Source organism: Dryobates pubescens, chromosome 21 (genome assembly GCF_014839835.1).
Source record: "Dryobates pubescens isolate bDryPub1 chromosome 21, bDryPub1.pri, whole genome shotgun sequence".
Taxonomy (NCBI): Eukaryota; Metazoa; Chordata; class Aves; order Piciformes; family Picidae; genus Dryobates; species Dryobates pubescens.
In genome coordinates this window covers 15,516,053-15,660,231 of record NC_071632.1, presented here as the reverse complement: position 1 = coordinate 15,660,231, position 144,179 = coordinate 15,516,053, and the positions used below count along the sequence as shown (strand labels likewise).

The 144,179-nt window shown below is 42.0% G+C and overlaps 1 protein-coding gene across 1 annotated transcript; it reads right to left on the bottom strand.

Annotated features, from left to right (window-relative positions):
• Positions 1-59,802: 59,802 nt before the first annotated feature.
• XYLB (xylulokinase) lies at positions 59,803-136,152 on the bottom strand. The gene is made up of 19 exons (XM_009897843.2): positions 136,024-136,152; positions 133,835-133,917; positions 132,857-132,926; positions 131,387-131,467; positions 129,605-129,691; positions 128,246-128,374; positions 126,976-127,041; positions 124,617-124,689; positions 119,920-120,038; positions 118,656-118,737; positions 117,381-117,421; positions 116,848-116,963; positions 114,817-114,932; positions 112,327-112,400; positions 110,858-110,954; positions 73,519-73,577; positions 69,739-69,826; positions 67,915-68,009; positions 59,803-60,070 (listed from the first exon to the last, which is right to left on the bottom strand). Exons 1-19 carry the CDS (start codon positions 136,066-136,068, stop codon positions 59,987-59,989), a joined length of 1,605 nt encoding a protein of 534 aa, XP_009896145.2. The 5' UTR covers positions 136,069-136,152; the 3' UTR covers positions 59,803-59,986.
• Between the last annotated feature and the right edge of the window lie 8,027 nt (positions 136,153-144,179).

The following is a 144,179-nucleotide window of genomic DNA, read 5'->3' as shown; positions in this document are numbered from 1 at the left end:
TGAGTGCTAATGTCTTTGGAAGATTCCCATTAAGATCAGATCATAACAGAAACAGAGAAGACATTGCATTTTAAAGAGCGGATCCACTCTATGCCTTCAAAGAGAACCCCTGAAGATGCATCTTTCTCCTGGGGTTTTGTTGCACAGAGAAAGCCAGGAGTGAAACCTTGGACAGCTGCATCACTGCATGTTATTAAGGCCCCGTTTCAGCTTGATTGCATCTTTGCTGCCTAAGCCTCTAGCAGTTCCATTATCCTAGGTGGAGCTAAAGGCAGCAGAAAAATATAAGAATAGAAAATGACCTTAGGTTGCACCTGATCATTTTCTCAGGGATTACAAGTTATAAATAGGACATTCCTACTAGGAAATACCAAAGAGGCCTCTTTTCCCCAAGTAGGGCAGGAGAAGACCTTCTGGTCATCCCAGGGCAAGACCAGGCTGGTGCAGGACGGCTGACACCAGTGGAGCTGGCTTACACCAGCTTGTGAGCCACAACCATGTGATGCTCTAAGAAAAGGTCAGACAACTCCTGTCTTTTCATCTTTATGATTTCTTGCACTACCTAAAAAGAATTTGACACCAAAGAGGTGTGAGACAGCACATCAGACCAGAGGCTAATTTGGGACAATTTGGGGCTGTTTTCTGCATATTCAGGGGGAAAAAAATAAAATAATTTTAAAACAAAAAAGAAGAGGGATTGATCCTGGCCTGTTAAAGTTTACAGGTAACTTTTTTCTGGCAGGCAACTGTAAATCAACCAACCCCCAAGTGCAGTGCAGGGAAAGCAAAGGCATCTCAACACCATCTCCACCACTCAGCAGGATCACAGAGCCATACGGTCTGTCACCTTCCATTGCCAGATTCACTTACCCAGAAATGAAGGGAGCAAGCCTGGCAGAACAAACCAAAGGTCTCTGCATGCACCACAGACTTGATGGCTTCTTTTGAAGGGATGCCAGACTTCTTCTTGGGCAATTCAGTTACTTTCTCAAATGCTTTTTGTATATCATTGGAAATTATGCCCTTGAGCACGCATAGTTAGGAGCAGACGCTACCAGCCTTTCCCTTCAGGGCTCAGGTATTGCATCATTTCCTTGGCTTGACTCCTACCTGCCTTGCACCCTCCAGCCAACCCTTACCTCTGCACAGGCATGGGAAAGTTGCCAAGCAGCTCGTCTGTGTTCATAGCAATTTGCAGCTCTGCTCCAGGTGAGCTACAAGGGAAGGGGAGCTAGTCCCTCTGTTTTGCAGAGCACTGAGAAACTCAAGTCACACAGAGCTGGGTGACTGTTTCTTGCCAGCTTCTCCTTGAGAGGCTGCTGCTGCTACAGAGTGATTAGGAAGACAAAAGTACAGGTACCTTTGTTTTAAAAAGCAAACAAGCAAGCAAAACTGTTTGCAAAAGCTACTTTTGTCATGAAAAAGGAACATAATTAACAGTCTTTTATGTGGCATTAAATATGGAGAGTAAATGAGCACCCTCTGAGCTCCAGACTTTTGTGTTTATTTCTCTATTTTGTTATTGCTGGGTGACAAGAGTTGCTTTTCCCAACAAGCAGGGCCTCTCACAATAGCAGGTAATTAGTCAAGGGGCCCAAAAGGATCGAATCTTGTCAAGGGAAACTCATTTATTCAGTCAGGTAATTAAGCCACATGATTGCAGCTGAACACTGCAGTGGCCTATTGAGATATAACTGCATGCTTGTCACATGCCCTGGGTGTCGCTGGGAAAACGCTGTTGTCAGACACCTCTTTCCCCTGCAAGAAACTAGGAAGTGCAGCCAGTAAGTTTAGAGGATCACATGCTGGGTTTTGGGTGAGGTGGGGAGACTGGCACTGGCTTACTGCAGGAGAGCAATGCTGTATGCTCCCTGTTTTGGGGAGCAAAGGAGCTATGCAGCAACCTTCCCCATGATAGCTCTCACAGTAATCACCACAAAACATCTCCCTTGAAGAGTCTTTTTCCTGGGAAGGCTGTGGGTCTGTTTATAAATATTACCTATAAATAAGCTTTTTGCTGCCCCACGTGAGCTGCCCAAGGGCTATAACTGGGGCTGTGATGAATCCACATTGTTATGGACGCACTGGACACCAAATATCAGGCCTTAAATTTCCGTGGATGCCAAATGCAAACGTGGCAGCTCAGATACCCCGTCCCATTTGTCAAAAATAAATACCTTGTTTACATTGCCCTGGTAGTAATCTCAGTCCCCAGGCCACTATTATTAACTAACACGAGTTTTCTCACTGAGCTGCATCGGATAGCCAAGCAGGAGACAACGATCTTCAGGGAGATAGGAATGTCATGGGAGAGGCAGGATTAGGAGCATGCTTTACTCACAGAATTATTTTCAAAGCCTGTGGACACTAAGGCTGTTGTTATCTCCCTCAGAGCAGCATGGCTTCCTCTCTGCCTCCAGACACCAAGGTGTGACCAGCTGCTTTTGCAGCATAATTCCTTGTCTGCAGAAAGCACAGGCAGTTTCCATGCCCTGAAATGGGAAGGATATTTGAGAACACCCACTACTGATACAAGTCTGTTCCCTTCATGTGTGGATGGTCCATCTCTACTGCCTCTGATCAGGTCCACTCTCCAGTCCAGGTCTACCCATCACCAGGCTGGTTTGCACACAGTCTCACACTTCAGCTCTGCTCTGGAGAGCTCTGGCAGAGGAAGAGCACAGACCCAACCCACCAACCATGCATGCTGGAGAAATAAAACCCAAGCTCAGCTCCCCTTAAGCACCATGGAGGTGTTAAACTCAAGCTACCTAGCACTGTTGATATGGACTGAAGTTGGAAGAGTAGATAGTATTGTCACGACTTGTGACATGGATCCAATCACAACATCACAACACAGACACAGCCCTGAGCTTTACCCTGGGGCAGAAGCAAGAGTAATTTTGAGCATTTTTCTAAGAGCCACCCTGAGATTTTACCTGCTGGCACTAGGAGCCGAAGCTGCATCATCAAATGCGGAGTGAGAATTCATGCTGCAGGCAGCTTCCCACTGTGTGCCAGAGACTTTCCTCTAGGGTAACTTAAAACTCAAGGCTGATTATTCTTTGCTTTGGGAACCATCCCAATTAAAATGGTGTATCTGAAACTAAGCTATGAGCTTAAAGCCTTTCCATCTGGGGCCACAGCATGAGCTCTTCCTCACAAGCACAGGTCCCAAGCGCATTCCTGGCCAGGGGAGAGTGCTGCTAAGTATAGTCATAAAGATGGAGAAAGCCAGGGTTTGAACTTGCCTTTGTGTCTGCAGAACGTCTAACTGCATGCATAAGCACCTTGTTTGCGCAGGCAAATATGGATTTAACATGCAGAGCCAGGCTCCATGAAGTAATTTTACAGTCAGTATGTGCGTGCCAACCTCTGAAAATTTGTCCTCAAACATCCTTTAGATTCCAGAGTTTATCCATCCGGAGTCAAAGCAACTTCTGCGCTTGCACTTGTCATGAAGTGCCTCCTCGGCAGAAATGAGGCAGAACCAATTTTGTCCTTTCCTTTTTATTTGGCTGGACTTGGCAAGGCTTAGAGCTGGAAGTGCTGGTCATCCGGGAGCCCTGTGCGGCCCTGGAGCGCCAGGATGCGATGCTGCTCTAACACACAGACAGGACAGCCAAGCAGCTTTGAGAAGCTGACTTCAACCCTGCCTCACCAGCCCGGGGCTCTGGCCACAGGTGGAGGTATGCAGGTATTCTGGTGGGACGTGCAGAAATGTAGAGTGCCATGAGCAGTGTGGGCTGGGGGGTGGCGGGTCAGGCTGAGGGCGTGGGGAAGGGCTTTTCTCGAGCTCATTTTTTAAAGCCCTTGTCATGCACAACCACCTTCTAGCTGTGGTAATAAGTGCCCAGAGGCCATGAGAGGCCAGGGCAGCAGGTGGGTATTTAGGTTAAATGTATATGGCATGTTTTAATGAAGTCTTTTATGGTCTCCCCTTCTGGTCATGTAACCTTCCTCCCACTCCCACCATCAACAGCCCATCCTACTGGGCTCACTACAGAGGCTATAGCATGTATCTCTTCATCTCCTCTCTTACTTTCCCAACTGCCTCAAAGACCAGAAATCCCAAATGCAACTGAAGTTACCCTTGCAGTAACATGGCTAAGCCAAAGGCAGCAGCCTCATGGTTGGGGCAACCAAAGCCCAGCCCTGTGGACCAGCTGTAGTGCATCCTCACTGACTTCTGTGCAAGCAGATCATGGCCTTCAATATAAAGGTCACACAACCACATGTGTTCTCCTGTGCTAATAAAAATGAGAAGGAAGAAACAACAAATCTTGTATTGATGACTGATTATTGACATTGAGACACTGACATGATCCGAGCATGTTGTTTAGGGTATCTGAGCTCCAGATAACTAGCATGGTAGGATGGTAATAGCCTTCTCTGAATTGATACAGTCTGTCCAGTCAATGTTAACATCAAGCCAAATTCAATAAAACTGCTTTCTTCAGCATGACTAAAGCTTACATCAGGCAAGGTATTATACCCTGAAAAGTAAAACACCCAGGATACAAGAGGCAGATAAATCTGACTGGCCTGACTCATTACATTGAGAGACTGGCTATGCTGCTCTGGACCTGGCACGGATTCATATTCTATCTGGAGACCACAGCCAGACAAGGCAACAGAGTCAGGCAGCCCCTGAAAATCCTCATCCCCCTGAAGTCAGTGGCATGTCTGCCATTTATGTTAGTGGCAGCAGGATTTCACTCTTCTTCTCCTAAGGGGTTGCACAAATTATCCACAATCAGCCATTGGAAACCCCATCAGATCGATTTATGTTGTCAGCTGCTGGAGTAGAAGCAGCCCAGCCTGAGGCATCTAGAGATGGCTTGATTCCCTATAAAGTGCCAAGCACCTCTCCTGGGATAGGGCCTTTAACAGGCCACTCTAAAATTAACGCCATCCTGAAATTGCTAACCACTGTTGACTACGTTTTCCACAACTCTGCTCAGACCAACTGCCTGGTTTGGAGCAGATGATCTGATTCTAGAGGAAACCAGCATATTTTTCTCCTTCTCTTGAAGATCATACAGCCCATGTTCAAACTGCAGCTGGTGGGAGTTTTCACATTTAAAAATACACGTCCCCATCCTCTCTCACATACATGCATGGCTTGCACATGATGATCATTTATTAAACTCCTCACTCGGAGGCGAGTAGCTGTTCCAGACGAATTGTTGCGGGAAAGCTGGCAATGGAGGAGGTGAGCACGTACCCACGCCATCATCAGAGGTGTCTCTGCTGTGCTCTGCATGATGGGTGGGCTCTCTCTCCTCCTGGGACCCCAATTCTTGAAGTAGCAGAGGGAGAAACCTCACAGGGGCAATGTCGTGGTCCTTATGCTATGCCTCCCAGTTGCCACCTTGTTTGCTTGTGTTATTCTGCCTGTTAGTTATTGACGAGCTCTGATGCAGTTAAGCACTGACACTGACACTGACTGCAGTGATGTATTTTTATTATTTCTTTGGTGTTTCATCTGCAGTGGTTCATCTTATATCAGGAATCAGTTTAAACACACTCTGGGGTCTCTTCTTCCTATTCACTGCAGACTATTAATGCATTCTGAAAGGGATTCTAACATGCACACACTTTCTGTGGTTACTATTTTCTGCTCTTTCTTCCCTTTACCAATCTGCATCTCTCCATCCTGCCGGGGGATTAGGGCCATTGTTGCTATTTAAAACAGCTTTGCTTTGGTCTGTGCTCTGAAGGCTGGATGCTGGCCCATCATTTTCCCACCTGCTTGGATAGTCTCTGCTTGGGACTGAAATCCCTCATTATGTCCTTCACTTCAATGACACGGGTCTGCTGGGGAATCAGGGTCATAAATAATGGGCAACCTGTGTGGTCCTGCCTCTGCAAGTACCAAATCAGTACAGCCTTTGAACCAATCCAGTTGGCCCACTGAAACTGAGAAATGATGGCTTTGTCTCCACCACTGTATAGAGGGTGGGCTTGACCTCTATCTTACAGCAGCAGACCTGAACTACACAGGTACAAACAAATGCAACTCCATTGACTGAGCCATACCTGCACTTCCAGCTCACCCTGATATATGATCTGGGATGGGAGTTGGGGGTTGAAGGGTTAAGAAAAGAACAATCAAGAGAGAAGTTTAAGCCTTCCTATATATCTATATTATGATACATACAAGATACAGGGAGGAAACAAACCAGCTCCTGTGCAAGTTCAGCAAGAGCAACCACCACCAGCTGTGACTCCTCTTGCACTCAGCTCCCTCCAGCCTGCACACAGAGGAGATTCAAACAGGAGCTGCCTCATCTTTATGCTACCTGAACATTAAGATGACAAGGCAATCTCTGATTGCAAGACTAAAGCAGCTCTCCATCCTTTTAGTGTTGCCGGAGCAGTTTAAGAGACAGATCTAGGTGCTTGGTCCATCTCATTATGTTCAATGGAGCTGCATCCATTTGCAGCCGTGCTACATTTGACTCCTGTAAAACACATCGACATGGGGAATAAATGAGTTTCTATAGGTCTTGGAGTGGTACACAAATGCACAATGATCTCAGATCCATCTGCTCCCCAAGGCCTGAAAGTGAAATCTGCTTCCAATCTTATGTTTTATGCTTATTGCTGTCATGCTGTTTATACACCCGAATGCTGCACATTCTCGTTTTGTTTAACATAAACAACAACTATGCACCGTCTGCTGAAACTTTGTCAACTGCCTCTTCCTTCTGTCTGGATAATGAAAAGACACAATCTAACAAATGCATCTTATTCTAACTGTTTGTTTCCAGACATAATACATCAAGCTCGAACATAAGAAGCAAGAGGAAAAAATTAGATGGATTTGGTTTCAGTAGATGTAATTCAGCTTAGCTTTATGGAATTCAGTAGAGCAACACCAAGTGAACATCAGACAACCACCTAAACCAGTGCTGCATCCTTTTTAATCCCATCACAGAACTTGCCAACATGCCAAGCCAGAGTGGCCCCCTCCCAGGTTTATGCCTTATGTACAGACATGAGGTTCACTGGAACAATGTTTACTTTTAAGAATCTAAAGCAAGACATTCCCCTGGTGCCATGCAGTTGTGGGCTGCATGGACCTTGTCCCTTGTAAAAATACAGGATACTGTGAACCTTTTTACCTATGGAATGCTTGAAGATTTCGATGCACACAGCTATTCTGTCCCATGATACATCCAGTCAACACACCTGCAGAGGCAAACACCTCTAGGAAAGATGAAGCTGTTGCTCTTCAGAGAGTCTCTGCTACATCCAAATGTGCCATGCACTGTGCTAGGCATTCTGCTCCTCATAATTCAACTGAGCACCAGTAATTCCCCTCTGAAAGTGAATTTTATTCTAAATGAATGCTCTTATGGTCATAGCCAGGATTTAAGAAATGATGTGCAGAAAAAAATACAACTATCTGGCTGTCATTTTCTCCTGGACACCAGAAATGCAAGAATGTCAGTCCCATCCAAACCAAATGTCACTGATGTTCCCTCAACAAAATGAGATCCAGTTCCTCAGCTGAGGCTGCAGAACTTTTATGAAAAACAACAGAAAATACAGAGAAAGAGTACAGAGAGAAGGGAGAAGAGACATTGATAAACTGATTTCATACTCACAATGTGCACTACTGTTATAAAACATATGTATCATCTTAGCTTCTGTCATGCTAACTGTGCCAAATCCAGGGAGAAAAAAAAAATCTCAGCGAAGCCCCATCCAAAAATACAGAGCCTGAAAACTTTTGATTTGGCTTTTTTTCCCTCTTTCTTAACTCACATAGCTGTGCCATTGCCACAAAACCAGTTCTCTAAAAATTTCCATCCTGCATTTCCACATTTTCTAATGGCTGAAGTTTTCCAAAGGGCATGGATACATGCAGGTCTCTTCCATTACTTACCTACAACCTCCTTTGCTGTAGGATTTCCTCTGAAGCTGCCCTGTGATGTCAACAACAATCCCATAGGACTCACATTCCCCCTCCTAGAGCCTGATCATTGCACTGTACTGTATTCTTGAGTCCTAACATCCCTAGCCCAAAAATTCAAAGCATTCCTGTGACCAGACATATTCACTTAAAGGACACAAGGATGCCCTCTGGTAGTTGAGCATGTCAGATGGAGCACACCTTCACTGAGGCAGAGTAAGAGTAAATTTGGTGTCTTGCTGCTGCGGTGTCCCCAGTAGTGCCTCTGTGCACAGATCTGGGTTCCTGCTCTGGCAGTGCACTTCACAAACCACTGTCTTTGGCTCAGCACAGCCTCTAGGTAGATTGCAGCAGAGTTTGAAACATCCTCAACGAGTGGAAAACAAACAGGAATGGGCTATCAAAATATTTCACAAGTACTCAGGAGTGATGAGGAAAGCAACAGCATAAAGAGTTATAGTAATAATAATTATTGCTATTGGTAACTCCAAATAATCATTTCCATTTTCAACTAAAGAAAAGCTTATTTTGCTATTTCAGCTTCTGAACCAGTCCAAGACACATGCAGGGATGCCACACACACAAAATAAACCACACACACATCCTCCACCACAGACAACCCGACATTTTCTGAACCTAAAAAAAAAACCCCAAACCTGTGAGTTTATCCTGAATGTGGGCGAGTTCTCATTTCACTGAGACAACTTGCTGGTAAAGATGGCTAAATAGTCAGCTAGGAAGCTAAAGCCACTAAAAATTAGCTCACTGAAGGATTTCTGTGGCCCTGGATTTGACATAATGCAGTTGGCTTCTCTGGTACATCTCTGCAAGGCACAAATTCAAAGCAGGGTTGGACATTTCAATAATAAGAACAGCAAGAGCAATAAAAACAAGAGTTAAAAGAGCTCTAGCAGTTCAGCAGGATTATAAAACCCTTTACTTGGAGAGATGGGGGAAAGAAAAGACAAAACAAAATATGGATCTTGTAGAAAAGTAAGTTATTCTATAACAGCAGGGGGTTTAGCATCTGCCCTGAAGCAGAAAGTCAGGTTGTGGGATAGGTATTAAGCTGGAGTGGAGTATAGATTGGACTTCCAGTTTGCTGCCTTCCTCAAGAAATGCATATTCATCTCAAAAGAGAAAAGAAACATAGCTGGAAGCCAGGAGCCTGGCTCTTCATACTTCTGCTTCTATTTCCAGGTACATGCAAGACTGACCTTGAGTTTAGCTAAAATCTGTCTATGCTGTGACCATCAGGAAAGCTCAGTGGTCCCTGACAGGCATGCAGAGCCAGGCTGATGGGAGGTTTCACACAAGATGTGCTCACCAGGCTCAGGTTTTACAACAACTTGTGCTGTGCATGCACGATCTCTGTGCCTCACGTTTTGAGCTCACAATCAGGAAGTGATGAGGTCAGTTCCTGAGATGGCAAACACAGGGCTGGAAAAGAAGTGGCAACAGCAGAGTTGATATTGTCAGGAAAGCTCCTGTTGAGGGCTGTGCTTGCTGGCACAGCAGCACGGCTGTGTTGCTCATGTCTGGGAGTGTTGGGAATGACAAATTTTCTGCTATGAAAACCCAATCTGAGCCAATGTGCAGAGGCAAGAGAAGGGATAAGGGACGTGAGTCCAGTTTGACACCTGGAGAGGACCTCAACTCGATGTCAAGAGTCCCCAGTGCAGAGCATGGGATGTGATCATCAAGCCCCCACATGACAAAATTAAAAAATTACATAAGCTGCACTTGGGGGATGCAGCCCTGACATCAGAGCCCAGCTCAGCCTTCCCTGTTCACTGCAGTGAACAAGGTGAGCAGGTGAGTGTGGAGGGAGGAAAGAAATGCATCGTGGAAGCCCCACTGAAGCAAGAGGGCATCAATTTGTTATTGGCAGTGAAGCAATTGCTGAAAACTCCCTTGTGTTTGTGGCATTTTGTCACAATGAATATTTAATTAGACCACAGCACGCCCGGCGCTTCGCAGACGTGTTCCCCACCACCACGGGGCTGCCTGAGAGCCTCCATCAAGACAGAGGGGATGTGCATCTCCAACTTCAGGCCACCTTTTCCAATTTAGATCCCTCCTGTAGGCAGCCAACCCCTTGCCCACTCATTTGAATACTTGACTTACTGGTCAGAAATGCTACAAATACCAAGGGGTAGGTGAAACAGGAGTTTCCTTATACCTGAACGTTGCCAAGGCTCACAACTACCCTGCTGGGGCAGAAACAAGGATCTAGATTTCCACTTTAGGTATGAAAGGCATCTGTGAATGCATGCCTGTAAGCATGAAGTTTGGGAAACTGCTTGCTGTGGAAGAAAGCCCTCAGGAAGTTTCATTACACTGAAAACCTCATTAGTCTTTCTGATCCCTCAGTGGGGAAGGTGGCACCCTGTGCAGAGCCAAAGTCTGTCCTGCAGAACTAGATCTGCCGGTGGGGATCAAACATCAACATTTCCAGAGATCAGAATCCAAATCTGGCTGCAGGGGCTGGATTTGCCTCCAACACATTAATGCCAGCTTTTCACATCCGCCAGCAGCATCCAGCCTTTTCAAACCAGGATCTTCAGAGACATGAGTCTCTCGTTGTCATCCTGCTGTCCTGAAATGCATCCAATCCTGAACCTCTGCAATGGGGAGAGCAAACAGCATGCACCTGCAGTCAACAAAATTGCATTCGACAACATCAGTCAGGCTGAATCCTGTGCCAAGGGCAGCCACTATCCTGAAGATGGTGGGCTTGAAGAGTCTGCTAGGAGCTGAGCACTGTCCAGGCTTCTGCAGAAATTCACTCACAGTAAATCTGGCAGCCTCCAGGTGACTGTGATCACTCTCAGGGAGCACCACCAGCTCCCAAGGAGGGGTAAATTTCAGGCTGACCTTTTGCTTGCTCTCACCTCCTTGCTGGTATTAGAAAAGAAGGGAAACATCTTCTTCAGGGGAAAAAAAAGTATTAAAAAATAGGACCAATCTCTTCCTCTTGGACTCACATCTTTCCCATGAGCACAAAAACTTTAGTCATTCTGACATTTTCATTGATCCCAATGAAAAGACAAATTAAAAGCTGATCATTAATTCACAGGCTCCTTCTATCCCTTTCCCACAGAGGAACATTGGTTTATTTATCTCAAATATTCACTTTGTGCTTCATCCCCAAACACAAAGAAAACTCTCCAAGATGTGGGGTACTATTTGGGAATTACCTGGACTGCACCAGATCCTGCTGGAGGCTTGCCATCAACCACTCCATGATCAACATCCCAATGAGTTTCTACTTTTCCAAATATTTGGTCCTAAGGTGTTCCTTCATGCCAGTGTGGCCCAGATCCAATTTCAAACGAGGAAATCAGCTGTAGGACCCTCAAGTTTCCCTGTCACAGCCCACTGAGATTTAATTCATTTTTAAATGGATGAGCCATTGGCTTGCAACCACATCTTGTGCAAAAGAGCTTCCCTGAAGCATTAGACCTGGCAGAGAGATGGCTTGAAAACTACCTTTGCTCCAGTAAGGGAAGAGACCTCAGCCTAGCTAAGGTTTCAGTAAGTATGTGGGCATGCAGCCACGTTGCAAACATCTCCAATCACACCTCCAGCGTGTCCAGCAAGTGTGAATCCTCACACAGGACAAGAGCTCCAAAATATCTTGCTACCTGTAGCCTAACTGCTTCCTAAGTCTTGTCCAGCAGGGGAGAAAATATCTGCAGTAGTTCTGAGTTGTTTGGCCTTGGAGGCTGAATTTGCTTGTGCACAACCGCTCACACACTTCACAACCTCAGCACAACACTGCAGGAGCTCTTCCACCAAGACTTCATCTTCCATGAGTTGGACTAATAAACAGCTTCATCTCTCCCCATAGACCTTACAACTCTGCTTGTGTTTCCAGGCAGAAAACATGGAGCATGTTAAACACCCCAGAGCTATAGCAGGAGGAGGTCAAATAAATTAGACAAAGTCACAGAGAAACTCAGGAGAACAGAAGCTAAAAGAGGCTGTGGTCCATCTAAGGCCTCCTCCCAACCCTGTGCATTAACCACAGCTATCCCTCTGCTTATATCTCCTTTTATCCTTTAAATGCTGGAGGCTGTTTAGTGTCTTTTTTTTCCCTTCAGTTGTTTTTTGTGTGGGTTGGTTGTTTTTTTTTTTTCCTGTTCAAATATTTTACAGCTGCACTGAAAAGAGAGCTACAAACAGTAGGGAAGAATCTCTCATGGCCAGAATACAATGAAGCACATAAGTGTGAGGGATTGCTTCTTACAATGCTTGAATCAAAGGTAAACATAAAAAGAGCTACCTCCTTGGAGCACAAAACAGAGGAAGACACCATTCCCAAGGGGTGCAGTAATGCCTTTAAAAAATAAACCAGCCACATCAAAGGTCAGAGAGATGTGGGGAAGAATATTTTGTCATTTGACAACTCACCTGAATTTCAAATTGAGGCAATACGCTGACAAACAGCTTTCAGGAACAACATTGGGATGCAGGACTCGCCATAGACACAGCCTTTCTTCCAAGGACCCCAAACCCCTCCCCAGTCTTTGATTAAGGAAACTTTCAGTGCTCCCAGATGCTGGCTAGAAAGATCTTGTCCTCAAAATTAATTCATGGCTTTGTTGGGCAGACTGATTGTTCCTGGGCAGCCACAGGCACACTATGCTACTCAGACCATGTTTTCCAGCCCAGAGTTGCCTTCCAGAGTTGGGGGCTACCATGGCAAGCCAGTGCTGGCTGTATCCCAGGGAAGAGGGCAGACTCATTCCCAAAAGCAAGTGCCATCCTGGGTGCCACTGGCAGACTCTCCAAAGACCAGGGAGAAGGCAGCATTTTCAGTTGCTTTAGGAACTAAGCACTCAAAACATGAAAGATCCCTAAAACATGCAGTACCATGAAATAAGAGCCATGGAGACAGGGACAGGTATTGTTAAATCACCATGGCCAAATATAAAGGCTGCCTAATGCCCCTCCAAGGAACTCCATGGCCCCAGGTGGATCTCACTGTGCCAGCCTGAGGCAAAGTCAGTGTTTGCTTCTCTTTAATTTTCCAGATCAGTTATCTATGTGGTAAGACACTGACATAAGGAAAAGGAAAATAAGCTTGAGGTGTCTTCAAAATCCAGGGAGTCCTTATAACAGCATTTCAATATCTGAAGGGGGCATACAGGAAGGCTGGGGAAGGACTGTTTGGAAGGGCTTGCAGCAGTAGGACAAGGGGCAATGGTTTTAAATCAGAGCAGGGTAGATTTAGGTTAGACATAAAGAAGTTTTCTTTACAATGAGAGTGGCAAAATATAGGAACAGGTTGCCCAGAGATTCCTGAAGGCATTCAAAGTCAAATTTGTGCAACCTGATCTAGCTAGAAATGTCCCTGCTCACCACAGGGGTGTTGGACAAGATGACCTCCAAAGGTCCCTTCGATGCATTGTGTAATTCTGTAATCAATCCCCTCCTATTCACCTGCAGGGAAGAAGCAAAGCATGTCACATGACTCTTCCTGATAAACCATCCCAAAGTATGAGAGATTTTATTGAGCTGGGGGGGGGAAGAGAAACCAGCATCACAGGGGTTAAACCCCAGGCTGAGATGGAGTTGAACCATATCAAAACCAATACAGTGTACTGAAAGCATCAGTACACTTTTGGAGCCCACCTTGCTCAGTGCCAACCACCAGAGTGGATTGTTGCTGTGTCCAGGGTAGATGGAGGCCTGCTGAGCATTTATAGCCCTTTGAGAGAAGCTGCCCATCGCTGATCAGTTGTATACACTGTGTCAGGGCTCTGCTACCATCAGTTGTAGGTGTCAGATTATTCTACACTTACACTTAGTGTAGAGCTCCCCATCTGCCCTCCAGCAGGGTGTACATGCTTGGACTCTGTTGCTGTTGTCAGTAATCTTATTCTGCAAATGATGCAAAGATACACCAGTGTGGCACAGGAGAGGTAGAGCCTGGCAGCTGCCCAGGATGGCCACTGGAGCATGCTCAGCTGCTGCAAGCACAGCCTTGGCAGCACCAGCCATTGCTGGAGAGGAGGACATTCTGGGGAGCAAAAAAAAAAGAATGATCAGAGAAACAAGCATGAGAAACAAAATGAGCATGCACAGGAAGACTGAAGCAAAGCAGATCTCCTCTCACTGGTATTCTCCTAGCACCCGGAGGCAGGCAGAAAGCTGGGGGGAAGAGGGTAGTGGTTCTTTCAGTGACTAATCCTTTGAGAGAGAAAATCAAATTGATGTATTGCCCAGGGAAAATAGGAGCCCACCACCAGCACCAGAGTAATTTGATCGTGGGAGGGCTAAGTGAAGAAAATGCTTTCATTTTTTAAGTGAAGACACGTCTTCTCCTGAAAAAAGGAGGGAGATCCCATTGTTCCATTACACCAATGCTCTCCTTCAGTCCTGTGAAAGCCTTCTGCTGACATCCATGACCTTGGTTACAGGTCATTTGGGATATGTTACAAGGCAAAGAGAGCTCTCCTTGCTGGATACGTGCAAGGCAGGTTTGAATGCCCCCATGGGAACTCTGAGCTTTACATTTTGTGTCGGAGGAGGCTCATCCAGCATGGTTACCATGAAGTTATTTTGGACAATTTGCTGTCCTTTGTATAAATGAAACCTGCTTGCTTGCTCCCAGAGCTGGAGCAGCCTTCAATCTTTGACACATCCTCACTCACCTTGGCACTTTTTTCTCAGTGCTCTTCCTTGTGCATGCTACAATTTACTGTTTGTGTTTCCTCTGATATGCGATGGTCAAGGTGAATAACACTCAGGTTTCACCAAGGCGTACAACAGTTACTCTAGCTAGCACAAGAAGCACACTGCTTTAGAGATGAGCAAGAGGACACCTGCGTATTTCCACCTTCCTCAAACTCCAGCTTTTAAAACACAAGGCAGACAGCAAAAGAGAACCTTTAGCAGTTGCTAGCCTGCCTGGAAAAACAAATTCATTGTCACCTGATGCCAGCAGAAAGCTCCTTCTGATCTCACTCTTGCAATACAGGCAAGTAACACAACAGAAAGCTAAAGAAGCACCAAAACATGGTTAAAGGGATGAGGTCCAACCCCTCAAGTAGAGGTAAATGAGTGTTTGGCTCCAACATCACTGGACTGATGTGAGTCCATGAAAATGGCTGCAAAGATAATACAAACTGGCCCAACTAGACCACTCACCTCTTAGCCTCGTGCTTCTTTGCCTTCAACAGACACAGAAGGATATAGTTTAACTATAGGAAGATATAGTTTTACTATAAGGAGACATGATTTAACATGATTTATAGAATGTTCATAGTCCTTGTGAGATTTTTAGCAGACCAATAAGGCAAGTACAAGCAACTCTTATCCCTGACTGAAACATAAAACCGCCACAGGTGAGACTAGCTCCTTGCATGCCACAAGACCAGCTTTTTTCTGTAAGGCCTTTGCTGAGTGTTTGGTCCCAAAAAGGAGAACATTGCCTTTGTGCTCTTTCCACATGGAAACACCCTGCTGGGATACAGGGAGTCACTGGGACAGAACTTTTCATATTCTGGCTTGAAATTCAGTTTCTCTTATATGGGTCCATTTTAAAGGCAACCCGAGACCAAGCACATGTCACAGACGCATCATTGTTCACAGAGAGCACTGGGGAGACTCAGCCGCAGAACGCACATACAAACAATGCCAAGGATGTCCAACATTAAAAGCAAAGCAGCTCCCAAAAGACAGCAAACTCATTTGGTGGAGGCCACCCATTTGGGCTGCTGCAGGCAGCCAGGTTCCCAAGCAAGCAAGCACAAGGCTGGGGGAATAGAAAGGATTTTGCATGGTTCGTGTGTCAGACACAGCTCAGAAAGGTCAATCAGTTTTGCAGCGGGAGCCAAAGGAACGGGAAAACTGCAGCTGATTAGGAGGAAGGGGGGAAGGGGAAAAGGAATCTGTGGCTGTGCCAAAACCTTTGTAAACAAACTTCACTGCAATGTTGCAGATGAAAGAGCAATGCCCAGAGAGCGGGATCCAGTTCTTAGGCATAAATCAGGAGCCGCTCCAGCAAAATCAAGGAAGTCACGCTGGCACAAGTGGGAGGAGAACTGCCCCCTCCTGCTCCCACACAATAGCCCTGGGTCCCCAAACACAACCTTCCTCCCCGCCTCCTCCCGACACAGGAGCAGCTTGCCAGAGTGGTAGCACAGCCCAGAAGCTCTGGTGAGATGCATAGTGAGGAGAATCAACCCCCCAGAAACCAGTCCCTGCCTGGGTTTGCGAAGAGAGAGTGCATCCACCGAGCCCCACCCTGTCCGGGAGGAGAGGACAGTGGTTTCACCTCCATCTTCTGGATTTCCTTTGTTCCTTCCTCAGGGCAGGTCTCAAATACATGGGTACATGTGGGTGGCTGCTCTCCGGGGAAGGGAAAGAGCAGTTGTCCCAAAAGAAGATGAGCAGTGACACAGATCACAGCTCACTGACAACACACTGAGCCACAAGCCACTTTTTACACCCTCTTACAATAAATATTAGCTGGAAGGAGCATTGCTTTTCCCACTTTCCCGCCAGCAAGGCCTCTTATTGTTTACTCTCCCCAGCAGTCCAGGCGCTCTTGTTAATGTGCTGTGATTGAGTACTTGGGAGAGAGGACTGGATTTGGGGTTAGCTCCCGGCTCCCTTTGGAGAGCTGTTTACTCTTTAGTGGTGCCTATGGCCTGCTGAAGACAGTGCTCCTTCACCCCTGCTGCGTCCATCTGCTTTGTCTGCCTGTTTTCCTGCTGCCACCGGCAGGCAGCTGGCCTGCGATTCAGCTAGCTGTTCCTAAACCCCTGGAGGAAAAAATAAAATTAACCCCGTAAAGAAGGGGGCTGGGAAGGATGGGGAGGAAGGAGGGAGAGGAGTGGCTCTGTCTGCCACACGCTCCCCCTCTGCAGCCAGCAGCTCTCCTCCTGCGCAGGCAAGGACGGGCACCGGCACGGAGCCAAGCCCCAGCTTACGTCAGGACACTGCTGGCACCAGGTGAGGACTTGGCTGGGTTTGTTGTCTTGTTTTGTGGGTTTTACCTGCAGCAAATAGCACACAAGCAGAGGGCTTTAGAGCTTCTTGGCTCCCGACATCTTTGCCCCACAGCATAGGCAATCCATGGGTCTTCACTGGTTCCCCAGCTCCCAAAGCCCTTTGGACACATCTGACCTAAGCCACCAGCAGACACTCCCCATCTTTCCCCCACAGAAACCCCAACACAAGAACATGATCAGACACCATGATCACCACCACGGGCTCAGGTTCGCTCCCATGTACTGCCACTCCAACTGTGTCTCTGTCATCGCCCTGCCAAAAGGCTGCTGGTTGGTTGTAGCCAGTGGTCCCTGGAAGCAACATTGGGTCTGAGGGCTCCATAAGATGTTTAATGAAAGCTGTGACCAGAATAGGTGCAAGCTATGGGTCACAGGCCATGGGAACGGCAATATCCTCATTGATGCCTTTTGAAAGTCTAGCTCTGCATAAACCTTTCACAGTTCAAGTGAAGGCCAAGGTGTCTCCATGGTTTGTAGCATCACTGAACACATCAGTGCTCCCAGTCCCCCCAGCAAGCAGCCTCAGAGGTCACGCACTGACCCATGGGAGCTCTCCACAGCAGAGACAAGGGTCACATGAAGTCACCAGCTACATCCTGACCCCGTGGGGAAGGAAGGAGACATCTGGCATAAAGCTGCAGCTGTGCCTAGAGAGTCCAGCCTCCTGAGAGGGGCCTGACCTTTGGCTACGGCAAGGGGCCAAGATCCAGCCTCATCTCTCTAGCCACCACAGCCTCTGCTAGCAGAGTATCCAAACCCTTTCATCTATCTCCAAACCCTCTGTGACAGTGCTCACTCTTGCAGAGACTAGCCCAATTTGGGGATTATTTAGCCACCAAAAGATACCACTGATTAGTGAGCCACAGATTAACATCTTGGGTGCCTGCAGGTAGATGCAAATACATACTTCTGTCCACACTCCCACCACAAAAACAAAGCAAGTCTCCAAACAGGGCTTATTCACAAAGAGTCTTCCCCAAAATCCCCAGCCCCGAGTGCAAACCAGGGCCATTCCTGGTTTGCCTTTGTTTTCCCTCAGATCTGCAGGCATAAACACAATCTGCTTCTCTTCACACACAACACTCTGAGCTAATAGGAAAAGTAAGTGGAACCAGAAGTTAGCTACAGTTGTCAAGCCAATATTATATGCTGGGGAAACCAGCAAAAGTTGCTAATCTCCAGGGAAAACTGTAAACTCCTGTGCACATAGACTCCCATGGATAAATTGGTATAGAGGATCTAGCATCCCCCAGAGACCTCAGCTACTAAGCCTGCTCCCTGGGGAGTCTTTCAAAGCATCTTTCATTTTCCTTCATGCCACCCACTGAATCAGCTGAACATGGCAGCTACACCTCTTCTGACAGTGAGCCAGCCCTGGCAGGGGAAGTGGGCAGCGCAGCACTTGGCACAGGTAGAGCAGATGCCAGGTGCACATCAGCAGGGAATAGCGCCTCAAGATCTCACATGTGCACACTGCTGCTTGCTGGAGCCACGACCAAACCCCTCTGCAAAATGTGTCACCCCTGCCTGTGGCAATGCCAGCGACGAGCAGTGTGAGCAATCTGGCAGCGCAGGCCTAGAGCCTGACATGGTGGTAGGCCATGCTCAGCATAAGTGCAGAGCCAGCTATCAGTGTACCAAAACAGTGCTGTCTTGCAGCATGTAACTAAAACAAGGCACTGGTAGCTATAAACACAGCAAGTTATCCTGGGACAACAGGACATGCACCTGCATCAACAAACCTCGCGTGTCATCAGTAGTTGAACCAATAATCTATAATAGTGTGATGTGTGGTCACTCGTAGGGAACCAATGAGTCCATGCCAACAAGGCACTCTGAGTTTATATAAGTTGTAGCAATTCCCTTGCTACGCACTTCTGCCTGTCCTATCCCTTCTCCTTCCATGCTTAATTTGCTGTGCTATACTCTCACCATAGGCCTGCACCATAGGCCTGCAATACTGGAACAATAAAGGATCAATACCTGATCATATTGGTCAGCCGTATTGATTCCAGTCATCTCCGCCGCCGAAACCTGCCCACATCATCTCTGCAAGAGCAGCTGGGCAAGCGGAGCTGCGTGGCCTGACACATCTGCCCTTGTAGCTCTCTCTCCAGGTGTGCGCTGCTCTTGCTGACATCGAGAAGAGATGCTCCAGTGCCTTCAACAGAAAACAGACAACCCTCATTGTTTGAGGCTGTATTTGTAATAGTCAAAGTCTCTGAAAATTACAGTTACACGGACATTCTGCCGTTGGTCTGGGTCCATTAGAGACACTTCATTTTCTTACCCTCATTTCATTTCTCTTCTTCCACGTAATAGGCTTTGCTGGTGCTGGTTCCATACTGCTGCCCACTGAAAATAGAGGCTGAAGATATTCACTCTCCAAAGCCTTTGACTGTACAGCAAGGAGAGAAAATGCCACCTGCTACCTGATGGGGATTAATTTCCTACTAGGAAAAGCTGGTTGCTAAACATCTGGCCCAACAGGCTACTGAGATGATTTCCAGCAGAGCTGGAGAAGGTAGCAAAATATAATGTGCTGGAGTGGAGATCCTGGCTACAGTTCAACAGTACCAGGCTGCCCATAGCGACAGCAACAACAACAACAACACTGATTTATCTTAAACCTCTGATTATCAGAACCCTCTGCAAACAGCATGCAGGGAGCACAACATTTATGTAGGAGAATACACCACCACAATGAGTATTTTGTGCAAGTCAGGACCTCAGGCTGTAGGGAACAGGAGATTTGCCAAGTCCCATATACCTGGTGCATGTGCCTAGATTTTCCAGTATTATCATAGCTCATACAGTAACAGCCACTCAAACCATGACTGCACGGCAATAAACCACTGGCCTGGAGGGGAGGTACTCTGAATTTTCCTCCTTCCCTCCATAGCCCTTTGAGTGCTGACAACTTAACAGGGTTATCAGTTCCTTTCCAGTATGAGGTTTGGGATCCTACTTTCATCCCAGGCTCTCTCCCGCACTGTTTCTGGTAGCCCTGAGCAACTGTCTGATTATACAATACATAGGGCACCCAAGCAGCCAAAGATCTGTGAGCTGAGACAGTGAGATAGCCTAGAAAGAAAATGTACAGTCCAGCACATTTCCAAAAGCATCTCCAAAACTTACCTAGAGGATCTTTCACACAAGAGGGCTGAAAGCAGACCTGGATGCTGGAAGTCTCCTTTCCTGGGGGAGAGGAAAGAAAGATGAACTTTGAAATGGTGGGGAGGTGTCCAGGGAACAGAAATCCCAGCAGTGATGGGACATACAGGAAAATGTCAGAGTGGGGCTGTTGCACAGAACCAAAAAAGCCCATCATGGTAGTCTGTATTTTGTAATGCAGCTTCACACAGAGAAACAAATTATTTTGAATTATGAATTATTATTTTTTTGTAAGCAGTAGGTTGCAGGGAGACCCTTCAGAAGAGAGGGAAGATAATGGAGATCTCTACATGGCCACAAAATTGGTCTCTTCTCCCAGGCAAGCAGCACCAGAACAAGAAGATACAGTCTCAAGCTGTGCCAGGGGAAGTTTAGGCTGGAGGTAAGGAGAAAGTTCCTCCCAGAAAGAGTAACTGGCCTTTGGGATGTGCTGCCCAAGGAGGTGGTGGACTCACCATCCCTGGAGGTATTCAAAAAGAGCTTGGATGTGGCACTTGGAGCCATGGTTTAGTTAGTCAGGAAGTGTTGGGTGACAGGTTGGACTTGATGATCTCTGAGGTCTTTTCCAACCTTATTGATTCTCTGATTCTAAAGTAAGACAGTGAGAGGACCTCCTGTATTCTTCTAAGGCACAGCATCATAACAAAGGACTAACTTCTGTCCAAACTTCAGAGAGAAATCTGATTTTCCTCATATTTTTGGTATCTGGATGAAACTGAATGAGCTTTTTTAACAGTCTGACAACAGAGGCTTGGCATTGTCACCATGAAGCATGAGAAAAACCATGAGCCAGGTTTGGAAATAGTGAAAAAGTAGCTTTTTTTCTCTTTTTGCATCTGATTAGAAACAATACACATTCTTTGTGTTCAGCTCCAGTTCTCTGAAATGTCAGAGTCTGGGCTTTTAAGGAAATTTATCTTTTTCAGTCAGAAGGAATCAGAGCTGCTTTTTTTTGTTTGTTTGTTCCCCCTCTCATTAGTGATTCTTGTGCAGTTGCATGACACTAAACTCCAGGCTTTAGGGTGGGGGAAGAGAGCTCCCAGCAACTTTCGCAGGATCCTCTGTCAAATTAATCAGTGACATGGCTGGTCACATGCATAAGAATGCACACCTGATTCACACTCCCATACATACAGGTCCACTTACAGAGCTCACCTCCCATGCTGAGTGGCTGCACAGGCCAAGAGCATCCACCCAGCTGCAAGCACATACATGGCATATGTGAAAAATCAGAGTCTGCCTTCCTAGTTGTCTGAAGATTTCATTAGATGAGGTTACCCCCCTGCCCATAGCAAATTTCTGCCAAAGTCTGGCAGAGCTGAGCCTACACTGCACTGGTTAGGCTGCACCTTGAGTACTGTGTCCAGTTCTGGGCCCCTCAGTTTAGGAAGGAGGTTGACTTGCTGGAACGAGTCCAGAGAAGAGCAATGAAGTTGGTGAGGGGTTTGGAACACAAGCCCTATGAGGAGAGGCTGAGGGAGCTGGGGTTGCTTAACCTGGAGAAGAGAAGACTCAGGGGTGACCTTATTACTCTCTACAACTACCTGAAGGGAGGTTGTAGACAGACGGATATTGGTCTCTTCTCCCAGGCAGCCAGCACTAGAACAAGAGGACACAGCCTCAGGCTGCACCAGGGGAGGTTTAGGTTGGATGTTAGGAAGAAATTCTATACAGAGAGAGTGATTGCCCATTGGAATGGGCTGCCCGGGGAGGTGGTGGAGTTGCCATCATTGGAGGTGTTCAGGAGGAGACTTGATGGGGTGCTTGGTGCCGTGGGTTAGTTGTTTAGGTGGTGTTGGATTGGTTGATGGGTTGGATGCAATGATCTTGAAGGTCTCTTCCAACCTGGTTTATTCTATGTAATTCTCTGAACATAAGCACCAAATCAAGGTGCTCAACAGTGTCAAGCACTAAATGCTAAAACCCTTCCTATTGCTTTGATGCAAGTGTGGTGGCTGAGAGGCCTCACAATGAAATGCATTGGGCCATGCAAAAAGTAAATCCAGATCATTTCTCTGCCCCAGAAAAGCCCCACTCTTGTTCTGGCATTAGTCAGAGTCTACTCCCTGATGCTAGCTCCGGCACATCTGGTGCAAGCAAGACCAGAATCAGGGCATTTATCAAAGAAATGGGCACTTGTCTCCAAGTTTTGCTGTTAAAAAAAATAGAAGGACATTAGTTTGCATTAAAAAGAAAATGCAAACCTTGTATGAAGCATTCAGCCATGGAAACGTGCTCATGCGGCTCTTGGGATCCCTTTTTTTCATCAGAATTCACATGAAAAGCCCTCTCACTGCTTTCCATGTCAGCATTAACTCTTCCAAAGTGATTGGCATCAAAGGTAGCAAACACTCCCTCCTGACAAAAGCCCCCCTCCACCTCCCTCCAACAGCCCCTCACCCGCCACCATCCCACTCCCCACCACTGACAGGTCCCATTGTGCCTCCCTCCCAAAGCAGCTGCACAATGAACAAAGACATCAAGGCGCAGGGGCTGGGACTTGTTGAAGTTGTGGAGGGAAACACAAGCAAAAGAGAAAAGTGAAGCTGAAGGGAAGAGATCAACAGTCGCTGACTTGGAGGGTGCTCAGGAACATGTGAAAAGCAGCTAAAACCTAAAGGCTTTTTGCACATGTACCTGCACAGACATTCCTGCCTCTGGTTATCCACTGTGCTGGGCTTTCAATAGCATCCAAATCGCAGAGCTAATTGCACTGTAAAAGTAACAGCCTATGAAATTTTTAATGGAGCAGATTGCACTTATAATTTTTTCCTCTGTGGTTCAATATCTTTCCTCTCTTCCAGCACTTGATTCAGGCTAACAGTGGGTTTATACAATTGCATTTCTCCATGCCATGAAGACTGAACTGCAGGACAACAGTGGTTCATTTTCCAGATGGATCAAGGCAGCTGAGGGTCACAGCTGGACACTCAAATATTTTGAGGAACATCTGAAAATAGATCCTCACCACAAAATCACTCATACATAGATACATGGAGCAATCACTTACCACCAGTCACAGAGTTTTGGCATCCCTCCGCCATGTCACAGCACAGGGTGAGGACAAGAGGCAGTACCCCTCACAGAGGAAGACAGTTACTGGCCTTCTGCTGCCACTTCAGCGAAAAGCAGAAAATATTTGAAGAGTTTGCATCAGGAGTGGAAGTAAAGCAGCATTTAAGGTAAGATGAAGATAAGTTCTAAAGGCAACCTGGACCACTGTCCCAGAATAAGAGTGCTGGTGGGGGACAAGCTCAAGGGAAGACTGCAGGCATCGTGCCAGCTTTCTGCCCAGCATTTAGGTCCAAAGCTGTCACATCTCACAACCACTTGCAACCCTCAATGTTGAAAACCCCCTGTTGTTGGCAGGGCTGGTTCATGTCCTGAAGTTGCACCCATTAAGCGGAAATGGATTGTCCGTTATTGATGCTGATGTCCAAGAGAGCAAGAGACATCTAGCTACAATCAGATCCTATAGATCCATCTTACCCACTGCAAGCTTCATGGAAATGAGGATATAAGCATGTCCAGGGCCCAAGTGACTGGTTCCTCATGTAGGAACCAGTTGTCTCACTGCCTGAGTCCCCCAAGGGACATGCTCTATGTTCAGCGCTTGCCCAATTCATGCTAAAGGCAACAAAACCTGCACAGAGCACAGCACTTAGGATCACACAAGTACAAAACCATGGCTGACAAAGGAGAATAAGGAAGAGAGTAAGGTGATGTATCAGAGTTCTGCTTATGGAGGAGGGAGAGCCAAGCAGGAAAAAGATCCACAGATGTTTTACATAAGACATCAAATGAAACATCCTCTCAGCTGTTTCATGTCAATATCATGAAATTCCTTTTCCCTCAGAGATAACAAAATGGTCCATTTTCCATGCTGCCTCAGAAAATTCCTGGGTGAAAAATCCTAGCTCCAGCCAGTCCTAAGTATTTGCAGACTGGCTGTGAAGTGTCTACAGACCATAGCTCCATTGAGCCAAAGGCAGAAGAGATGGCATCACCCCAGTGGAGTATGTCACATGAGGCAAAGAATACAGAACACAGAAAGAGCAAACAGAAAAAATGGTAATATATATATATATATATGCGCCCACACCCCAAGACTAGCAAGCACCTCAAGGTGCCAAAGCTAACTTGATTTCCTGATTGATCCATCCTAAAATTTATCAGCCACAGTCTGCAGATCATCGTCAGACGAAGAAACTCCCAGTGCTACACTCCTGCCACCCGCTTTCACATCTGCAGAGACTATCCATTTAAAGAGCATTAGTGAGAAGCTTGTGTTGCTAACTCACACAAACACACACCCAATTTAGATATATTCTAATAGACAGCTCTGGCCCATGACATTCCTGCAGGTCAGAATTAAAATAAAAGGCAGAGACACAGCATGCACCTCTGGTTAGACTGTTGGCTGGCTCGGCACAGAGGCAGCCTGCAGTTAATCAGCCTTCTTTCTCCACTAACTGTCACTGCAAACAAAGGAATTAGCAGAAGGTCTGTAGGGAGCATTGAGATAATTTGGCTGTCTGAAGAAAAGAGAAAGAAAAGAAAAGCAAAACAAAATTACTGAGAAATTTACTCGCACTGACCTCTCCATAAATATTTAGATATAATCATCATTACCTTGGAGTAAATTAAGTTATAAACAGTCTCCACAATTGCACATGATGAATGCGTGTCAGCATCAGAGAGCACTTTATTGCAACTTAATGTGGAAACAGAGCACCTCAATCAATCAGGATGCAGGAGGGCTGTCTGATGATATCAGCCGAGCTCAACCTATTCATACTGGACACCATACACTCACTCACACACCCACACCCACCCTGTTCTTATTATATTAACAAATAGATATCAAAGCGCAGTAGATGGCAGGCTTGTGGAGCTGGAATAACAAGGGGCACACAGGACGTGTGCTCAGTCATGCTGATGGTGTTGTTTATATTACGGCAACATCTCCAGCGACTGAGGATATGGCCCCTCTGTGCTGAGCTCTGTAGACAAACACAGCCAAAAGCCATCTGGGTAAGATTCATCCAGCTAGACACAGACAACCACAACAGGCATGTTGAGCTAATCACAGTCAGCTCCTTTCACAGCCAGCTGAAAGAAATAGACACTTTCTGAGCACAACTTTCCAGACCTATTTTCGACATCTAGTTTAAGAAGAGATGAATCATGTCCTGGACTCCTTCGACTGCCTTGGCTCAATCTCTGCAGACCCTTTGGGAGCCCCGGGTGACTACTGCTGAAGTCAGCATCCACACTGCTGATGCCAATTTGATGAGACGAGTCCCATCCGCTCCGACCGAGAGCTTTGAGGGTTTAGGGAAAGCAGACGACCACATGGCAAGTGAAAGGGAATCATATCTGAACTGCAATTTTGGATGTCAAACCCATGTAGCCTCCCAGGACTGATTACTTCTCTGGCTTTAGAGCTTGGCTGTTGAAGAGGAGAGCAAAAGAGGAAGTGTTGCAGAGACCTCATGCGTGCTGCTCACTCCTCATCTACCTCTTCACTTTCACTGTGATAGCTGAGAGATGACAGGCCATAGAATGCACTCAGTTGGAAAGCATGTCTAGAGATCATCTAGTCCAACTTCCCTGCAGTAAAGCAGGGACATCCCCAACTAGATTGGGCTGCTCTGAGCCCCACAAAGCCTGACCTTGAATGCCTCCAGGAATGGGTCTTCTGCCACCTCTCTGGGCAACCTGTTCTTACTGGCTTTTGTCTATTGCTACATACCCTTGTAAACAGTCCCTCCCCAGCTTTCTTGTAGGCCCTCTTCGGGTATGGGATCATGAGTTTTGCCTTCCCTTCAAGCTCATTCCCTGATCCTGTCTGGCCCTTCACCTCAAGCTCACCCCAAACTGGGGCAGTTGCAAGTACACAGTCTATTATTCAGTGAGCTCTGTCACAACACTGTGAAGTAAGGACAGACTTTAGGAATTGGCTTCTTCACAACACCTACCAATCACCCACACCTTCCTACTGCCACCACCCTATTTATCCAAAAAGACAAGCTGCACACACAAGAATTCTGCAAAGAAGGGAGGAAGGTGGTCTAATGAGACAACTGATGATGAAAATGTTTCTAAAAAAGGAAGCATGATCAGAGATTTTATTAAGGCTCATGGCTTCAGCAAGGTAGTGAAACTTGCAAGAGAATAAAGATTTTAACTGGAGGGTACATGTGCCTAAACTTCTTAAGAAAGGCATTGAAATAGGCCCTAATACTGTAAAATGCTGAACTTGGGCCAATTCAAAACATCAGTGCTGTAATGCTCTTAGGAAAAACTGTCTTCATCCAGTTACTCACTTCAGGTTTTTCTCTTGTGGAGAAAGCTTTAGTATGCATTTTCCCCACATAAACTGGAATGTCCAGTTCACAGAGATGCTCAGCTTGCATTTACTGTTGCAAAATCACAACTACAATAGACAACAGATTAAAAGTGCCAGACAGAGAAAATAATTAAAATGCAAACCAAGTGGGCTGAGAAGATCAGGTATTTATAGCAAGAGGTGAAAGAGAGACAGCATAGGACTGACTGTCTCTACCCTGCTACAAGGTGAAGTAACAAAATAATCCTTATCTTGCCCTCGTTGCATATAGCCTAAATGGTACAAAATAAGTCTTGGCCTCTAGCCACCTTGTTCCCTAAGCTGTGGGACCAGTCAAAAAAGAGGTATCATGGATGCCTTTGCTGCTTTTGCACCAGCCCTGCCAGTTTCTTCTGACAAGACCCTATCTTCTGTCAATGCCAGCCCTAAGTGCTACAACACTGACCCTTAATCCGATAATTACCCAGCCCAGTAATTCATTGCAATTAAGCCCACTTCCCAGCTGCAGCCGAGGACAGCCTCCCAACGGGGCTCCTACCGCCTCCACACAGCCCAGCAGAGCCACGAAGCCCACTTTGCCAAACGCTGTCTCATCCCTACCGAGCCTTAGTCTGAAGGGAAAGAAAGAAATTGCTAAATCTTTCAACACAAGGCAAAGAGTTCTATACATGCCGAAACTCTATTGACAGGCTCAGATCAAGGGCTTTTTAATTGAGTGAAGAACGTTAATTAGTAAAGCTAGTGACTTCTAAACACAGCAAGAATAGGGCTTCGGATTACCATTGTGCAAGGACAAAGCAGCTTACAAGGTCTAGAGAGCATTTTCTCTCTGCTACCCTTACCCCTAAACACCAAAAAACATTACAGCTAATTGTGGAGATACTTGGATGGCATGGTGGCAATCAGACATTGCTTCTCTTTAGCTGAGGGAAGTACTCAAAGGAGTCATCAAGGATGGTTATCTCTGAAAGGTGAAGAAGTGAAAAAAAACCCACAAGGTGTTGCTAGAAAACAGAAAGATCAAAGTTAAAAGCATTTGGATGGATAAAATGGTTGCAAAGATTATTACTTCTTAACATATAAATTACTCAAATCGCTCCCATCTGTCTGCCTCCACAGCCATATGAAAGAGGAGACCAAAGGCTTAGCTCCCAATACATTAAATCCTAATAAATCCACCCATGTTTTAAGTTGTAATACATGAAGCACTTTTCCTGGAAAAACTGTCTGCAGACCATCAGCAGAGGCTTTAAAACATGTTTGTTATGGAATCAGAAAAAGAAGGGATCAAACTGCAGTAGCTCAGCAGTGAAGGATTGCTGGAAAAGCAGAAACTAAAAATGTAATAACAGGAAGATGAAGACAGGAGAAGGCAGCTTACCAAAGGGAATGGCCTTGCTGGGGAAAAGGCAGCAGAGTTTATGGCCTCACTCTTTATTAGCTGAGGAAGTCAAAGCAGGCTTCTGGGAGGGGGGAAAAATAGGAAAAGAAATAAAAAGGAGTTTAAGATCAATTTAATGGTTTGAGGCCAGATTCATAGCAGACCTGAGCTGTGTCTGGGGATCTCACCTCTGTTTTTAATGTTCCCTGATGTTCTCCCATGAAATGATGGCTTGGAGGCTGACGAGCCCCATGCTTCCATGCTGCTCTACGTTCTCTGTCATGCATCCACCACTCTGCCAGCCCACAAGACACTCCCAATGACACTTGGAAAATGCCCACCACTTTCACAGGTCCTGACCCACTTTCCAGAGATGTGGGCAGCCCTTTCCCCAGCTAGCAACAGCAGCAGTAGATGGCACACTGTAGCTTTGCATATGAGTGACACTTCCCCACCTGGAGACAGAACTTTGGCAGAACCATGGGGCCTTTATGGAGCAGGGATGATGCATGGACACGTTTCTTTATCCCACCTTGGAAGTCAACTGCAAAATAGGAGAAAGCTGAGAATGTGCAAGGTGGCTGAGGAGGAAAAATAGGGACTTCACCATGATGTCACACACATATACTAACCAGACAGCTTTTGTGGGAGGAATAGGGTGATAATTTGGTCAAGTTTTAGCATCCAGGGAGGGCTACAAGTTACCCACCATCAATAGGCAAAACGTCCAGTTTACAGAGTTTGTCCACATATGTGCCAGAAAGGCCAGGAACATCTCAACATGAAAGTCATACAGGCATGTGGATAGATGGGGGCATGTTTCAGCATCTAACTGCAGATCATGGCAGCCTGAGACTCTTCAGTGGCCTCAAACAGTGAGAAAACCTTTGTGTTTCACTTCATAGACCAGAGAGAGACCAGAGCATGGCTACAACACATAAGGCCTCTGGTCTTTACAAGGTCAGCATTTGCAGAGCAAGTTGAACAACATGACAGTCCCAGAGTGACAACTGTCCTAGATACAGATCTTGCAGCAACTGATTTTTATCTTGGTAAAGTCAAGCCCAAAGCTTAGTCAAGATACTTCCTAAGTTATGGACAATTCAAAACCTCTGGTGGAATGGTGGCACATCACCATACACAATGATATTAAGTTATATAAATTCATTTATAGAGATTATTTTCTTGACCAGAAGAACAGACACTGGCACAGCAAAAGGTTTTGCTGGCCTGTTTAGCATAATCTACAGTTAAAATAGAGGCAGTATTTCCTATGTCAGCTCACTGCTTCAAATCTTACCTGACATCCTGCATCATGTATGAGACATCTGCACTACATGCTGGTGGAACAAATCTGTCAGCACAGCGAACGTGCAGGGACAAATCCATCCCTGTTGCAACAGCAATGGTATTAACCCAGGGGACCATTTTGGGCCTGCCAGAGTCAAATGGGATTCAGAGCAAGTAGGTCCCTATATGCATCTTGGAAGACAAATGAATCACTAAAATAGCACTAGTGGAAGCAGGAGTGCCTGTTCAGTATGCTGAGATACACCTGCTCGGCCGTGGCTGTGGCAGTCACACTATGTTTGGATTCAAATTACCACCAATCAGTTATGCCCCATACAAATCCATCCCTGAGTTAAAAAAAAAAGAAGAAAAGAAAAAGAAAATAGAAAAGAAAAGCCTTAAAACCTATCTTGTGTTATGCCTTCAGGGCAAATTTGCTTTTATGAGCATGAATAATTCATGTATGTTCATTTATTATTAATTAATATTCCATGAACATGCATGGTTTATTCACCCAAACAAAGCACTGCACCCCACACTCTCCCTGCAGCCTGGCATTAGCTACTCACTGCAGCCCAGCTGACTAAGGTAGATCAGTATCATTTATCACTTTTTTATCCCCATAATCTACTGAGAACTTCATGACCCTTCTTGCTTTCTCCATTTTCAGGGCTGGAATAGAGCAATTCAACTGTACTGAGCTTAAATGTTTGGGAGAAGTTGAAAATGTGGTTGCTCAAGGAAGGCAAGAAGAGGAGTTTGACTTTTCCTGGTGGGCTATGCCATACTGCAACCACTTCCATTCAGGAGAAGCCATGCCAGGCACCCTGCAAAATGCTGGTCTCCCAGGGTCATCACCATGGGTCACTGATCAGCGGGGCTGTTGAGGGGACTCATTTCTCATTCAGTGCCACATCACCAACACCCACAGCAGCATTTCCCACATGCAAGTATCTCCTACCAGAGAGAAATCATCGCTTATGACAGAGCCCACGCCAACCACACTTCCTGCAGGCAGTTCACTGACAGTACACAAGGATTCCCCAGTAAATCCAAGAAACTAACAGAAACCTCTTCCATCTCAGTATAGGTCCTCATATGCATCAACTTCAGCATCAGTCCACATCATGGCAGGGCAGCTGGATTTGTCTTCTCAACAACCATCCTCTGAGGAGTCCACACTTGTTGGATGTGCTCTCAGACCCAGATCTGCCCCTGACATATAAACAGTGCCTGCAGAGCCAATAATTCACAATCCATTGCCATTCCAGAGAACCCCAGCTGAGCCACTTCAAGTAAGGTCTGACCTGTCACTCGTGGCTCTCTGCAATCACCACCTAAACACCAGCAAAGCTTCATATTTTTATGGGTGGAGAAGGACTACCAATTGTTTCATGAAACCTCCAACAACATTACCCTCATCGTTTCCACACAGGCACAGGAGGACTTCAAGTGCAAGACGACCCACTTGGGTCAAATCACCACCTGGATCTTCTCTGTCCTCCCACATAGTGCTCACAAACCCCCCCACAAAGGAACGTTTAGCTTTTGAATCTTCACCTCCTAGGAGCAGCCTTGTCACATGGCACTTGTGGATGCCCTGTTCATGTCCCAGTCTCAAACTTACCTTCATCCTTATAGTCATAAGGATCCAGGCCCAAGAGTTGGATTTTCTTTATAGAGGCTAAAACATTGTGTTCTCTTTATATGGTCATATGTGAGTCCTGACTTCAAGCACAGGAATGCTTAGAGGAGACAGTAGAAAATTCCCTGTGTGTTAGACACTGAACAGCTTCAAATGAGAAGTTAGCTGAAGCAAATAGAGACATGATTTTGGCATTTACTAAGGGATGAAGTGCAACACACAGAAAGAGAAGAAGAGAGATCACTTACAGGAGATGTTCACATGGTGTTCAGCACAACAGGGCACCAACCAGAATGTCAGCAGGTCCCCTGATATCCCTGAAGTGGCATGTGGAGGAAGACAAAAGGAAATCAACAGCACTCTAATTGGTTTTCAATAGTGCTGGGTACAAATCACAGGTCTAAAGCCACATAACCCCATCTCTGAGAGCCTGGAGAGGGGAGTGGAGGCTGGGCATGAGGCACAACATTGCCCTTGTTTCTCTGTAATGCTTTGAACCAAAGGACTGGATCCAAATTCCCCAAATTGTGGTGTGTTTCAGATCCAGACCTGAAGTGCTTCATTCCAGTAAATACCCTGAGCATCTTCCTATTGCCTCAAATTGTTTTACAAATAGAGATAAGTTCAGAAACACTTTGAGAGTTACAGACAATTTAGCACGCAGGGGCTGCTCTGGGAAAACTTAAAACTGTCATAATTCATCCTCCCCTTCCCCCGGTCTAGAAATGAAAGATTAAAGCTAGGAAGAGTTATTAAACTGACATTTTAATAGAATTTTGAGACTTTCCCTGTTAATAGTTTAAATGTAATTGAATTCCATGAAAGGGAGGAATACAGGATGAAGCCAGTGTCCCCCAACAATAAAAATGTTTTAAACACTGGGGCACATCACTAATGCATAATTTAGACTTATTTGCGTGGCCCTTAGAACTGGGAGTAACAAAAACACAAATCTAATTAACAGAGTGAAAGAAATGCCTCCACCAGCAAACCTCATCACAAGCTCCACTACCACACACCCACCCTCCCCAAGTTACAAACACGAAACAGATGGCAAGGAGGAGAAAAAAAAAAAATAGAAGACATCACATGTCAGCTCTTGGAGAGGAAAAGGGGGGTGGGGGGAAGAGAAAGCAAGCAGAAGGGACAGGATGGATAACTATGCTACTTGACGATGCAGCAATTAACTTGCTGAGGGTGGAATAATTCTTGCAGTGCCTCTCTGGTCGGAGCACTCTCCCAACTTAGCTAAGGAGTAGAGGTATTGAGTGCAGTGGAGAGTAAACCAGTTTTCATAAATCCCAGCAGAAGTCCGTTTCACTTTATGAGATTCATGTGAAAAATTGAAAATTCAGGTTTTTCCAAATGCATCTGTAATCAGCAGCCTGAGCTGGGCAAGTCCCCGGAGGACACTGATCACAGCACATAGTAGGGTTTCACAATCACACTGAGCTTCTCCACTGCATTTTTAAAGGTTAGACATTAATTCCTGATCAATACAAGGAACAGCAGGCTACCTCCTACCCCCACTCACAGAATTGTCTTACATTATTAACTGAGCCTTGGCTTTGTCCTAGAATTACTTCAAATCACAACTTGGGGCTGTATGACACAGAAACCCTTCAGATCCAGAGTAGAAGAGTGTGAAAGGCCTTTTCAAATACCTTCTTCCCCCATGCAGAGACAAATTCACCCTGCCCTAGTAATGCCTAGCATTTACATTTTTTTCTAGCCTCCACTTATGTTTTCTATCACCCATTAGCAAAGTTGCTTAGAACAGTTGCCAGGCTGGGTATGGATCAGGGACAAAACCTACTACACGTTCACCCATGTAACTGGTGGCTTTTGACTTCCTTACTCAGAAGGTATTTCTCCTGATGGACAATTGAAGGCAAACAAGGCTTATGTGCTTAGCCCAGACTGTCACATGGTTTAACACGCACAGCAAGGAAAGACCTCTAGAGCTCAGCCATTCTCTGCAGTCCTCCTCCTAGTCAGCACTATGGGAGCCAAGAAACAACACAATGCATCCTAGTCTAAAAGAGACAGCTGAGCTGAATGAGAGGAATCACCCCTGAAAATGTCTGTATTTCTTTCTATTGCTGATACATTTAGACCAAATGCTGGAAAACTCTCTGATTCAGTCCACAGAGTACCTAGACACACAGACATGCACAGCTATTTCATACCTTGCATATTTCAGAAATAAACAGCAGAATTTGAAGCTTCTCCATGTCCAGGTGGGCTATGTAGAAACAAGTCATTCCAAACCAATCTTCACATTTCAGTATCCCTTCCATAACAATGTGCCACATGAAACTTACTTTTGCTTGGTTCCTCTGTGCCATTACCGTTATGAATTTCACTGAGACCAAGACAACTCTCTTGAGCTCTGTAAACAAGCTCAGTGTGTCCCAAGCATAAAGTTTTCCAGCAGCATAAAAAGAGGAGGTGGGGGTTGGAAATCAAGACTGCACAACAACCTTTGGTAATCAATAATTTCCTAGTCTTCTCCACACTTGCATATTGGGCTGTCCTTTGCTTTCCATTCACATGATAGGTGGTGACTGCTTTGGTGCTCTAAGCCAGTGGCAGAAGGGATGCAAGCTGGTCAGTCAGTCAAATTTAGGATCAATTTTTGATTGTTGACAGTTCTGCTTACTCCCCTGCCTCTTTCCATTGTGGTAACATTCTTGCAGCTTTGAATGCTTCAGCTACTAACAGGAAGAGATTCCTGGACTTCAGGCAGCATTTTGGGGAGGCTTTGGTAATCTTCACAGTTAGGCAGGCCTGGGTTCATTAGCATGCATTCATGGTCTCATATTTTTTACTGCATCTCTTCAGGGCTCATTTATTCCACTGAAATCAAACACCAAAATTCCCCTAAGGCATCCTTGTCAGATATGAAGTGACTGGGCTACACAACACGCTGTTCCCAGGTACTGCGTCAGGTACAGGAAGGCTTACAGTGGTTTCTGGTGTCGTATCAATTCATTATCAAAGGAAATTGATGGATATCCACTTTTGCTGACTTAAGTCTCCTGATGGTTAACGAGCGTGAACAAAACGTTATGCAAATGAGTCGCTGAGAAGGGAATTCTGAAACTGAACTTGAATGTGAAATAGGTCATTAATACAGCATTATTTTTTAACATCTGTTGATTGTTTCTAATGCTACGTCGGGAGCAAAGATGTCTGTGTTAAGAGTCAGCGAGCAGAACGTAAGATGACCCCAGGCTCGCGCACAAACTCCTCTGAGCCCTGTGCCACGCGATGTAAGAAAGGAGTCATTCTGAATGAAAAATCAGAGGTCCCTGCTCCTGGAGAAGAAACACAATTTATGGCCTAGATTGCTATTTGTTCACCTGTTGAGGAGAGCTCGGTACTGTGTGTGCCTAGCTGGCTGTGCAGAGTGTCTCATAAAATATGAATACTTCTTCCAGGTAGGGATGGTGCTGAACTCGTGCTCACTGTATGAACAGTTAGAGGTTTCTATTATTATTTATAAGCCTAAAGTGTCAGAAGCTTTTCTCCATTTCTTAAGAAGTGGAAGCTTCTCTCTTGCCCAGGACTGAGAAACAGAGGACCCAACAAGAGGGTGGCAAACTAGATACCCTGTAAGCTGTACAGGCCATCTAGATGTTTAAAAACAATTAAAATTGGAATGGATTGGGCTTTGCAGCTGTGATAATGTAAGATACAGTTTGTGTCTTACCCTGTTGGTACAATCCAGTCTGGCTGGGTTCCTGTGCATGGGGTTGTTTTGGGATTCTTTTTCCAGGTTGAACAATGAGCAATGAAGGCAGACAAGTAAAACAGGAAAAACTAAATATCTCTGTAGATAATCTGTGGTGCTCATAGCTGCCCCAAACGGTCTCCAACATATCACAGGAGATAAGTGGCAAGTTAAATTTTGGAGGAAGTGTGTCAATGGTCTTTACAATGAAAAAATAAAATTGTGACCAAAAAAACCCACCAAAAAAAACCCCCAGAACAACTGAAATGTTCTTTTGTGAGAAACAAGCATTGGGATATACAAGCACACTCACACCTCTCACCTCCCCTGTGGCAGGATTGAAATGTCTCAGGAGGTCTAAATCTGGGTAGGAAATGGTGATCATTACACGGCATTTAAATCTGGTTCTGCAAAGCAGCAACCCTGCAGTCTTGCAGGCATTCAAAGGGGAGAGAGAAAGAGGGGTGAAAAGAAGGAAATCTCTTTCCTACCTTCTCCCTGCCCAATGGCTATTGAAGTATCCATACAAATTAGAAAACATCCAAGAGACCAAACCCAATCCATCTGCAACAGCAAACAAACTGTGAGCAGGGCAATACACGCAGGATGCTACACAGTGAGTTTCAAGCCATGGTAGTGATGTGAGCTTCAGTTTCTCACTTCTGGGGTGACCACCAAACTCATCCCATCTTCAGGTACTTTCAATGAGGATATTTCTCTCTGGCCAAAAATTCTACCACTCCCACCTAAAATTTCAGCATCTATAAACTACCTTCTACCCTCTGGTCAGAACTTCGATACAAGTTCTACATAAGACAGCAACAGGAGTCCCCCTTCAAATGAGGTCCATTCTCAGGAAAGGGGGTAGGGGATGAAAAGTGATTTGGTTCCCCTGATTCTGCTTTAGATCCAGCACTTCATTCACAGTCCTTCTTTTGCAAAAAGGAAAAGCAAACCAAGCTTCTTGCCAGCAGACAACAGAATCTGGCACAAGTGGCCCACACAAGCCATGGTCTAGAGTTTTTGGTCAGCAGCATGAGAACAAAATGCAATGATCACTTCAGCTGAGGCATATAAGCAAAAACATAATTACAGCAACACAGCAAGAGCAGGATGTGCTTCTTCAGAGATAAAGGCAGTACTGTCTAAAATTTAATGGTGAAGAAAGAAAATCCTGTGTAAGGGTTCTGCCCATCCTAGACAGGCTCTGTGTAGTGTCTGCACTTGCTTCCTAGGTGCAAAACCTCAATCACTGCCTGATGTAGGAGATTTGATCCTATAGATTGGTGTGCCAAAGCCTACTATCTCACAAGATAAAGATCACAAAATATGCCTTCTACCAGAGCAAAGAGGGCAAGAAAAATAGCAATACTCATGTTTTTGAGATCTCCAAGCAGAGAAGGACTTAGGTTGTAAAGATTCTTATCAAAATCCAGGGCAGTGATTTTGAAGCCTTCATTCCAGCTAAGGGCATCTCTACAAAAAAGGGGCAGCAGCAACAGGGCATCTCCATCCAATGTACAGTGCAACCCCCTGGACTGAAACTCCAAGTTGGTATAAGGAATAAGTCATGTCAGGGTAATGAAAACCTGAAGTCACGAAGCTTAACCACAGTCCAGGGGTTGGAGCTGCCTAGTCATCAGGCTACCAAGACCGAGAAGTCAGAGACTTCTTAAAAGAGGACCCCCAGCCAAATTTAAACGATGTTACCAGGTCCCTGCATCTCTTATTCATTGCCTGCTCATAAGTGCTGCCAGTCATCTCAGAAGCTTCACCTCCATTTTGCAAACCACAGTGGTGGGCTACTCTATTTATTATCCCATCACAATTAACCAGCTCTGATTAGTTCAACTAATTACTGGGTGCTAGCAATTACTCACTGACAGGCCTCCTCGGAGTCTTTAATATCTGTTCCCACAAGATCAAACAGGTGAAGGCCAAAAGAAGAAAGCAAAACAACTAAACAAGTGGGAAATGAGGAAAAGAATTAAGAAATCCCTGAACAGACCAAGGTCCTTCGAGACCCAGAGCAGCAAACAGCCCAGCTAATTAGAATGCCTGTTGCCTTGCCAGCATGAATGGAAATTTTCCCTCCAGCCCTTTTCCTTGCAGAAGTTCATGATTTGGGATTCCTTCACAATACAAACACAAGACAAGATGCATTTGCACAGTCTCATTTCAACACTGCAATGGCTCTCCAAAACACTAAATCATGTCTGGGTAATTTTGTTTAGAGGGTGAGTTTTAGATCCTAGGCCTCCAAGTGGAGGGATTTTCTTTGCAGCTGACTGAAGACCTCTGGCAATGAGAGGGATTAGGGGAGAATGGAAATGCTGACAAAAGGATAACCTTAACTGATGGGGAACACACTTCTACTATGGATCTCAGAGGCAAAGATCCTTAGAATGATGCTCCTCACGTTGTAATAGCAACTGTATGTTTTCTGTTTCTGATCCTGCCAACAGAACTGAATAGAAAACAAATTGTTAAAGACACTCATAGAAGTGATCCTGATCTTTATTGAATTCCACAGGATGCAGGTGAAAAAGTATCATAGAATTGTATCTGATGCGTAGAGAATGTTCTGGCTCATATTGCCATTGAATTTTATGGAATTTCCCCAAACAGGAGAGCATCCAAATCGTATCTTTGTTTCCAGGTCTATCTCTTTGCACCTGTGATGGGATTTTCCGATGGCTGGTGAAGTCAGCTTAGTTAAACAGCATCATCCTTACCTCTGGCTTAAGTTAGTCTTGAACATGCTTGTCCATATGGATACGATAGTTTCTTCCTTGTGATGCAAATGTTTGCTTTCCCCAGCTGTGTGCTCACATGGATGAGAGCAGGTCTGGTTACAGGTAGAGCATGAAAGTTTCTAAAGGGTGAAACCATTCATTCTCTTTGGTTTGCCTCTTCTTACTCCTGGCTCCCTGCTTGGCTGTGTACTTCATCCCTGTGGCTATAGCGCTTGGCAGATGTCTGCTTCATGCTGAACAGCATCAGTCTGACAAGTTTTAAGGGAGGATTTCAAGGTGTTCATAAAGCACCTGCGTTGGCTTCCAAGTGGCTTTTTAACCAGAAGCCAGCTAGCCACAGACATGGCCACAGATCCTGGAACATCTCAGCATTCCAGAACGAGCCTCTGAGCCTAGCTGAAATCTTACCAGGAGGAGTGTAATCCTGGGGAAGCTGCTGGAGAGATGGCATTAAGCAGCCTGACACACAATAAGCTTGGTTCAGAACCTTATCCTTCCCTTGTTCCAAACATGACTTTCCTAAATGATGATTGTTTTACAAATGATGGGTTTGCATTACAAATACTCCTTGTTTCCTGAACTGCTTCTCCAACCTAGAAAGACTGCTGCCAACACAGGGGATCACATCCAGTGCTTTGAACCCAGCTGTGCCACAGGTGAGGACTTGGAAGGCTGACATGGGACAGGTTATCTGAAGGAGACTGATAGAAAATGTGTTCCTTCTGTGGACAATATGCTTCCCGACTGCACCTCCTTGTCCCTGGGGGTGGGTGTCAGCTATCTGTGTGGGATGGGATGAACCTCACTCAGGGCCAGCAAATACAGACAGGATCATCTGCAGACCACGGGTGGAAGAAACATCTATTCCACACATGCACAACATTATTACCCAAATCTGCTCCCTGCTTGAGTGGAAAAGAACAGCAAGCATAGTTACCACCCCCTGGTAGACAGCACCATATAGGTCCTTTCCCTTTTTGGAAAGAAGAAAAACAAAAAAAGAAAAACAAGAGGGGGAGGAGGGAGAGAGCACAGCTAAAGCTAAACTGTCCCATATAATATTTTACTACAACAAACCGATTAACATTTGACTCAGCTACAGAAGCTGAACAATGCTAGAGGCTGCAAAACGCCTGCCTGAAAAGGTATGCAAAACACTGCAGTCATACAGAGAGCCCTTGCTGAGGTGAGAAGGGCCCCCATAGAGCCCACCTGCCCAGCTGCTGGATGTTTTCATACTCCTGCCAGCTACCTGCACTGAAAAGGCACAGGAAAAGTGTTTTGTTTCAAAGGAAAATCTTTCCAAATGAAACAGGAGCTGCAAGAAGGCAGGGCTATCCACAGCCTCCCCCTTCACAGGAATTACAGGAGCCCTTTGCTCTTGCAAATCAGAAATGCCCCCAGGTTATGCTCTCTGTCCCCAAGGCACTCGCTGCCCACACAGGAACCCCAACAGGCTCAGCCTGGGGGTTCTCTCCCATCCTGCTCCCATGGAGGTGGGGAGCACCTGGGCACCAGAGCAACTGGCCATGCAGCCACTGCTTGGACTCAGCCAAGCCACTGCTAGCTGTAGTTGTCCATTTCTGCAGGTACATTCAATTTACATAACTTACATTCTTCTACAGTGCTGGATGAGTTTTCTGGACCTAATGAGATTATCATGTGAACTGGATTAGAGAAGACTAAGTTTTCACTCATATGCTTTCACTAATAAATTCAACACTGGAAATGAGCTCAATCAAGCAGGCATGAGCATCTCTAGGGTGCAGACACACATGCATATAGCACATGGGGTTTTTTCCTTAAAACTACTTTCATAAGTTTTCAGCTGTTTTCTTGTTTTAGTTTGGTTTTCTGTTTATTTTTTGTGATCCAAGTTGCCAGAACATCTTGCAGGAAGTGTTTGAAAGATCATAAGAGCAACATCTCTCCAGGGCTAATCCCTGCACAGGTTTTGCAGGTAACCTGCAACAGCAGAGACGGAGCTGCAGGTGGCCTCTAACATTTTGGGGACCAAAGGGGAAAGTGACAGCAGCTGATGCACTGCCATTTCAATCACCCTCCAAACTCTAGCAAGTTTTGGTGTCCCAGCCTCAGAGACAAGCAGACTTGGCATCCTGGAGCAGCAAGCCATTGGCCTGAGGAAGGTGGTTGCTGGAAGTTCCAAGACCGGATGCTGTCAGAAAATCAACATTGGTGAAGAGCCTCTTAGGTGGGGAAATGTCAGAATAGCTTGTCAGTTAGAGGCAATGGCTGACAAAGGCAAGGTGCTTGCTACATCTCACAGGGGCTCTTTTTTCACCCACAAGCAGAAATTCTGGCTCTCCCACATTCACAAGATGTCTCTTACAAAGCATCTCCCAGGCTTTACCAGGCAGGTAGCAACACAGTAGAGGTTAGGTCTGACTTACCACCCCAGGTCCACTAAACAACCACTAGACACCAGTGCTGGACAGGGGCTCATTTCCATGGCTGCATGCCCATGGGACATGGAGATTTCTATCCTCCAGAAGGAAGATGTGGCCCAGGGAACCCCTGCTGCTCCTCTCCACCTGCCCAGAGAACAGGTGGCCACAGTGTAACTATCCAGGCTGATCTGGGATGTTTAAGATCAAACAGAAAGGGAATTAAGATGTTTGGGGGGTGCCTGCTTTACACATTCACTCTGGATGGGGTGAAAACATAACCCTCAGGTTTTGCCTTTGTAAGCAACACTTGGCTTATTCTGTTCCCCAGCTTGTCTCCTGTGCAGTGTATTGCTTTTGCTGATAAATATTTATGCTCTGTGATTTTGATTTATAAAAGGGGCTTAAATATTGTAAAGCTGGATATAACCAGCGTGAAACAGCATAAACCAAAGCACAGATACCCAGAATGCAGGGGACTAAAAAGACATAGCTCCTGCAGCAGCCAGATTTTACCCCAGAAATGACCTCTTGTCCCCACAGGAGTGATACAAATTGGCAACTTCCTCCTCTCTGCTTTACAACTGAGACTCCCAAACTGTGTGTATCAAACAGGAGAGGTGTTTGCAGTATTGCCAAGGTTACCAGAGTGAAAACATTGCAAATGGCATTTGCATGATTGTACTTTCAAATCCTAACTTGTAGCAACAGTGCATTTTAAATGAAGGGGATTTATAACTCAAACCAGAACACTAATCATATTCTGGAGTAATAGGATTTATTTGTTGGTTGTTTGGTGGTTGTGGGGGGTTTTTTTTTAAGCTAGGAGACAACAAGCTATATTCATGGAAAGGGAGATGGTTGGGCTTAAACCCTACTCCAACAACATTTTGGAAGGATTAGAAAATAAACATGTGTTTACTCCATTTTCAATACATGGTGCAGCGTCTGTGTAGTCTTTAATGCTTCCCTGCTATGAGAACATCCTAAATTGCTAAGCAAGTTCAGACAATTGCCATGTTAAATTAAAAACTCAGATCAGCACCAAAAAAAAAGGAGGAGTTGTCTGGGGATGGAGAATGGATGTTTAACAGTGCCCAGCAGTTCTCTAGCTATGAACCTCCTTACCCAAAGCACACTGGGCACATTACAAAGCAATGCTCAGTCCTCCACCAAGACTAGGATTTACAGCCCAATATCTTGACCAACTAAAGCTGGAAGCAGTTGCCATGCTCCCCACAACACTGGATTTCTGGGACTGACTGTTAAGGTCCTGGGGAACCCAACTTAAACTCACACAATATTTATGGAGAGAAAGAGCTCTTTTAAACAGTTATTTAGGAGGTGCCCTAAATCTCACAGCCCACATCATTACATGGAATAAATGGATTGGGTCAATATACACCACCCAAAAAACCTGATTTTAGCTTCCACGCCCTGTGCACACCAGACTTACTGCAACAAAAGTGCTCCATGAGGGACTGAAGGATCAGTTCCATTAAATTCCCAGGACATTTTTACAAACAAACCCAAAACAAAACCAAACCCAAACAAACAACAAAACAAAACCCCCAATCCCAAACACAAAATAGTCCTGTGCCACACAATATAAGAAACAAAAAAACCCAAACCCAAAACACCTCTGTAAAACACACCAAAAAGCCACCTTCCAGGGCTTGTTTTAATGAAACTGCTGTCAGTGGTTGGTCGTAAGCCTGTCCAACATGGAAAACCAGGAGTGCTCATTTGGTCTGTTCCTGCAGCCAGCTAAAGAGATGATGAAGCTCCTCTGACTGGTGAGAACTTCATATAGAATCATAGAATTGTTCTGGTTGGAAGGGACCTCAAGGATCATCCAGTTCCAAACCCCCTGCCATGGGCAGGGACAGCTCACACTAGATCAGGTTGCTCACAGCCACATCCAGCCTGGCCTTCAAAACCTCCAGGCAGGAGGCTTCTACCACCTCCCTGGGCAACCTGTTCTCATGCCTCACCACCCTTATGGTGAAAAACTTCTTCCTAACATCCAACCTGAATCTACCCATTTCTATTTTTTTTCTATTCCCCCTAGTCCTATCACTCCCTGACACCCTAAAAAGTCCCTCCCCAGCTTTCTTGTAGGCTCTCTTTAGATACTGGAAGACCACAATTAGGTCTCCTCGGAGCCTTCTCTTCTCCAGACTGAACAGCCCCAACTCCTTCAGTCTGTCCTCACAGGAGAGGTGCTCCAGCCCTCTAATCATCCTCGTGGCCCTTCTCTGGACACACTCCAGCACCTCCAGATCCTTCCTGTAACAGGGGCTCCAGAACTGGACGCAGTACTCTGGGTGGGGTCTCACCAGAGTGGAGGTGGAAAATCATAACACATCTTAACCTGGTCACTTATCTTGCATGATCACACACTCAGCGACAACTGAGTTTGTGCTAGTTAAAGGGCTGTCAAATCAGGCACCTAAAAAGAAGCACCTACAGTCACTAGCTGTGTTTGGAAACGTTGGGCTTGTGTTCACAAGCACACTGATATTCTGCAGTGTGCATACATATGTATGTCTAATTTCACACACACATATACATACATCTACAAATGAAGGGGAAAAAAATTAATCTCAAATTTGTCGCCCTGCAATCTGTCAAATAAAGCTGACATAATAAATATGCCACTTTATTTAACAACTGATGCTGAAGAGAGCTAGGCAGAACGAAAGGAATCAAGACAGGGCTTAGTAAAAACACTGAGGAAGGCAGAAATTAAAGCAATCAATCACATTCTCATGGAACGTCTACACCACTCGAAATAATATTTTATTGTCTGCTATTGATTGGATGCCACTGAACAAAATTGCAAACAATGAATCTGGTGTTATAAACAAGAATCACAATAAGAAGAACCTATTTCATAGCCTTGGCTGAAACAATTGTTTGTACTCTGCAGAGCAAGGCACTGAGCACTGGACATCTACTTCCCCTACCATTGTAACCTAGAGAAAACATCCCTGCTCGTTAATAATAGAAAGGTTGGCACACAGTGGTGCCCAGAATAGAATCACAGAATGATTGCATTTGAAAAAGACCTTTCAGACCATCAATGCCAACTGTTAACCCAGCACCAAGTCACCACTAAACCGTGTCCCTCTGTACCACATCCACGTGTCTTTTAAATACCTCCAGGGATGGTGACTCCACCACTTCCCTGGGCAGCCCAGCCCAGGGCTTTACAACCCTTTAAGTAAACAAAACTTTTCTAATATCCAACCTAAACCTCCCCTGGTGCAACCTGAGGCCATATTGTCTTGTCCTGTTGCTCATTACTTGGGAGAACAGACTGACACACATCTTGCTACAACCTCCTTTCAGGTAGTTGTAGAAACCTACAAGGTTTTCCCTGAGCCTCCTTTTCACCTAGCTGAACAACCCCAGTTCCCTCAGCTGCTCCTCATGTAACTTGCTCTCTAGACCTCTCACCAGATTTGTTGCCCTTCTTGGGACACACTCCAGCACTTCAATGTCCTTCTTGTAGTGAGGGCTCCAAAACTGAACCCAGTATTTGAGGTGTAGCTTTGAATAAGCAAGCTAATCCTGGTAATATCCACACTCTAAAATAGAAGTGGGTAAATATAAATGCAAGAGGCTGGATGAAGGAGCAAGCAGCCAGGATGGATTAGAGGACACACCTCCTCTTCCTGGGTTGTCTTGTGATGCCCCTGGGTTGTCATGTTAGCCATTTACAGACAGGTGCAAATGGCATGAAAACACTGGGCCAAATCCATCCATGGAGCAAATTCATTGTGTTCCAACACACCTACACTGGGTTCTAATTTGGCTTATTATGTGTAACTAAACATAATTCTAATTGACAGGTTAGATTACACCTCACATCACTTCTGCTCTAATTTACCCACATGGGGTGAGAAAGAAATAACACTTAGACTGAGGTCTGGCTCCAACGGTAACAGTAATGGGAGGAAGAAGGAAAACTATCCCTGGATCTGTGCATGATGGCCAAGGGCAGAGCTAGAACATTCCCCCATGGAAGAAACATCTACCCTGCTGGTAATCAGGAATCAGATTGTTTCTAATTTACCATTAGGCTGCTTTACCCACTCCTGCAATATCCAATATCTCTGTTACTACAGTTTTTATATGGAGTGGGAGTCCCTGTAAGCATTCTGGGGGTAAAAACTCCTGCTTGTTATGCGTCGGAGAGTGTGCCTGTGCATGGGTGGGATTTCGGTTTGGGGAGCTTGCTATTTATAATTATATTCCTCCATGTGTCTCATACACTCCCCCTTCTCTTGCAGCCTCTTTGTGTCTCACATTAGGAGACAATTTCAAACCCACAGGGATTAGCAGTGCCAGCAACCCCTTTCTGAGAAGAAGTGGTGCTTCCAAGTTGGGGTTAATGTGGATGAAAGTCTGGTACACTGGACACATCCATCAACCAATTTGAAAGGAAAAGCTCTTGACCTAAGGAATTAGTTACTTCAGAAAGGTCAGACTGGACCCTCATCAGGATGGGAGTATCTTTGCAGGGCTGACTCTGCACAACAATGTCCACAAGCAGATCTATGGATCTTGCTGAATTCATAGTATGGATGCCTTGGGCCTAGCTGATAGCCCCTGGCTGTTAGAGAAAGCTAAGCAGGAAAGGGCATAAGTGGTTGAATGACAGCATGCAAAGTGGTTAGCGATGGCTCACTCCTAAACCTTCAGAGCCTTGCCTTGGATGAAAGGTTGAGAACATGCTTGTGAAATGCATAGTGGGGACCCAGCCCAAAAGGGGCTCAAGTGATGGAGAGAAGCAGAATTCAGACACATCACAACCTGAAATAGAACAATCTGAAAGAAGCAAAAAGGCAACACAGAGAAGTTCAACTTCCTGCCCTCAGGAAGGACATCTCCAGAGCACAGGTACAACAGGTGATGATTTATGGGCTGTGGGGCAGGAAAAAGAGCCACAGAGACAGCAATGAGAGCAGGATCTCATCGGAGTTGTGGAATGTGGTGACTGGAGGGTGTAAACAGGGAGGATCATGAACCCACCATGAACTGGGGCAAAACCTTCAACCTTCCCACTGAGGGGCTGAAGGCAACTTCCTTCTTCACACCCTCTGGACTCTCTATCCAAGATTAGGGACATTTCCTGCTACCAGATCAAGGAGCATCCCGCAGTCAGCCCAATTCAATATTTGGCTACGTGTGAAATTCAAGACACAGTTCTGGCTTTAGGATGAAGTCAGCCTGTATGGAGAAAGACTTTTTGGGTGGGCAGTGCTCTGCCACCCAGGCAGCACATATACAGTGAGGTGGAAGAAGCCAAATCTGTCCAAACCTGTGTGAGGGAAAGCAGTGGCGTGGAGGAAAGCAATCTGGCACCCTCTAGTGTGGTGCTTTGAGAAAATCTCATCCTTCCCACACCCTTCACCGAACCTCCCATCCATGCCCACAGGCTCAGTCTCATCAGCCCCCTTTAATTGCCATCCACTGTAGCAAGACACGAAACTCCTTAGTGCGAGCAGCAAGACGTCACAGCGAGCCTGTCAGGCCACTTGCATCCCATGACATTTAGCATGTGCAAGCCTGATCTGAGGGCGATGTGCAGCCCAGAGAGGCTTTGAAAGAGAATTTTGACGCTTTGGGGATCTGGCATGGCTGAGACCATAGAAGTGCCAATGCCAGGGCCACCACCACACGCAGCACCATGTGTGCAAGGTTCAGCTTGCAGGCACACGTGTCCCAAGGAACACACTGGGAAATGAGATACAGCATTGTTTGACAGCATTAAGCTGGGAGAGGGCAGATTCGGGTGACTGTGTGACATCTGAGTGGGGTGTTTGTATTACAAGAGCCTGAATGACACAAAAAGCCCCCCAAGGACTGGCCAGGGTCTCCCAGCCCAGCCTGTCTCCTTGGCACAAGCACAGCTACAGCTGCCCAAGAACATTTCATCTTTTATGACTTGGCGCTCAAGCCATTGAAGAAAAACAGCTCTCTCCCCTTCCTAATCACCTTCACCGTCCTCCAATGAACTTTTGGGTAATGTATGCTGTGTCATCAGAGCAGCACTGCTCCACCAATGGTAAACAGGCACCCATATATTTCTCAGGATGACAGTTCACATTATCACTGAACCCAAGGAGCCAAGGGAGAGCACAGGCAGGACAAAATAAAACACCCACAAGCCAGAAAGCAGCATCCCCTCAAGGGCTTGGGCCCTTGAGTAGAAACACTACTGAACAAAACCTTGTCTTCTCCCAGAGCTTTGCAAACAAAAGGGTTTGGAAGTCAAACCATGCAGATATGGGACAGCAGCTGAGGGTCTGACCTTCAGCATCTGGGATGGTGTGGGTGGCATGGTTGTCCCTGTACCAACTGCCAGCTCTGCCAGCCATCAGGGACAGGACAGGGCCAGTTCCCAAAAGGCCAGAATAGATATGCTACTGGTACTACCACAACATTAATGTGAAAGTCCCTGTCAACCCTGGAGAGCTGGCACCTAAGGAATCTTTGTGCCACTGAAGCTCACCCCGTATTGTCACATCATTTGTACATGCCAGAGGTTTCTATGATCTGCACCGCAATGGGTGTTGCGTGTTTGGTTCGGGGCAAGCTTGTCATCCCTTCTGCCATATTCTTCCTTGTCCTGATATTCCAATGCCAAAGGACCCTGCCTGGGTAGGAATCAACCAGGGCCATGTGTCTCCTACATCACTTCTTACATCCCTAACTGCTCTCCTTCAGGTCCTGTGCTTCTCTGCACCAGCCAGATACTTTCCACGAAAACCAGCTGCCGGTTATGGAAGCCATGGGTCTGGCTCAGATCTGGTAAAAGCTGGATGCAATTTTACAAACCCCATCTCACAAGCAAGTTCACCTCTTATAAATGAATACAAAACCTGGGACGTTTGTCTGGCCCCTGAAACAAAGGGATTTTTGCTATGCAGCTTAAATTTTTATTGCCAGTTAGTTTAAGAGGGGGAAACACAGAAACACAGGCTGAGCCAGGACCTACACAAGCTTTTACAGGCAGATTACTCAGTGACCTTTAAAATGCCTCTTGCCTGTTGGGCTAAACTCTGTGGTCATTTTGTGATGCAGACATGTTCACAGGAGACCAAGCTGAGACCATCCATGAAACAGATTGCTCTCAACTGGCACACATCCTAAAAAGTGTGATTTTTCTCCCCTGAAGATGGAAGATGTCTTCTTAAAACCAACTTGTATTTTCAAATCATAGACTCAACAAAAAATGAACACACTGAATTCAGAGAGCTAAAATCATCAGAGAGGTAAGGCAAACCATGATGAAGACATTAAGGTTAAGACCAAATCACCAGCCTCCAAAATAAGCAGTCATTTTTTCAAAGGCAGGGCAAGGGGATAAACATTTAAAGCAACTTCCTTACACTGGCCTCTCCATTTGCAAGCAGCAGATGCCATGCTTGAATCTTTTTGGAAGCCCTCAGGAAAATATGGCCTTACATTACAATGTTACAGGAGTAGTGCTTCATAGGACATGACTTTAAAACCAGGTCTTGGTCAAATGCAATGAGGGTAAGTACTGCCCTCTCTGCTGCAAGCCAGGCTGATGCTGCTCTGTACCCTGCCTGCCAGAGCAGGTGCCCAGGGAAGAGCACCAGAGACAACTCCCAGTGTATAAAATTTGATTGCATTTTGTAGTTATGCACTTATGGAAGACACAGAAGACAAACAGGGGCCCAGCCATGATACTTACCTGCATTTGTACAATAGTGCAACATCATGACTGCCCACACCTACAGCTGCTAAGTGCTACTGCAGTAGGAAAACTAATACAGTGACACCCAAATCTAATGAGACATCTTTCACCTTCCCCACCATCCCTAAGAGTTTTGAACAGGAACAACTAAATGAAAGCCAGTTACTCAAGGTTGATTGCACATTTCCTTCCTAGTCAGGGAAGCTGCATCCGGTGAGGCGTCAGCCACAAGATCTCAGCAAAGTTTGGACAGGAGCTGTGTTGGAGAAAGCAGAGTCAAATCAGTGACAAGAGGAGCAACAGCCTGAGCCACTGCAAAATGGAAGAGCTGAAACCAGCTATCAAGTGACTGTCCCTACTGCTCATCTGCAAGAAGAAAGGAGTGTGAGAGCAGTGGCGCATGACTGTTGTGTGCCATTAGGGGAAAAGCTTTACAGTTAAAACATTGTTGCTGGGTTTCTAAGACTTGATGAAACAGATTTTTCTCACTATCCCTATAATCTTTCTTTTTTTCTTGTTCTTTTGTTGTTACCTAGTTCAACTCAATCTTACTACTAAATGCAATCCCATCAATGCTGCTCTACCAAGCATTTAGGCACGGGCTTAACTCAAAGCAGATAACTAAGACACACTCAGCAAAACTCACCCATACACCTCACCTTCTTTTTTTCTCTGAGGAGGGGCCCTCCATCAGTTTAAAAGCTGTATTTCTTCTCAGCATAAAGCACTGCAGTTGCAAAAATCAATGCACTATGCTCCATCGCTGTGCATCTGTCACTCAGCCCCCAGTGCAGGAACTGGAAGAAGCACACAGAGAAAACACTCATCCAGTCCCTTTCCTTTAAGGACAGCCAAGAGTAAAAAGATGCATAATTTAGCAGAATGGGTTTATTTGTGTGTTGGGTTATTTTAAACGTCAGCTAACGTTATGTTCTTGTCTTAGTTGCTGCTGGGTGTTGCTTCAAAGTCATTCTGAGTCACTGCTCTCCATCTTCATCTGCTGATGGGCCCCCAGGTAGTGATGGAAACATAACTTCCCTTGACATGGATAACCTCCAATAAAGGAGCTACTTCCCTTTTGACATGCTGATTAGAATAAATGAGGGGAGGTGGAAGGGACAAGGAAGGGGACTGAAGCTCTTGAAAAGCAAAGAAAACGAGTCACATCCTGCTCTCTGCTTCTGTGGCATCAGATTCACTCAAAGCTATTTGCAAAGCAGCAAGAAACTCATTAGACTGCTGCTAGGGCTATTGATGGAAATGCAAATCTTTATCTACAATACATTATTCCACAGCAAATGAACAGCAGGCTGGGGAAAACCAGAAAGCTGTACTCTTGGATCCAGGAGTCCAGCAGACTGAAGCATCACCTCTGGTTTTCAGGTCTCAGGCAAAAAAGAAACCCAAAGTCTGACTTCAGATTTTTTCATTGGTTGTATCAACACTGACTTTACAGAAATTCCTCTTGGTTTCCATGAGCCTGAATAAGGTAAAGATCAGAGCCCTGGTGTTCAGTAAATCAGCCTCATTCCAGAGCAATATGAAAGGGCTGTGCTCAGAGGGATGCAGTCTGGCTGGCGCTTTGCAAGACCAAGAGAACTCTCCTTCAGAGTCCAGCTTTTGTTTTGGCCTGACACAAGACTTGCCAGAGTCAGTAATTCTTTCCATTATCTTCCCCGGGCTTCGGATTAGGTCGCTCATAGTGAATTCAGCTTTGGCCGCCCAAACGATGCTTCATGACATCATCTTGCTTAGAAACGAGGCAGAAGGCTTCCATAAAAATCCTGTCCTGCTCTTCCAAGGAAACCTGCTGAGACAATGGCTGTCATTGCACTGGTCCCAGTAGGGCTACCTGCAACTGGAACAGACAACCAGGGGCTTCTGCCCTCTGAGAAGGAGCATTAAGAGTCCCCATCCTGACCCCTCAGGAGGGTCTGCACTCGCTGTCACACGCACGTTTTCCACAGAGCGCCAAACATTGTCATCTGCACCCATAAAAAGCTGAATTCAGCACTCCTTCCATAAAACGGATCGTGAACCCTTAACACCACTTGCCTCTCCTTGGAATAATAAATTATGAGGACAAATGGCAGAATCATTATCAGTTTCAATATCCAGTCATAAATAGTCTTGTAAGAACACTCAAATGATGGTGTTTTATTGCGGCAGCTATCACTTGCCATTAATTACAGTGTGAAACTTTTGTGCTTTGATGAAAAGCATTTTAGCCAGCTCAGTTATAAATTTTAAATAGTCTTAAAACAAAAGTCACCTCAAGTTGTGGGTTGTTTCTTTGCATGTTAGGGCTTTGTTGGTTTGTTGGGTTTCACCACCACCACCCCCTACAGATCTGAGCACAAAATAGCTTTTTAAGCTTGGAAAGACACAAAAGCAAGGTTTTATAAAAGGCATTTTATTGCACACACATTCAGCTTTAGTGCTCACAGCACACTAACAGTACCCATGGCTATTTTTTACAGTAACATTGTTGGCAGCTGGATTTCACTGCTACAGATACTTCATAGTTCACTTGGTTTAGTGGAGTTTTTCTTCCTGATGATCAAGTGCTGCTGTGAATCAGCGTGATCCAGTTTACGCTTCTGACCTGTTTCTTTTGTTTGGATCATTTCTTCTTCCTTCTGTCACTGTAAGTCACCACACAGGATAGAAATGCAGCTGGCTGCAGAGCAAACCTGGCATCAGTAGGAGCTGGTGGGTTCAGACCCTTGCAAATCTGGGATACTCACAAGATCTCACACAGAGAAGTCAGCTCTAGCCTGACTTCAGCAGGATGATCCACAGGAGTGAAGCTAAGATCTACATTTTCAAACAATTGTGGGATCAGTCTCCAAATTTCCAGGCTGAAGGGATTCAGGCAGTGGAAATTTAAGTTGCTGCTCCTGGGGAACAGGGTATCATGATGTCCATGGCACTGATCACATTTTGCATTTGTTTGCACAAGGAATTAAAGGGATTATTCCACCTTCACTCTGGGCATGACAACCTTACAGATACCACAGCCAAATCCCCCACAGACCAGGACACAGAGCTTCTGTTCAGGTGGGCAGCAGTACATCTATAATTAATTCCAGAGGGGTTGCTAACATCCAGACATGAGCATACAGTCCCAAATCCAGATGCAGAGCACCAGCTGTACTGCCTCCCACTGATCTTTAAGTAGATTTGGAGAAGGCATTTTGCTTTCCTGCCCAGTATTTAAATTATTCTTACAAGACCTGGGAGAACAAGGTTTGGCTTTTGTCCTACCAAAAGCTCTCAGTGGAGTCAGTGGAGATTTGTTCCTTACATTCAGCAGTGACTTCCTGTCCTTCATGTGCCTGGAAATAGCCCCCAAGAAAATTTACTCTGTAACCTTCCAGAGACAGAGGTCAAGCTGACCTGTTTGTAGTTTTCTTGCATTGTCCTTACTGTCTTAAAGAATGAACTTAACAGTATCCTCTTTCCAGTCACTGGGGACCTTCCATGATCATCATCACCTTTCAGAGATGACAGAGAGCAATCTTGCAACACCAACCAGCTTCCTCAGCATCCTCAAACACATCCCCATGTATGCCCATTTGACTTCAGCAGTCCCTAAACTGATTCTCTGCTAATACAGGTGGCACCTGTATCCCCTAAATTCTGCTACTAGACACAGAGGTAAAGAGGCTTGACAGCAGACCTTGCCAGTAATGACAAAAAGCAAAGAGCCCTCAGCTTTTTCCACGCCCTTTGTCACTGGGTTAGCCAATCCATTCAGCAACAAATCAAAAAGCTCCCCTGTTTTCCTTTTTTTCGAGTTATTTACTTACATAGATCCTTATTCTTGCCCTTCACACCTCTCACCAGCTTCATCTCACTCTTGGCTTTCTGAATTTCATCCGTGTTGGACTTCATCTGAAATCTGAGGACAAGTGACATTCCCCAGGATTCATCAGCACCTGTAAAAACAGATGTCATTGTCGCAGCTCAACTGTCGCTTGAAATGGTGACCATTTGCTTTTTGACATGAAAGTGAGAAATTGAAGAAAAACAGTCTAATTGCTCATTTAAGGCAGCCTGTTCTTTCCCTTCTGCTTAGCCAGTTAAAACCTCATTTGACAATCTGAGAGTTTAGTTCCCAGTGCTCTTGCTTAAAATATAACAGATGGCCTCTAATAAGTAAATTGAAAAGTGCAAATAAGGTTAAAACAATTTTTCTTTATTGAATATCATTAACTTCAAGGCTGTCCACTTTAAAATGCTAATTAAACTTCACTTCCTTTTGCAGGGTTCTAGGCAAGAAAGATTGCCGTGGGGTAAATTCCTCTCGTTTGTAGAGGACTAGCCCAGCAGACGATAGCAAACTGGGCTATTATATGTCCTAAGATTGCAAAGAAGAATTGGAAGACTTCCATTTATTTGTCCCTTTTGTACTAGTTCCTTCCCACAAACCAAACACAGTCAAGAAGGAAATCTGAAAGAGGTCAAGTGCAAAATCCTGCTCTGTCCACGTGGCAAACAACAGTTCCTTTAAAGGTCACTACTAGTCTGAACCAAATGCAGCTTTCAGCACAGCATTTCTGACACCACGGTGCAGCCCTGCAAAATGTCATGCTGCAGGTATGGGGCTTTACATTCCTGGAACCACACACAAGAGTACAAGAGGCTCTTCAGCACCTCACCCCCACCTTATTCCTAATTTGCACTTCAAATTTATTCCACATCAGTATGTGCTACTTGCTCATGTGCCAACATTGTTGTTTAGCTTGAACAGCTTTCCCCCTGCTCTTTATTCTTCATTCATGAAGGATTTTTACTGAACAATGGACTCGCCTCACAGCTTCCACTTTAGACAAAGCAAGGTAAGATTTTATTTTCCTTTCATAGGGCAGACTTTCTCTTCCCCCGGTCAATGTATCAGTCCCCTTCCTCACCTGATCCAGTTTTAATTCTTCTCTCTTAAGCACAAGAGAGCAGATTTACAAACATTCCCTCCAGATGGGTCTTACCAGAGTCATGCATAAGGAAACACTCCCATCTCAAATGGAAAAGCACACAGGTAAGCTCAAAGACAACACTCACCTTCTTCATGGCCCGCTCATACTCACAGTTTCTAGCTACCATGTAAAACAAACCAAACCAAATCAAAAAACAACAACAACAATGCCCACATACACACAAAACCAACCCCAACCTTGTATGAAGTTATTTTTCACTTCCTTTACCCATGCTGAGTTCCCAGTCAATACAGGTCTAAAGGCACCACAACTCTGCCTCTAAAGACAGCCTCATGTTCAGCTAAAAGCAACGGGTGCAAAGCAGCCAGCATTTTGGCCTTGGGTTGACAGCACATCATTGGGAGCAAGGAATTCTGGATTCTACCTCTGTGTGGTGGGTTTGACCCCAGGTCACAGTTTGTAGACCAGCACTGGTAGCCTGAAGTTCAGTGAGAAAGCAGTTTCCATGTCTCCCATGACCTTGGAATGCTGGAAGAGGAAAAAACGACACTGCGCCAGGTGAAAAGAAAGTGAGTCCGAGTGAGTTCCTGGATCCCTTCATTAAGTAATTCCTGGATCCAGATGCATTCTCCTTCCACCTCTCAACATATGATTCTCACTCGACCGCGAAAATTAATTTACTTTGTCATTTAAAGATTCAGAGTCTAAATTACACAATACAGAACCTGATGTGAATCACTTGTCCAGTCTCACTTCAGTGATTTCGCACCTAGACAATCTGGCTGAACAGCAGCAACCTTTATCCCAAAATACTCATCCTGTGGACAATCCAGCACTGCCTGTCCACTGACTCTGAGGTACAGCAACATTTCTGGGCCAGGAGAGAAGGGAGAGAGTTTCTTTACCTTTACAGGAAGCTGCTGCCCCATGGTGGCTCATCTCTTTTGCCTGTGAGAGCTCAAGTTTGATGACCAACAGGCAGCTGCTTAGCAACACTTGTTTAACCAGTCCATTTGTAAAGCATGCCAAAACCATACACAATACAGAATAAAATGAAAAATCTGTATGAACTGGGCAAACAGTAAAATGAGTCTGTGCTGAAAGGCTTTGGGGAGAGTCTGCCACCCTGCAAACGTGGTGAGATGGAACCAAACGGAACACAACAGCTACTTGTTCTCAGCCAAGAGTCACTCAGAAAGAAAAACCAAACAAACAAGAAAACACTTTCATGGCAAAACACAATTCAAAATGCTGCTTATTTGCTTATTCATTCTGTTGAATTGCCTGACTAAATCACATACTGGATTAGCTGCATTCAGGGTCTTCTCTCTGCTTCTGATCTGAGAACAATTAGGCTGAGAAATGGAAATTGGGAAAATGTATTGTGGCCTTTCAGCATCATCTTTCTTGATCAAAAAGGTATTTCTGCTATATGCAAGTGTTGTCAAGTAGGGCAGGAATCTAGCAGGATCACCAGGAGTGACAGGGTAATATCCCATCCTAACCTAACAGGCTATGGCAGCAGTGTGAAGATATACTCTCAGGAGGCATAAGCTGTGATATCAAAGTTGTGTGAGAACCCTTTGCTTCTTGGCTTCTGCAATATGTTTTATTTTAAGATAAAAGTCCTCAGCTAAGAAGCAGCTCTGTTTCTGCTATTTCTCTGTCTAAGCCCTTCTGTTACACAGCATGGCTTAGACTGCTTTTTAAGGAGAATTCCATCTTCCAGCACGGTAGTATTTATCAGATCTGGAAGAGAGTTGAGGTTTCAGGAGGGTAATGCATACATGTCAGTCAGAGAGTAAATATTGTCTCTGAACAGCAAGTCGAACAGACCTTTGTTTTCCTGTGCAATGCTTGTCTAAGTCTTAAGGGAGCTGTCTTTCACTGAACCAGGGTACTGAGCTTGCAGGCATAACACAAATGCCTGAAAGAGTCCAGCTTGAAGGGATAAACAGAAGCAAGGGCATGTAACAGAAGGACAAAAAGCAAGACTATAAGTACCGAATCTCCTGACCTATGTCTGCTGGGATCTCCACACAGGTGTACAGAGAAGACTGCCTGAAGAGAGTTGGGGAGGTCAGTCTCATGGATTTGACAGCAAAACCAGAGCAGTCCTGGAACAAGAAAGCTTTCCAGTTGTACAGTGGTAACTGGGGACAAATCTTGTCTCCAAAGTTGAGACTAACTTTCAGTCAAATCTTCAGGATTTTTGGCACAAGAAGATAAACTGCATTTTTTTTGTGCTCCACACCACTGCTTATCTTCCCATCAGGGAGAAATGGCTCACTCAAGAGACAAATCACCTGATCTGTTGTAGACATCTGCCATAAGATGGAAAACAGACAGGAACTCCTCTCCCTTGTGGTCCTCTCCTTTGATTATAAAAGGAGTCCATATGATAGCAGGCACAGATGTCTACACTGGTCAGATGAATCTCACACCCAAGTGACCAAAGACTGTCTGAGGAGATGCTGAAAGAGAAACAACCATCACCACATCTATGCACTAGAGAGTACTAAGGGACAATTCAGGGAAAAAAGAAAGTAAGTAGAGCTAATCATAGCATCTTAAAAAAGAACAGATCACAAACACCTGTTGTTTAAAGATCTTAAAGCAAGAACCATTGTATGCAATTAATAATAATCCCAGTTGTTCTAATGGGCAGGCTGATGGATGAGGCAAATTAGTGAAAGACTGAAATCATAAGAGCTCATAGCAGTGATAGCTGCTCCTTCACCCTTACCCCTCAGGGTATGTGCTTCAAGAACACAGAGCAAAATCATTGAGTTCCTACAATGGTCGAGACATTCCCAGAAGCCTGGGATCATTGCAGAAGCATCATTCTGTTTGTCAAGGCTAACTTGAAGAAACAACAGAGAAGAACAAGCAAAGTAAAATCCTCTTGGGGACTGGATTTCAGCAGGAGACAAGTTCACTTAGGAAACTGTCACGTAAGAGAAGTTTGTAGCATCCTGCAGATGTGAAAACAGCTAACAAGGTAAACCATGTACAAGAAAAGGTCATATCTGCTACAAGAGAGTCACAGAAGGGTTCTAGAGGGGGACAAAATAAATCTAAGTATCTTACATTCTGGTAATGGAAGCTTTGATGACTGAAAGCTAAACCACTTGAACTGGATAACCAGAGAGGTTTGAGTTAGGCTGTAATCAAAACACAGAAGGTAAGCAGGGTCTGTAACTGCTCTGAATATCCCAGTTAAAGATATCCTACTCACATCCTTTTTTTGGTCACCAAAAAAAATCCATCCTGACTTCTTTTGCTTTGCACATCACACTGTGATTTTGACCTGCACAAAATGAGCGTAAGGCAGTACCAAGGTAAGATCCTCTAGTGCAGATATGATTTGCTATGCAATTTGCACAAGAGCAAAACAATACTACAATTTCAAGTCATGTGGAATTGGGACTACAGTTACCTTCAGAGAAGCTGCTCAAAAAGAGACTCCCCACAGGATAGTGATCCTCTGGCATCTGTGTGAACGTCCACCCACCTGCTTGTCATCCTCATCCCCACGCTTGCCAATGTCACCCCAATTTAACATGAGGGTTTAGAACTCACCAAAATGAAAATCCAAGAGGTTACACAAAAAATCAGCAGCTCAGGAGAAGAAATATTTGAATTAGCACCTTTCTGCTAGGGAAAGGTTTGTAATTTGGTCCCATATTCATGACAAGCACCACCAGCACAACAGTTCAGTTCTTTGAAGTGTTTCTCTTTCTACCCTCAGCCCCTAACCTGCACACAGCAGTCTGGGGGCCAAAGTAAGGGAAATACTAGTGAAACAAATCATTTGTTGAAAGTTCTGCTTTGGCTTTTTCTGGCATTAGATACACATCCTATACCATACTACTCTGTCATCTGTGGTGGTAGCTTCAACTCCAAAGGCAAAGCAAGCTGAAAACAGAAAGGTCCCACTGGGATCGCACACAGCGATATTCAGCTCAATTACTTATTAAAGCACTGACTGAGCACAGACTTTTTTCAGTACATTACTTATTCAATCAGAGCTCCAGCTCTCTCAGACTGATCCCTTAAGAAAAAGCAAACATCTTTCCCTGTTTGTTTCTAGCTGCATCACAAAAGACTTTAAAGACTTTAGGCTGCAAAGAAAACTGTTTGTCTTCAGGTTGTGGTACACCAAGAGCTTGTGGGTGAATCCAGTGCAGCCTTGATTGACTGGTGAGGGCTCAGGGTCATCAAGCTAAGGAAACTGCTTGGATTTTACCATGTAACTCCATGACCCACCTCTGAACTGGAAGTGGCTCTGCTTGTGCAGGATACCAGCTACAGGTTAGGCAGCGATGATCAACCTCCTTGCAGCAATCAAGGGTTTTTTCTTGCAGGAGACAAGATCAATTTTCCAGCAGGTTAGTCTAGACTGAGAACAGCTCAACAGGATTTTAAACACAGAAGCTAACCTTTCATCTAGACAAGATGGAGATACAATGCTGCTCACCTTGAAGAACAGTAAGGTCACTAATGGGGGAGGAAATTGACCTCCATCAAATATAATGAGGTAGAAGACATTGGTTTGCCTTTAGATTTCTGTTAGCCAAGAAGTTAATTAAGTCAGCAACCTCTCTGCTCCTGACAACCAGAATACCGTTAAGGTAGACAACCTGGGGTAAAAACAGCCAACCAACCAACCACAAAACCACCCATAGGACTTTGGAAACCAAAGAGCACCAGAATCTTCCATCACTGGGGATGTTTTTAAAGGGATGTGCATGTGAGAGCAAGAAGCCTGTGGTTCCTTGGCAGGCTAATGCGCATTCCTGGAAAGACAAAAAGAAGAGAGTGGTGAAGTCTTACAGCAGCATTTCTTCAAAGGACCTTTCAAGGGAGAGATTTATTGAGTCTTATTCTATCTGACACTAGTCAGTGAACGTGTGCAACTTTGTTGAGCTGAAAAAAAAAAGAGAAAAAGAAAAAAAAAGAGCTTGTCTATAAATTCTTATACTCCAGACACCAATCCTCAGAGGCCAGCCCTAATAAACCCATCACCAGAGCAATACTGTAATTCAGTGATGCTCAACTCAAACCCTTCAAAGCCTGTATCTAAGTATTTTCGCAGGAACCCCTGCAACAAGCACACAGTGCAGCAGCTACCTTGAGGAAAATGTTTTAATACTAATGTGAGACACATCAGAGTCCCAACCCAGCCAAAGAGAGCTCTTCTCTCTGTAGGGAGAAGAGCTCAGGCCCAGAAAGTAGTTAAAACTATCTGGACATTCCTACTAGCACACCACATAACATTTTGTTAGGAGACAATATATTATATAGGAATGTTCTAACATGTGCTCTGAGATGAGAAACATAAGCTTTAACCTTCTCCAGCTGAGTAAGAAATTCACCTTCAGTCTTCCACTTTACAGACAAATAAAGCCACAAAGATACAAGAGGCATCAGCCTTCTCTCTCTGATAACCCAAATGAGCTACTCAAGGAATTGTCACCAAAACTGCACAAAGCTAGAACACCCTCCCTGTGTGGTTAATCTTGATGTCAAACTAGCAACCAGGCAGAATTAAAGACTAATAATGATGATAATGCTGCTTAAGCTAGTAGGCATTGTTTAACTTGCATTAACAAATCTTTCTGTACCTCTCTACAGCCTTGCTCAATGACAAAGCAACTGCTGACAGTGGAGGCCTATGACAAGTATTTTACATTTAGCACTGTACCTCTGGACTGAGAATAATCAGCACATAAAAGAGATAGATGTGTATTTGTAATGCCACCTTTTAAAGCAATTGCTTAAAAGGAGTCTGCTTTAGAAACTGGGAAATGTAATTCTTGACCTTCCTGAGTAATCATGCTAATATCAAGAGAAGTTATAATTATTCAGTTGTGAACAAAGAGAGGCACTGTTTGTACTCGTAAATGGAGCACTTGAAAAGGAGAGCAAAGGAGGAACGTGCCCATTCCCCTGTCACTCCGGAGATGAGTCATGGCTAGGGGTTCCCACCCTCATCACAGAGATGCAGCAGGGACAGGGAGAGTGCTCTTAAGCCTCTGAAACGTGAGGAATATGCATTTGAGTCACCCAGTTCCAACAAGAACATAAACCAGCTCTCAAAAACTCAGTAAAGAGATTCTCTGCTACCTACAATTCCCTGACTGATTCCCTAGGCACATTACAAGTTCTAGAAGGGCAGATAAGCTTGAATCACTTTCATTAAACAAGTATCCTTTATTTTTAGGAGAAATTTTATCCTAAAGGAAAAGATACTGGCACTGCACAATGGTGCAAAGTGTTCTCACTCGCACAAGGTGATTCAGGATGTTCACTCAAATTTGGTGACTTCCACACATCTCTATAGAAAGATCTCCTGGCTTAAAATTTCCTCAGCTAGAGGCTACTTAGCCAGAGGCTTACTTTGGACAATAGCATTTGAAGTGAAATAAATATCAACAAAGCAAGACAGTCCCCAGAGGATAAAAAGAAGGGAGAGCTACTGGATGCTTTCTTTGTCTCTGGCTATACTGTTGGAGACTCTTCTCAAGAGCCCCAGAGCTCTGAGGCAAGTCAGAATAATGGAGGAGTTTGCCTTGGTTGGTAAGGACTGAGTTAGGGATCAGTTAAGCTTTTTGGACATCCATAAATCCGTGGGTCCTGGTATGCAGCCATGGGTGCTGAGGGAGCTGGCAGAAGTCATTGCCAGGCCACTCTCCAATATCCTTGGTAAGTTGTGGGGAACAGGAGAGGTGCCTGAGCACTGGAGGAAAGCAAATGTCACTCCAGTCTTCAAAAAGGGCACGAAGGAGGACCTGGGTAACGATAGGTCAGCCTCACCTCCACCCCTGGGAAAGTGATGGAGCAACTTATCCTTGTCACTGTCTCTAGGCCTATCAAGGCTAAGAAGGTCACTGGGAGCAGTCAACATGGTTTTACCAAGGAGGAGTCATGTTTGACCAACCTGATAGGCTCCTCCGAAGAACACAATGTCAAATGCCTTGCACAAGTCTAGGTAGATGACACACAACAGACTTTCCATAGTGTCATGTAACAAGAATTCTCCTTCTCTGGGAAGACCAGGGAGTCTTTACAGACTTCAATCAGCCTTCACACCACCAGTCTCCACATATTAAAGAAAGATAGGATTAAGTCAGTGTACTTATGCTTTCTGTTGGTTTCTTGTAGGCAAAGATATAAACATCAGCAAGTTACAGATGTACAGAAAGACAGCCTCAAAAGGTTTAAGCAGAAGCAGCTGTGAAATTAAGATAAGGTGCCAGATACATATGCCGAGGTCTGCACGCTAGACATACGGAATCACTATTGATAGAGATGGGTAGAGTGATTCAAGGGAATTGACTTTGTCATCCAGCTATTCCAAAACAACAAGCATGATCTGAAAAGTGCCTGTGAGGAACTGAAGTCACAAACACACAGAGCAATATCATGCTTTTTTTTAATCAGGTTTTAAATCACAATGTATTTTTTTCCAGCAGCACTTTCAAACACAGACATTGTAGACAACTAATTTGTAAAAGAGGAACAAAATGATTTAACAACTCCAGTAAATTCTGAGCAAATCTTTTCTGATCTTCTCCTTGGAGTCCACTCTTTGGCTTAGTTATGAATTCTGTTTGCTTCTATTTTGCAGGACAAGGAGAGGTTGGCTTGTAGATAACCTTCTGTTCAAGCTCAGCATATCTTTTCAGAAGTGGATGATAGACCTGAAAAAAAAGAAAAAGAAAAGGATATAAAGACATCCAGGTTGAAAAAACAGATTTTAAAATCACATTGCAGTTAAAAAACATCTTCAGACCTGAAGGTTTGGAGGTTTTTTTCCCCATTTTTGCTCACAAAAACGTTGCAGAAATGTCACAGTCCTTTTCACCATCTCCTTTACAGTTTAATTTTATGTTGTGCACAGGTCGTTCTTACTGTGGCTGCCTTCTTGCTACAAGCAGGAGTCATTACTTCCAGAGGAAGCAGCTTGGCTAAAGTCACCTCTCCCAGTCTGACATGCCCCCTCAGTAATAGCTGTTCTAATCACCCAGCCAGAACTCCTGTCCTTGCCTCCCTCCACTACCTCAGGATGAATCACTGCCTCTGTCCCCTCCTCCTCTGCCTTGCTAACAAGCTCACTGCTACCTTCTAGCATAGTCAAACACCACCATCATAAAAGGTTCTCCTTGGCCAATATGCTGACCGGGGGTCTTCTAAAACATACTTCCTACTCCTTCTTCCACCTCTCTCATACTCCTCTATTTGTGCTTCTTCCCTCCTTCACATACTTCACAGCCATTTTTTCTGCTCCACAATCGTGCTCCTCAATCCCTGATCCCAGGCCCAAGGGGAAAAATGGAGAGCCAGATTCTTTTCACAACCACACTGAGTATCTTGGTAGCTTTTTAAAAAATATTACTTCCCTAGTCACAACTCCCCAGGAATTTTTAGATCCAGAACTGTTACACCCATAAACAGAATCAAGACTCAAAATGTATTGGAAACCCTAGATTCAAATTGACTCTGCACTTTTGGATAATGGCCATGACCCATGGTGAGATTTGTTTCTTCATTACCTTTTGAGGTTGTTTTTTTCCCCCCTCTCTACTTCAAATACATCAGAAGACACTTTGCAGAAGATAGGCTGCTTGTATATGACCAGGTTAGATAGGAGAAACTGAACAGAGCCTATACCTACTGCTGGCCCCAACCCAAAACTGTACTTCATCTAGATCTTGGGGATATATCTTGCTTCCTCACCTCCTCTTTCTGGTTTTAACTGCCCATCTAATAAAATCAGCAGTTTGACAAGCTGTGCCAGGACAGCTTCACTCATTTGCTGGCTCAAGCACAACAAAGGGACTGCCAGGAGCCAGCATGGGGTCTGCTACAGGCTCAAGCAGTCCTTAGGAGAATGCCATAGGGTCATCTCCCTGCCACAATGAATCCTAGGGGCCGCCAGTCTAGTCTACAAGCCCTCTGCACTGATGTTATTCATAATCAGGACAGTCTCGCTTCTGGCTCCAGGCTCAGAGAGGTTATAGAGCCATAATGAATCATGCCCAGTAAACTGAATTACTGCTCTCATCAATAAGTGAGATTCAGCATTTAAGTGCATTTTAGCCTTTTCCAGGTAAGATCCACAGCCAACAACTGTGTATTTATATGTATGAAAGAATCAGGAAGAAAATGTTTCAGGTGTAAACTATGAGGCCGTAGGAAGAGACAGGGCTGTTCTTGCACAGTTTTATGCATAGTCCTGCAGTAGCTTGAGTGTCTGTAACAGTCACACTGTCTCAGATGAAAGAAAAAAAAAAGAGAGAAAAAATTAATTATCACAGTTTTCTCATGTAGGATATAAAGAATTATCACCTTTTGGTTTTCTGTCTCAGCTGATCAGAAAACATCCAGTTTCTGTGTTTCCCTCTTCCTGAACAATTTCAGTCTGAGCAGCAAAACCTGGATACATCTCATCATTCACACTTCCACTGTGGCAGGTGAGAGCAACTTAAATGGACAAATTCTGCAGAAGGAGCCTGTTTTGATCAACTCCTCCCTTTTACCAACCAGATGTTACAGAAGGTAGAGTACATTTCTACAACAGATTAAATGTATGAAGGGGGAGAAGAGAAGGAGCATCTACAGCAAACAGAATGAGACACTGTTTGCCAGCCAAGGCATCATCAGGACAGCTTTTAAACCCATCTCACAGCGACTGAATTTTGGTGTCTTTCACACATTGAAACAGAGAAAACCAATTCACTCCTACCTCTGCAACAGACCCATTAAGTGAACCTGGGCAAGTCATTTAACATGCATATGCCCCAAGTGCTCTTCTCCACAAGACAGCAACACCAAGAACCAAGGAGATTTATGCAGACTTACGGGGTTAGAAAATAAAATGCACCACTATTATGAAACACCACATGACTCAGCATGCTATTTTTAACCAACTACATGAGGGCCTTGAGGGCCCAGCGAAGTACATACATATTGTTTTCATGTTGCCACAGAATATTATTGCTCTCACTTATGCTAAATATGCACATCAAAGTAAACAAAATATTGAGCAGGCAACTATGGCAATACTGGGAGTATCAGTATGTCAAACAAGAACTGCTCCTTTATGCACTGAAACTTCTAGAATCAGACCTCACCATTTCTATAAATTTGACAAACCCTAAGTGCTTCTCAGCAAAGATTCAGCACAACAGAGCCACACTGGTAAGTGGGCTCAGGCACTGAGAAAACAGGTTCCAGATTATTTACACAGCAGTATTTTTACAAAATACCCAGCAGCACATTTATTAGAAGGCTGGAAACTATGTTGTTAATACATCACTCTAAATTAAAATGTGTCCAAATAAATGAAGAACCATATTTACTGATACGGTTTCCTTTCCTGTTTATTGGATTTAAGCACTTAGCTTGCTTATTGCGAAAATTCAGGAACTTGCAATAAGCTTCTCAGGCATTAGTGAAAATGAATGCTGCATTACAGACCAGCTGAAAAAAAACCTCTGCAAACAAAAAATTCAGAATATTCCTTGTACTCCATTCCTGTTCATTTAGGGTATAAAGCAGCACAGTTCAGAGGACTGAGCCAAAGTCTTAAATTCCTCTTCCTCGGGGAGTTTGGCTGTTAATACCACCAGTACAATCACAGCTGGTAAGTGCAGCAGTACTCCAAGCTTCTCACAAGCAGTATTTTACATGGCAGCTTGACACCAGCTGAAGTCTGGGGCCAAAGCAGGGCAGCTCCCCTCAAGTACAGAGAAGAAAAGTCAAGCTGCGCGGAGAACATGGCGTGAGCGTGCACACGGTTGTGTCCGTGCAAGATGCTTTACATCTGCAGCAACCAAGCTGCCTCCACAGAACCCCAGGGAACTCCTCTTAAGTGATTCCAGGAGTCTTTTTCCTGAGGCAATTATATAGATTTATTTTTATAATTGTGGTCCAAAGGGAATAAAGAACTCTCAATGATGCATAAAATCTCAGGAACATAAATTCCCTCTTTGTCATAACCTCAAACCTAATATATCAAACCATGATATTTAACAAAAGTAATTACATGTATCACAACATGAAACTTATTATTGTCCATAATTTAATTGTCCTTGCTATATTATGGCCTTTTCCTCTGCTTATGTCCACAGCCTACTCCACAACATCAGCAGTACTCTGATGGCTCCATTTACAAACCCCGAACTTCTCTCCGGGGAATATTTGGCCATACTCCGACAGTCCCACAAATAACTAAGAAAATGGTAATAATAAATATTGCATTGTAGCAGAGAATAACTTAACCTCCCTGGAAAATGCATTCAAATAAACATTATCTGGCTCTCGAGTACAAACAAAATATGTCATCCTCATAATATATCTCACCAGCGCACCAGGCTATGAACTCAGCAGGGCTTTTATTCTTTACATTCTCCCTCTGAAAGCAAAACCAGCCACAAATTATTCCTGCAAGCGACAATCCATATGGATCCTTCTATCTCCTGCCATGGTATCTTAGCCAATGATTGGAGTGATATAAAATTCACAAATTACAAAGATGATGCTGGTGATTACCTAATTTTAATCTACCTGAGTACATGTAACCTACCCTGGATAGATTAAAATTAATCAGTCTCTCACAAACATTTGCTGCTTTTGATAGGTCCCTCTTTTTTTTTTTTAAGCCAACCTCGAATTACTCAAAGAGATTTGCTTAAGAAATCAAGTTACAGATGATTTATTTTTAAATCAGAGCAGATGCTCACCTTCTTAACACAGAAATAATACTTGTAAAGCAGAGAGAATATGACAGTGTCCTGAAATACTCTGAAGACTCCTCCAAGGAACCATAGCTCAAACTTTATTTACTTCAGACATTCATTCTGCAAGCCTATCTTAATCACTTTAACAGGTTAAAAAATTATTGGCTACACAAATCACCTCCAATCGAACTGCCATCAATGCCGATTATATTTTTGTGGTTGCATTATTATTACCTACTTTGCACTAAATTACCAACCTAAACCAATTCTAGAAAACAGCCTCCCCTCTACAAAAAAATCTAACTCAACAAAAACATCATTATTTTAAGTCAATAAATCGGTCATTATAACCTTCCTGGGTAAAAGGGTCACTTCTATAAATCCACCTACTTACAAGGCAATTCACCAGTCAAGAGAATGCTAGGTCTACATTTTCCCTTCTTGAATTTTTGCAGGAATAATACATCTCAGTAGACTCAACAATGCAGTGAAAGTTCACACATCCAGAGGTAGTGCACTGTACCTTCTCCCTACAAAACCCTACAGGACACTATTACAATAGATGTGACACTACATCATAAGCACATGGCTTGTATAAGCACAAGTGATCAGCGACAGCTAATCATGCCGTCTCTCATGTTTGTTGGGGGGTTTTGGCTTAATTAACAAGATAGCTAACCATCTCTCTTTTAGGAGATTACTAAAAGAGATCTGAATGCCAATGCTAAGATAATGGATTATTTCAGTCTAAACATAAATATATTGCTCTAGATTCTCCTGGCTTTTCTGTCATGCTTAGTGATTCTGAGTAATCTTTCTCCTTGGAGGGGGGTAGTGGAGGGGAGGTTCCAAAGACATGGGATGACTCTAACTTTTGCTGTTCATCAAGTTAACTCACAGATGGCTGACTTCAGCTGGCCTGGTTGAGTAAGTGACCAAAGAATATCACCATGGTGGTCACCACCAGAATATCTTACAACCTGTTTGAGTATTGACAGAATTAGAAACCACCTGAAATGAGCCCCTACAACCTAGAAATATACTGTGAAATCAGATTCAACTAACAGACTTAGGGTCACAGCCACAGAGAAGGATTTATCCTCCTTGAAATGGTCTCTTCAAGGTAGATTGGTCTGCTACAGGATAAAAATCACATTTTTGCTAGGCAAGTTGGAACTTACAGGACTTCTGTTTCCACTAACCGCTAATTCATCACCCATCACAAGCTCTACATTCTCCACCTTGTGCCTTTATTCTCTTTTACCTGCCTATCAGTTTAATTCAACTAGAAGAGGTGGCTTGTGTGCCCTGCTCTCCCTTTTTGAAATCACATTCATTATCACAAATGATCCCTCAGCAATCAAAGAAACACCTTTTGCATTTTTGGTTCCTGGAAGCCCCCACTGCGTGCATAAGCCCTGGCAATGAAGAGGAAGCTACATCAAACTGTTGTGTTTGACCTCTATCTATAGGAGGTTTTCCTCTCTCCAAAGATCTAACACATGCTGTCTCCAACCTATACCAGGAAGAAAGGATGAAACCAGAGCAGATTGCTGTGTTATGACCTGTTTTTTCTCCACCCTGCCAAGATTCAGCTGTAGCTGTCCAAAAAACGCAGGGAAGTGGTCTGGGGAATTTCACATTGGTTAGCCAGACTCTTTCAGAAGAGCTCCTCAGCGAGACAGAACCTAACCTCAGGATGACTTTGAAGTTTATAAAAAGAACTGTCATTTAAGTGAAAGGTTTTAACCTCACCAGAATGAAATCGGATGGACAGGGAGATGCAGCTCTGTGAAAAACAGAATCAAACCGACTCATCACATTATGAATTTTTACTGCACTGTTCATGCTAATACACTGTATTAGTGACAGGCCCTCTGGCTTTATGCAGTTTCACAGCCATGAAACTAGCCAAGGAATCCACCACCCACTGCAAAATTATTAGACAGGAAGGGGGAAAAAATAGCATGGAATATGCAATTGTAAGAAGAAATGGAATGAAGCTGGGAAGCTATGCAGGAATGGTTATTCCCTCACATGCTGTTTGGCCACTACCTTCTCTATCATCCAGTTCTATCTGCTGGGGCAATAATTCACTGCTGTGTATCATTTGAAATCAACAAAAAGATGTGCTAGGAGAGCCAGGTCTAACCAAGTGGAAAAAGAGAAGAAAAGTATTGAGGGGGAGATAATTAACTCTTTTACCTTCCAGGCCATTTTATGCAGACAGTAGTATAGGAAGGGGTAAATGAATTTCCCATTGATCTTTCCAGGTAGGTTAGTTTGGCTCCTCCAGGGATACAAGGTGCTTGCTGCTCTTGCAAGGCCCCTGTGAGTGACAGCTGTATGCCCTGCCCTTGAGTTTTATAGCTGAAGCAGCACTGAGCGGGTCAAAAGCAGGTCTCTGAGCACTCTCCACCTCCACAGAAGCCAGCCTGGCAGCTTTTCAGCAGACAGCATTTTGGGGGGGGAACACGGCAGCAATGTGAGGTTGAGTCAGACACTGGGGATCTGCTCCTGCAGTGTATTCCCTGCAGAAGGCTTCAGCTGCAGCACACATGACACAGGCCATTGCTGTTAATTATTTTATCTTTTAAAATGAGGGGGGAAGGTTGAGTAAATGAGATCAGATCAATCAAGTTTAAATTATTCAATGTCTTAATATTTCTGAAGGGGACTTCTATTCGATTACTGAGCTCCTCCATCTCAGTTAATAATTAAATAATGTGCTGGCAGGCACAATGCAGCATGATCATTTCTATTATTACTCATGATGATATCTGGTGCTCCACTACACATGTAGCTGGGAGTTAGTAGTTTTGGCAGATCATTAATTTCCCAGTTTAAATAAAAGCTTTAAAACCTTCTTGCCTGTAGTGAGGGCACATCCAAATCTCATAAATGGAGAGCATTAAGGCTGTGTTGAGGTAAAAGAAGTTTCTGCATAGCTGTGGACAGAGTTAGATTCAACTTTGGTTATTTAAATTTGTGTTTTCTAGGGATTTTGCTGTATTATATTGTTTATTTATTACTGGACATTGTATTTCAGAAGCTGTTGTACACCAAGGCCTTTGGCACCTGACAGCAGGAAATGCAGGGTTGCACTGGAGGGCCTGAGACAATTTCTTCCTTGGTTGGAACCACACAGTTAGCAACAATGACTACTTTTGCTTTACCTAAATGGCCCCACCAGGAACAAGCTTCACCTTCAAATGTGCTAAAATTCCCAGGATGGACACAGTACAGAGGACTGGTCTCTTCCAGCCCGGTCTGATCTGGTCTGGTCTGTTCTATTCTATTCTATTCTACTGAAATGCTCCTAGTTGGCATATTTTCTAAATGCAAGCTGCAAGTGAAGATAAACAATTCATGACTACTGTTTAGGATCAGACAGGAGGGATTTGGGAGGGATGTTTTCCAAGATGCCAGAAAACAGCACCACCACACCCTTTTCCATGCTGCTTGCAGCAAACAAAGCAAAACTGTTTTGTCAATATTAATACTCAGCTACTATCTGACTGAGGTGTAGCCAAAGTCAACTCATTTTGTAGTTTTTTTTTCTGTCCCTTAAAGAACAGGTTTTGCCCTCTCACCACACCCAGTTAAAAATAAATCACACTCTCAGTCCTGGATGGAGTCAATCAGATTACTGCATCATTACAACACAAAAGATCTTCCAAAATCAAATCTATCTTTACAACAAGGAGTAAGAATTGTGTGACCAAATGTTTCTTAAGCTGTTCTATTTTACTAGAAGCAGACAGGAAACCACAAGGAAAAATGGAATTCCCCAGCTTGCTCACCTCCTCAGCCCCAGCAGTTGGAGTAACAGCCAATCTAGGCTCTGGTGCTAATTTCACCACATCAGCGAAGGACACATCCATCTCGGCTACAAGCCCTGCAATGAGAATCAGAATCCTGATCAATGCAAAAAGCACGATGAGGGATGTACCTTGACTTGCTGGCAAATTAATACATTATATTGATCTTCCCTGGTCAGGTCAGCATTCAGGATTGAAGGATAAATGGCAGAAGATCTTACATTCCTCCACACTAACCTGGGAAGCGGGGACTCTGTGATTGAGTTTTTGCCAATCACTCAGTTCGTACCCTGGAGAGCAGGTAAGCAGCAGAAATGCTACTCAACAATATCAGTAATTATTTATAGTTACCACAATACAGTAAACAGCAGTTGAAATGTGTGGAAGCAAGGGATTCAAGGACAAAATGTGCTGAAACAACAGAAGAAGATAAGTGAAAACACTGTCAAGAAAATATGCTAGAAATGATTAAACATATTTATAAATAAGGAAGCAGAGTAACAGGGGAGTTCTGTTACTACAGCATTTTGCCTTGCAAGTGAATCACAGCATTTCAGGAGTTCCTTCACACCTGGGAAGAACCCCAGGCTAACTGTAGAACACCCTACTTGTAAATGTACACTGTCATACAATTTAGGAGCCCTTTGCTAATAAAAATGAAATATTGATGGCAAGTCTACTCTTTTACTCAATTCCTTTGCCTGGCCAAGAGTGAGTCAGCTGAAGGCATCAATCAAAAATGCCATTTAGAAAACACACACAGCAAGCCCCTGGGGCTTGGCTGGCAGAGTACCTGAGTTAAGGAGTCCCTGTAACAGCATGGCACCTGAAATATTCACTCAAATGCTCTGTCAACCAAGCCTCAAGATTTCATATGCCCAGCTGGCAGAGGGAATACACATCTTCCAGACACACAAACTACCTGTACAAACTTTTAATGATGGTTACACATTTCACATGTGTTCAAGGACAAGGAATTTGCCTGCAGCATTAGGTGCTGGGAAGCTCTAGGCAAAGTTTGAGTACAGATTAAAACAGTTTGGAAACTTGGCCCCCAAGGTGGATAAATGATCCCATTGTGGCTTAAAGCAATCTAACAGCACTGCTTCCACTGTTCTGCAAAAGGATACTTTGCCTGACAGAACTCTTGTGTCTTTTCTGGAAATAAAGAGGAGACCATACTCTGTGCATTAAACACATCAACTAGAGTTCTGGCTGTGCAATTTTCTGTGCTGCTTTCAAATGCAAGAGAGCATGTAGACTTCAGATGCTATAATGTGACAGCAGAATTTGCTTCTAAAATTAAAGCTTGGCTGATTTCTTTTGATGCCTGATGTTGTCTTTTCCATGCTTGTTGCAATCTTACATGAACTTGTACAGAAACTACCCCTGTCTTAAAGTTCAAATCCTAAAACTTCTGATGACAAAAACTGGTATTAACAGAAGCTGGCCTAAAGAAGGCCTTCAGAACCAGCTACACCAGCACCTTCAGTTTGCTTCCAAGACCAGCATACAGAGGCAGCAACTCAACACATTAATAACTTAGACCTTGTCCTCTCAGTATCAGCAGTTTCCAGGCCCGATTCCTTGGTTGAGAAGCAGCCACCAGACTTCAATTATAATGCAAATGTTATTCTTGGGCTGGATCCAAGTGCACTAAGCAAAAACTCCTCTTTGACCTCAGTCACCTTCCAGTCAGATCCATGCAGCTTTATTCTCCCCTCATTTTCAGTAATGTTAATCCCAAGTATTAAGCAACTGAAATTAAATGCCCATACCGCTCAAAGTATCTCCTTACAGCCTTACCATGAATTGCTCTGTAAGCGCTTCCTAGACAAGCAGAGTTGGCAGTATCAATGGTGTACACTGGGGCGTTGAACACATCAGACAGGACCTGAGAAGTACCAAACCATCCATTAAGCACATCCATGAAAGCAATCCCCTATCACTGCTTCAGGAAACAAATAACTATGGCACATCCCAACCACGCATTTGGGTACCCACAAAAAGATCCAAGCAGACAAGAAGTTCTGAACTTGTCACACAACAAGGTATTGGTAAATCTGAGCTACAAATGTAACTGCAGCCAGGAAACAAAGCCCCATGTCTCCCCATATCACTTTATTACAAGTTCAGAGGACTCCAGATTCAACCATTGTTTCCCTCATAAGCCCACACAATCAGCCTATGCCAAAGGCTTACATCAGAGCAAGTTGATCCAGTCAGGAACTCACAGCTACTGCCTGGTTTCTTCCATCATGTTTATGTCTGAGCTAGGTGGGAAGGAAGAAGAGAGAAACCAGTAATGGTTCCTCAGTTCTCAACTTTGATAAAATAAAAGTTGCAGCAGTATGAAGGGATGCTAAGCCCGTCTTTCTCACCTTCATCACTCCCATCACACTAGGGTTAGTAGGAAGACAACCTGGGACCTGATTACAGTCTCTGCACTTACCAGGAATTTCCCTGTTTTCAAGAGATCCTTAGCTTTGAAGACAGACCAAGCCACTTCTCAACTTGGCTTGAATAATACAAAGAAAATTCTATAGTCAAAGAATTTGTTGACAGTATCCAACAAATACTGAAATAACTCAAGCACACATTTTTCTGCACTGAGATTGACACCAGGAATCTCACCCTCACCAAGTGCAAGCGGTCCTCCCCACAGGGTAGTTTTAGGCAAACAGGTACAGAAGGGGGAAAATGAAGACACATTTGGATAGGCACATGGGAGATTCAGTAACTTTTTTCCAAAACCATTGTCAATAAACTTGCCATTTTGGTTTCATCACCTCTAGGACTGCAGGGACCCCTCAAGCTGTGCAATGCACAAAGTAGGTAAGAATTCTGATTTACCTTGTGCTGGTTTTATTACTTTTGCCAAAGGGAACAATGTATCACCCTATTTACATCCATAAAATTGACTCTAAAATAAGACCAGAGTGTCCAAGAAACAGAACCATTTGGATTAGTGATCTGCAACCCCAATTCAGGAATTTACAGCCCTATTTTTATGAGGCCCTGAGGCTCATGAACAGATAACTAAGAAACTAAATCTATAGATGCCATAGGAAGAGAAGAAAAAAAAAAAAGCAGTATGTGACATTTCTAAAGGATTTTGCCTTTTTCTCTGAATGTTTGTGGGGATTTTGCAAACCAAAACCTTTAAAAATCATCAATTGTTGCAATTTTAAGCAGAACTGCCTGGTTGCTCAGTAGAATACAATGAAAGCCTGAGCTTATATACTTCGAACACTCTCTCACGGTAAGACAGCCAAGTCAGTATTGCCTAACTTCACTGAGCAAGCACTGAGCAGCACATGAGTTTCAATGCTAGAAGACAAATGGAAGATTAATCATGGTACCTATTAAAAAACCCCTCTGGCAATGATAAGGTCACAGTGCTGCTTCCTCTGCCCATTCTGCCAGCCAATACTACCATACTGTTTCAGTACAGTCCCCATTTGCTGCTTCATCTCATCTCCAATAGGCATTTCTTGTCTTAAGTTTGAATTCTACACTCTGTCAGACAGGTCTGGTTTGGGTTTGGCATCTCTGCAGAGCTTTATACAATGCAGCTCTACTCTACACTGAATGCTAATAAGTGCTGTAACACTACAAATAACAACTCCCTTTTGTGCCACATTAATATAAAATTAAAATTATTCAAAGTTCATATATTTAGCAAGTCACCTGAAACTGTGCTCTCTCTCATTAGGAATTTTAAAATACATTGTTGGAGATTTTACTGTTAAAAATATTTCACTGTGTTTCATGTGGCCATTAATCAAGCACTAGGTATGTTATAAAAAGCTTCCCAGAACTGTGAAGAAAGCTGCCCTCCTACATTATTTTTTTTAAAACAGATTTCCTAAGTTGCCTCCTTTGAGGTGTAAAATTTAGGAGTTGCTGAATGTTGATTAATTAAATGATAGTCTTTTGTAGCCCTGGAACAAATTATCCCAAACTGACCATGATAAGGGTGAAAGCTGCTATTCTTCATGCAACTGATATGGTTTCTGAGGTTTTGATTAAATTAAAAAGAAAGATCTAATTAAATAGTGATTGAATTAAGTGGATGACACTGTATTGATCATATTATTTTAAGACACTTCTAATGAGTTTTAAAAGCAGCTGTATTCTTAGACATGAAGAGCAAGCACCACAGCCACCACTCTCCTATCCCCATGATTTCTCAGTTATGTTGCAGAATTACATGTTACAAGAGCATTCAGTTCTCTGCCTTCAATCCACAGCAAGAAATGCTCCTGGCAGCTAAACTGGAAATAGAGCTTTAAAAACCAAACTCATCTATTAATCCAATCTCTCCCCTGATGTATTCTTAGAAGAATTACTACAGTAGCGACCAATGTTTTAAGCAATTAACTTATCACTTAATTTTGCAATGTCAAGTTCCTAAGCAAAATAACCAAAGCAGATGAAGAGGAGTGACATCTACCAGCAAAACATGCCAAATGTGTTGTGTCCCAATCAGCTGTACAAACATCTTTTAGATGCCTTAGGAGAGAGCTTTTTTGCTTTTTTATTTCAGCTCAGGTTGCATAGAGCACATGAGCTTCCTTTCATGTGATCAGAGCTGAGGCTGGCCTCTAGACTCTCTCTAGATGATGGAAAGGGATTGGCATGTCCAGAAAACAATTCATCCTGTGTGTTGACTAACTTCGGTGCAGGACTCACCCTAAAATTGACAGGTGCCTATAAGCATCTACTGCCAGTCTCAGAGTTTGCAGCTCTAGTCAAAAAGGAGCTCCTTTGGACAGGACACTGACTGTCGAGGCAGTCAGTGGAATACAGAAGGTTGTGCGGCTCATCCAGAGGGAGACATCTACATTTGGTAAGTTAAAACACCATACAGTTTCCTTTGCACTGTGACCGACTGGACCTCTCTCTATTACAGGACTAGCAGATCTCAATGGGCAGAAACAAAGAACATGCAGGATTCTGTTCTTGAGACAGGCAAAGGATGTTAACCAGGGCTGGATGTGCAGCAACAGTGGCAGCAGATGAAGGTGGCAAGAGGGAGACTATGCAGAAATGTAGCCTTCCTCCAGGATGTGACATAATGCTAATAAGTAACAGATACTCAGAACAACAAGGGTAGGGTCTGAGTTTTGTTTGTGATTTGCTATTTGTTTAGGGTGGGGCTTTTTGAGTGTTCAACAGAAGTACAAAACACACACACACACCCCATTTTAAATCCATGGTCCAATTTTGATCTGAATGACAAAAACTACAAAAAGTCAGGTATTGTAGCAAGTCTTTTCCTGATTTCTGTGCTGATTTGATGTAACTGATGAGACTCTGAAATTTCCAGTGCTTGATACACATCCATAAAACTAGTCAAGTATCAAAAAAAAAACCCACAACCATTTAAAGCTCAATACAAGATTAGCACTGGGCTAAGGTTTCCACACTAAATCTGAAGAAAAGCTCCACAGATCTGCAGCAGACTCACATCCCCATATCCACACCTCCTTGCCCAGCTGCAGTGATTTGGATTCAGTACATCAAAGTAAAAATGCAGATAGAACTACAAGTTCAGATCAAAATATTTAATTTTCTACTTACCTGCAAGATCTTTTTATTGTGGGATGCACCACCAGTAGCCAAAATCCTTGTTCTGGGCACTGCAATGCAATACAATATATAGATCAGACTTAAATACTGTCATATTGTCAGGATTTGCACTACTGATCAAAGCACTAAGAACAAGGAGGTGGGAGTCAGATGGTCTGGGATCTCTCTACCTCTAATTTACCTTCTGTAGAAAAGGAGATAAGACTAATTACCCACCTCTTCAAGGCATATTAGAACACCTCCTCAGAAGAGGCAACATAAATATTGCAGACCTATGATTATTACAGTGCTATCAAAGACAGGGAGATTTGCAAAGGAGATATACCATAAGAAGCAGTATTATCCTACTGCAGCTCTGGTCTGAGGTCAGGTTCGTTTGGCTCATAGCTGTATATATACAAACTGACAGATAACCTTTAAAATCAGCAGTATTTTACAAACTTATCTCTTCATGATGTGTGCAGCCAGAGTTCACTGAAACCTGGGTAATCTCTATATGCTTGAATGACAAGGAAGTGTGTCAAAAGGCAATTAGAGACGGGCTAAGTCACTTCATAAAATAATCATTTTTAAATAGCCTTAATGTTCGTCCAATGCAAACTCATGAGGGTGTTCAAACCAAACCAGAACAACTAACCTGTATTCTTTAGTCCTTCAAGAAACTCACCCTTCCTTCTCACATTCTGGAATGCCTGCCCTGTGCCTCCTCTGGAGCACAGCAAGCAACAGGCCTCACATCTATCCATGACCACAATTCAGCAAGGCATTATAAACGTGAGTACTCCAAATGATCACACTGAAATTCTTCAAAGGCTTAAAACAAAATAAAGGCATAAATACTTTGATAGCATTTCTTTAACATAGTTTTTTTAATCTAAACACTTAATTACCCTGATTTATGAGAATAATAAGTGATACCATCATGCATATCCTCCCAAAAGGCGAATTTTAGTGCAGTTATTGTTTTGCTATCTTAACCTCCTTTTTAATAAAAGCTGAAAGATAATTGATTTCTCAGAAGGCAAAGTTGGTCAACTTATACTGGTGCCCTAAATAACTTATTATCATTTATCCTTTTAAGTATCTTAATGACAAAAGCCCTGAAGACAGAAATAAAGAGAAGATGCAGCTCACCATACCAAAGCTAGGTGCTCAGGTGGAGCCTAAGACCCAGACAAAGCATTGCAATGGGGGACCCTGTTTTACTGATAAATTTAATTTTATTTTCCTCTTTGGAGGATATTCAGTGATGCACAAATTGGGTTTTAAAAGCCATTAGGATCTCTGTCAATGTCAGTAAACAAATAAAACAAACAGCAGAGTGATTCCTCAGGGGAAACAAGTTTCAATTATGCCAACACAGAGTGACAGATCTCTGCCAAGATTATCACAACAACATAATAGCACAGAAACCACTGAAAAATAACTAGTAAGCCTCTTCCTAGAAACCAAACTGAACTCTAAATGATTTGCCTAGTAGACACAATTCTGTCCTGCTAAACCTTGCAGCAAATATAAATTCTTGTGGAACTACCATATCCAACATGAAAACACCACGTTTCAGAGACAGCCAGCAAGAAAGAATGAGAAACAAAACACATTTGCTACACTTCACAGCAGCTAGACCCAAAGAATAAGGCATGCTTGCTCCTCACTGCCTCTGGAATGCGGCCTAATAAACTGCTGGGCTACCACTATCAGGAAAGAATGGTGGACAAGATAAAAGTGGTAAAGCCCAATACCAACCTCCCCTGTGAAAACAACAAGCATATCTTAGGTCAGCTGCTTCCTGCATGCCAGCTCTCTGTCTTAGAGATTCTGCTCCACAACTTTACAAATGTTTTTCTGTGTGCTTTCACTGGCTCTGTAACTGATAGGCTAGGTAGAGCTGATTTGTGCCTCTCAGCTGACTCCAATGCTCCTGTAACAGATAACGTCTTTTGCATCACGAATCAAAGACTGGACAGGAGACTTACTCCTTGCTAGGTCAGAAGATTCATATCTTGACTACATTATCAATTAATGCCATAAATTAATGCCAGATACTTCTATATAAATAAGTTAACATGAGAAAAGTAGGGGTGAATTTACAGAGCATTAGCTGTTTGGAACAAACCACTCATTACTATGGATTTACCCAACTATTAGTTCAGTCAGGTATCTACCAAGAGGGGAACAGATCTAAAGTTTAAAACTGTTCAACACTTTTCCCTGATTGTCTGCACACCCATCTTAATCCAAACCAATTCCTTCATAGCAAAATGCTAAGACTTATTTAGCATATCACTAACCTACTTATTAAAAGAAACTAATTTGATTAGCACTGTGAAGTTTCTAATGTTGGTCAGACATAGCAAAATGTAAACTAGATCAGCTTGCAAACACACACAGACGGACAGGAAAATATCCCCAAACCATATGCTGAAGCTACACGAAGGGCAAAGCCTTTCATTCTCCTCCACTTCAAATAATGAGAAGGGCTCGCTTCACTGAAACACATCCCAGTAAGTAACAGCCTAGTGAACCCCAGCCATCACTGTCTGACAACACAATCTGAACCACTGTATTGGTGGGACTGGTCCATCCACACCACATGGAAGAGTGCTCTTAGGTGAAACCAGTGCGCTGTTTCCAGAGGCAGATCTGCACGTGGCCAGAGCAGAGGAAACAGCTTCCCTGGTTAAGTTTCAGACACCTCTTAAAGACAAAGAATAGGTCTCAAAAAACTTAGCTGCATTTGGTTAATTTTAGGTTTACCTCTTATTTCAGACTCTCTCCAGAGGGTGAGCAAAATGCATTGATCACCTGTTTCAGGGATTGTCTTTTTAATGCCAATATTGTGTGCTTTACTGAATGGTGGACGTTTGCTCTGAGATGTGTAATTGGATACATCTTATAAATAAATAAAGCCCATCATTTATGTATACAGGGGCATTAACAAAGACATTGTTCATCCATCACTTACAGTGTTCTCAGCCAGCTGGGTTTGAATCTGTCAGGAGCTACCATCTATCCCCTATGGCAGTGCACAGAAAAAAATTAAAATACAATGTTGCTAAAAAAAAAATAAATTAAAAAATTCAAACAACCTTAACAACTGTAGCAAACATAATTCATGAATTCATTTTTTTTTTTGACAGTTGAGAGAACCAGATTTAAACATCTTTTAATTAAAAGCTCCCTGCGTGGTACCTAACCAACCAGTTTATTTTCTTCCTATTTAAAAACTAATGATATTTTAGAGAGCTGATACAGGATTCCAACCCCATCCAGAAACCATTTGCAGTTGCACGTGGCATGGTGGCATCCTGCAATATCTGAGTCTTCTACAGATCTATTAACTGCTGTGGAACACAGCAACTGATTTAATGAAATTCAGTTAAAACAGCAATTCCCACTGGAGAGTAGAAAGAAAACCCAGATAAAGAAGTCCACTTATGTGGGAAGACTGAGCATAGTCACCGTCTCTGGAGGTGTTCAAGAGGGGACTGGACGAGGCACTTGGTGCCATGGTTTAGTCATGAGGTCTGTGGTGACAGGTTGGACTCGATCTTTGAGGTCTCTTCCAACCTTGGTGATACTGTAATAAGGTACTTGCCCCACATAGGGCTAATGGGGTGCTTGGTGCCATGGGTTAGTTGTTTAGGTGGTGTTGGATTGGTTGATGGGTTGGACGAGATGATCTTGAAGGTCTCTTCCAACCTGGTTTATTCTGTATTTGAAAACAGCAACTAGGATATTTGAGAAGTTGGCCCACACTATGGATGTTACTACTCACCAAACAACCCCCATTCTGCCTTTCATGGGGATCCAGCAAGAATTGAGTGATGTTAAAGTTCATCTCCTGGCTGTTGTTTTTGGCCAAAATACTGCTGTCATTGGAAGGTAGGGGGCGGGGGGGGGGGGGGGGGGGGGGGGGGGGGAGGCAGAAATCTGTCACTGAGACACAAATTACCATTATTTGTGTTTAGCCACTGTCAGTGGTCCCAGAAAGACTCAAGTCCTGCATCACTGTATGTTTACAAACACAAAACTGACACCTTCCCAGAAAAGCTAGCACTTTGAGCAGGTTAAGACAAAAAGTGAAAATGCAGACTCAAAGAGAATTGCCTGACTGGGTTCAGCAAGAGAGGCAGTGGAAGCAGTAAGACAGGGCAGGTCTCTCCTGAGCAGTCCAACATTCCCTCTAATGGTCTTGGCACATAACTGTAGCTATTAAGAAAAATAATCACATAAGCAAACTCGCATCAATCAGAAGGTTAGTGCTGACAATTAGCACCAAAATTCTGCTGCCACACCATTCATGCAAGGAGACTGGAGGCAGGAATTCAGCCTCCTGTTGCACCAGGAGTAGGGTCAGATCAGACTGCCAGCAGGCCTGGATGCTGAAATCGATTGGGTGACTCCCGGCCTCAGGGATTTTGGATCTGGCCATACCTCAATTGGATGGCAACAGTGTGCTTGTGTTCATCCAGAATTTTGCTGGCTCACACACTACGAAGTCCAAAATCAGAATGTGACATTCCAGTTTGAGGCTGAAAACTCAACTTTTTCATGGAAATTTGCAGTAATGCACACGAGCTTGGTCTGGACCCCAAACTCCAGGCATTCGCTGACTTTCAAAACTCCTAGAAGACATTTCCAGGCTTCATCCAAACAGCTTCATAACGTCTTTCTCATCACAACTGAATCCATAAATAAAACAGAACAATAGAACATGCATTCAAAAAGCAGCTGATTATGCACATGAACCCATGCCAGCTATAAGCATGATTGCGAATAACTGCAATTTACAATTTGCAAGCAACGAGGAAAGAATCAGCCCCTCCTTTATTTCTCTGATTAACTCCAAATACTATAATTTCAAAGAAAGTATTTTCTAGCTTTTTCATTCAAGAAAAACAAAGCAGAAATATATGATTATTTTGTCCCATTTATAAAACAAATGTTCCAAAATCATCCTCCTTGCATATTAAGTCTTCTAAAATTCATGCTAATGTTGCTTATTCGTATAAAGACTGTGAAATTAAACTCCTGCTATGGTAAAAGGTTTCTCTTGTCTAGATCCTTTTAAGTATGAAAATGTGGAAGGTACTGAGCACCCTCTTATGTCTCTGTGAGTTCCAGGACCGGGTCCAAAGGCACTGGCTTCTCTATCTCATCGTGTTGCATCACTTCACTTCTGACATCTCCGAGTACTTCACAACAGAGGAAAAAAGGCTGCCACAAACCAGCCTTCAGCATATTAGACAGCATCTACCTGATTGAGGCAAAAGTAATGTAAACTGGAACACAGTTTTCTTTTCTGTTTTCTTTAAATTCAGACCAATACAACTGAGTGAATAGGTTACAAGCTTGAAGCCACATAGTCAAGCAAATTGATCCACCTTTACAGTTGTAAGAACAAGAGTAATTCATAGAAGTTATTTAAAACCCTCTTTGTACAAGTGTTTCTGACTTTCACTTCAAGCCATCAGCTATTTTATTGCAGAGAGAAGTAAGCCATATTTGCCATATAGGTTGGCTGCTGTCTTTCTTATAAGCTAAATGTTCATATTTTGCAACATGCTTTAATTTCACTGAGGGGTTCAACTGCTCAACTGTATCTCAGAAATTTTCCAGGTGTAGAATTTATCCTTATTTTGTTTAAATGCACTGCCTGGGGAAGGAAAACAACTTTTAAGGACAGAATTGTTCATCAGCCTTTAAGGCTACAGCTACTATCACACCAGCTGTAATTCAACGGGAAAAAAAGCCTTGATTTTCTCAGCAGCAATGACAAATATGGCTAATAATCTTGACATTTATGCTACTTCCATAAAGTCTCTACAATGATGTAGGGGAGGACAGGCATATTTTTTTCTTGCTCACACTGCTATAAGGCAACAATAATACCACTAAAATTAGTGGATATGCACACACCAAAGTAAAACAGTAGCAATGGTATCTGTAGTCAAGGCTCATATGCTACTGATAGTCTAGGTCACCTTCTGTTCTCCAGAAACTTCTAACAGCAGAAATTGTTTTTCATGAGGATGCTGAATTTGGTTTTCCTAACAACTTGCTTCAAGAGAAACAAAACTTTGTATTTCATAATGCAAAGCTTAAAAACAACAAATCATCTAAGTCTGAAAAACCTCTTAGTCTAGCTTACTTCAGATCTGAATCTAAATTTAACACTGACATCTTTTTGATGAATTTCAGGGGGAAAAAAATAAACAAAAGAACCCTCATATACATAGATTCTCTTTTAAAAGCACTTTAAATTACTGCAGATCATCCCAAAAGTACATGCAGCCTGAGATGTGCTAGAGGAAACAAAAGAGTTCTCAAGTTACAAACCCATAGACAATTCAACTTCATTGACTTCAGCAGAGTTATACAGCAAGGAAAATTTTGTTACATGAATGGTAAAGACTTCCTTGGGAACAAGCAGATCAATAGTCATAACACTGCTGTAACAGACATTGGCACACTGGTAACTAGACCTAAAATATTTGCACTTCCTGTAGCAATATTGCAGAGCTGCAATTGCTTAGCAAGTTGATGTGACTGTTTTATTTCCCCTGACATACATTTGATAGAATATTTTGATGAAGCCTGGGATGAATTCATATGGTAATGTCTAAAAGGGGGGGAGGGGGAGAAGAACCCACAACTCAGCACTAGAGTTGGGGGGGGAGGGGAGGGGCATTGGCAAAAAGCATCATATTCAGACCAGAAGTTTTCTATAGTTAAAGGATGGATATTTTGGAAAGACAGTTGTTTGAAAGTTTTGAATGAAAGAGATGGATGACAAATTAGGATCACTTAAAATCTTTTTGGTCAAGACTGAAAATGTATTTGGGGAAAAGTCCTCTCCTAAAGGCACTCTTCCCAGAAGTAATTTAACAAACCCTTTCTGCCTCTGATTTGTGAAAATTCTTGGTTCAGAATGAATTCCTTAAAGAAAAAATAAGTAATCTATTTAGTGCATTAGTGAGGTAAAATGAGTTCATGTACCAATGGAACTGGCTACATCAGGTTTGTTTTGTTGGGTTTGTCTTGTTGGGTTTGTTTGGTGTGTTTTTTTCCCCCCATTCAAAATTCTGCTTTTTTCTTACCCAAAGTTTGGACAGGGCAAGAACCGAAACTTAAAAATAGCGTGTGGGAAAAACACTAAACACCACAAAAACCATTCAGCAGTTGTCCAAACAGCCAGAAAGTGGCTAAGACTCCAATTAAAGGCCACAAGAATGTACAACTTGCTTTGACTTACTCCACACTCCTAGCATTACTCATAGATCCTTGGCAACACCTCCACCTTCACCTTCCACTTCAGAATCCTGTCATTCAGCAAATAAACATGAAAGCTAGAACCAACGTGACAAATTCACTGCTTCTCAAAAAATATTCTGAAGCAGGTGGCACCAGTCTGAAAGCAAAACCTGGAGGAGACCCAAACTGGGCATTTGAAAACCAGCCACCACATTCAGCTATTAATAACCTACCTACAGAGAGCTCCAAAAATTTAAAAGGTCAGAATGGACCATCTGCTTAAACAAGATCGCACAACTTGCACACAGTGATCCACCATCCAGCACAGCTCTGTGTTCACTGAAGTACAGTAACCTGAACAAGACACACAACCTCAACTGAAGGACTCAGTGACAGAGAATTTACTGTTTCTAGTTGTTTTTAGGTTTGATGCTTCTAAAGTTAAATATTTGCACTTTCCCCATAATTTAGATTTTTATTCATTACACTTCTAGTCACTTAATCTTTGTGGGTTTAGCTTTCTGGTTAAAATGTTACTATAAAACTGGCTTCCCCTTCACATGTTGGCACTTAACAGACCACAATCAAATGGTCCCTCTTTTTGATAAGCTAAGGATATTAAATCTGGTACTCACTAAAAGGCATAATTTCAAGACCACAAGCCACTGATGCTTAGGATACTACTGGTATACTACCAGTGACTACCAGAAATGTCTTCACCACTAAAACCACTGTCAAAAAAGAGCAGAGTTGCTAAGAACATCAAAAATGTATACCCTAGAAGCATCTAACACTGCATGTTGTCAGTTGGCCTATCCAAATATTTAGCAGGAAAGTGCCAGTTTATAAGAACTCCTGATAAATCACAGAGAACCTTGCACTAGGAACCTGCCTGGCTTCTCGGGGAGACGTTCCAGTTTTGAAGGTCTGTAGCTCCACCAGACACATGCTCTGCAGAGTCAAGTACCCGTCACAGAAAGCCCCAGAGCTGATGTACACATCTCTGGGAGCTCTGGAAACACAAACTTCAAATTCCTGCTGCTCAGTTCCTGGGACTGGAGTTGAGAAATTTGCCCCAAACCAGGAATATGCAAGATATTCTAGAAATTTGGGGGGCTTTGTTGCCGTTTGGTTTTTATAGGGTCACTACTATGAGGTCTGTGGTGACAGGTTGGACTCGATGATCTTTGAGGTCTCTTCCAACCTTGGTGATACTGTGTGATTTCTTAAGCATGACATTTTTTTTCTTAATTAGCTCTGTTGGTAGTACTGATGCACAGCTCAGTATTTTGTCTAAATACTCAAATATGAAACTCAGCAAAATAGAGACTCTCATATGCCTATCACAACTCAGATGTGTATAATTGCCAGATGTGGATTTACAGGTCAGACATCAGTAAATAATGTTTGCCACTGAGATATTTAGGACCACAAAAAACACATTGTTTCAGTTTTAAAGACTACTTGTCCTCACATAAAGCAGTATTCAGCTTCACAAATCTTCTAAGGGGAAACAGAAAAATCACATTGGCAAATCAACACATGACACTACCCATTGAAGGTTAAAATGAGAAAAGAAAGAAAGGAGATAAATGAGCCACCCAAGGTCGCACAAAATCAGTAGAACAACCAAGAATAGAACAAAGGCCTCTTCATTACTTAGATCACAAACGCATTCGATTCTGCATTAGTTAATCTGCAAAGTCTGTGCATCAGGAGCAAGACATGTCCACAGGAGAAATATACTCATAATCAGCTGCAAGTTCAGCATTACCAAAAGCCACAGGATATAATTAAAAGGTACAGGGTGCAAGGACCTGACCTTGAATGTCATTTGAGTGAGGACAGGAAAGAACATCCTACCGGCTACTTTGATTTTAGGGAAACCCAAACCACCAAAAACCGTTTGGGGATGCAGATTTGCAGATCAGAGGTCTACCAGATTTCAGGCCTGCTCTGCTGCCCTAAGCACCGCTCCTTGCATCGTATCAACATTAACAAACACCACAGAAAAGAGTCAAGGCCCAGGTATCATTTTATTTTTTTTTGCAAAGAATAAGCCAGCTGAATAACAAAAAAAGAACTTACAAACCAAGGCTTTTGGGGTGTTTTCTTTACAAGATTTTTCAAAAGAATGATTACACCTAATTTGGCACTCACAAATATTGCCTGTGGCTGCTCTTCTCCTAGTCCTGTATGACTGTTTTGTGCTCGGTGCTTGATTTTTCTTTTTAATGCCTCCTACTCCCCTCAGTAGAAATAACCTACAGGTTGCAAAGTACTTCACAAAAATAAAATGAATTTATAGGAGGTTGCACATGCTCACAAAACACTAGGCTGAGGTTGCAAAAAATCTGTTTATATTGTTCAAGTTCCATAAAACAAAGGGGAAAGCTAATTTACCGAGTAGGAAATATTTGCTCCCTTTTCTTCCTAAAAACTATACTCAACTTACTCACAGAAAATACCCACACCTTCTACATGTGACTGTGATGGATCATTTCACTTCTCTGAATCTCTTTCTTTCTGTATCTGCAGAATCTGGGGAACCACTTGTACCAGCTGAAGCTCTGAGTACTACTGAAGTCTTCTGTTATTAATAAACCTCCTGCTTTCCAAGTGGATTATCTATAAATTAGTTTTCTGACCTCTGGCCGGCCAGAACTAAACAGAGAATACAGGGGATTTTCCCCTTTAAGTGAAAAATAAAGGCTACAGGAAGATGAACAGAGAGAAGCAATTAATATTTCCTAATAATTGTCATACTGAATGGGAGAAGTGCTACGTTTCTCAGGTTTCTGCACGGAAAGGTTCCAGGTAACCGTTCATTCACGGGGCTGGGTTCATGTAAATCAGATGCTGTTGCCAAGCAACTATAGGTGCTAAGGAATGAAATACAGTCTACAGAAACCTAACAGCCTGAAGAGAAAAAGAACTACACTCTGAGATTTATGGCATATATAAAAGGAAGAGAGTCATTCTCCCCCCCACAAAGACACTTTATTATAAATGTTCTTAGCGTGTTTTTCTAAGGCATAATTAAGCAATAAAATCCCTACTCCACCCCAAATCAAACAGCTAAATTCTTTACTTTTTCTAATGCTTTGTTCAGTGAGCTTTCTAGAAATAGATCTTGAGAAATTAGCTACCAAGACAAAAGCTAAAATTTAACCCAAAGATCTTCCTTTTGCACAAGAAAAATGCTATATGGAGAGCACTGCAACTGCCAATCAGCTATCTACTTTACCTTCTTATGTTTTTATACCATGCTCATTAACATTGCATCTGATCATCAGAAATTCTCTTTAAGCTTATTAAGATTTTAAAATATTTTTAGCAAGTTAATTAGAATACATTAACAGAGCTCATCTGTGCTCACCCATCATGCATATTTTATTTTATTCAGGCAAATTACTTTTAAATGAAGTATTAGACCTAGGATGGGTACACTGCTGGGTACTGAACAATACAACCTCTTAGTACAAACATCCACTCCCAAACACCCTAATAACTTCCTATCACTGAAAAGTGGGGAGATTTTCTGATGGCAAAGGGTTGGGGTTTTTTTTTTGTGTCTGTCCTTATGACAATCCACTCCATCTGAGGTGTGTGTACATGGACCTGGTGGACCATCCTAGTACCTGAATCATCTTTAGTTGCCATCATGTTCCCATACATAAAATCAAGAGACCACTGCAACAGGAAGTGAAGGTCCAGCTAAGGAGAATGGGAGGTCTTTAAATCCTCACACTGAAATTCAAAGGCTTTCACAAATTCATGTTTGCTGGGTTTTTTCTTCTGCTGACAGTCCCAAAGGTATCATTTGCTTTTAAGGCAGGATCTCTATTAGAAGCTCTGGCATGGTATGGAACAGGTTTCTAACAGTCAGAGGTGCACACAGATTTGGCAGGACAGCAAGAACAGCTCACAAAGAATGAACCTGAAATACCCTTTACTTTAGCTAGCATTATAAATTCCTCCCTTTAATGTGCACTAAATGTCACCAGATTCAGTCACATAAAATTAAATAATAGTTTATGAGGAAAAGGGAGACAGCAAAAGCTACCTTGGGGTATTTTCAGCATGCCACTTCCAGAATTTTTCACTTAAGTGAGATGAAGTCTATCACTGGCCACTGAAAAGTAACTACAGTATGACTGTAGTAAGACATTCCTCAAGCTCCTGCTGTACATTCATTCAATGTTAAATATGACATCTTTGAAATTGTTCTTTTAGAATCCATACAGTTCAAATCCTTCCTACCTAAGGAAGAATGGGGGGGGAAAAAAATCACACTAATTTCATCCACAGTTTTCAAGCTAAGTGGTGACTTTAAGAGATTTGCATAAATAAAAGCATGAACAAAGTTGGCCATCCTCATGCTTGATTCAGATTTTGCACTCATGCTGCATTTCAATTAACCTGACACAGATTGCATAGCTGACATATTTGATTCAGATAGTAAACACTCTTTAAAAAACAAGAGGTCTGAAGCTTATGATGAATGATCATACAATCCCTAAGAAAAGACATGTTTAAATCTCAGTCACCACACATTTCATGATCTGCATCATTAACACTGTCTGCTTCGAGGGATTTTGATAATTTCTTTTAAAATATATGAGTTCTTCATATCCAAGTCACTGATGCCTTTTAACCAATGATCATTATTAAGGTATGCTTTGGGCCCATAGCCTTCCCAGAGATGTTAATCTCTTCAGTCCCAGAGGCTGCTCTTTTGTAAACTACCGTCAGACTCCCCATGTTTTCTCCCGCTGATGAACCCCAAAACTTGACACATTTCATTTAGCAGTTGGCTGAACACATCAGCCACACTGGCACAGGGGAAGCATCACAATTGGTTGTTTTACGGTAAGCTCTTCCAAAGGCCAAGAGAAGAGAACTGTACTGATGGGTGGAATCTCTTTTCTGTGAATAAATCACTATCAATCGCACTGAATCTCACTACTGTTTTCCTTCTGTTTCTCCATTTATATTAACCAGCTCAAACCTCAAAAGCATAAGCTGCAGTCTGCAGTTTCTCCCCTAGCTTCACCAAGCAGAATTTTTGCTTTTTAAAGGAATTCTCTGCCTTTGACAGTTGGAGTAGAGATTTTACCTCCCTGCCACAGAGCTGGAGTCAGCACACAGCTGGCTTGGCTGCAAGGATCAGCCAAGATCCCTTCCTGGCACTCACTGCATGCTGAGTAATGAGCCAAACAATCCCAACAACCTATTCGTTGGCATTTATGAACACAAACTGCCTTGGTTTTTTCTGTAACATTTAAGCAGAGCTATGTCCTATCCTAAGGAAAGCACCCACCTAGAAATCGATATAAATTTCTAGTGGCATCCTAATTGCAGAGTAGGGCTTGAATGAACAATGAAGGCAAACCAACATTTTAATGTCACTTACAGTGACCAAAGACACTGAAATATGTTTACAATTAAGAGTATTCTCTGGCAAAAGGAGGAGGGGAAAGTAAAGTATGAGTACCAGACAACAGTAAAATACAAGGCAATTTAGCAAAGCACATTTTGTCATTGGCCTGCCCTGGTTCGTGCTGCTTGTTCCCACAACGGATACAGTGACTCAGTTGCCCAAGCCAGCATGATTTTAACTAATTCCTCTAACACTGCTGCTAGAACTACTTCTGCAGCACAGCTCTGCTCAGGCTTACCTGGCTCAGGATTTTTATGAGAACCTGGAGGTCTCCACTGCTTACAGAAATGTCCCTGTTAACTCAGCCACCCCAAGAGCAGCATAGAGCAAACCAATCCCCTAATTCCCCATGTGACTGCCACCCTTCTAGAGAAGTCTCAGCTACCTTTATCAGAATGTTAAAACTCCAACTCTTTCTTTCCTCTCTCCAAAACTCACAGCACAGAGGTTCAAATCTTATCTTTACAATTTCTTCTATGGAGGCCAAAACCTTCTGTTACCTAAAACTCAGCCCCATCTAAGTATGGCGCATCACTAACTAGTCACTGACTCTAGTAATCCAAATGCACATCTTTTCCCAGTTCCTCACAGTTAACACATTAAGTGGCAATAAAGGGTGCAATGACTTTCCAAGGGCATGTACCTGTTTAATTATTCAAAAGAAAATTGACTCAGACACCATGGTATGAAATACTAAAATATGCAAATGAAGTAAATTATGGGGGAAAGCAACAAAAAAAGAAGAGGAAAAAAAAGGATGCTGGTGAGAGGAACATATGGGAGCAAATTCTCATTTGTGTACCTGAGTTTCTCTATATACTTGTTTGGAAGAAGAAAAGGCTGTGAAGTGACAGAGAAATTCTTATTTACTCATGTCAGTATTCTGACTAGGGTCTCGAAACAACCTAACCATGCCCAGAATTTCCTAAGAGAGTGTTATTTTCACCTATACACATGCAGCAATTTCAGAAAAAGGAATGTTTACACCTTTCTAGACAATCAAATCTTACTGCTGGGAAAACAGTTGTTTCAACAGAGGCTGTATAGAAGTGGAGAAAAGATGCAGGGTCAGACGCATGCTTATTATAAATTAAGGGCCTGAAATAACGTCCTAAAATAATAAGAACAGGTTAAGAGAAAGATACCATAACACCAATTCCAGTTATTTGTCCATAACACATAAATAGCCCATTAAAATGAGGAGCATTTGATATGAGCTTGGACCAAAGCAAATGTCTTTCCAATCAAGACATCTAGTGAATTGAATGTGCCTTGTAAGCAGGTGCCACTGTGTTATATTTTCATCCCAACTGCTGAGAATAAGCTAGAAGAAAATGACAAAGTAAATTGAACAAGAAAGTGTCTGATCTTGATGAATAATTCAATGATGCAATGCAACAAATACTGATTTATTTTTTCCTGGTAAAGGCAGTTTACAACTGTCCTTTGCTTAGAAAAAATGACCTTCTCATGGTAATTACGCTTTTGTCTTTAGGCACTGGGTGACAGTCTCGGTAATACTCATGATTCCAGTTCACAGCTCTGCTGCTGATCTCAAAGCACTCTGGTCCTGCTATATCATCTATTTTTTTTTAATAAAGCAATCCAACTACTGAAGAATTTCAACTATAACATTAGGAACCCTGGTCACTGACTGATTTTTAACTATTTTGGTCACTATTCGTAGTTCTTAAGAAGTATTAGAGTATTTTTTAATAGAGCTCAGAAAGTCACAACCTGCACATGATCATCAGCCATAGTAACTGCGGCGTGATACACTAAATCAAGGCAGGAATAATGCCACCAGCCAAGAATACAGCAGCTTGGTGGACATCTAACAGGGAGAATCTAGAAGCTAAGGATTTCATGATCCACATTCAGGATTGTCTGAACTCTAACAAAAGTACATTACACCTACTTTTGTCTTCTATCTGTTAAAAGCATTAGACTAGAGCTACAGCTGGGACATGGTTTAATGGTCACAGTGGTGTTAGGTTGACAGTTGGACTCCATGATCTTAAGAGATCTTTTGCAACCAAAACAATTCTATGATACAATAGATTACCAACCCAGACAGAAACACAACCAAAAACAAAGAAAAGTAAAATATCCCTACTAAAATCTGTGCTACTAGACATAACCAGTAAGACTGGCTTAAATGCAAGTAACAACTACAGGCCCTCAGCTGCCAATTTTTGTCCCCTACAGTATTTCTTGCCTGTGAATGCTCGAGATTACATTTGGCTCGTTGGCAACACTTCCTAACATCTAACAACCTCATTTCTTTTTTCTTTTTTTTTTTTTTTCCCCCTGTGCTAGACAAATCTGCCCACCTTCAACCTCTGCTACCCATAAAACACACGATTTATTCAAGTACCTTTACTCTGGGTATAATTAACCTTTTCCATCTACAAAAGCCTCCGTGCCAGTTAAACGAACAAAGAGCTATCAAGGAACAAAAAAATACTTTCCTGATCAAATGTTTAATACTATTTCTGGGAATACAGGGTATAGTATTACTAGCCAATCATCTACTCTATATAATACAGCATGTAGCTCATGCATCTTCCAAGTATCATTGTGTAAGGCTGATCTTTATACACATAAGGTTACTTTAGTCAAGTTACTGAAGACTGACACTGAGAATCAGATACAGAATGACATGATCATGAAAAAGAAAAAGTCTGTTTGCACTAGTTTCAAAGCCTAGTGGTGAATGGAAGGGGAAAACAAGATTTACTTTATTTTATTAATTTCAAGGTTAAACAGCAAGAAATCTTAACATCAAATACATGGATGGACATTTTCCACACACAGTCTGTGAGCTCTTGCAGTCCATAAGCTAAAAGAGAAGCAGGTCAGTCATCAAGGACACCTGAGTTTACCCTGTAAGATATCTAGTCCCATACTGAAAAATTTATGAAGTCTACAAATTTTAAGTTTGAAAAATCAGTGACCAAGAGGAAAGAAGGCAGCATGTGAGTGGTTGTCATCCTCCTTTCCCTAATTTCTTATAGGAATAAGAGATCAGACCTGGACTGGGAGGCTTGAATTCACCATGCCACATATTGTAAGGACACTCTACAGAAAGACAAATTCTGACATCAGCTCTGTATTTTTAGCTGTCTTTTAAATTAAAAGATGCACTGAATTCTGCAGTAACACAACTGTTGATCACACTGTTTTGTAACACAAGTCCTGTCAGATATTTAGCCTTACTTACCAAAACTATCTTCAGGGAGTACAAACATTTCCCCTCTGGCATCCTGTCAGTCACAGCAAATCTGTAAATAAACTGTCAAACTCCATTCCAATCATTCCTGAATCTGCAAGGGGGAAAAAAGTAGTAAAACTGGTGCAGCTGGTTGTAGTCCCTGTAGAGCAGGGCTGATTTCACAGCTTTAATATGGTTCACTACTTCACAGCAAGTCCGATCTGATATACAGCATGCAGGAATGAGTGACACCTTTGCTAATCATTTTCTTAAACTTATCACATGTGGAAGTAATAACAGATGCAATGACTTTTCAAGGGCAGGGACTGGTTAATTTTTCAAAAGCAAATCGACTCGAGTTCTGCAAGATTAAAAATCCACCAAGACACACTGTCAAGCCACCTAAATTATGGAGAATCACACCAAACGGGGAAAACAAAGCTCTGGACACGAAAAAGACAGCATTAAACCTTCTTCTTACATCACATATGCAAAGCAGGAGTAGAGCAGCTGCATATTAGCCACTAATCTAAACAGAGACACGGACTTTAGCAAAGATGTATTAAGTAAAATGGAAAACCCTATGTACTATTACCTAGAACATACTGGCACTCTTGTTCTATAATTCATAACTTACTAAGTAGTTCTGAAAGAGCCGGTCAAGAATTTCTCGGCAAGATTCTTTTCTGGGACCACAACGGCTAATCAAAAGGCATTTTTAGGGCCATGACAGAAAATGTGCAACAAAAGAAAGATCAGCAAGAGAGCAAATAAACACTGCCTGTGGACTCATTTATGATTTAAATCACCTGATTTAGAGCAAGGAGAGAAGCTGAACCAGGATCTACTTCATCCCACACATTCTGCTTCACCATCAAGTTGTACAAAGTCACCCTGTCTCTCTGGACCGGTGAATATTTCATAAGAAGCAGAATAGCCCCAAGCAGATGACAGACTGACTCCAAACTCAACAGGAAAGACACAGGCTTGATTTATGTCAAACCCAGGTTCAAGTCGCATTTCTGTTACCAGTCAGAAAAGGGATCTCAATCTCAGTCTCCGAAAGGAGATGCATCCTTCATGTTTCCTTGTAGAAGCCCCCCTGAAATGTGACTTTCACATTATGAGGAAGTTTGAAAAGTAATTTTGAAAGCACATCCTCTCTTTTGAAATGAAAATACAGGTATTCAATTGCACATGCTTACTTAGTCTCCCTCCTCAGTAAAGCAAACTTTTAATGGGAATAGCTGAATGCAATGCAGGAAAAGAAAGAGCACTGAAGTCAACATCACTGCAGTGACTTTGAAGGTGGAAAAAATAACACCACAATAACATCACCCCCTTAACAACAGCTGCCATATCTTCAGATTCTTGCTTTCATATTTTCTTTTTTGAGCTCAAATTTTGACTTGCTGAAAAGAGAAGAATACAAAATGCATCAAGATTTACCATATGTGCCCTGGCCTCCTCTACGCTACATGTGTCAGAGATGTGACATATCCGAGACATCATGCTCGCTATGCAAAGGCCACATGGCCTGTCAGCTACTATTTCCTTCCACAAATTCCCAGAAGAAACAATGGGAGTTCTAGGCCACAGAAATCCAAACCATATGCTAGAAAAGTTTTCAGCAGAAGCAGCAATTACTGTTGTCCAGAGTTGAGTGTCAAACTGTTTTATTCTCCTCTATTTGTAAGCAAGCATCTCTTCCAAGGTGCAAATAAATCCCTGTGAACACAAAAACTTCAGTGACCCCGTTCTAGAGATGTACACTTTGGTGTGTAGGGTCCTTAGCAGATCTTTCACCCAAGAATTAACCACACACAAAAAAATTAAAACTATCTGGGCCTAAATCTCATTTCCCATATAACAACTGAGTGAGTTTATAATCCTAGTCTAATAAAAGTCTATTCACCCCTCAGAACACCCTTAACAGATTGGAATGATCATCCTCCTGAATTCAAATGTGAGAAAAAAATACAGTGAGGATACTCACCTAGATGAAATAGGACTGCAGGTCATGTCTCCTGAGTGTCAAAACCACACCTAAATTGCACCACCTTTTCAGTGTGAGCTACAGCCAAGGCATTGTTTTAAAATCAATGAAACATCAAAATCCAGGCTGTACACCTCTTTGCATCCAAAAAAAGCAACATATTTCAATTTCCAATAAGAAGGAAAATGGTTTATTGGATTGTCCTTCCAGTATATATAAAAATAAATCAATTACTTTGCATAAAAAAGTTGCAGCCCTACAAAAGTCCACCGTGAAATACCACCATCCATTGCAGACAGCACAACACAACTCATGACATGAAATGAACCCTAAGATAATGGCTGACAAAAAGGGGACCTTAAGTAAAAAGACTGCAATTATCCCAATGGGAATTGCTCCGCAGACACCTGTGTTAACAGCCCTGCCAGAAGTATTTTCAACTCCCTAATGGCTATAAATGATAAGCAAAGCTATGATGAGAGAAAGTCCATGAGGCTACACCTGCAAAGTGAAGCATTTTAAAGACAAATGCTTCAGATACAGAGACGGAAGCAATTAAAAACCCAAAGAAAAATGTGTGCTGCTGTCTTTGTTTTCACCCAAGCTGAACTTCCCCTGCAATTGAATCGCTGGCTCACTGGGGCAGCTGGCTGACATCCTGAGCCATGAACAGGAAGAGCTTGTCTGGGAAATCAGCACAAACCTCGGGTTTGTTTATTTGGAAATGAGCCCACACGTAAACACACACACAGACCAAGGTCTACAGCACGTGACTGTAAGCTCAGAGGACCTGCTGATAAAGGACCAAAGTTCTTGATGGCATCTTCACCTCAGTCTTTACTGTTAAGATACACTTTCAGGAATGCCAAGACCCAGAGGCCAGGAGGAAATTCCAGAGCAGGAAAAGACTTTACCCTCAACTGAACAGACCAGTTTAGGGAATATTTACGTAAACTGGACATACAGAAGTCCATACTTGAGGACATGACAGGTATTTTGTAAAGCAATAGCTTGTGAATGTAGTCATCTCTGCTTCGCAGGAGTCATTGACCCCAAGTAAGTCAACTGATTTCAATGGGAATTGGATGGGATCACAGCAATACAATGGAATTTTCCAACCTGTGATGACCTAATCTGAAAGACTTCAACGAAAACCAAACACATTTAAACCCCAAAATCCCAAAGATAGTTAATTTACAACTACAGTTGAGATACTTTTCTGCCCCCCATGATAAAGGCAGGGAATTCCAGTGTTTTCAAGTTTCTCATACAACATTTCATCGGAATAAAAATGGTAGATTCTAGCACGCAACATAGTATGGGGTTTCAACAAGGAAAAGGAAGACAAGATATGATAAAGCATATGATTAAACGCTGATTTTGAGAACCTCCTGATTTTAAAGGACCTGGCACTTATCACTGTGATAACTCCAGGGAGGAGAGTTGCCCATAATTCTATGAGGACAAACCAGAAGGAAGTACTTGGGCTTTGAAGAGAAACAGACAGACAGACAGATTTACTCGACATCCTCTCTAGAAGCCCTGCAGGATTCGTCAGTGGTACTTGTAAGGCCTTTGAAGTGTAGCTGTTGCACAGCTTGTAAGTCCCTTCCTCCAGAGCTAGCGCGCTTGTGGTGTTATAAGCTACTTAAGCTCCTTAGTCTAGATCGAAGCAAACAGCTTGACGCACTTACAAGCTTCACTCCCTCTTATTCTGAAGATATTAAGCTGCTTAGCTTACTGTTTTCAACTTTCAAATTCCTACAACCAAATCCTATCCCTACACCATGCATTTGCCTTTATTAGTCTGATTCGCCCCTCTGCTGAATGCCTTCTGCCAAGTCAAAGGCAGAATAAAATGACCTTTTAGAGCTTATTCCTTCCAAAGTCATAGCCAATACCTGAATGCCTACTGCTTTGGCAACTACCACTCTACATTTTCAGTATCCAGAGTTACTGCAAATCAAACATTTTATCTATTCTAGCAAATCTCTATCAATAAAAACTATTCAATATTTCAGTCACTACAAAAACAAACAAACAAACCAACCAACCTTCTACTTTGCTGTAACCCTCTTCTCACAAATGTCTACTTTTACTATTAAATTTTAATTCAGTAGGAACTGCAGGGGCTTTTGGAACAAAGGTTGCTTATACAGGAAAAATTCACCTATATCAAGCTGGTACCAAAGTACTGGCATTTACAATTACTAATGTTACAGGAGAAGGTTTAAACTAAGAAATGCAGTAAGGCTGGGACAAATGGACATGGCACATTTTCTAGGGCTGAAATCATCAAAACTTGGTATCTATAAATAAAAGATAGGGCAGACATTAAGAAATCTGAAACCACAACGAAATTATTTCATTTTAATCACAACATGAAAATACAAGCCACTGAGCTGAGCATGAAGTGCTGCAATACTGGTACTAGAAATGTGAAAAATAAGATAGAAAACCTTGAAACATCACTTTTCAGTGAGGATATTGACAGAAGCAGCACAGTGGTGAAAGGCATGCTGTACAATAAGAGAACTAATTATATTGCAAAGATACAGGAAAACCACAGCAGTGAGTGGGGCTCTGTATTAACAATAACCTGAAGTCAGAATAGACAAACTAGTTGATTATAGAATCACAGAACTATTTCAGTTGAAGACCTCCAAGATCATCAAGTCCAGCCATCAACCTAAGACCACCATAGTCATTAAACCATGTCCTGAAGTGCTGTGTCCACACATTTCTTGAACTTGTAAGGTAATTCACACAGTTTGAATATCACATCAGTACTGGGACCATACAAAGACCACTTGCTCAAAATGATAGCAATGACTAAAACACAGAGAAAGAGATTGGAGAGACCCCTAGGAGCAAGGAATTTTCTCATGATAGAGATAGGATAAGAAAAAAAAAAAAAACAGGAGAAGAAATTCAGTGTTGATTAGGCAAAGTAACATACATGAAAAGAACAGAACTGAATTTGCACACCTAGCAGGCTCTGAAGCATTATCATTGAGTAAAGCATGGTGTATTTTAATAATTTAATGAAAATATCAGGTCACTAGACAAAAACTGGAAAAGAAAAAAAGTAATTACATATATATATATATATATATAAAAGGAGTAAAACCAGAAAGAGTATTAGGCCACCTCTTAAATAAAAGGTTAGTCTCTACTTGAGTACTCAGTGAAGTTCCAGTCCTATGTCTCCAAAAGAACATAATAAAAATGGAAACAATATAGAGAGGCACAACAAGGCCGATCAAAGGTGTAGGACAGCTTCCAACAAGACATGAGTAAGTCTTGATTACAGTTCTTCAGCCAAGAAAAGAAACAGCCAAGGGGGAGGCCAGCAAAGCACAAGCAGCCAAGGAAATGATAAATACAGAATAACTATTCAGTTTCTCATAGTAGAGAACCTACTGAGGAGCAAATGAGATTATCAGGTGAAATGCTCAACACAAACAAAACTAAGGACTTCTCACACAATGCACAGCTCAGCTGAAGTACTCAGCACTACAGGATACCATGGATGCCAAAAACCTACATGCTTTTTAAAAGTGATTAGAGAAGTTCACAGGAAAAACTCTGTCAACAGCGGTTAAATAAAAATCCCTGAGGCTCAGGAAGTTGCTAAACTGCAGACTGGTGCAAGCTGGGAGGCCATCATAGCTGTTTAAGCCTTGATCAGAGACTGGCTTCTGTTACAGGAAGACTCTAGCCTACCTGGCCCTTCAGCCTAACTAAGCTTCACCAACAGCAGCAAAACTATTTCAGCCTTAAACACTCTTGAAAGAGCCTCTCCTTAATTCTCTGTCATAGTTGAATGAAAGCCTGCAAATCAGGTCAAAACAGAGGTGGTCCAAAGATATCACCATGGGGAAGACACACCTTGAACATTTTTCCTTTCCCTACCACAAAATATGTGACAGTATTTTACATTGCATTCCGGTCAATGAATGAGGCGTCTTCTGATTTTACAGACAGATATTTGATTGTACCAGCTCTCCATTTCCAAGTACAGCCATTTCCCCCCCACTGTTGCCTTTGTTTTAAAAGTTATGAAGACAAAAGTCTTACAAATTATATTTATCATAATTCTGGTGATAGCAAAGATCTTGACCTTTTTCTCCACATCCTAAGGCAATTTCAAACTAATCTTCTCTGTTTAACAAGAGTTATCAAATGCCATAGCATATAAACTACATCTTGATTGCTGAGAAAATATCTCTTTGCAGAACGTTATTTAAGGATGCATCTAAGTCTCACTGACCTCACAGACACCTAAGCACTTTCTTGCATCAGGCACTTTGAACCCTGGCAGCACCACAAGTCAATGGGAGCTGGAAGACTGTATTTCAGCACTAAGACTTTCAGTCCATAGTATCCTACTCAAGACTGGTCAAGACGTTGCTTGCCTTTTTCCACTGTCATGAAGGGCACAACATAATACATAGAGAAAGCATTCTCTATTTGTCAGGAATAATTAAACATGTCACTGACTTTATGTAAAACTCAAAAGCCATCTGGGAGAAGAGCAGTATGTCTCCACATCCATCTGAGTGACAAGGTCAGAGCATCCCTCACTTTCTTGGTTGCATCACCATCACTTAACTCTGTTCATAATGCTGTAAATTAATCTGTAAAAATTTGGATGGAGTACCTGCTGTAATTAGCTCTATCTGACCAAAGGAGGCAAAATGAGATGGGTGGCAGCTGAGGGATCCAATTGGCTTGTGGCTGCAGAGTGACAGAACTAGGTCAACATACCAGCTTTATTCAGAAGGAGAACAACATAAAATTAGTCTTGTCTTTTCATATTTCTGAGACAAGGTTTTGAGACCTTCTGTTACAAACAGCCCACTAATAAAATACTTCATATTTATACTCCTTGAAAAAATTTTCTTTTGTATATCCCATTAGAAACTCTCATCTCTCAGTTTATGGACATTGTCTCACTCTTCTGCAGCACACCTCAGCAGAGAGCACCTCAAGAAGCTGCCATTAGGTCGCCTGGAAGTCTCTCCTCCAGGCTGAACAAGCCCAGCTCCCCCAGCTTCTCTCCTGACGGCAGGTTCTCCAGCCCAAACATCTGAGTGGCCCTCTGCTACACTTGGTCCAGTTTATAAATGCATACTGTACATTAAGAAGCCTCAAACCTGGTGTGATACTCCAGATGTGACCTAATGGACTGCTGAATTCAGGACTATAATTCACTTCCCTCAATTGCCTGGCTGTGCTCCCATTGGTACAGCCTGCATGCTGTCAGCCTTCCTTGCTACAAGGACACACTGCTGGCTCAGTTGTAGCTAGACCTCCCACGTCCCTTTCAGCAGAGCTTCCCCCCAGATTCTTATCAATGCAGAGAGCTTATGTGCCCCAGGTGCAAGACTTGACATTTTTCCTTGTTGAATTTGATGAGGCTCCCGACAGACCATTCCTCTGTTTAACATGCAACTTACATCATGTATCCAAGTCACAAGTATGAGCTTCTCATCATCCTATCAGAGGACAAGCCTGGAGACAGGGTTGAATGTGCAACGCGGGATTAGGTGTACATTGGATGAAGTAGTGTGATGCACAGCTCACCTCTTTGGCCTTTTCTCATTATATCATAAGACCTTTCTCAATGTTTATATTCTCAGTGACTAACATGCTGCTGGAGGTCTGTCTGCTAATAGTTCTCTGTTCTGAGAAACTTGGTCCAAGCCACCTGTGTCTCTTTAAGAGATTTCTGCCAAGAATTGCTAAGCATGCACTAGGTCACAAATGACACAACTCAAATTTTCTTGCTGGCTCTCAGCAGGCTGTGAAAAAAATAAAGCTAGAAGCCTAGGAAACTGCTTTGGAGCATGCTAAAACACAACTAGTATCATAGGCATCAATGTGCCAATGAGCTGACAATGGCTGTGTTTAAATCTAGATACACAAAACACTCGTTGGACTAGAGATAAAGGACAGGGAAGCTTTCATTGATGCTGCCTGTGGGGAACCTATTCTGCAACTAAAGAAGCAATTGCAATTTCCACCGTTGATCCTGCAGAATATGTAGTCTCTCTTGCATTTTGTTTGCTTTCTACATTTTCTGTGAATAGAAGGATTTCAGGACTACCTATCTGAACTGCTAGTGCCAAGTAAAAGAATATAGCAAACTTGTACTTATTTTTTGCTAAAGACTCTAGAAGGCTTACACTTGAGTGTGAAGGAAGAAGTGCCACTAACCTGACAGGTCAGGGAAGCACTTGTATTTCTATTTATGTAACCCCATGGATACTTATGGAACTAAATGTGTCCCAAGGTAAAATAATTTCTGCCACTAAAACCAGAATAGTAGGACACCTATGTAATTTAAACAGTTTCAGAAGCTTTAAATGCTTTGAATCCTTCTCAAGACTAATATACTAGACAACCTAGAAGCACTTGGTCTTTTCATGCATGAGTGCACTAGGTCAGGAAGCAGTTAAAGTGTGGAAATACAAAAGGGATTTGGCTAAAAGGAAGAGGAAGAAATACTGCACTTCAGCTCAAGAAGTGTTTATCTAGCTTGCTTCCTATTCATGCAGCACATTCTGCTCCATAGGTACATATTTGCTGTGGCTTAATCCTGATTAAGATTTATATTCTAATCCAGCAGTATTTATCCTCTATATTCGTAACACCTCTGCTTTCATTGATACTTGTCTTGATTGCCAGAGCTGAGTCATAGCCTGCAAAACACTTTAGCCACCTGAAAACAGCCTGTTGTGCCCCATAGACAAAAACATTGCAGATGACTTAACCCCAGCATTGGAATCCCATCTCCCAAAGCCAGCTAGCACTTGAGATATACTAGCTATGCTCACTGCATTAGGGTAAAACAGAACAGTAACTACCTCACAATCTTCCATCACATCGACTCTGACAGGTATCCTGCCAGAAGAAGGTTAACCATTGACTAAAGATGAATCAGTTTTACTTGATGATTCTGAAGCTACTAGCACTACTCATACACTGAGAGAAAAAAACAAAACATACACACATAGAGTGAAATGAGTGAAACCAAGGCAACAGCTGTAAACATCAGCTGTCACCACTGGTCCATCAGCATCCCACCTGCATTGATTCCTCACTGAAGTCCAACAGTGCCTTCTGAATGCTGTTAAACAGTGTTGAGGTCTCATGTTTTCTCTCCACACCCTGCTGTAAAGGCAGTGCAGCAAGAGCAGAGGCAGCTCATCAGCTTCTGCTGGACACATGCCTTGACACCACTAGAAGAAACTGAAGGAGCATGCTGAGCTGAAAGTATTTTATACTACTGTACCAGCAACCTGCATGGGACCTCAACCAGACAGGCAAGTTCTTCCACACTACACACTATTACAATTCCTCTAGCAGCTCAAACAGGAGCTCTGAAGAATGTTAGAGAAACCCTACCATATTATCCAGAGCCATGCAGCACCACAGGCATAAACCAGACACAGCTCATGAACATGGTATTACCATGTGTGCCTGGCTTGGCCAAAGGTGTGCCCTCAGTTACAGTGTCCTCTCTTCACCTAGGACTGCCACAGAGTAGTTATGGGCAGCTCTGGCAGCCAGTCTGCTCAATTTCACCTTCCTGAATGGCTTCTGAGGAAAAAACCAGCATAAAAATGATAAAGGAGCTTTTGCACAGATGAGTACCTTGGCTGTGCACAAAGCAGACAAGCTCAAATGGCACATACATTTCCCTCCTTCCTACCTAGACTTCTACTGATTTCAGTCAGCTTAGGATACAGTGTTTTATAAAAGCATAAACCAAAGGGTAAAGAACAACTTGGAATAATCTCATTCTGATATTTGAAGCCATGCTTCATTTATTTTGGATGTTTTAATCATACAGGGAGATGTATTATGTGAAACAAGCATTTTCCTCGCTAGCTACTAGTATTCAAAGTTAGCATAGCAGAAGCCACTGAACATTTATTCAGGTGAACTCATGTATGTAATGGAGTTGCCTTTAGCAACTCTCCCTCATTCCTGGGCCTCCTGTGACTACACTACCTAAAGTTTACATTTATCTTTCTCTGATGATCACAGCTGGGCAGGATTTTAAAACTTTAAACAAGAAAGCCTCGAAGCCTGCGTTATACACAGTGCCAACAGCTCAAACAAAGAGGAAAAAGCAGCCAGAGGTTTATTCTAACACTGGTATTCTCCAAGCTCTTATAAAGCAAGGCATTTAATCTAATGTTTTACACTTAATGAAGAGTCAGGAACTTGTACTGAAAATAACAGATCAGATATAATTGGAATTTGATCCACACCACTAGTCTACATATATCAATAAAAACAATAACCACATTGGATTTTGGGCTCACTTCATTTGCATTTCTTAATTTAGTGTTTAACTAATTTAACAATAGTAATGATTTAATTCAAATTAAAATCTAAGGAAAATAAAACAATTTCAAAAAGCCATTAAAGATTTCATTAAGTTCCATCTAAATTAATATTAGCTTTCTTATTCTCAGTAAATGATTTCTTTTCTCTCACCACCGAAACAAACATGAAGTTTCCTCTGTGCAGTCAAGCTTTAGACAAACCTTGTTAGATTTATTGGTATTATTTCAAGCAATTAATTAATATACATTAGAGTTATTTAGAGAAAAAGAACCAAAAATGACAGGAAAATGGATGAAGCTGTTTTAAAAACACTGCATTTAACTTAGATAATTGCTCTTTGAGCCTTTTATGTGGAGCTCTTAAGCATACACTCTCCATTAGATCACTCTTCCCATACACTTGTGGTATTGCTCCAAACCATCACACACATGAGTTGCTCAAGCCACAAGAGTTTCACAAGACATTTTCTGCATCTCCACGTGTAGCAGTCACTTGCACATGAGCAGCTACTTGCACAATGAGCAGCTACTCACATGAAAAGAACTCATTTCAGAAATATGTCAGTTACAATAACCAAAAGGTTTCTGTGAATCTCCAATCTTGCCTCTCTTCCTCTAAATGATATAGAGAAGCTGTCTTTATTATACATGTATTTATATATGCAGAGAGAGAGAGAGAGAGTGAGAAAGTGTGCATAAATAAAAACTTCAACACATAAAACATTCGTGTTTTAAGTGGTAGAATACAACATATCCTACCTCAGGCCTCAACATCTTTATACCTTTGTTATCTCCTGGAATGTGCAGCTGATGGACCTACCATCAGGACAGATCCATAAAGAGGAGGCAGGCAACCAGCACCAGAAGAAGAGGACACAGTCTCAAGCCACGCCAGGGGAAGTTTAGGCTTGAGGTGAGGAGAAAGTTCTTCACAGAGAGAGTTGTTAGCCATTGGAATGTGCTGCCCAGGGAGGTGATGGAGTCACTGTCCCTGGAGGTGTTCCAGAGGGGACTGGATGTGACACTTGGTGCCATGGTTTAGTTAGTCATGAGGTCTGTGGTGGCAGGTTGGACTTGATCTTTGAGGTCTTTTCCAACCTTATTGATTCGATTCTATTCTATTCTATACGCAAGAAGTTAAACTGAGGCCCCTCTAAAGTAGAGCGCTCACTCTCTCAGTTTAGCATCTGAGGAGCTATCTAGCTCATTTTCAAGCATATAACAAATGTTCAAAATTAGGGTTATAGTCCTGGATCTCTTGATTAACCCTTATTCATGCAACTGGCAACACTGAAATCAACAGGAATGCCCTTGCAGTGATTAGGCTTGTAAGTAACAACCTAGACAACACCTAAAATTTGCATTAACCTGTATCACAGCTCTGTAGTCAGCCAAGCTTAATACCTTTAAGTAATTAATAAAAAAGGCATTTAAAGGACATAAATAAACACTGAGCCACTAGGTCCTCAATAATTGCAATTTACTTAAAAACACAATTTCACCTTTTCAAATAGATATGCCAGCAATTTTTAATTCTAATGCATCATGCTTAAAACAATGGTATCAGATGTTCACTGCATTTCAGTGGGCACCAGGCTTTTACCTTCGCAGACAAAATTAAGTATGAAATACACAGCTTTGTGTCACTTCCTTTGCAGCACAAGTGTTCACTTGTAGGTAAACTTAAGTCATTTAACTAGAAGTGCACTTAATTTGAAGAGATTACTCAAGCAGCTCTCCACTTGTACATTTGTATTACCATTATAATTAGAACTACTTCAAAATAACAGAAAGTTCATTTTTGACCAGAATAAACACAGAGGAAAAAGATCAAGAGCACCCTGAATCAAGAGAGTGAATGCTTTTAAAAATATACTTCAAAATCCTTCCAATTCTCTGACCAGTGGCCACCCTCATTCCAATGCTACTTCACAGGGCTGTTACTGCACAGACTGATATACAACATTGTTTTCTTCTGTTTTCTGTGTTTTAAATTGGCCACTGAGAGGACTGAAATACTTTGTTGATTTGTAACAATGCTGAGAGTCCTCCAGCTTTCTATAATTGTTTCTTGGAATGCACACATGGAAATTGCTATGTACCCATAAATATTGACATTTACCTGTTCAGTAAGAGATCCCAGCAATGGAAAGGGAAGGGACTGAGTGACTCAGTCCTGGGAACACAGAGAAGGCATTCAAGGATGTGCTGGAACTGAGCCCCCAGAGCTTCATTCAGCACATGAATACCTCTAGGATCCAAAACACTCTACCAGAAAAGGCCTATATTCAAAATTAAACAAAAGTGGTCTTAACCTGTTGAAAACAATACATGAGAACACCCTGAAGAAAGCTGCTCTCTATAATGGAAACTTTCGTTACCAACTTTAGGCTAGGGAAACTGAACATACTCCTAAATCAGTTCATTTGTTGTCTGAAACACCACCAGCACTTAATACTGCTTCTGTAATGGGTATACATTGTTTAGTGTTGTTACCTTTGCTAATACTACTGCTTTGTAAAGCAGAATTCAACATTACGTGTTTTCACACACCAAACACCTTCTAGTGGAACTTTTAAGACTGAGCATTCAGTTCATTCAGACTCCTCTCCAGACATACCTTTCACTTACTGCAAAAGTGGAAATACAGAAGCACACTGATCTGTACTTTAGAAAGATTTCTAAATCTTTCTTGCCAATTTCTACAGGTAGGAGCTAAGTGAACTTTCATCCACCAGAAGTTCTGAAAACATTTAACAATCATGCACTGCAGAAGAACCCACTGAGATGGGCACACCCAGAGGAGAAATGCTAAGAGTTAAACCAACACTCTAGTAACATTTCAGATAAAGATGGACAAGTGCAGTTATCTGCAGCAGACATACCCTGAAAAGAACTATTTCACTTGGATACACTATCAGAAACAAAACCATGAAGAACCCACCCTTTGCTTGTATGTATATACATCTACTTTTAATTCCAAATTTCCAGCTTCCTTGAAATTTCTCATTAAGTTTCAAATATTGTCAAATGGAAGACAAATACTTTAAAACTAACAGAAGTGGGAGAGAAGTGGCTGTTTTTAAACTCGCTCTCTACTTGAGTAGTAATGGATGCACAATGCTCAGCGGGTACTCAAGAGTTTAGTCTTATTTTAAGTCTGTCTGATGCTGTACAATCAACATAAGTGCAGCTGGAAAACAATAATTTCAGATTCAAGCAAATTTTTTGTGTTCTTTCATCCATTCTTTAGATTTCTGAACTAGGAGAAGTATAGCACTGATGAGCTGGAGGCCACTGTAAGAGACTGTCAAGTCTAGCTTTTTCAACATCAAAGAGACAAACGGTATCACTGTTCAGAAGCTGGGATCAGGAATTTCATGTCACCTACCATATCATTAAGGGACTTAATTCTGTGGATGCTCTAATCTCACTCTTCCACACATCCGATTTTTCTTCTTCAGATCAGTCCTGTCACTGATCCCAAATTCCAGCCAACAAGTGCAAAGCTACAAAATTTCTGTTCTTGCTCACATCAGAGAAAGAATTTTAGAAGTACATAACCGCGCTTGATGCTTATTTTTCATGAACATCCCATCCTTTGCCACCCTTTACACTTGGACTGTACTGACACTGTGAAAGTCTTGGGGCTGAGACCTGTCATTTTACATACAGCACACACACCTTTACCAGTGCCTAAGTTAGACACACCACATACAGGATAAATAACATTGTATTTTAAAGGCAAGGGTGGGGGGGGAATACCTTTCATGTGCTTTCCTGAAAATCACAGGCCAGAAATAAGGAAGAAACAAAACAAAAAGAAAAGCAAGCAAACGAAACAAACAAGCAAAAAACCACAAAGCTGCCCAAATAAATCCTGTAACTTAAATTTTCTTCAGGCATGAAAGAAGTAGAATGCAAAATTCTCCTTGTCCACACTTGTTAACTTCTGCTTGGTTTTCACTTCAACAAGAAATGCTGGGTTTTGACTTGAGGTAATCTGAGTAAGCACTGAATGCCTGTCCTCTGAAAAAAATCAAGTCTGGATGCAACCAAAGCTTTAGGTATTCAAAACTATTTTTTTAAAAACTTAGGCAATAATCTATTTCAAAGGCAAAATCTCATGCAACAAACAACTGCAGCTACAAATCACTGTCTGTGCAGGCAAACAGAGAAGGGAAATAATGACTTACCTAGCAGAACTCCTGTTAACAATGAAAAGACTCAATTGTGGGTTGATGCAGCTGAAAGCATTGAGACACTCAGTGCTCAGAACTGATGCATAACATGAGATGTGTGAGAGAAGCTGATTAACCTTAAACCATGAAAAAAAAAAGGAAAGACAGCTGGAGGGACTAGGCAATCTTGGGAGAGCTGATTAGAGGTCACTAACAGGCTTGTCACATTTGAGCAACAAACATGAAAATACAGGAAGACACAGGAAAAAAAAGGTTAAATGTAACAAATATGTAACATTTCACTAAGTGTCAGCTAAGGTAAATGTAGTATTTTACAAGCAGAATGATCATCAGAACAGGGCCTCATTTAGAGTAATACCAGCAGCTGCTATTGGTATAAATGATTCATACAAAGCACTGTATATAGAGTCGTGAATCACATGAGCTTCCTCGCAATGGCATCTCTTACAGATTCCCACCTGTTTGAGACAGAATGGACCACTCTGATCCTTTGAACTCACCCTTCCATAACATAAATCATCTCTTTGGACCAGAGCACCTGTTTTTAAGAAAGAGTAAATAAAACTGCCAGTGCAAAGAATTCACTACACCAATGTCAATTGCTGTGCTGTTTGATTTCACTTTCTGTTAAAAATCTGCACTTTACTTGTGATTTGAGGCTTGCTTACTTTCAACTTCCAGTTATTGAACCATAATGCTGCTGTCTGTAAGGCTCAAGAGTCCTATACTATCAAGTATCCTTTCCCCAAGAAAGTACTTAGAGACTGCAATCATGTCATTCCCCTGCTAATCTGATTGGATTTAAAACTGCAGATCAGTCTCAAAAAATAAGCGATAAAAGATTTATTAGATAACCCAACTGATCTCCAAGTCCCCAGCTTTTAGAGATCTACAAAGCTCCTACAAAACCAGCCAACTGACAGCTTGGCTCTTTTTCTGAATACTGCTTGAACAGTACATCCACTGAATGAGTCACAGTCTCTCCTAACATCAGGGCACAGGAACTGAACCATTTACATATTTGGTCTTTTGCTGACCAAACACTAAAAGCAATTGTTCAAACGACGACAACATTTTATCATTGTGTCAGAAAGACAGACAGATAGTACCCTTTCCAATCTTTTTATTAACTCTTCAGATTTTCTGTCTTCATTGTGTTTCCTGTATATGTATAACAACAATATAACAAAATAAAAGCAAGACAATAGCCACTGCATGAAAATGTCTAGAGCACGTAAGCAGCTTCCTTATAGCACATTAGGTCATTTCCTTCTGAGGCATTTTATCTAAGGCTTTTACTCTCCTGAGCCAACTAATAATAAAAAGCCCTTTTTTGTAAAATATTTGGTCATGGAATTGGTAATAAGGTAAACAACCTTTCACTCCAGATCACTGGCTTAAAACCAAGCCTTGCTTGCCCATGCCTAGAAGGCAGCGCTACGTGATACAAGTTTGATGCTGTGTGGAAAACAAGGGGGGATACAGTCAAGTTCTTGGCAAGGTCTTGCCCGTCTCACACTGGTGCTCTTATCAGTCTGAAGTTTCATCAGAAAATACAAATGCCCACTGCAGCAGAATCACTGGCTTATCTGGGAGGAAGATCCTGCCTTTGATGACTTTGAAAGTACTTACTGAGCCAACACTCCTCCCTCAAAAATATAGGCTGAAGCTTTAACAACAAGGAGTTTTTATGGTCTGTTTGTCCCACATACCAAGCAGTACACTCTGCCCTGTCACTATTCATATATGTTCCAATCTGACCATTACTGCTATTCACTATGATTTTAAAGAGAGGACTTCAACCCCTCATCAAGGGCACTGTCCTCTAATTATTTTTAAACTGTTCCCACTCACTGAAGCAAAAAGACCCTTAACAAAGCCATCGCACTCATGGTGCTGAAACACCATCAGCACTCTTAGCTGCAAACAGCATGAGACAAGCACGAAGCCAACACAACATTTTAGTATTGATTTCTCTAAGAAATTTAAATCCTGTAGGGCATAAACATCAATTTAATCTGTATGGAACTACAAAATGGCCTTGCTCACAGTGTTTCTCATTTCAGCCAAAACACTGTGATAACTGGAGTAGAAAAACATTTAGTGGTGAAGGCAAAGGAGACTGACAGACAAGCATCATAGTGTTTCTAAAAGTTCTGGTGACTACAGTCACAGAACCAGTCAAAGACAATCACCAGCAGAAAAATCTGTCTCATGGGCTCATACAAAGCTATCCTCGGAGTGTCCTGAGGACTAGTGACATCTAGCCTTTCCAAACCAGATTGCTCCTTCACCCTCCAAGGGACCAACACTTCGCTATGAAGTGACAGCCTCACAACTCATCTTCAGGTTTCTGTGCCTCCTCATGACAACATGAACAATGAAACATAACCACTCCATGTTACACTAATTGATATTCTCTGAGCTCCCCTTGCTCTATTAGACTGCCCTCCTTGCAGACAAAGAGCCACATTTATTACTACCTTTAACCTGCTGAAAAAGAACATCAGAAACACCACCTGAAGAAAAGAGGAAATTTGGCACCTTGGAGTTCACCTTCATGCAGTCTTAGACCAAGTTTTTCACAAAATCTAAGATTCCCCTCTAACCACTGAGGAGTCAGGCCCAACAAGCTCTGACATTTCCCTATGCTCCTTAGCACTGCAGAGCTGCTGCTGTGTTGAAGACAGAGGGGTGCATTCTATCTAATCAGAAAGACGTACCTGCACACATTTGACACATCACTAACATGTAGCACTTAAGGAAAAAAAATCCTGGCTGATTCTTACACCAGTGCAAAGCCACAGGCACATCTGTGTCACACCAGCCAGTACTTAGGCACTAAGTACAGTCAGCAGAATTCAGGGCACCAACATTATTTGTAAGTGATGGATTTATGTATGTAAGAAACTATAAATTATGTAATAGACAGGGGATTTTATGGACAAAGCTTGTGCTTGTAAAATGTGGCACCTTCTACTCACCTCCCTCTGATGATGGCAGTTAGGAGGCAGAATCAGATTCCTAAAGGTATAAATGTGACAGGAACAGCACACTGGGCAACTGGAGTATTAGGGACTCACTGATAGACACAACAATGTGAAGACAGAAAGCCCTGTCCAAAGCTAGCAGCTTCAACACAGATCCCACCCCAGAAAAATCAGCCTGCCTACAAGAAAGGATTTATTAATTGTTGCTCCAGCCCAATAAAAGTTCATTTATCACAGCTCTAGCACACATCTGACCCACTAGGCATAGACTCAGTGCTCAGGTTACCATTGACCTGAAGGTTTCTACCCTATAGACCAGCACGTCATTTCAGTATCTATTAACTCATGTGTGATCAATGGCAGAACCCCATCGTAGGTGCAGTTTTCCTTCAGGACACATAGCATATATCATGGTCATATTTACTTTACCCATTAGTGGGCAGGGAAGTGGATTTTGCTCCTAAAACCAATCAGTTTTTTAAGTCTTCACCAGGACAGCTCCATTGTCCAAGCAAAGACCACTGCAATATTGACCAGTCAGTGTCAGTTTCAGGATGAACTTTAGGATTGGTCAGAAATAGAAGCAACTCTGAAGAGATCATCAAGATTATTAAAGTACATACTGGCAGATCAGTCTGAACCACTGACAGCTTTATAGCTGCTGTGATCACTTATGTCACTGAGCTGCAGACACTGCCACTTCTCTATAAAGTTACCATGGTTTTGACTTCAGAGAGTTTCCCCAAACCTTGCAGCACTCATGTCTGTATGACCAGCCTCTGAACTCCAGTTTGAGTTTGGCTTTCAAAAGGGAATGGCTGCAAGCAGACAAAGGAAGTGACAAACCAGAAGGTGTTTATGATACAATCTCAATTTAGGAAAATAAAGGCAGAACAGCAAACCTCCACCTTATCTGTAAGCATCTCTGAATCGAAGGATGTAAACAACAGGGACGGACCAAACTTCACTTGTTTGTTTCTAGATCACAATGCCCTATCTACCCCTTAAGCACATAAGCAAAACAGGATTCAGGGTGTTACTGAATGATTTCCCGTGAAATCTGATTGAGAAAGATTAGAGCAATTAGAACAGAGTGACACACACTTTTAAAACCCTTAAATCACAATTAATGTAAGGTTTTACTTCTCTCCTAAGGATCGTCTGGCGACTCTGTGCCATTTTCAGAACAAGGCTGACACACACAGCCCAGCCTCAAAGAAGAAAATCATGAGACAGAATCCTCTGCCCTCTGCTGGCACATGAGCCACAATAGAACCTAGGCACATGCCTGCCCTGTAGGCAAGCACAACCAGCACCTGAATTGCTGCTTTAAGGGTTTTTTTCTACTATTATTTGTAACTGGTATAAGATCTATAATGCACTGGACACGTCAAACCTGGAACAAAACCTCACATTAAAAAATGCACACTTTCAGCATCACTGCACTTGTTCCTGCAGCACTAGCTAGACCAAGGCTTCAAATACACTGCTCCTAGCAAGATAATATATTCATTAACTGAAAGTCAATTCTAAGGGATTATCTAATGTTTGTCATGTTCACAATGCATAACCAAGAACTCCATCTAACAGATCTGTATTTATTTATTTTTACACAATTCTCTTCCACATACACCGCTGCTTTTCAGAGTACAGTCATCCAAACTGCATTTGGCCCAAGAACAGACAAGCAGGTTTGTGACTGCCAAAATGATTTTCCAGCACCTTCATGCCAGAGCAAGGGAAATTCTTATCTAGGTTTCTGACTCATTTGCACCACTGACAGGGCACCACACAAATCTCAAGACACCACAGCAAAGCATTTGTTGTGACTGACCATGTCACTTCTATTTCTGTTACAGATCAATTTAATATGTGTCACCACGTATCTTTCCAGATCTCGTGAGCAATTACTACTGTGTTCTCCCACTGATGTAAACAACAACAATAAAGCCAAGATTTACACTGCTGTGATTATATTTCTGAATGTAAATCAGCTTGATTCCTGGGGAAAAAAAAACAAAGTAAATTCCCCTTGTAGACAAGGCCTAAAAGGAATTGAATAAACACAAGGGTCCTGACTCTATATTCCATCCAAAAAATAAATAAGCTTTTAAATCACATTAAAAACATAAAAGCAGCCTGAAAACCAGCAGCTATTAAACAAGAGAAAGTCTGGCAGTACCAGAGTAATTCCCACAATGCTCATCCGTACTCTGAAACACATTCAGAACACACCCTGTTTCCAGAGCTGTCACACAACAAACGCAGATGCAAGCCTGCCATCACTACACAAATAACAGAATATGACATGTAAATAATACCACTAAGGAGAAGTGAGAGATGCACGCAGCCTACACGGCGTACAGCAGTTCTTTTTCACAGCAACTCATCTGTTAGTTACCAAATAGCTAAAAGACCCCTGGGATGCAACAAAACAAAAGCATACAAGGTTCCAAAGAACCTACAGGCACACGACACAATCACACCCATCTCCTTTTTACCGTAGACATCGACAGCATTTAAAAAACCAAACCAAAACAATAAATTAAAGCTTATCAAGCCACATTCTAAAACTAGTTAGGTTTTTTTGACCATCCTACTTAACCTACATGTATTTACAGATCATTTCTATCCATTTGTTTGTGTCAGAAGTGTCTGATATCTTAAACAGTTCTTCTCACACACTGGTGTTTGTCTAACCCCTGACATTTACAGAGTGCAAAAGACTTCTCTTCAGCCATGAGCTTTCTAGGCTACGTAAGTCAAGCTCTGGGTGCAGCAGAATCTAAGAATGAAAGATAAACAGGTATTTTAAACACAATCTGTTTGAATCTCTGCCGGTCTCCATAAATAACCTCTCCAAATAAATATGGTTACTAGTATTTAAGAAAATATATAACAAGAAAACTTTTACAACGTAAATTTATGAGGCAGTGTTGCCAAGCCTTGTGATTTGTTTCAGTATCTCTATATTCTCTCAGCACTCAGCTCCTGGAGTTCTCTCTTAAAATAAAAACTAAAAAAAATTATATCCTTCATGCTGATGGATGAAAGCCTGGAGGTAGGAGTCAAGCAATGGCTTGTAAAGGAGAAGGTCAGGATCGGCTTGTAAAAGAGGTGGTTGGGACGTCAATAAAAATAATATGATTTTAAAACGTAAGACATTGGTTAAAAACCCTCAAGATGAGTTAATTCAGTATTTTTTAAGATGCCACTGGCAGACACACTGACATAAGGTGCCAGTAAAACATTTATCAACTTGCCTGTATTCCCTTTGTAGAATTGCAGAGCTAGTAATGATCTGCTCCCATTTCTATAGGTAAAATACTGTCTGACTTTGTTGTTCCAATCTGCTAAAAAATATTCCTATTATAAATTCTAGGAAGCAAGATCTCTTGCTTTCTAAATCACAAGACAGGGAAAGGGCTTCTGCTTTATTAATGGAAAAGTGAGGCAATGAGGTATGTGACCAGCTTACAGCAAACCCAGGAACTGAACACAGATTTCAGGTTTTTCTGAGTTACAGTCTTGTGCTTTCGACAGAGGCTGGGCTTCCTTTCACTTAACAAGCTATGGAAGCTCAACCTCTTGTTTAAAAATGCAGCTCAGGAACAATGAAACAGCAAGAATACTTGAAAAAGAAGTCACCTGAAAATTAAACTGTTGGGCCTCCTAAAGTTAATATCTGCAAACACTTGCCCTCAACACGCTCTCAAAAATTTTTCCAGGAGGCTAATTCTGGATTCATACCACTTTGTGTATCCATCAGGCAGGACAGGAATCACAATACAGACATTACTACTGGGACTCCTCTTTCAGTTTGATCTCTAGTGCCATTAGTTCTGCAGCTTTTCATCATACTTACTGACTTTATATCCCAGCTTTTCAGCATGAATCCTCTTGGCCATGAACTGCCCTTCAACCAATGCTCGTATTTCCACCTCCTTTGGAAAATCAGAAACCTGTATCAAAGAAGGAATATATTAAGATAGCAAGCACCTCAGACAATATACAGTGCCAATATATAGTGCCAAGCTGGAGACTGGTTAAAAACACAAGACATTTATAGTTGACTATCCTTGTCTCCACCCTGAAGCCTGCTTTCAACTAGGCCCAGATATTTACTCATACACATGAGATGAAGTCTCATGACAAAGAATGCAAATCCATCAAACTTGAAATCAATGCATGATGGCAAAAGGTTCTACTGCAAGTTGTAAACTTTTCTCTAAGCATTTCCCAGCACCAAAGGCTGATTCAGAATCAATAGCACGAAAATATGAAATTAAAGCAAGTAGGTAAAATTCAGATGCATTAAGAAATGCCACAAAAGCTTATATCTGTTTCTGTCTGCACAAAAGTGAAACCATGTAATCATTTCATTAATTTATTTGGTTTCTACATTATTGTAATCTTCTGTACTTTTATTCACCAGAATGTAAGAAAGGCAACAGAAGTAGGAAATACTGAACTACAAATAAAATTACTCTTTCCCAGAGTTTTCCCATGCACTACAGTAAGTTTCTACGACTTGTAAAACAGGTAGAAGTGATTAAGCACTCATTTAAACAGCAAACACTTAAGAGACCAGTGCTACGCAGCAAACACGAGACAGCATCATCTCTGCTCATCCTAGGTGAGGTCTCATTGACTAGGAGTCATGATTGATCAAAGACAGCACTTGAGTCTCAGTACCACCCAGAAGGCCAGATTTTAAACAACATCCATTCCTCAACAGAAAAACAAGAACACCAAAAAAGGGAGGGGAAAAAACCAAAGATACTAAGAACTTCCCATTCCATAATAGAATTTATATTTTCATTCCAATTGGAGTTGAGCCTGTGTTTACTTACACACCACTACGTAGCTTGGATGTTACTCCAAGACATGCAAGACATCAAAATGAGATCTTTATATACACATTTACAGCAAGATAAAAGACAAAATACTACAGCCCAAAGTTTCAACACATCCTTATCTGTGTGTCTGAAACTTACAAGATGGGTACTAAGCTCTCAGTAACCTAAAAGTCAATCCTGTTTCAAAACCAGTGTTCATTTCAGTAAATCCACATTTCCCAGTAAAGGAAATATTTCTTCCCAAAAATACCTTACAAGTTCTAGTTCAGACTTCATACTGTAGATACTCTCAAGCTCCAAACTAAATACTTCCCTAAGAAAATCATCTCAGGGACTTGCATCAGTAAATGAAACTTGAAAATCAGTATCTTAGATTAAAAAAATAAAGATAAAAATGGGGGAAGGGGGTGGGGCAAAAATTTGAAGCCTTGACAGTAGTCCTCAAGATTTGAGACATTAACTACATTATTACTACCTTTTGGTTGTCTCTGTTGAATCTGTGAATCCCTACTGCTTCAGGGGTAATTTCCATCACATCAAAGTAGAAACCTGCATCAAGGAACATTAAAGAGTGTCACATTTGCTCCTAGCCCAAAGTTGGAATTTTATCTCGGTACACAACAAAAATGATAATAAACATCACATATTTGGGAAGACATTTGAGCCACCACATTGCCTGTTCCTTAAATATGTAACTGAAGCTAGTTATGGGATTAAACTACTTTCAGTTTACACAAATGTGAACCTTAAGCGTGTCTGGCACTAGGCATCCAAACAATAGAACAAACAATAAGCCTACAAAAGAGCACACAGAGACATACAAGTAACAGAAACAAAATATAGCACATTCTCAGAAAGGGTTTTAGAAGCCCATATGCAAGAGTGAAAGAGAGAAAAAAAAAACATACAAAAAAAATGGTAAGTTAGTAAGAAGAGCACAGGGAATACTGAAATACTTCAGGCACTGCATTAGATTTCATGAGCTTATTAGAGAACTACAGATATTTTAAGTCATGAAGCAAAGCTGGTGTCTGAATAGTTTTGATGAGATCTGAAGAAATGCAGTAATGCTTTGTAGACAGCTAGACAAAAAGTGTGAAAAAGATTTCTTTTGTGTTGATGGCAAGAAGGGCTGGTCAGAAAAGATAATTCAGGAAAGGAGACAAAAAAGTAGAAAATGAGGACAGAAAAAAATCTGAACAGAATAGCTAAGAAACTAAGGAGAATTTCTAAGGCTCAGACCCTGGAACAAGAGTATGCTCCTGCCCTAGGAGCCACAGGATTATTAGCCAAAAGAAAAACCAAAATAGAACTTTGCTTTAGCACATATAGCCCTTTTGCTTAAACAATCTGAAAACCTGCCAGCAAGCAACACTGTAGATTATAGAACTGCAAGCTCTGCCAAGGCATGTGTATCTCAAAAATTCCTTTCTGTCCCTGCTGCCACCTTGAATCTGCCAGATGAAGACTTCAAGCAAACTTGCTGATTTTATCAGACTTCTCTGCAGGTACTTCCCAGACACAACAGGAGTCTCATCCAGCCACTCCTCCTCCTTACCTATTTGCTACCACTGTTACTCTCATTATCCCAGCCTCACCCTAGCAGCTTCCTCTGCAGGGGCATCTTCCAACACAACAGGGAGTGCACAGAACAAGTGACAAAAGGGAGAGTGACTAACCAGTTACCTCTTTGCTCTGCTTCTCTCAGGTACTCAGATTAGAGAGATTACTGTACTGCTGCACATATACACAGAGGTTTTTCAAGCATACAGGTTATTGAGGATGACTTCCATGAAACCCTCATTTTATAGGGGACTGAGGTATCCAAGTGAAGATACCTTAACACAGTTTTTTTTAAATTAAGGGAGTGTCCTGGTATCCTTGAAATCTGAAACAGTATTTTCATCAGCTTCCAGTTGATTTAGTATTGTCTAAAGTGGATGACTTCTGTGTTTTGGAATTGCTTTTTCCCACTTTCGGAAACACCTGAACTGATATATCTTCCAGTGAAAAGAGATTCCTGCCTATTTTAATACCCCACAGGGACTAGGTTTGACAGCCAACATAAGAGACCTTCTAAAAATGAAAAATCAGTGCTAACCTTGCTGTGTCAAGAAATTGTATCTTAAGCTCACTTTGCCAAGGAGTGAAAACCTCTATAGCTTCAATATCTGCATTGAAAAACTTTGCTACCTACACTTTTTGTATTAATTTTATTCCTATCACTTCAGATCCAGGATAATGGTGGCAATTTCAAGCCCAGCTCTGTAGTGGTTAAATTTTAACCCTGTTTACACATATGATCACCTTTTAATTACTTACTTCAGAGCTATATATTACACTTGCAAAATGTGAAACTGTAGGAAAGAAAATAAGGTAAAACTTCCAATACATGGGTTTATGTACATTTTAATATATATTTCCAATATCATTATTTTGTTTCATTTTAATCATTTACCATGATGTGGGGAAAAAACAGAGATTAAGTAAGTGTGCCATACACTGGGGAAAACGCAGAAAATCTGGGCTTCACTCAGTATTACTGCTTTGCTCACGTGCATGAACAAGATTCCAGAGTAATGGCTGAGAAAAGTAATATGGAACTATTTAACTCACTTGGTTTGAGTCTTAAGAAGCATTAATGAAAGGTTCAGAAAAGTTTAATGGAAGCCTCCTTCAGAAATTACTAGTTTTAAATGTTACACAGCTAAGATGCCACTTACACCTTTTCAACGACCAAAAGAGCCCCATAAATATAATCTATTTATTTAGTGAAGACTGAAGGAAAATACCATGACACTTAGCCTGCTAGCAGGCATTTTTAAGTACACATTAGGAATTCCCCTTCCTCTAGTTGACTTAATTCTTGGGCTTTATCATGACCCAAGTAGAATGTAGGTACAACACCCACTCAAATATGCATCTAAGCAAACCCTGAAATTCCCAACCCTGCTACAGCTGATACCTAAGTTTCCATTGTTTCCAGCAACAGTAGATGATAAGGCTTTGGAGAACTCATCCCAGGAGCCTGAAGCACAGTCATCTCTGATCTTCTCTCTCATCAGAGAGCCATTCTTAAAACTGAAACACACAAACAGACCATATGCATTTTCCAAAACATTTGGCTCTAGACTTTTAAAGCAGTTTGTTGTTTTACTTGATGTTGTTGTTTAGTCTATTAGTTGAATAAAGCTAGGCAAGCTAAAAGATACAATCACTTCATTATGGAAACAGACAGAAGGAGAAAACGTTACTGGACTTGCTGAGGAACAGAGTGCAGAGATGTTGGCATACATCTTTCCTAAGAGCCAGCTTAGATCCAGTCTGGCAGTCCCTGCTAAATCCAGGCTACCTCTGAACTTCTAAGACATCTCCTCAGAGAAATACTCTGACACAGGGCTAAAAAAAAGAAAAAAAATCTGAGCAAGGAGGAGCAAGAGTGCCTCTGCATTTTATATATGATCTCAAGAGCACAGCACCAATATGGAGCCAGCTTTGGTCCAACAGATCATCTGAGGTCTACCTCCTTCCCAGGATCCAGCAAAAGAAAGCATCACAGCTGCATCTGCACAGTTCTGGTCCAGAGCCAGTAAACCAGGCTGTAAAATATGCATCTGCTCAGTCTTGATGGTATTTGCACCCTTCGTGCACTAACCTTTGCTTCTACTGTGAATATAACATTCCCGCCAAATACCACAGCATTGGACTCAGGCTCAGAGGAGAGCAGTTTGAATACTCTCCATCATGGAGTTATTAGAGCAACTCAGCAGGAAAGACACAGAAATATCTAGAAAGAGGGCAAGGAAATTACTGAACTTGGTCAGTAGCAGGAGCTGCCATTACTTGAGTTTTCTGCACAAATACCGTGCCTGGTAGCTCAAGCCCTCTTTTTCTGCTAACTGAAGGTCCCCTATTGACTCTAACAGTCTAGAAATAAAGAGACACTGGTGTAAGAAATGCCTATGCAGGAGGAACAGGAACTTTTTACATCTGCATGGTTACAGAAACATCTCATGTTCTGAAAAGCAGGTTTGGCCTTCTGCACATGTTTAGCTGCAGTAAAAGAACGGCAGTGTAACAGTTATTCAGAAAAACGCCTCAGTATCTCCTTTCCCATTATGAGCAGGTTGTTTATGTAGCTCTTTTACACAGCAAAGGTGGGAAGAATATTGGGTAAAAGAGACATCTGAATGCAAAAGTTAGAAAATAAACCCACCTGCTGGGAAATCATACTATGAAACTCAGTAACTGACACCATTCTTTTGAACTCAACTTCACGAACACAACTCGACAGTTACAGGACAGACTTCAGCTTGGCTGAGGTTTCACATTTTAGGCACCTACTTTACTATGACCTGGTTTGGAAATTTTTAGCCCGAATACAGTGACTCAGTGAGGGAAAGCATTGTTTCAGGCCACATTTCCACCTTCATGCCCTGCGAGGGGCCAAACAATTCCCGAATCACAGCAGCCAAAAGCCACCATGAGAATCATTCTCGTCTGAGATTTTCAGATATCAACATGCACAGCCTAGTATGTCCCTGAACAGCACTGATTAAACTCCTCGTTAAAAAAGGAATCTTCAGCTGCCCCCTCTGGACCTAGAGGGGGGCACTAGAAGAGCAAAGAAGTCACACATGTGGTCGAGCTTCTGACATTTCCCATTATTATATTTCAGAAGACTGTTATTCCTATACATTAAATGTATTACTGTAGATTCATAGTGAACTGGCTCTATGTACACATAAGTATCATTTCAGCCTTTTATTGCCATGAGAATTTACCCTCCACAACTCTGCAGTTTCAGTTAGTCAAATTAAACAACAGGAACGCTATAACATTGATGCAAATGTTTCAGCAGTAGATTGCCACACACTGTACAGAATGCTGAATGTTCTATTCATTATCACTTTGCAAAGGAAATAAAAACCAGCAACAGAGAGAAAGAAAGATATGTTATTGATCCCAGATGTACAGAAAAAAGAAGTGATACTACCATAAAAGTGCCATATACATTCGAGAATCAACGGGATTGCAGAGGATATGACCTTCTAAGGCAGGAGTTGGCTCTTGGATCCACAGGAACAATGTGTCACTTGTGCCAAGGCTAATCTGGAGGGGGGGGAAAATAATTTGAAGCGTTATCACAATGTGCATGGAAAGCAATACAGAAATTAAATTAAAACCATTTGTTATTACCACTAATTGTTTTTAAATTACACATTAAGTCAATTGGATTTGTGTTGAAGATAGCTCTGACTTAGCCTGTCACGCTGGTGAAATACATACTAGATGAAGACATAGGCTTTAATGTCTGGAGCATTAGTTAAAAATAGTCACAAGAGTTTAGTTAAAATCTTTCAGGCAGCTTACAGATTGAAAGAAATGAAGCAAGTGTGAATCCAATTAACAGAAAATCAAGACTAGTAGATAAATTTAACTGATAACCTATAGCTGGTTTACATTTCATGTATTTCATTTGGGGGGGGGGGATATGGATAGTTTTCAGGAGTATGTTTTTTGACTTACTGCAATATCTCCTTCTTGAAGTCTCATCCCTGCTAATGAAGCTAAAAGCAAAAAGTCAGAAGACCACATAGAGAGTTACTTGTTTGACTCAAGCACAGCATGTTATGTATCATAATACATTACATTCATCATCTCAATGTACAATGTAAATGGCAAATATGCTTGTGATGGCCTTGGCCTATACACACTAGAAGATAGGCAGAGCATCTGGGTGAAGGAGTGATTTTTAACAGAACAGAAATGCTCAAGACAAAACTGCATCATTATCTCATGTTTTATGTACCAGGCTTTAACTACAATGGACCCTTACTTAGCAGCACGCTTTAAAGGAGAACGCTCTCACTTATGTCAGACTACTCACATATTTCTTGGACTAAGCTGGATTTGAATGTCTAGAAGGCAAATTTGATTTTTGGGAAAGGCAGAGTTTAACCATCTCTCAGAATATGAATGTAAAATATACCATCTTGATTCAAACCCACAAATGCTACTGCAATACAGAGAAGTATTTTCCCGGTCTTCAGAAACAGATGAATTTACTCTACACTGAAACAGTCGCCAGGATTCCAACAAATTACCCTAAATTAAGACCTTCCCTTATACTTAGATTTATCAGTCTGCCAAAAGAACAGAAAGCCTGTGAGGTCCCTCATAGGGGACACAGTCTCAAGCTGTGCCAGGGGAGGTTTAGACTCGAAGTGAGGAAAAAGTTCTTCACTGAGCGAGTCATTCGTCATTGGAATGGGCTGCCCAGGGAGGTGGTGGAGTCGCCGTCCCTGGATATGTTCAAGGGGAGATTGGACGTGGCACTTGGTGCCATGGTCTAGTTGTGAGGTCTGTTGGGACAGGTTGGACTTGATGATCCTTGGGGTCTCTTCCAGCCTTAGTTATACTGTGATACTGTGATATTCACTTTTTTTTTTCCTTGAAAAGATGCAACAGCAGCTCTTCAGTTCATGGTTTCTACAGTAAAATTTTGGCAGTTCATAGCAAGAATAGTTACTTTAGAGGGAGGCAAACCAAAACTAACAGTATCAAGAGGCAAATTAAGTCACCTAGGCAAAAGAGAATTCATTTGTCTACCCAGCTTATCCAAGAAGTCTGTATCTCAGAAGAACCAGTGACAGAAGGAAGGCTGTTGGAAAAAGTATTAATGCTGATAAATATGATATTCTTTCACTGCATAGGAAGCATCTGAGAATCAAAGAGACTGACTCAGAATTTCAATACATACATAGTGATATTCTCTGCATCTTACACATTTAATCATCTCACCTGGATTGTCTCCTGTAAAAGCTACTATTTTACAGTCTGGGCTAAAGCCATAACGCTGACTATAATATGGAGAAATAGGCCCCTGAGGAAAGAAAAAGAGAGAGAGGAATAAAAGCTCACAAAATGGAAAGTAATCTTGCAATGTATGACATAATGTGTTGTAACACCAAAAAAGCCCAGAGCAGCTGCAATAATCATTTCTATGTATTTAAGGTAGGAATTAATATTTTAAAGTCTTTGTTGTTGAGAACTTCACAGAACTACCCTCAGAAGAGATTCTGAAACAGGTTAAGTAAACAGCAGTCTTTCAGCTTTCAGTGTTTCTCCAGTTATTCACATCAAATAACATGAACACATCCATCTGTTTTCCACAAATACATGAATATTAATACATAGAAATTAGAAATTCAATGCAAACATAAGAGGAAACACACCATTAATATACATCACAACATCAAATGCTGGAATATGACCCCTATTATTTTAGGGGTCAAAAACTGTATCCTGTTAAGGCACTATTGATAGCCATATAGAGAAGGGACAAAAAAACCAACAGAGGAAGCAAACTATCTGTAAAAAATACAAGGACTCCTATAATAATTTTTTAGTACGCTCCTTTCCATTACAGAAGATCAGCACTGACTTCAGAGGGATCAGGTGATAGGTATCTACACTCTCTTAAATGTGCACCAACTAAAGCAATAGCTCTTTGAGCTGGGTAGTAAGACTAAATCCATTTACTCTAAGAGATGTGCAGCTTGATTTGATTTCACCATTATGCTACGTGAACTGAGGAGCTTTAAATATCCCAAATTATTCACAAAGATTACCTCATTAACTCCACAAACAGTTTAAACCAAGGTCTCTGTCAAGAAATGCAAATGTTGGGTTCTGTCTCTGCAGTAATAAATACTCTGCAGAGTTCTGCAGTGCCTAGGTGCTTGTAGGCATGGGAGGGGACCCCAAAGATTCTTATCACTGGAACATCTACCAAAACGTTGCTCATCATAGCCCAGGGCATGCAAGAATCCACAAAAATCACTGATGAAAGCTGTGACAGATGCCAGCTAGCAGCTTTCAAAGATGTCTGATTCTACTCTGGCATATACATTCACAACACACCTGGAAATACTAGGTACACAGCACATCTCTGAGAATAACTGTGCTGGCACACACACAAATACACTCCAAGAAAGTGCTACTAGCAGAACTCTCAGCACAAAGCCCTGCTTGTTGTTTACATCTCTTCCAGACAGGCACATACCAGGACTGAATGGGATGGTACAGGGCATCCTAGTTTCTCCTCTAATCCAGGTGCACAAGCATCAAGGCAGGATGCAGACCATACCTTGTCCCAAATGTGCAGTAAGTTCATACCAGAACCTACAAGACAGATCAAAACAGGAAGCTTGTATCATTAAACGCTGCAGTATTGTATCAGAAAATTCCACTTCACTACAGGTAACAGAAATTTTACAAAAGCATATTTTACATTCAAAGAGAGTAGTTTCAGCTCTTGTAAGCTTGAAGGATAACTGTCAACTCAGCTTCTGAATAGCTTGTAAAGGTAGCAGGAAAGGTTCCTCTGATGCACAGTGCACCAGACAAGGTAGTTACTCCTAATTTATAACCAAAAAGCAGAACACAGATTCCTTCCTAAGGAATCTTCCATCACAGACAAAGACTCTCAGGTGTAACAAGGCATTATATGAAAAAAATCTCTAAATCTACATTCTTTCCTGGAAAAGTCCCTAATTTAAAAGGCCAAGAAACCTTTCTCTAAATAAATTAATCCATATGCAACACAATAGGAATTTTACTAGAGAAAAGTTGTTTTCTGTGGTTCTTGTTTCCCCTCTCCACCCTGCAAGCCTAGAGACACATTTAACCACCATCCTCCAATGCAATTTTTCAAGGCATAAGGTCAGCCTCCAATGTTCCCTGCAGAAAACAGGAAAAACACTAACCTTTATAACTGAAAAGGTCTAAGTTTATATTATACAGAAAACACACTTCAGTTTATTGACTGGTAGACATAGTAGCACAAAAACTTTAATATGCCCTGAGAAAATAAAGATGAGCTAATTTACCCCACCCTCAGAAACTCATTTAAAAGACATGAAACAACTATTTTACTAGACTTATTATTCTGCTGGCCTGGATTCATCCTATCCAACTTAAGGCACTTGCATGAAAATCTCCATTCAAAGGAAAATCCAAACGAGAGCTGAACGCTCCCTGGAATTGCTTCTCTTTCTCTTTTGGTTAGATGAGGAGCAATGCACAGCAAGTTCCTAACTCAGGCACCACTGGTCATGATCTACACCACTAAGTTTAACATAGAAACTAAGTAATAACCTGAGAACTAAGGGATAAAAAATTCCAACCAAAATTCAAAGGCAGCCCTTCGACTTGTCACTCCCATCAGCAATGAAGGTCAATAGCCAAGGCCACGGTCTAGCAAGGACTGAGGAAAGTGTGTCAATACGTGGGTGAATAGGACTCGGTATTTCACTGCGAGCATGACTTACTGTTAACATCAAATAACCAGGAGCACAACCAGGACTTGCCAATATTTAGTATGCATACAAAAGTATAAATGCTTCAGCACTGAGCGGGAAGAAAAAGAACAACTATACACTTTCATTACAAAGATCAAGGATGCAGGCCAACTGGTTTTATTAATCAACAAACAACAGATCAATATTTGCATACATTTATAAACAGCTACATGCATCTGTGTTACAGCACTCTGGATTGCCTTTTCAGCAAGTTAAAATCCTAGGCAGTGTAAGTCTGCTGACACCACACAAGCTACATTAGGTGTAAATTCAGCCCATCGCACATCCTTTTGAAAAGGCCTCAGCTCAGAGCATCCTTGTTTGATAGAACAACAAAAATGAGTATGCTAAGCTATGATTTGCCTAAGGCTCTTAGAAAAGCATTTCAAAAGACAAAGCTTCTCTAGGTCAAGAGCTGAATTGCTGTTCTTTAAGGTGTCTTCTAAAAGAAACAATGCCTCAAGTATTCAAGTTGTTTAGGTCCCAAATGTATCTTACTTTTACCATCTGCACAATATAAATGAAAATCATTCTTCATTCCACTGGAATGTAATTTGATTTTTTTTTTTTAAATCAGTCACCCAGGGTGCTCAGCCATTCAACAAGGAGTGATTTGAACCTTATGAGATTGGACCTTTAAAAAGAAGGGGGAGGGGGAATCCTGAAACTGAATAACACATTTCCCACAATAACCTGCAAATTTAGAGAGATAAGTTATTGTGCCGAGCTAAACAATTTGACAAGGTCTTTTAAAGATGACACAACCTGAAGTTAAACCTCCAGAAATGAAGAATAGATCTATTATCTGAACATTATTTTTGAGAGATGCATTTGAAGCTACTATATACAGGTGCAACACAAAAGATCAAGTGAATTGCAAGAAATTGTAAATGACAAGAAAACAAGTTTTTCAGCTGGATCTAAATAACTGCTGCGTGGATTATAATTGTATTTTATTACTGGAATTAGAAGGCTCTCTCATTATGTTAACAGAAGGAATGGATGAACAGAGAAAATAAAGCTTAGGACACCAAAAAAAAAAAAAAATTGTTGTCTTATAAAGAGAACTACAACATCCTGCTTAGTTCTCTTTTTTCATACAAAGATTTAATAATCATAGAATCAATAAGGTTGGACCTCAAAGATCATCAAGTCCAACCTGTCACCCAAGACCTCATGACCACTAAACCAAGTGCCACATCCAATCCCCTCTTGAACACCTCCAGGGATGGTGACTACACCACCTCCCTGGGCACCACATTCCAATGGCTAACAACTCTCTCTGTGAAGAACTTTCTCCTCACCTCAAGCCTAAACTTCCCCTGGTGCAGCTTGAGACTGTGTCCTCTTGTTGTGGTGCTGGTTGCCTGGGAGAAGAGACCAACCCTCTCCTGGCTACAACCTCCCTTCAGGTAGTTGTAGACAGCAATAAGGTCTCCCCTGAACCTCCTCTTCTCCAGGCTAAACAATCCCAGCCCCCTCAGCCTCTCCTCATAGGGCTTGTGCTTGATGCCTCTCCTCAGCCTCGCTGGCCTTCTCTGGACGTGTTCAAGTGCCTCAATGTCCTTCCTAAATTGAGGGGCCCAGAACTGGACACAGTACTCAAGGTGTGGCCTAACCAGTGCTGAGTACAGGGGCACAATGATTTCCCTGCTCCTGCTGGCCACACTATTCCTGATGCAGGCCAGGATGCTATTGGCCTTCTTGGCCACCTGGGCACACTGCTGGCTCATGTTCAGCCAAGCTGTCAATCCATACCCCCAGGTCCCTTTCTATCTGGCTGCTCTCCAGCCACTCCAACCCCAGCCGGAACAGTAGATAACAAGTTCTGTAAATATCAAGAGGTGTTATAGAACCTCTTGGAGCTCCTTGAAAAATGTAATAACTACAAGAAAATTTTCCAATTAAGTAAATTTTCATTTTCTTTGAAATGTTTTAAGTCAAACATAGAAGTTTTCATGTCCTGAAACTGAAGAAGCGTGACCGTCCCCCACTCGCTTCCAAGTAGAAAAGGCAGAGGTAACTTTACTAAAAACCAGCCCCAAACCAAAGATATTTTCTTTACTGCTTATAATTTTAGATATCTGAATTAAAATGAGCACTTTGGTCTCATTGAAAATGAAAAAAATCAAGGTATTTCTTCAGTAGAGAAAGCACTATGAAGATATCATCATCTCTGTCTGAAATACAACACATGGAACTAGTTCTGTGGGTAGCTGAGTATCTGAAGTGCTCAGTATTTGGGCCTATTGAAGAGCACAGTGCAAATCTCCAAAGAGTTATTGTTGCAAATAATAATAATAATGAAGAAAGAAAAAAAATCAGCTGTGAAAACACATGGCTAGCAGAACAGGACCAGAAGATAAATGCAACAATCTCACAACTGCTGTAAAATAAGCATGGATTGCCTTGCAATTTTAAGGTCTGAAGTATAACTGGGAGATCTGATACTGCATAAGTTGTCCATTTAGCTAAAATTGAGGTGTCTTGCCTTTCCCTAGGAGCTTTGATGGAGTAACAACAGAGGGAAAAATGAGTTGGTCTTAACACATGGGTGTCAACTATGGCTCTATAATGCAAAAATTCCTTAGAGAGCCTTGTTATCTAACCTTTCACTCTGAAATATATCTTCTCTTAGTTTCAGAGCAGGAATCAAAAATGCTACTTAGAAATAACAGCACAGCTCCCAGGAAAATGGTTTCCATTGTAATTGCCATTTTAAATTGCCATTTAAAAGCTGGATAACTGAGATAACACACAACAGAAAAGAGAGACGCCAGCCTTGTCACTTTTTTGTCTTTGTTATGATGAATAGAGATATGGAAGGTTAACTTTCTTATTTTTTTCCTAACTGAGTTTATATTTTTTGTTTGGTTTACACTTTTTTTTTCCCTTAGGTTCATTTCAAAAACATATTTCCATTGTAGATCCATACTCCAGTTTGATGGGGGCAAAAACGATCACTACATACATCTTGTTCACATCCTGTGCAACTTAAGAGCTAAACCAACAAAACCAAAGAACAAATATCAGAACTATGAAGTCTTGCTTAAAAATCCACAACTTTTCCAGGCTCTAAATTAGGTATTTCAACATTCCCTTCTCATACACCAGAAAGTAGTGAAAAAAAGGTACAACTTAATTCAAGAATACTGTCTGTGGTTCCATTTCATAGAAATGGAATCATAGTATGATGGGGATAAATAGTCACAGTGACAGCACTATCAAGGGCAGCAACAAATTGAAAGGAGTAACTTAGCTTAAAATCTAATATACTTGTCATTAAACTTTGAAGACTGAAAATAAAGAGCAGAGACTTTGTCCCTCTTTTATGTAAGGTGAGGATGAAAGGAAAATTTTTATGTTGAATTGTTACTTTGAGAAAAGCCCACACACTTACCATCACTGTAATCAATAGGTGCATAAGCTCCTAGGAAAAGGGAAGCTGCAAAACTACTAACCAAAGAGATTCTCTGAAATAAAAAGCGTGAGATAGTGAGTCACATCAACATTCACATCAACTAAAGTAAATAATTAGGTAATTGCAAGCAGCAAATGTTAATAGATGCTTAATGTTAAGAAGTGAAACAACACAAAAATGCACCTAGGATTATTCATTCCTATCTTACTGCCTAAGTAATACAGCAGGTATCAGTCTAAAAGTAATCCCATGAAAAAGCTGTTAATGGCTTTGCATTCTGAAACAAGCAAAACACACCTAGTGTATTAGCATTTGCTATGTTATATTGAATTGTTTCACAACTTTGGTGTATCACAGAATCTCATTCCAAGAAAAAATACTTGCTAAGGAGAGGAAGGGGAAAAAAATCCATCTGTATGTTGACAACAAGGGAAATGGCCAAAAACCATGCACTGGTCCAACCGCAGCACAGGTCCGTAAGCTCTTTAGAGCTCTGGCAACACTCTGCTAGCACCTTTATATGAACTCTGAACCAGCTCTGCCTCTGGGTATGTTTCAACACACATAACAAATCCAGCTGTAGGGCTTCTAATAATGGCCCAAAACCGCCCCATCCACCTGACACAACTCACTGATCCAACACAAACTTGCTTCCACTTCAAATCTGCCCTACAAACTACCAAGTTAACCAGCTACCACCAAGGTTTCTGCATGATCAAGTAATCTCTGTTCCCAAAAAGCTGGTATGAACCTAACAAATCCCTTACTCTGTGCTCTGACTAATTCAAAAGAAATATGGGTGTCACCCAATAACTAATCAGAATCAAATCTCTACTGGTGAGTAAGCCAGCACTGACAGGTTTTTTGTTAATGATCACAAAACTGCTGCTTCACACAGCATTCAAAGACAAGCTATAGCCAGAGCTCTAAGAGGTGGTTATAATGGCCAGGAAACTTAATGATGCACTTGCTCTTCATGTGTCTCTCCCCAAGAATGTATCACATTGTGCTGAGACAACAAAGGCCTACCTTCTGTGGTGCCCCAGAGGGCACTACCTGCCTGAAATGGAAGGAAAAGGATGAAGTTAAACTGTGAATCAGCCAGTTTAGCAAGCTGACCTACAGAAGGCAAAGCATCCACCTTCCACACATCATCCAGACTCCTGAGCTGCTAAGTGCTTCTTGAGGGTGCCCAAGAGCAACTCTGGCCTATTTTGTGCTTGAACACAATATCTTGCATATTCTTATTGCTAAGAGGTGCCATTAGTGCAAACAGCTCTCAAAGCCTGAAAGTGGTCTGACTAGTTCTCAGTTCCTCAGACCCAATTCCCCACCATTAATGTATTTTTCTCTAAATTTAGTCTGAAGCCTGTGCTCAGACTACCACAGAATACCAGTGTTCTGCTTCATTCCATACCTTAGTAGCGTAAGGGTTATACTATGGAAAGGTACTAAGACCAAAAAAAATAAATTAAAAAATAAGTATTCTCCCACAAAATACACAGTAACCTCACAACAAGCCTCTCCATAAAATTAACTGTTTCATGGCAGGGTGAGATTTTTTTAAACCACCCAAAAAACTATGCTCACTGTTATCTAGAACCGCAGTAATATACAAATAGGAGCAGTCTGACTTTACAGGTCTGCATGTTTGTCTTTCTCTCATTTACATCATATTTGCATGGAGTTTTCACTTTGCTTCAAACCATGGCTTTTCAGTCACAGCTAGATGCAGGCTCAACAAACTGAAACAATAACAGAACTGGAAGCTGACTTCTGGAAATTAAGAATCAGAATGAAAGCAACTACACAATGCAATTCATTTGTGATAATGGAATCAAAGCAGCTCCTCAAAGGAAAAATTATATGAAAAAGAGTCTAGAGTCTACTGCAGGGTTTTCCCACACACATCCACATGGACATCAGTTTTGTGCGGCAGAGCAATCACATTTTTGCATGCAAATGGCCAGTTCTAAGCATGAAAATTTCAACTGTGCACTTAATTACCCACTTGTGTTCAAACTGCTGTAAAGACAATTTATTGCCAACCAAATGAAAGTCTGTTTTTCAAAACTTCTTCCACAAAGATGAGATCCAGTGGAGCCTGCTGTGTTAAATATAACATTCAAGATAGAGTTGATGCCCCATTTTTATATGCCTGATGACTAACAAAAACCAAACAAACGAAAAATTTCCATTTTAACCTTAAAATTAAACACGAGAATCAAACTAATCCTTAGTTTGCAGAAAAAGAAAAACCAAAACCCACATCCCCACAAAATTAATTATAGAAGATTTTCAACTGTTTTCCAATAAAGTGTATTGAAGTTGAGCCAACCTCAGTTTGCATGTAGGCCTCGGGATTCTGGCTGTAAATCTTTGCTATCTGGTTTCCTGTAAAGCGCTGAGAAAGAAATGCAAATGCTTAGAAACACAAACCCTAAATGGAGTCAATAATCATTAACTCTGTGTAATGAGTTCAGTACATTGCACTTTGGATATTTAATTTGCCTGATGCATGATGAAAAGTCAGTGCACAGCAGGCAATCTGCACTAAGCAGGCTATAACGCATAGTCTCATTATGAGAATTTTGCTCACCTTTAGAAAAAAAAGGCATGTGAAAAAGCATTACTATCCATAATTTACATTTCAGAAATGACAGTTCAATGGAATGAATCACACTTATTCTGTGCACAGGAATCAGTACAATACAAATGCTGCTTTTAAATGCTTCAAAAAGGTTTAAGCTACCCAACCTATGTACCTCTCTGGGAGGCAGGTGAATTGGGAGCAAAGCAGGTGGTGTCATGCTTATAAAGCAACTCCAGCACATGCTAATAATAGTTCTAAGAATAATTACTTTTCATTCAAGCATTATTTAAAATAACAAAAAACTTCTAAAACTGAAATATTAACCTTTAGCAAGCTAAAAATAAGCTGTTAGTGGCATGCAAAGTCTGCTTTCAACACTGGCCATAAACCTTGCATGATAATTCAAAACCAGAACCAGCAATTTGGGAGGTGAGAGCCTTATTCTGTTGGACCAAGAGTATGAGTAGCCAGGTGCTGAGACGCCTGGAGGCAGAAGTATCAGACAGAGGAACACAAAGTGAGAGAGTACTCTCTGATAAGGTCCCAAAAGCTTCTAAAATACTTCACTTAGGTCAGTAGTTGCTTATTAGCCTTCATAGAACATTAAATAGCCAACCTTTTAATTGCAGAAGTAACCTAGAGCAGTGAGCCTCAGTCAGAGGAGTCATAACTCCCAAATAAACCTGTAATACAAACTGGACTGCCAACCCAATGAAAATGTGGCTGCACAGGAATTCTCAGGGGAGAATCAGGTCCTGACACTGTAAGCATGGCCACCAAACACTGTGTTTTGGAATCCCTGACAAAATGTAGCAGCTCACCCCAGCTGCTTCCTGCAGCAAAATTTCCAGTGTTTGCCTAGTTTAACATTTCCACATCTTCCCTTGTGAGCCTTCTTCAAAAGCTCTCTTTCACAGTTAATGGCTGACCATTATCTGCTGCAGTATCAGTATAAGGGCAGAATTGTTTCTATCACAAGACCCTGTTGAGGACTTCCTATCCACCTGCTCCTTACCTCATAGGCTCGAGAGCCAGTGACAGTCGCCAGGTGCTGTGCTCCCCCCACGGCTTCCTCCAGAGCCCTACACTGGATAGCTGTGCTAGAATCCATCCAGATAGGGCTGTTACTAATGGAGAAACAATCCTGCAACAAACAGGAGCAAATCTGGTCACCACGAAGTGTCTGCTAGAGTTACAGCAATGTAGCATGCCTACCTATCAGCTCACAGTTCAGTTCTCTGATGTGCCTTCTGGTCTCCACTTGATAATGACAGGAAAAGAGCTACTGGGTTATACGCTGTTCACTGGTGGAAAGTTTAACCTAAACTTCACACCAGAGGGAAAGCAACAGACATTTTTTGCTGTTACTTGACATACTCTGCAGCACAATGTCTCTGTACACAAATTTGGGAGCCAAAGCCCTGGAGCCTTTTATGCAAGTTTAGCCCTACTTTTTAGAGCATCCCTTTTTCTCTAAGCACTCCGATTCTCCTTCCAGGTTTCTTTATAATGACTGGCATAACCATTTGGAAATGCAGCTGAGGCTTAGTACATCAGCATTTTAATTCCATTTCCATGAGTCTCACAGAGCTATTTCCAAAATGAAGCATTTAAATAGATCAGTTACACAAATGTCTTCCTCTGACATTACAACTGTTTAGTTGTTTAGGTGGGTTGGATTGGTTGAGGGGTTGGATGCGACGATCTTGAAGGTCTCTTCCAACCTGGTTGTTGCTTTTTATTATTATTATTATTAACTGTCCTTTCTCACCTTGAAGGACAGTAAGGGTCTTCAAGAGGAAAGCTCATTTTCCCCTGTGTTTATTTTAAACAGTTTGTCAAGTCTATGTTCAAACCTTACCAACCACACACACACAGAGAATGTTGAGGTTTCACAATGTACTTGTCCAGACTTTGTGTCCACACAGCGGTACAGTTCCATCTTTCAGAGGTAACTGCAAACTGGCCTTTTTTATATTTTCTAGTAACACTGCAAGCACACCAAGGAAACTCAGGCACAACAGTATCTTTCACCACAATTTTTGTTAATACAAATACATTAAAAAATGTAAAACATTTGCCACTTGTTTACAAAAATGTAACATTTCCTAAAAGAACAAACAGGTTGTTATTCTCACACAGAGATTCTGGGGCACCCACTGGCACCTGTAAGCTTTTAAAGCAGCATACACTGTCACTCAAGAGAAAAGGAAATGTCAAAAGCCCTGGAGCTGAAGGAATAACCAGTACATTTCACTTTATGCTGCAGGGACGTGCAACTCAGCTAAACAAGAGGAAAGGTTTGCAAGGGGATAAACAATGTGTAAAGATCAGAAAAGGGACAGCATGGCTCACCATTCAGAGAGAATGTTACCTTTAGTGCCTGATGTAAAAACAGTTTGGATGATGCATTTTTTAAATTTTGGATGCTTCCTTTTTTCCAGTACACACTGCCATGTTGCTGTAGAAAGTACAGAAATAGAAGGTGAAGTTTATATCCTGATTTGAATTTCAAACCCAGAGACAGAGAACTCTCCCAACTAGGACCAAAAAATTGTAACTTTTCCACTCAAATGCCTCATTAAAAGGTTCTTTAAGCATGAGCAAAGCACTACACCAAAAAAAGTAGAATTCAAGATAATCATGGTTATGAACTATAGCAACTTCTAGTGGACACTATTAATAATAGTGCTAACAGCATCTCTTTGAGTCTCTTTGAGCTGCAGCTAGGGCACTACAGTCAAGACTGTTCTGTGCTATTTCAAAACAGCCTTCAGATTCTCCAGCTACATGCCTGCCTCAGTCACCACTAGCAGACTGTAATATTGAGAAGATTATTTAAGCTCTGTCTCTCAGGTGGTTTCCTCAAGACAAGCACCTGTATTTATGTGCCTTTAGGACACTCTAGGCAAACTGCAAAGGACAATCCAGTGATTCACTAATAGCTCCGATGATACCTAGCACACAAAGAACCCCCTGAGCACGCAGTACATGCCCACAGTGTCATCCAGATTGTATTTCACAACTCTCTGACATTTCTACAGACAATCAAGACCAAGTTTTTCCCTTCTCTGGGACAAACCTGGCACATCGGTACACATCAGTGATCTGCAGCTGAAGACAAGGTTCTTCATAAGATATGGGAAAGAGAATTGGATTGGATGGGGGCAAATAAACTACATCTGCTCTGCCTGAAATTCTGAAAATAGCACAAAGCTGATACCCCAAACTCGTTGAAGAACAGGGAAAATAAAGGGAATACAAGCAACTTGGAAGCACAATTCCCTTTTTCACTTTGAGTAAGCTGGGGTTACTTGGCGGTCCCTAATTTCTGATGCACTGAAGAATTTATAACAGAGCCTTGGTATCGGCTATGATTTTCAGACATTTTGCTCAGACTCTCGACTAAAAAAATCAATGAAAATGAAGATCAAAGCAAGAGTTTTAATTAATTAGTCTCCGATAAATAAAGATGAGTAACCTAAAACTCATGTGTCAGAGTTAGCTGTCACTTTGGTGCTGTCCTCACCCAGAATATCCTCTGCGAAAGTTAGAAAAGACTTTCCTGCTCCACTGGCTAACTGACTACATGTCAGGATGGGTGTTATCAATTTTAGGAGAAAAGTATCATGCACTACAGGCCAAATCATGGCAGCATCTTTGTCATCCCTGCATCAAAAAACTATTTTTTCTTTTTGTGATATTCCTAGACTGATCTCTATCCTAGTCAACAAAAACTTCCCAATTTGATGTTACTATGCCTCCAGTAAATTGCTTCTCACTGTTTTCTCTGCCTCACTTCCACAAACACATGGATACGCTGAAATTCAAAATGACCTCATTCATATTTCAGGATCTGTATGCATGAAGACTTTTAAACAAGAGGAAACCAACTAGCTATGCACTGCACTGATCTGAACAACCGCACTGTAAGCCTCATGCTCCACTCCCATTACCTTCTAGTTATTGCTTTGTGTGCTTTAGGTTTTAAGCTCCCCTGAGCAATGTGTCTTTTAACGGATGCTTATGTAGAAGCTTTGGTCCTACTTGATGTTAATACAGTTTTCTGCAATACATTTAACTGAAATCTATAATCATAACTTACACCCTATTGAAGAAATGCAGTAAGGTTGACTTTTTTTCTTTATAAACTAACCTGGCCAGCACCAGACAAAGCTCTGACTTGAGAGAAGTCAAAGCCTGAGGACTTCATCTTTTCCAAAATCATATCCAGAGCCTACAGAACAAAGAACAAACAGAATCAAGAATGACTATAATGAGCTATCAAATTATGCATATTCACAATCTCTGGAATTAAACAGTAAATTCATGTCATCACTGATAAGAGTTCATTGGCAGATAATGAAAAATTAGCTAATGACTATGGACTTCTCAAGAAGCTGCATAAATTAATTTACTAAGTAAGTCCATAAAAGAAAAGTTGAATCACACACGGAAAAAAAAGATCTTTAAACAAGCTGAATCACAAAGATCCACTCTTTGAAACCTAAATAAGAGGCAAGAGTTAAAAGAATTCCAGTTCAGTTTAAAATGGCTTTAAGAGTGCCAGCCACAAAACACGATCATCTTTTTCTGTTCTTACTTTTGGAAATCTATGAAATCATAATGGGGTGCACCCTGCACTCCATTCTGTAGAATGTAGATTTTAGGTATCCTCAATTCCACTGGTGCCAGTGTCTGCTGAAAATTCTCTAACATAAGGCTAATTCAAGTGAATTTTACCATGTTAAGCATCTAGGTTAATTTTGCTCTTGACCAAAAATTAGAATCTATACAGCCCCATTCACATCAGCATTTCCCAGACTACCTTGAAAGAAATGGAACGTTGAAACACTTCAGAATTTCCTGAGAAACATCATATACCCATTATGGTATTCATTTAATAACTACAACTGCTCCTGTTCGCTATGGTTTAGAAGGCCAACTGCAAGCAAACTTACCACACCTTTGTCAGCTACTGTGGATCACCGGCTGGGGGTTCCGTGACCTTTCAAATACCTTAACTATTTCAAATCACCCTAGTAAGATAAATTTACACAGTAGCATGTGAAAGCAAGTGCTGTAGAGTGTGTACAGAAATAAGAAAGGCCTTCTTTTAAAATAGGGGGAAGAACCCTGTTGTATTTTGAAACAAACACCAGCCAAAGTGACTGGGAATAAACGGCTCTTTAATCGTTTACCAGTTGAGACAGCAATCAGTTAACAAAAATTATTCTTAAACACAATTTTAATAGTGCAAGTAACCTGGATGCTGCCAAAGAAATCACAGATTTGATAGGCAAAGCAAGAGCTGCCCCTTTTGCTTAGGAAACAAAACAATGGTGGGGGGGAAGGTCTTTTATTTCAAATGAGGGAAAGTCAGGAAAGATATTATCCCCCATACAATGCTGTAACAGTAGAGAGTGGAAGAAGAAACAAAAACCCATCAAAACTTCAGCAATTTCCACTGGTTGTGAAGAACATTAATATTTGCATACCAGTACATAATAACACTTCAAAGAAACAGGAACCAATCACAAGAACTATGATGATTTGAATGATGGATTTCACTATTGGCTGGAATGCATTTCCCTGCCAGTAACAGGAACAGAAAGCTTGTTCATACCTTGACCCACATCAGCACAGGAGAAGTGACTGTCAGTCTGTCACTGTGAATATAGACTCCACCTTGAGTCCTACAGAAAAATGGTATTTTCTCTTGGTAAAATCAGCATTTTTCTTCCCATCAAGCAAAGTTCTTCAAGTTTATTAACAACCAAATAGATTTTATGATACTGCTACATTAAGATAAGTGTTTGAAATCTGAAGAAGTTTCTAGGAGGTGACATACGTTTCAACCAATAGCAAAGTAAGTAATTGGCAAGGAAAGGCTCTGATCCTGAAGTAAGATCTGACAGACTCCAGTACTGACACTGCTCATTGGCTCCATGTAATTCATAGTTGTTTCAAAGTTTTCTATCACCATTAGTGAATGAATTTAGAAGATGACACTCACTGTTTTGCTGTTAAAACATCAAGTAAATAAATGTACTTCATTGAAACTTGTGACCACAGAGGATGACAGCGGTAAATTCATCGTCTATCAATGGAAATAAACAAATGCTGTCATCCTACATGTTATTGTAAGATTTGGAACCACTGAATTTGTCTCCAAATGCAGTTCAGAAGTTCCTCTCATGCAACTGATGTTTATGATAATCATAGAGTTCTGCTCTGACACAAAGACAGTGCTTCTGTCTCTCAAAAACAAACGCATGTCCACCAAGTCTGAAGTCCCAAAAGAAAGAAAAAGTAAGTAAGTTTTATTTATTTATAGCAAGAATTATTTATTTACACACAATAACTTCAAGTAGATGTTTTAGAATTTATTTCCTATTAGGAATGCTGGCCACATTTACATACTAAGAAAGGTATGAGCATGTATTACCCTTGCCATGTATGAAATACAAACATGTTATGAACTTTTTCCATGCCTCCACATGTCTATGAGATCAAACAGGGCAACAGCCCCCACCCCCCCAGCCCCCCCCCAATCTCCAAAGTTCTAAATTACATTATCTACATAAAATATAAAAAGCCTTACTTGAATTCTGGAAGGTCTATACCAAAAAGAACACTATCCTCATAAATGACTGCCAGCTGTTCATCAACAGCAATGACTTTCAGCTAGAAGATATAAAACAAGATGTTAACAAACAATTAAATAGCACTGATAACTCATTTAGTTAACTCATAAAATCCCCATAGACAAGATGGGAATAGAGACCACCCTACTCCATGCAACTCACTGGAAAGTATCATAGAATCGGTAAGGTTGGAAAAGACCTCTAAGATCATCAAGTCTAACCTGTCACCCAACACCTCATGACTACTTAACCATGGCACCAAGTGCCACATCCAATCCCCTCTTGAGCACCTCCAGGGACGGTGACTCCACCACTTCCCTGGGCAGCACATTCCAATGGCTAACAACTCTCTCTGTGAAGAACCTTCTCCTCACCTCGAGCCTAAACCTCCCCTGGTGCAGTTTGAGACTGTGTCCTCTTGTTCTGGTGCTTTCCAGCATGCCAACTATTCAGCAACTCATGTATTTATTTGTTTTCATTTCCCTCCTCACATTTCCTCTGTCCTTAGTTGCACAACACTGAGATACAAGCATATGCTAAAGGACAGCAAACAAGTTACTGGGTTTGTAAATTGCATCATGTTAACCAACTTTTTCCAGTATCTCCAAACAATACAGTATCTTAAAGCTGCTATATGTTTCTTTCCCCCACCTCTGCTCTTCCTTTTTTTTCCCCACCTTCCTGTTTTACCAATGAACAGATCCTTAGAGTACCTTGAGGACCTTCCCTGCTCCCCAAATGGTGAGTAAATCAAAAATCGACCTGTCTGTCAAAGCTCAGAGGCCATTACACAAATATGTTCTGAACAACATATGGAAAGCAACATCCTAAACAGACTACTCCATAAATTTGAGCTTTCTTGTAAGCACAAACTAGAAGCACCACAAACTTTCCTCAACTTCACTTGCGTTCACCTAGCACAGAAGAAAAACATGAACAGCCTAGAAGAAAAGTGAGAGGGTAGCTTGAAATCTACTCATAGTTCAACAAGGGAGAGAATGTTAAGGCAGATAATAATAATAATAATAATAAAAACCCCAACACCACACAAAACTACAAGAATGAAGTAACTTCAAAGAGTCGTATTCAAATAACAAGGCCATCTCCGTTTTAGTCATACTGAAGCAGGGCCACTATTTCCGCACTGGCACAACTCATTACCAATCTGATGCCCTGGGATAGTTTTAAAATGCCTGTGGCCCACTGCACCTCAACTGGTTGCTGATGCCCCCTTAAAATACACTTGATCAACTGAACCTGGAGGTGTCTTTTCAAACTCCCAAACTTCAGCCTAGCTATAAAGGAAGTGATTTATGTGCGTACTCTTATTTTAAACGTATTCAGGCCTATGCACAACTTAGGCAGAGTTTCTATTCACAGTGTAGTAATACTCGATTGTGCTGGCAAATCTCAATTTCAAGAGCATCCAGGGTCACAACTCTTAACAATTTTGGCTCACACAAGGACACCAAAACACTCAATTTAGGTGCAAATCCCAGCTCCCAGCCTGCCCAGGGCCACAGACAGAAGGGTCTCCACGCAGTCTGCTTGCAGAAGAGGGCTACAGTGCTCTTTCCAGGATTAAGTGCATTTCTATCAGGCTGGACAAGCACAACCTGTTAGGGAATGCATCCTACAGCTTCAGACAAGAGATGGCACAGGCAGAAAGGGACGAAGAATGTGCCTATGCAGGCAAAGGGAAGCGGGTGTGCAAACAGCACCCACGGCTCCCGTGGCACATAGAAGGCTTAAAACCACGAAGCGCTGACAATTCTATGACCAGCTGCAGCATGCTGCTGGCACGCCGGAACCCCGGCACCGAGACCAGCACAGCACTCCGTAAGGAAGGAAACCCTGCAAAACAGGAGCTGTCGCTGGCAGGAGGGAAACAGGCGCTGAAAGGAGGAGGGAGGCCGGCTCCCCTCCCGAGCTGCGGGGCTGCACCGCGGCATGTCAGCGGGCCGTCACGGCGGCCGGAGCCGGGCCAGGCCGAGCCTTGCCCCCTGCAGGTCCCCGAGGCCCGGCAGGGTGCAGCCGCCCGCACGCCTCACGCTCCGGGCAGGCGCCAAAGCCACCCTGCCGGGCCCCGCTTTCTCGCGCGCAGCCGCCGGCGGCCGAGGGAGGGGAGAGGAGGCGGCCCCGGTACCTGCTGCGTGCTGAAATCCCAGCCCAAGTAGCAGGGAGCGGCCATGGCGCTGCGGAGTTCCCCTGGCCCTCACGCTTGCCCTGCTGCCGGGGCAGAGGAGGGGGTGGCCTTGCAGGCCCGGCCTCCCCGGGCAGGAACCGCCAGCCCGGCCCAGCTGAGCGGGAGTAGGAGAGTTAATGAGTGCTTAGCGCTCGCGGCACCGACCCCACGTCCCTCCCGCTGTCACACAGAGGGGCTTGCGCGAGAGCCGTGGAACACGAACGAGCTCGGGGAGGCGGTGTGACGGTGGCAGTATTGCACACGGCAGCTGCTGAATACTGGCAGTTATGTGCCAGTTCTTGGGGATCCCCCAGCGTGCAGGAGCCTATATCAGTGCGAAAACACCAAAGCAGCTGTACAGAGACAGAAGGGAAAGAATGGCTGATGTTTTGTTCTCTGGTTCACCTCTTTTTGTTCGTTTGGTTTGGTTGGTGTTGGTTTGGTTTGGTTTTTTCCCTTCAGTTGGGAAGGTTCGGGGAGGTTTTGGGTTTCTGCGTTACCTGCCATAGCATGTGACGAGCAAAGTGGAATTGCTTAATCAAAAGAAGGCTCATCTAAAATATACTTCAGTCTGCAATCAAGGCAGTATCTCAGCAAAGCCCTAATGAAGTCAAATAGGTTTTGCATGCCCAGGATCTTAAATCTATTTTAACAGTACGAATGCTTCATTTGAAATGCCCTTTAAACGACAAAATACTACTAAATTTATCATATGCTGGACATTCTAAATACATTTTAAGTATTCCCACTAATTTCTCAAATCCTGGACTCCCACAGGTGTAGAGTTCTAAGATTTCTAGTTGTTATTGCAAAGAAAAACCTTTAAAACTTTAGTCAAAGGACTTTGAACCTGCAATGCAAACATTCCAATACACTGACTTTTAAACCAATCTTACACTGTTGTCTTACCTTTGAATATTCTTTATGACAATACCTTTATTAGAAATGTGATCACAAAATCTCTAAATAAGACTTTCAAGTTGTCTCAAAGATATTTACACTGTGGGAATCCCTTCCAATACAGAGTGTTGTTGGCCTGCATTTTACAGTCAAATACTGCAAGCTTATCTGAACAGTCTGCAATCAGTAAACATCCACATGAAGGAAGTGGAAGCACCAATCCATTTAAAAATAAAGGGTGTGTAGAATTGGCACCAAGTTTGTAGTTTGTGTGCTTTCAATCATATGGTCAGCAGGTAGTGGTGTAATTTCCCTGCCCTTAAGGAGTTCATGCTGGATGGACTTGTCCCGAACAAAGGTCTCACTTAACCAAGAGGTTGTGAAGGAACTAAAGGTTTTTAAAATGTTACCAAGAACTGGTTCCTTAGTTCAACTCCTATCAGAAAACAAGGGACCAAATAACATGTAGAGGCTGCTTTTCCATTAATGCAGTGTGTGGCTGCTGAGAGGCTTACTCTGTCCTTTCACTTGCTGCATATTCCCTACAAACAAGTACAGAGGCCAAGGCTTGAAATGCTGCAGTTGTCAAAACAGAACTACTAGCAAAAATGAACAGACACTGAAGTCAATTCTGAAGAAAGCTGTAAAACTGGTGTTACTTCAGAAAAGAGGTATTGGTTACTAGAAAGGCAACAACAGCTTATTTAAAAAGTACTCTAATAAGGATGTAAGAGTCAGTAATCCTTTTCAGCAATCAGATCAGAAGAATAGTGCCACATAACAAGAAATACTTTGCTTTACACAGCACAGAAAGCTCAGGGCTGGAACAACCACCCTTCTGTTAACACAACTCCCTAGGTTAGGAACAACAGGACAGGACAATAGGGTAGGAGAATCCACTCAAGGATGGAATGGGAATCTTAATGTTGCTACTTTCACTCTTTTTCTTGGGAAAACAGGTTTGGCGAATCATTACCTGATTACTATGTTGCCAATGCTTCCATCAAGGCAGTGCCCTCACTATGCATTGCTGCTGTTCCTGCTGCATTAAAGTTCATGCTTGCAGATACTACCATAGCCTCAAAATTGTATCTTGAAAGCAAACAAGGTTTAGCTGTGCACTTATCAGTGAAGCTACATTCATGTACCAGTGATTTTTTAGCACTGACAAATCCAGAATTTCCAGAGGGGATGGACAAAATGCTGTTTATAATTGAAATGTCACCACTGCAGATTAACAGCTTGAGGCAGAGCACAGATTAATCACTCAAGACACAGAGCTGGGTAAAGGGAAAAGTGAGTTTATTCCCTTTTTCCTATTAACTAGCTTCTGACTTGATGGAGACACAAAACTTCCATGCTCTGCTGGGCCCTTGGCTGTTTTGGTAAGTTATAACTAGTATGCCAATTATTATTTTTTTTCTTTTTCCTTTCACCTCTTGGCTTAACTTACAACTGCATTTATTTCAGTTCACTGAAAACCATACGTCATTTCTACTGTATTACATACCCCTACATCAGTGAGCACATGCAGTATAACTGTAGCATCCCATCTTAGACCTAGCATTATTAGGCCTGCTGGCACAATTATCCTTTTCCCAGTAAGAAATCTTGTGGCTTTTTAATTAGCCTCAGAAACATTAAACAGAGTAAGCTGGGTCAGATAAATGCCAACCTCTTTACCAAGTACCCTGATAGTCACATGCAATGCTGCTAATGAGATGGGAGATGTTTACAGTATTAAGCTCCAAGTAATAGAAAAATAACACATTAACACATCCCTTACCAAACAACTAAAAACAAAGCAACAAAAACACAACCTCAGCTCCAGCACTAGACCTACCTACTGGAAAGATATCTGAACAATAACAATGCTCTAAAGGTCGTTCCCTTACTACTTAGCATTGCAGGTACTCTGTTATCACAAAATCTCCATCAATGTTTAACCAGATACTGATAATATAAAATGCCACAGTACCATAAATTGAGACATGAAGTTGTTTGTCTTAAGATGGCATTGTAACACCAGAAGTATTTTCCTTTCCCAAAATATGCACTTACCTATTGAAGTGACTTTTGCACATGATTTTGTGATGACCACGGTGTTTGTCCAAACCTCCAAATGCTGCATAGAATCTTTTTACTCACTCAAGTGAAGAGCAAGTACTGGCTGTTTAAAGCAATGGCTTGAGGAGGCTGTTACCCAGTGTAATTGTACATATTGTACCATGAACAGATGATAGGAAGAAGATCCAGTGAAAGTTCCACAAGAGGAAGCCCAAACCACAGTTCTTACATGGAGGCTGAGCACACAGCTTATTAGGTATAGTAATTATTCCACAAACTTATTGGTTGATTTAATTCTTGATGCGCATATTCAAAATCCCAGGTGTGGCTCTGCATTCACCAGTTAAGACTTTTTACCTCATAAAGAACTGGCACAGGATTCCATATTAAAGCATATAGGTGCAGATGAACAATGAGTACAAGAAAAGAATTTAAATGATGGCTGAGCTACACAAGCTCAATTATACTGTCAGTTTCATAGGTATCGGTCAATTTGCAGCTTTTATTGAATCATGTACATAAAATCCTCCAATTTCACTTCTATTGAATTCAGCAGAACATGTGTTGACTTCAGTGGGTACTGAATCAGACACTGTGGAATTGTATCTGGTTTTACATACTCTGGTTTTACAGATGTAATTTCATTGACTCAATTAGGCTAGTAGTGATTATGAAGTGCAGTACAAATTCCTCATGAGAGCTCCACATATAAGTGAAGTGAAGGCTGTTTCTGAATAGCAAATTATTTTTAGGATACTTTACTCCTCTGCACAGATCCCAAGTCCATATTCATTCTCACAGTAGTAATAGTACTTAGCCATCCTCTTTGGAGGACTATCTTAACTAGAGTCATTTGCAAGGCTTATTAAAGTTAACTTATACACCCAGCAGATTTCCTTGAACACAGAAGCAGTTAGCATCCTAATGCTGAAAAGCAAATATCTCAGAAACAAGATGTTGTCATCCAGATAAAACTTTTCATTAACAACAGATTAACCAGTTCTTTCATGCTGTATTTGATTCTTATCAAACTCCACTTAGAGATAAGTACATTTTATTGATTAAAAACAATCAAAGATAAACTCATTCCTCCACAAACAATACCTGAAGTGGAAACTAATAAGGACAAAGTCTTGCACTTTTCAGCACCATTCTGCAAGGCCCAAAATGTTTTGCAAATCAGGAATAAATCAAAACCATGTCATTTATAAGTGTAAAAATCAAGGTAGAAATTGTATAGCTTATCCAATGTGGTTTAGATCCTGCTTGAAATTTTCACAGAGTTCCTAAATGCATTTCATGTCTGTTTGGGAGAATGTATAAACAGAAGCTGCTGTTACCTCCCAGATCTCTAGCCATAATAACTCTGGATATGAAACAGTTGGAGATACACTTGGTATAGAAAAGATACTTAGGTAGCAGTACCAGAAATGTGTAGGCATCTGTAGAATGAAGAAAGCTTCAGTGAATTTCTGAAGTCCTCAGAAGAGGACTACTGAAGACCGCTTAGTTCCCTCTCACCCTCTTCTTAAGAGGTCAAACTGGAGTAAATCTAACCAGCTTGTTTGTCTCACTAGTTTAAGAAACTCATAGAATCACAGAATGAATTGTTTTGGAATGGACCTTTAAAGGTCATCTAGCTGAAACCCTCTGGACTTCTTTAACTACATCAGGTTGCTCTGAGCTCCACTAAGAAGGAAGGAAGGGAAACTGTAAAGGAAGATCTGAGGGTTCCTTTATTTAAAATCTCCAGCTGGGAAATACCTTCGGTTTCTTCTTAAGATTTGTCTTACTGTCACTTCTAAATGGGAATCTCAGAAGTTCTCTGTGGGCAAAACCAGCAGAACTACAAAATTAACAACTCCTGACCCTACATTTTGAATGTTTATTGTTTGCACGGGGGGGGAGATTCAAGTCCTAACAATGTAGACCTAAGCTCACCAAACCTTTAGAGGGACTTGAAGGACAGACAGGCCACCATCCCTTTGACACATTTGAGCCCTTTATGTCTGAGACCACACAAAAAGTCAAAAGAAACATCTCAAGATCATACTGAAAACCTGCATCATAGGCTTCTTCCTCCCAATAGCATGGACATGCAGATAGCACCAAAACCTAATTTTGCATCATCCAGCTGCTTAACCACCCCCTAACTGTGTCAGGCTTAAAGGTTGTGCTTTCAAATAATAGAAATATCTGTGCTCTTATTAAAAAAAATCATTAAAAAAATTAAACTATTATGATTGCTTCTACTAATACTGTCTGGAACCCACATAACAGTAGCCACTCTTTGATACTACCATTCTTTTTGTTATTACATTTTCTAAACACTAAAATAATTACTTTCTAACACTGCAAGACTGCATTTAAATTAAAAAACAAGCACTATGGAAAGCCAGGGAATGGAGACTTTCACAGTAACTTTGATTCTCCTGCTTGGTTAAAATCTACAGATAATTATATTGTACCTTTGTAACCTGCATGAATGGTGTTGGACATGCCTATAATTCTGCACATGAACAGTATGAATAATCATACATCCATCTGGTCTCAGGTGTGCAGTAAAATGGAGTGTTACAGGAAGTCACTTAACCATTATGAGCATTTTTAATTATCTATAAATCAACAATTATTCCTATAAGGCCCTCCAAACAATTTCTTAATAAAAAACTAATTTACTACTCACAAATTAATTAGTATGAGATAAAATTAGTTGCATCTTTTTAAATGAGATTTTTCAACCAAGGTCAAGGGCAATAAACATCTACTTCACATTCTAATTCTAAAAGCCATTGCTTTTGGATTATGAAGTATTCTCACATTTTTATGCCTCAAGGAAATGAAGAATTGCTTCCATTGTGTGATGAAAGAACAGACTTAAGGGAAATATGGCACTTCAGACTCCAGTGGCTAATCAAACAAAAAAAAATCACTGTTTTGGACAGAAGTCTGCTCAATTAAAGAAAGACAAGTTTTTACACAAACCTAATCATGGCAAGAAATTTTCAGAACCTCTAAGTACTGTTAGCAAGTACATGTTCGAGTTGTAGGAAATGGTTTGACTGCTTATAGTCCTCAGCAACCTGCAAGCCAAAATGTGGCCTCCAGCATTTAACACTACGGCAAACATACAGTCAAGCCACTCCAATAGTGCCACCTGCTGCATATTTCAGAAGTATACAGTGGTCTGTAGATCCAAGCAACTGAAAGACTGAATGACTGACTGATTTTAAAAGCAGTCAAAATTTTGTGTATGACAATATGAAAATGTATTAGTAATAATTACACAGGCTGGGGGTGCAAAGGAAGTTGTTGGACTATGCTGCACAACCATAACCCCTGGGTAATCCATTTTTAAGTTTACCTCAGTGGCATAACAAGGATCAGTTACACCAGCTCACTACACATCAAACCCACAATTAATTCTATGTTCTTTATGATACCATGAGATCAGATGCACAGCTCACTTCATGAATCATTCAAATACCAAGCACATGTCTGTCTGTGTGTGTCTATGCAAACACACAGGCAAGTACCTTGATAGCAAAGTATACACATACCACACTGCCCCAAACATTATCTATATACACACACACACCTCTTGAGAATGAATGAAGATGCCCTGTTTACAAGCTTTCCCTGGAAAGGAAATAAACTGCACCGTACCCTGCTCCTGGTTCCACCGCTCTGCTGTACCATCTGGACTCCTTCCCTTCATTTTAGTGGGCATCTGGTTCCTGGTTTTGCTGCTTACCCATGCAGCTGTTTGGGAATAGACTGCCTTGGATAATCCATTTGTGTAACTGAGTGTGATGTCTTTTCCATGATCCTGAGGGAACGACGCTGTACAAATAATAATAACAATAATGATTTCTGATCGGATACAAACTTCCTATACTTTAAATGCTCTTCTAATGAGAAGTTCAGCATACACCTTTTAAGACAGAGCTCATATTCCATGTTCAAGGATGCTATCCTGGTAATTCTCTGCAACACACAGTCACGTTGCACAAGTCACTTTCACAGGAGGTCAGAGAGTCAAATAGTGTGACTGGAATTTTAAAAAGGTTAGGTAACTTTTATGACCATTAATAACATTTGCATTGAATGCCAGCTCCAACTGTAATGAGGTTAATTAAATCTCCTGCTCTAATGTATAAACCAACTGCCTGAAGGTCCAAAGGAGGACTGCATGTGCCAACAACTCAGAACACTGAAAAAAACAAGACAACTGAGGTACTCCTTTCTACAGAGCTCTAGGTATTTGTCAGCAGCAAAGGCAGAGTATCAAAGCAAATCTACCACAGCCTCAATGTGTCAGACCAACTCTAACAGGATGTGTGTTTTCCAGGGTCAAAAGAGAATCTAGTGTCTGACAAAGTATTGTGTTTACTGTTCTTTCCCTGACTAAGGCAGAAAAAGACTGCAATTGAGGCAGGTACCACGATTTGCAAGACAAGGCTATTGGGAAGGCAAAACCAATCATTAATGAAGTGAATGACAGCAGACTTACACATGTGATCCTGCTACCAGAACTCTATGAACTGCCTATCTAGAGTCATCACCTGTGTGCATACAGCTTCCAAAGAGACTCCTGGGATCTTCAGGATTTGAGCCTGATTCAGTAAATCATTTCTCATAGTATCACAGTATATTAGAGGTTGGAAGGGACCTCAGGAGATCATCAGGTCCAACCCCCCTGCCAAAGCAGGATCACTTAGGATAGTCTGCATTTCTAACTGAGTTGATCTGGCTAAAAGTTAATGCTGGAGGGAAACTTCAACCCACCACAAGCATCCAGGTGGGTTTTGAAAGTCTCCAGAGAAGGAGACTCCACAACCTCCCTGGGCAGTCTGTTCCAGTGCTCTGTCACCCTCACTGTAAAGAAGTTTCTCCATATGTTGAGGTGAAATTTTCTATGTTCAAGCTTGAACCCACTGCTTCTTATTACTGTGCCCCCTCCACTTGACACCCACCCCTCAGATATTTATACACACTGATGAGCTCCCCTCTCAGTCTTCTCTTGACTAAATAGCTTATATTATTATGATGCAAATCATCACATGATTTCTGCCAGTAACTGGAAAAACATGGCACACTGCCATTCTTTCCACACACTGTCCTTTCACAGTTTTGTATGCAATGTTTTT

Excerpts from the sequence above, each read along its gene's own strand:
- XYLB (XM_009897843.2), bottom strand. The coding sequence starts at position 136,068 with ATGGCCGCTCCCTGCTACTTGGGCTGGGATTTCAGCACGCAGCAG. Across the intron at positions 133,918-136,023 it reads GGGATTTCAGCACGCAGCAG|CTGAAAGTCATTGCTGTTGA; the intron begins GTACCGGGGCCG and ends TATATCTTCTAG. Across the intron at positions 110,955-112,326 it reads TCAACAGAGACAACCAAAAG|GTTTCTGATTTTCCAAAGGA; the intron begins GTAGTAATAATG and ends TCTTTGATACAG.